Source organism: Rhinoraja longicauda, chromosome 22, assembly GCF_053455715.1.
Source record: "Rhinoraja longicauda isolate Sanriku21f chromosome 22, sRhiLon1.1, whole genome shotgun sequence".
NCBI classification, from domain to species: domain Eukaryota; kingdom Metazoa; phylum Chordata; class Chondrichthyes; order Rajiformes; family Arhynchobatidae; genus Rhinoraja; species Rhinoraja longicauda.
In genome coordinates this window covers 35780833-35901036 of record NC_135974.1, presented here as the reverse complement: position 1 = coordinate 35901036, position 120204 = coordinate 35780833, and the positions used below count along the sequence as shown (strand labels likewise).

The 120204-nt window shown below is 46.9% G+C and overlaps 1 protein-coding gene across 6 annotated transcripts; it reads right to left on the bottom strand.

The window, feature by feature from the left end:
* Positions 1–6661: 6661 nt before the first annotated feature.
* Positions 6662–89838, bottom strand: LOC144604566 (tyrosine-protein kinase HCK-like). Of its 6 annotated transcripts, none has more exons than XM_078419143.1 (13): positions 89705–89838; positions 64621–64732; positions 60339–60381; positions 58614–58713; positions 56161–56259; positions 52749–52852; positions 50787–50936; positions 48551–48703; positions 41609–41791; positions 34408–34484; positions 11156–11309; positions 9532–9663; positions 6662–8587 (listed from the first exon to the last, which is right to left on the bottom strand). In XM_078419143.1, the coding sequence occupies exons 1-13, from the start codon at positions 89815–89817 to the stop codon at positions 8385–8387; spliced, it is 1623 nt and encodes a 540-aa protein (XP_078275269.1). In that variant the 5' UTR covers positions 89818–89838; the 3' UTR covers positions 6662–8384. The 6 variants fall into 6 exon arrangements, with proteins under 6 accessions (XP_078275269.1, XP_078275270.1, XP_078275274.1 ...); XM_078419144.1 differs by having other exon boundaries at positions 64669–64732; XM_078419148.1 differs by having other exon boundaries at positions 6663–8587; positions 89692–89838.
* Between the last annotated feature and the right edge of the window lie 30366 nt (positions 89839–120204).

Here is a 120204-nt window from a genome sequence, read left to right as displayed (position 1 = left end):
GCCAGTGGCCAGAGAACTGTTGATAATAGAGAGGATGCTGGGACTGGCTATTGCAATGACATCCTTCAGAAGGGCAGTGGGGGCAGGATCAAGGGGGCAGGTTGCAGGTTTCATAGCGGAGACAAGCTTTGCAAGGGAGGATAGAGTGACGGGTTGGAAGCAGTCCAATTTAGATGAACAGACTAGTGAGACAGCTAGGTCACGGGTGGGAGGGGAAATGTTCATTCTAATGTTCTCAACTTTGTTGGTGAAAAATTTAGCGAATTCTTCGCACTTAGCAGGGGACCCAACTAAGCTGGTACTGGGGGCGGGACATATGACAGAGGTAATTGTTCTAAATAGGACCTTGGAGTTATGAGAGTTGTTGGAAATAAGGTCGGAGAAGTATTGTGCTCTAGCAGACTTTACTGCTTCCTGGTATTTGAGAAGATTGTTTCTCAGAATTTCGAAGGAAATTTGAAGCTTGTGACATTTCCACCTCCTTTCTGATTTTCTGCACTCCCTTCTTAGGGCTTTGGTGGAGTCATTGAGCCACGGCCGACCTTTGGGCTTAGGCTTTTTCATTTTAAGGGGAGCGATAGAATCCAGGATGGAAGAGCAAGTGATATTAAATAAAGAGGCGAGATCCTCAGTGCTGAGATGGGGGGGGAGAGGCCTCAATAGTGCAGATGTTGGGGGCAGCTGTGAGAGCCTCGGAGAATTTACTGGCAGTCAATGAATTTATGTCGCGGGAGTAGCGAACAGGGAGATGAGATTTTGCGGGAGATGAGATTTTGCGGGAGATAAAGGCAGAGATGCGTCAAAAATGATAGCGCTGTGGTCCGATAGACAGGCTTCAGTAGTTTCAATGTTGTTGATTGGGAATCCGGACGATAACACTAGGTCGAGAGTATGGCCTAACTTGTGAGTGGGTCCCGTGGTGTGAAGAGTCAGATTGAAGGACTCAACCAGGTGCATAAATTCACTCACAAGAGGCTTAGTGGGACAGCAAACATGAATATTAAAGTCACCAAGAATCATGATCCGGTCAAATTTGGGCAAAATGCTAGAAATCAGATCAGCAAATTGGGTGATGAAGTCCTTATGCATTTTTGGTGGGCGATACACAAGAACAATTAAGAGGGAATAGGCTAGGCCTACTTTAATTAGTTGCACCTCGAAACTGGAGAAATGATCAGCGTTCAGGAGGCGGCAGTTGAAATGTTTCTTAAACACAGTGGCTAAGCCCCCACCGTGTCCGGAGAGCCTAGGCGAGGTGAAGAAGTTACAGTTATCAGGACAGAGTTCCACGAGTGGAGCAAGCTCACCAGGGTTAAGCCAGCATTCTGTGAGCAGTAAGAAGTCCAATCCACGGGTGATGAAGAAGTCTACGTTGCCTATTTTTTGCACTAGCTGTGGAGAAACAAGGAACTGCAGATGCTTGTTTACAAAAAAAGACACAAATTGCTGGAATAACTCAGTGGGTCAGGCAGCATCTCTGGAGAACATGGATAGGGAACAGTTCGGGTCCCCAGGGTCCCAGCCTGAAACAACACCTATCCATGTTTTCCAGAGATGCTGCCTGACCTGGTGAGTTACTCCAGCACTTTGTGTATCAATCTGCACAGGTAATAGTTTCCCTTTCTATGTTCCATTAAAATTCTCCAAGATCTGTTTAACTGATTTATTATTTTTAAATGCTTCTGAATATCAGTGCTGTACACACTGTGATGTGCTCTTTGTCTTTAGCACAATAACCCAGTGTACAATTTAAATTTGACATTCGAGAGAGACACACCTGCGCGTTAGTCGTTCATTTATTTGCAATAAGTTCTTTGACATAACACCATTGTCCGGACAGTAATATGAGTAATATTATCCAGTACTATTCTACTTTTTAAAAAAAAGGATGATATTACAGTCCTGGCGTGTTATGTTCAGTGTACAGAAAAAAAGTTGTGGATCACAAAAGATTGACCCAACGCCGACACAAAGTTGTGTTTAATTTAAACGGTTTTTAATTTTGGTCAGGGAATTGTGCCAACACAGGCAGCCATGAGATGAAAGCACATGAATTATGCACTACCACTTCCAGTATCTTATTAAGAACATAGGACAGTACAGAACATGAATGGGCCCTTCAGCCCACAAGGTCGGTGCCAAACATGATGTCACGACCAACTCCTATTTGCCTGCACATAATCCGTATCCCTCCATATCCATATGCCAATCCAAAACTCTTTGAAATGCCACTAATATATCTGCCTCCACCACTGCCATTCTAGGCACTCATCAACCTCTTTATCAAACCTTGCCCTACACATCTCCTTTAAGCTTTGCCCCACTCAACGTAAAAGCTACGCCTTCCAGTATTTGATTTTTCCATCCTGGGAAAAAGGTTCTGACTGTCTACTCTGTCTCAGGGATATGGGGAGAAGGCAGGCACAGGTTACTGATTGTGGCAGATCAGCCATGATCACAATGAATGGCGGTGCTGGCTCGAAGGGCCAAATGGCCTCCTCCTGTGTCTCTATGTTTCTATGCCTCTCATAATTTTATATACTTCTATCAGGTTTCCCCACAATTTCAGGTGCTCAGGTCACTTCAGGTTTGACAGACTGCACGCTGGAGAATGCATAGTCTATAACGCAATGACTCAGTATACCTTAATTGTCGTTGCTGAATTGCAGCAATTATGACTCTAATGACTCTCAAATACCAGGAAGTGAAAATCATCCCTAAATAAAATTGTCAGTAATAAAATCATACTTTTTGGTCTATTGGAGATTAAAATTAATCCAATTTTTTTGGAAAGCTTGTAAAATTTAGTTGTGATTGCAAAGTTATTTAACATGCGTCTCGTGTTGTGACATACATAGCTGGTTGTGACTAAGTGTGAGATTAAGTCAATTAGTCAAGTCCAATTTATCGTCAGATGTATAAATATGGGTAGTCACAGATACAATGGAAATCATGCTTGCATCAACATAACCGTCATGTAAACTCAAACAGTACAGGAGGCAACTCAGAATGCAGAAGCAAAATTTTGGAGATATCCTTGAATATTCCAGCCAGATAGTGGCGCAGCGGTAGAGTTGCTGCTTTACAGCGAATGCAGCACCGGAGACTCAGGTTCGATCCTGACTACGGGTACTGCACTGTAAGGAGTTTGTACGTTCTCCCCGTGACCTGCGTGGGTTTTCTCCGAGATCTTCGGTTTCCTCCCACACTCCAAAGACGTACAGGTATGTAGGTTAATTGGCTGGGTAAATGTAAAAATTGTCCCTAGTGGGTGTAGGATAGGGTTAATGTACGGGGATCGCTGGGCGGCACGGACTTGGAGGGCCGAAAAGGCCTGTTTCCGGCTGTATATATATGATATGATATGATAAGTCTTTAACAATTGACCAGATATGCTGATATAAGGAAATGCAGATGCAGATTTACAAAAAAAGACACAAAGTGTTGGAGCAACTCAACGGGTCAGGCTGTATCTCTGGAGAACATGGATAGGTGACGTTTCAGGTTGGGACCTTCTTCAAATTCACTGAAGTAGGGTTCCGACCTGAAACACTGTCAATCCATGTTCTCCAGAGATGCTGCCCGCCCTGCTGAGTTACTCCAACAGACGAAACATGTAGGAAGGAACTGCAGATGCTGGCTTAAACTGAAGGTAGACACAAAATGCTGGAGTAACTCAGTGGGAGAGAAGCAATGGGTGACATTTCGGGTCAAGACCCTTCTTCAGACAGATCAGTCTCCTAAAGATCCCTTCATGGGTGAGAAGGTCAGTAGCTGTGATGGGCTGGGCAGTGTCCACCACTCTCTGTGACCTCCTTCGTTCATGGGCATTCTATACATAACATGGTTGATGATTTGCAATTTCTCGCCTATTTTCCACTTGTTTGACCCAGCCTTGCCATCACAGTAGTGTGGTAAAACTCCAAATCCTAAATCACATATTGTCTTTGGTTGCATTGCAACACCTCGCTCTGTTTCTAAATGCCCAAGCTCTACTGATGTACCACTTTCCAATGACTGTCTTTGTTTGTATGTTTCCCATGTCTGGCCCTGGCTAACACTGGCATGACTGAGTTAGCAAGTCTCCTTCACTGAAAATTTGAGACTGAAGCTTTTGTTCTCTACACTCTTTGTTTCTTTGCCAACGACTTAATCCTGTTACCTCGTCAGTCAAGCAGAGTGGCTGCCAGCTTAATTAACCTTGTAAAGCACTGCGCGCCGGCAATCACCCCTCTCGCCTGTGTCCACCTGTTACCTGCCACCTGTGTCCACCAGTTACCTGTTACCTGTGTCCACCTGTTACCTGCTACCTGTGTCCACCTGTTACCTGTGTCCACCTGTTACCTGCTACCTGTGTCCACCTGTTACCTGCCACCTGTGTCCACCTTTTACCTGCCACCCTTGTCCAACTGTTACCTGCCACCCTTATCCAACTGTTACCTGCCACCTGTGTCCACGTTACCTTTCACCCGTGTCCACCTGTTACCTGTCACCTGTGCCCACCTGTTACCTGTGTCCAGCTGTTACCTGTCACCTGTGTCCACTTGTTACCTGTCACCTGTGTCCACCTGTTACCTGCCATGTTTTGGCTGGCATTTGGTAAATCCCGACCTGAAACGCCACTGATCCAGAAATGCTACCCGACCCGCTGAGTTTTTAGTTTTAGAGATTGAGCATGGGAAACAGGACCTTCGGCCCACTGTGTCTGCGCTGACCAACGATCACGCCTACACCAGTTCCATCCGACACACCAGGGACAATTTACAGAAGCCAATTAATCTTCAAACATGTACGTCTTTGGAATGTGGGAGGAAACCAGAGCACCCGGGAAAAAACCCCACGCAGGTCACGGGGAGAACGTACAAACTCCATACAGACAGCTCCTGTAGTCAGGATCGAACCCAAGTGTCTGGCTCTGGATGGCAGCAACTCTACCACCGCACCCACCACTCCTCTGCCTGAAGGAGTTACTCCAGCACATTGTATCTATCTTTCTCATACTAGTTATTGCCTTCTGTACATCAATCATACAGCCACAGACCGTCACAAACATACACTGCTTCTATTGACATTACAGATGACAATTAAACCACTCCTGGATCCTGACCTTTATTATTCCAATTTTTAATTCTCTTGATTTACTTTAACTCATTATGTCAATAGATGGTGCTGTTGCTCCTTGAAATCTCCCAACCAGTTAGCCTTCCCCTTTTTAAAATGTTTTCTTCTTTAATATTCTTTCTACCTCAGCCATTATAGGAAGTCCCATCCAATTAACCTACAAACCTGTGCCTCTGGAGCGTGGGAGGAAACTGAAGATCTCACGCGGTCACGGGGAGAACGTACAAACTCCATACAGACAGCACCCGTAGTCGGGATCGAACCCGGGTCTCCGGCGCTGTGAGGCAGCAACTCTACCGCTGTGCCACCGTGGCTGCTTTTATTTAGAAAATAAGCGAGCAGGAGCCACCAAGTCCGCGATGACAGCCTGAGACTAAATTATAGTCCTAGGGTCATAAAGCATGGAAACAGACCCTCTGGTCCAACTTGTTCACAAAATGCTGGAGTAACTCAGCAGGTCAGGCAGCATCTCGGGAGAGAAGGAATGGGCGACGTTTCGGGTCGAGACCCTTCTTCAGACTGAAGAAGGGTTCTGACCCGAAACATCGCCCATTCCTTCTCTCCCGAGATGCTGCCTGACCTGCTGAGTTACTCCAGCATTTTGTGAATAAATACCTTCGATATTGTACCAGCATCTGCAGTTATTTTCTTATACTTTGGTCCAACATGTTCATGCCGACCAAGACTCCCCCCCATCTACATTAGTCCTGTTTGCCTGCAATTCACCCTTCCCTGTCTAAACGTTTCCGATTCAGATATCTGTCCAAATGTGACCCAATGATTCAATGATACTTTATTGTCACATGTGCCTAGCTATAGTGACATTCGTTGCCTTTGCATTCAATCTGGCAAAGTCATGCAGCTGGGCAGTACACAGAGCTGGCATGTTTCTGGAGCTGACAAAGTTGCAAATGTTCTTAGTAAAGTCTTAAATATCTCACAGGGGCATACCAGAGCTGCTGCCGCACGTGGCCACAGGCAGACCCCAGGGTCATAAGGAATAGGAGTAGATCTAGGCCATTCGGCCCATCAAGTCTATTCCGCCATCCAATCATGGCTGATCTATCTCTCCCTCCTGACCCCACCCTCCTGCCTGCTCCCCATAACCTCTGACACCCGCATTGATCAAGAGAGGGTCCCCCTTCATTCCCTTTACATTTAAATGTCTTTAAATGTTTTTATTGGACCTGCCTCGACTACTTCCAGGAGAGTCGGTACATGACAGGAAGAGAACAAAACAGACATGTGGCTATAAATCATAATGCAGATGACAATGAGTGAGCAACTGGAGGAGAGAGGAACAGGAGACACACGGAACTGCAGATGCTGCAATCTTGCATAGGTAACAAAGTGCTGGAGGAACTCAGCGGGTCAGGCAGCACCTGTCCATTCCCTCCACAGATGTCGTCTGAGCCACTGAATTCCTCCAGCACTTTGCGTTTTGCTCAAGATTTCAACATCTGCAGTTCATTGCACCGCCATCGAACTTTGGAAATACAGAAAATTATGACTGGTGTCAAAATATTTATAAAGATCAGGTGTACATTTGTACACTAATGCAGAATCATTATCAATGCCACATTTTAGAGTTGACAAATTTCAGAACAAGCAATATCGAGACTAAGGCACTTTATTTCACACTTCAAGCATTAATTCAAATATACATTATGAATGCGTATAATTTTGAAATTATAATTTCATATTTTCAAGCCATGTGAAAAATAAACGCAGTTTACATATCTTTAAGCATGTGCACACTATAATCCATACTCAGCAAAGCTCCGTTAGATTAATGCCAACTACCATATTCACTGCTATAAATTATTCCCAAATCTTACGCAACTGATTAAAAAAAAACTTAAAACCATATATATTCTAACAGTAAAAAGAGGCCAACAAAATTAATAGCTTTATTTTATTTTGTAGCTTGGAATTACCACACTGGTTTTGCATCAGTAGATATCTCTTGAAAAACCGCTCCTGTTTGAGATTATTCTCTCTGCTCCACCGACAGTTGCTGTGGACTGGAGCATTTCCCTGAGGCTCATTTGTTTGCACATACAGTTCCCATTCAAGAAAAATACCATTCGTACCAACCACAAGTTTTACATATGGACTGTGGATTCTGCTTGGTCGTATAGACTGTTTGAAAGAAACAGGCCCTTCAGCCCACCAGGTCCATGCCGACCACCGATCACCCATTCACATTAGTTCTATGTTATCCCACTTTCCCATCCACTCCTTACACGCGAGGGGCAATTTACTGAGGGCCGATTAACATACGAATCTACGCGTCTTTGGGATGTGGGAGGAAACCGGAGGAAACCCACGCGGTCACGGGGGAGAACGTGCAAACTCTACACAGGACAAAACAGAAACTTTAACCTCCAGGCAAATGAACCCAGGCGTTTGGCCTTTTGTTTCGACTGGGGGCCTTTCCTTTGGACTCAGAACATCACTCGGTCGAACGTAGCCTCTAGACACATCTATCTGTGCTCAGCGTTCGGAGTTCCTGAGTCTGACTGCAGTAGCGAGACCAATATTGGTAATTTCACAAAGAGGAAGATTCACCAGACATCCCATTAGTTCATGTGAAACAGGGCTCGCACAATCTTTCTTGAAAATATTTACGGTCATCGTAAAGGCTTGTTATCTTCATTGACTTTAAAAAAAATAACCTTCTACACTCTACAGACTTTGGAAAACATGTTTCAAAACATCCTTCACGCAGATTAAGTTATTTCCTGAATGACAGCTGTTTATGTACAGAAATGCTTTCTGTTTATAAGGTCCTTGTGTGGCTCTGAAGTAATTCAATGAGTTTTCTATATATGAAACAACCCAATAGACACTGATGTGTATGTGACTACACTGTCTGAGAGTTCATATAGGTTTACGGACTTCAGTATAAAAATAGGGCACAATAAAAAATAAACCGTGACGTCATTGAAAGTACAGTACCAATATTATTTGGAGCATTTCAGCAAAAATAAACCTTTTTGTTCAGGCATCAACGAACAAATGATTTGTTTGAAGTTTTCGTAGAACATTTGCTAATACATATTTTAAAAAGTTATTGAAAATATTTAACATGGAAAATACATTGCTTACAGTCAATAATGTTAGAAACCATTCTCACTCTGGTCATGGTGCAAAAATGCAAGTGCAGACCTCAATAAGTCCAAACTAAAATGGATGGTTTGGGTGACCTTTTGTTTTTTTTTGCTTTGTCCCATTCTCTGTTCGTACTTGGCACCTGGTTGTTATGGCTGTTGCTGATACTGGCTCTCCGTGGCAGTGTAGAAGTCTTCAAGAACGCTCTGCAAATACTCAAACGTGGGCCTATCCTCTGGCTTGTTCTTCCAGCATTTCATCATGATGTCGTACAGCTCGGTGGGACACACATCCGGGCGTGGCATTCGGTATCCGTGTTCCAGCGCGCGGATCACGTCTGGGTTTGACCTTCCTGCAGACAAGGCAAAACAACCCAAATGATCACGTTTATTTCAATTCTCTCACCACATCTTTTCAAACTTCTGGCATCTGTACGAGTCGTTGGCGAGACCTTGACGAACTGTGTACAGTTACAGGATGGATTCATAAGCTCATAAATTATAAAAGCAGAAATAGGCCATTCGGCCCATCCAGTCTGCTCTGCCATTCGATCATGGCTGATCTATCTTCCCCTCCCAATCCCATTCTCCTGCCTTCTCCCCATAACCTCTGACACCCGTACTAATCAAGAACCTATCTATCTCTGCTTTAAAAATATCCATTGACTTGGCCTCCACAGCCTTCTGTGGAATTCCACAGATTCACCATCCTCTGACTAAAGAAATTCCTCCTTCTCTCCTTCCTAACCGAGCGTCCTTTAATTCTGAGGATATAACCAACATTTATTTCATCGCACTTCGATCTTCTCACCACAACTTTTAAAACTTCTGGCATCTGTACAAGTAAAGATGAGTTACTTGTACAAGTAAAGATGAGTAAAGAAAACACAGACAGCAGTAGAAACAAGGAACTGGTTCACAAAGAAAGACACGAAGTGGTGGAGCAAATCAGTGGGTCTGGCAGCATCTCTGAATGTTTCGGGTCTGAAGAAAGGTTCCGACCCGAAACTACACCTATCCATTTTCTCCAGAGACGCTGCCTGACCCACTGAGTTTTGCATTCTTTTTTTTTTTACAGGTTCTATGTCAATTATCAGATGCAAAAAAGACAAGACGCTGACTCAGCAGGTCAGACAACATCTGTGGAGGGAATGGGCGGCAATGGTTTGGGCTCAGGGCCGTTCCTCACTCTTTGTGGTCTATGTTCTATGTCCATGCCTTGATAAGTGCTGCCAGCATGAAATGTGCAGGGTTCATGCAGCAGAACAGAAGTGCTCCATCGCTGCTCACTACCTACCTGGATAAGGTGTGCGGCCATACGTGATGGTTTCCATGAGAACGATTCCAAAGGACCAGACATCGGACTTGATTGTAAAAGATCCAAAGTTGATGGCTTCTGGTGCAGTCCACTTGATGGGAAACTTGGCACCTGGAAAGTTGCAAATGGAGATTGAAACACAGGGATTAGAATCAATGCCCAGAAGATCCTTGTAGAAACAGACACTGAAAGTTGCAAATGGAGATGGAATTAGAATCAATGTCTAGCAGATCCTTGTAGAAACAGATGCTGGTTTACACCAAAGACAGACACAGAGTGCTGGAGTAACTCAGTGGGTCAGGCAGCATCTCAGGCTAAAAAGGATGGGTGATGTTTCGGGTGTGGACCCTTCTTCAGACTGCTATATTGTGGACATGAACTGAGTGGGGCAGGAGCAGGCAGAGGCAATGGGTCTGCCAGGGCAGTTCTGTTTGTGGATTTTCGAGACGGTACAAGTGGGTGGTAGGAGTGGGTTGTGTGGGGCTGGGGAACAATGAGGTTGGAGGCTACGGAGGGGTGAACGATGGTCATAAGGTCATAAGGAATAGGAGTAGAATTATGCCATTTGTCCCATGAAGCCTACTCTGCCATCCAATCACGGCTGATCCATTTCTCCCTCCTAATCCCATTCTCCTGCCTTCTCCCGAGACCCTCTGACACCTGCACTAATCAAGAATCTATCAATCTCTGCCTTAAAAAATATCCATTGACTTGGCCTCACCAGCCTTCTGTGGCAAAGAATTTCACAGATTCACCACCCTCTGACTAAAACATCACCCAAATAAATGCGATTTAAAGGAAAGGAGAAAAGACACAAGGTTTCAGTCAGGCAAATCGCGGAGGGATCAAATACGGAATGATTGGCTAAACAGATGAACAGAGGAACATTATTAAGTATTTCGTACAATTCATTAATAGCACATACCCTCACTTGAAGAATAAATCGGCTGTGATCAATAAATTGGGTTAGACACAGGATCAGGCTAAAGAAAAAGGGTGGGAAGGAACTGCAGATGCTGGTTTAAACCAAAAATAGGCACAAAGTGCTGGAGTAACTCAGCGAGACTGGCAGCATCTCTGGAGAGGAGGAATGGGTGACGATTTAGCTCGAGACCCTTCTGAGTTACTCCAGCATTTAAAAAACATAGAAAATAGGTGCAGGAGTAGGCCATTCGGCCCTTCGAGCCAGCACCGCCATTCAATATGATCATGGCTGATCATCCAAAATCAGAACCCTGTTCCTGCTTTCTCCCCATATCTCTTGATTCCGTTAGCCCTAAGAACTAAATCTAACTCTGTCTTGAAAACATCCAGTGAATTGGCCTCCACTGCCTTCTGTGACAGAGAATTCCACAGATTCTGTGCCTTAGATTTTGTGCGTATGTAAAGGAAAATGCTTATAGGAATCGCAAGGACTTGTGTAAACGCAGAAAGCACAGAGAGTTACGAAGAGTGACAGAGAGTCATTAGAATGTATAGATGCTAAAGGGAAAATATTGATGAAGATATTCAGCAGCCCTTCAGGCCTTCCAATGTGCAGTAGAAGATCACATCACGTACAGAGCCTGGGACACGGTTTGCTCACACAGAGAGACGGACATACCTTCTCTAGCTGTATATTCATTGTCTTCAATTATTCTGGCCAAACCAAAGTCAGCGATCTTGCAAACCAGCGTGATGCTCACTAAAATATTGGCAGCCCTCAAATCTCTGTGTATGTAGTTCTTGGATTCAATATAAGCCATTCCTTCTGCAATCTGAAAATAATAATCCATTAACATTACATCTGATTCAATTAAATAAACATCCAAAATCTATCACAGTGCAGTAATTTTTTCAATAATTAATTTACAACTTAAACGTAAAAAACATTATATATATCTGCTAAACAAAATTGTTTATAGATATTCGCTGAGTTACCTCAAATGTAATTATTGGATGCAGTCCTTTACGATCCCAAAAGTGACAAAGATAACTGTGTTCCTCCAACTCTGGCCTATTGTACATCCAAGAATGTAACTGTGCAGCGATGACTTCAAATGCCTCACCACCCCCCCTCGCCCACCCCCTCTACTTTCAGTCTGAAGAAGGGTTCTGACCCGAAACGTCACCCATCTTTTTTCTCCAGAGATGCTGCCTGACCTGCCTGTGTTACTCCAGCACTTTGTGCCTATTTCTGCTATTCTGAAATCCCTTCCATAATTCGCAAAGTGTCCCCATTCATTTACATTGTTTCTTAGAATGTAAATCTTTGGTCCAAGTTGTAGTTGGGGTAGACAGTCAGAACCTTTATCCCCAGGGTGGAAATGTCAAGGACTAGAGGGGACAGCTTGAAGGTGAATGGAGCGAAATTTAAAGGAGATGGGAGGCGTGCTTTTTTAAAAAACAATCGCCTGTTGCAAACAACGAGGAAAAAAACTGCAGATGCTGGTTAAAATCAAAGGTAGACACACAATGCTGGAGTAACTCAATGGGTCATGCAGCATCTCGGGAGAGAAGGGATGGATGACATTTCGGGTGGAGGACCCGATGAGTTACTCCAGCATTGTGGGTCGGCCTGCAAGATGGTGCAACATGGTTGTGGAGGTGGCAGAAGCCAGCATCACGTTTAAGAGGCTTTTAGAGAAGAACATGGATGTGCAGGGAATGGAGGGAGATGGATCAGCAGCAGCAGATGAGATTAGTTTAATTTGGCATTATGTTCATCACAGACATTGTGTTCCTGTGCTGTTCTATGTTCTAAGTTTTAGTTTAGAGATACAGCGCGGAAACAGGCCCTTTCGGCCCACCAGGTCCGCGCCGACAAGTGATCTCAGAGAAAACCCACGCAGGTCACGGGGAGAACGTACAAACTCCGTACAGACAGCACCCGTAGTCGGGATTGAACCCGGGTCTCTGGCGGGTTCGCTGTAAGGCAGCAACTTTACCGCTGCGCCACCGTGCCACCCAGTAATCTGCCCTCACATAGTTGCATGTCAAATCTCACTGGATAATAACATAATTCACAGACGCATTACACTTTATGTATGCAAGCAGCCATTAATACCATTCCCTTTTTCTTACTCAGTTTTCAATTACTCATTAATTTCACTGTTTACCCTCTCATTTGTTTCTCTCCCCTTTCCAACTTTCTCTCGTTCTGCGGCTAATTCTGTTCTATTTTCACTTCCTCCTTTCCGCAATTTCCATTTCCTGGCCTCCAGTCAATCGACTTCACTTCACTCCCTGCCTATTCCTATAAAACGTTGGTGTTTTCATCTTTAATGTCTCATTCGCCTTCACTCTTTGCTGATCTCCCCTGCTCCCACCCAGTTCAAACGGTGGATAAGGACTTTACAGTAACGATGGGATCATAGTGCAAGATGTGACAAATTAAAAATCCTTTCCTCATATTTCTCTTTCAGTGAGAACAGAGACACAAAGGTTGGAATGAGGAAATAATTTGTATTTCTCAAACAGTGTGTACTTTGCTTATCGTTAACGATGCAATCTACTTTAATCTACTGGAGGAAATCCTGTGAAGAGTTTTGCCGTCCAAATAATCCACAAAGCCATTTTGTACAAAAAGTACTTTCAAGGGCATGTGAAGTCAAGTGTGTTTAATTGTCATTTGTACCAAAACAGAACTATTAAATTCTTACTTGCTGTCGATTACAGGTCTGGATAAAGGGGAGGCCATTTAAAACTGAGGTGAGAAGAAACTTTTTCACCCAGAGAGTTGTGAATTTGTGGAATTCTCTGCCACAGAAGGCAGTGGAGGCCAATTCACTGGATGAATTTAGTGGAGAGTTAGATAGAGCTCTAGGGGCTAGCGGAATCAAGGGATATGGGGAGAAGGCAGGCACAGGTTACTGATTGTGGATGATCAGCCATGATCACAATGAATGGCGGTGCTGGCTCAAAGGGCCAAATGGCCGCCTCCTGCGCCTATTTTCTACGTTTCTATGGAAACATAGATGACGTAACAAACAATGTTTCATAAATTAAAAAAATGAGTGCACAATAAAACAGAAGCCCAAAGCCCTAGTGCAGCTGAGACAGGTTGTAGTTTGAAGTGTAGTTGGTGTTTACAGCATTCAACCAATGGCTGTAAACATGGATATGCCTTTTAATTTTTTTTCATGGAACATGCTTAGTTTTTCTCCCCCAACATAGAAAATTGAACTTGAAAGAGTAAAACACAAATCCCTCGGCCCAAAATGTCCGTGCCGAACGTCAAACTAATCTCCCCCAAGGGAGTAGGATAACATAGAACTGGTGTGAACCGGCGACCAATGGTCAGTGTGCACTTGATGGGCCAAAGGGCCTCTTTCCATGCTGTCCCTTCCAACCAATCAAACAGTAATCGGAGCACGGGATGTGTCTCTCTCCATCACTAAATCAGCCTATAACATTCGGCTAACTTAGTACAACCGAAAATTATACCCGTGAAATAGAGTTCCTAGTGACAAACAGCAGAGAAACAGGCCCTTCTGCCCAACTAATCCATGCAGACCAATATGCCCCAGCTTCTTCCAATTCCCATGTTTGGCCCATCACCCTTGAAAACCTTTCTATCCATGCACCTATCCAAATTCCTTTTAAATATTGTTATAATACCTACCTCATCTACCTCCTCTGGCAGCTCATTCCATAAACCCACCACCCAACTTGTATGTTTACAAGTTGCCCCTCAGGTTCCTTTTAAAAATCTTTCCCCTCTCACCTTAAACCTATGTCTAGTTCTTGCTTGAAGGCTATTCTATGATTTTTAATATGGTGGTGTAAATTAAAGATAGTCTTTGATAATATCATCCAACCTCATGCATCAAGAAACTGATACACCACATTATTTTGTCAATTCATATTCAACACTCTTACAACCCAATACTCTTATAACCAGAATAGTGAAAGGCCTAGATGGAGTGGATGGGGAGAGGACGTTTTCACACAAAGAGTGGTGAATCTGTGGAATTCTCTGCCACAGAAGGTAGTTGAGGCCGGTTCATTGGCTATATTTAAGAGGGAGTTAGATGTGGCCCTTGTGGCTAAAGGGATCAGGGGGTGTGGAGAGAAGGCAGGTACGGGATACTGAGTTGGATGATCAGCCATGATCATATTGAATGGCGGTGCAGGCTCGAAGGGCCGAATGGCCTACTCCTGCACCTGTTTTCTATGTTTTGTATGTTTCTATGTTTCCACTAGAGGGAGAGTCTGGGACCAGAGGGCACAGCCTCAAAATTAAAGGACGTTCCTTGAGGAAGGAAATGAGGAGGAATTTCTTTAGTCAGAGGGTGGTGAATCTGTGGAATTCTTTGCCACAAAAGGCTGTGGAGGCCAAGTCAGTGGATATTTTTCAGGCAGAGATAGATTAATAAGGGTGCCAGGGATTGTGGGGAAAAGGCAGGAGAATGGGGTTAGGAGAGAGAGAGAGAGCCATGGTTGAATGGTGGTTTAGACTTGATGGGCCTAATTCTGGCCTAATTCTGCTCCTATCAAGTGGTCATTATCAACAGGTCCGAACAGGTCCACGGATGATGCGGTCTCCCAGGTTCTACACACCGCTCTCTCTCATCTGGACAGCCAGGGGGGCTATGTGAGGATGCTGTTCATTGACTTTAGTTCAGCATTCAACACAATAGTCCCCAGCAGACTGGTTGAGAAGCTGCTGGAACTGGGGCTTAGCACCCCTCTGTGTGCCTGGGTCCTGGACTTTCTCACTGCCAGGCCCCAAGTGGTCAGGATGGGGGAACACACATCTAGCTCCCTCACCCTGAACATAGGATCCCCCCAGGGCTGCGTCCTTAGCCCTCTACTGTACTCCCTGTACACACATGACTGTGGGGCCAGGTTCAGCTCAAACTCCATCATCAAGTTTGCTGATGACACTGTGGTGGTGGGCCGGATCTCCAACAACGATGAGAAGGCCTACCGGGAGGAGGTGGCTGATCTGGCACTCTGGTGTCAGGACAATAGCCTCCTCTTGAATGTCACTAAAACAAAGGAGCTGATTGTGGACTTCAGAAGGGCTAAACATCCAAGGACGTACACGCCACTGGAGATAAATGGGTCTATTGTGGATAGGGTGAGCAGTTTTAAATACTTGGGAGTCCGCATCGCAGAGGATCTGACGTGGGCAACGCACATTGCCGCACTGTGGGTAAGGCTAAGCAGCGCCTTTACCACCTTAGAGAACTGAGGAAATTCAGAGTGTCTCTGAGGATCCTTCATTGCTTCTACTCTGGGGCTGTAGAGAGCATCCTGTCCGGCAACATTACAGTCTGGTTTGGGAACAGCTCTGCCCAGGACAGGATGGCCCTGCAGAGAGTAGTGCGTTCGGCAGAACGCACCATGGGAACTACACTCGTCCCCCTGCAGGACCTATACATCAGGAGGTGCAGATCCAGAGCAAGCCAGATCATGAGGGACCCCTGCCACCCCAGCAACGGACTGTTCCAGATGCTACGATCAGGCAAACGCCTCCGCTGTCACGCTGTGAAAACGGAGAGGATGAGACGGAGCTTCTTCCCACAGGCCATCAGGACTGTCAACTTTTATAACCCCAGAGACTAAATTTTTGTCGACACTAATAGTAACTTATTAACCTTATTTATATGCTGTAACTGTAATTCTTTTTTGTGCACAACCCGCAGGCATTGCCACTTTCATTTCACTGCACATCGTGTATGTGTATGTGACAAATAAATTTGACTTGACTTGACTTGACTTGAAGTGGTCATTATAAACATGCAAATCACACGGGTTATAACTGTGATAACAAGAGGAAAGTAAAACATCCAGAGCAGAAAAAAACATGTATAGATTTGATCGAACTGCTTAAGATGCATTGTTGAATGTCTTTCTGCAATCTAGCACGATTTTATAGATTAAAACTAAGCATATCTCTGCTTCCCTTTTGACTTTTCTTAAAAATAGCACATTTGAAAATAACTACATTTGGTTTACTGTTAAGTCAACTCAATCTTTACAGCAACTTCTCACGTTTCCACCCAAGCACCGCTAGCAATGCGGTACATGGTGAATGCCTCCAACACTGCAGCTCTCTTGTACACAATGTGAAACATCTCTAAACACACTAAAGAATCTGAATCGCTTTTATCAAACGGATTCTGTGAAAGTGACCAGGGCAGATGAATATTGCTTAAAAAACCCTAAAATTGATTCTTATTGACCAAGATCAACTACAAAGATATCTTGCACTGAACGTTATTCCCTCTATCTGTACACAGTGGAACAGCTTGATTGAACACAAGAACACAAGAAAATAGGAGCAGGAGTAGGCCAACCGGCCCCTCGAGCCCGCTCCGCCATTTAATACGATCATGGCTGATCCTAACCCAACCCCCTTCCCACTATTGCCCTTCTTCCCACCCAAAAGAACCGTGTGATCTCCTGGGAGAGGCGAAAAACCGGATAAAAACCCAGGCCAATTTGGGAAAAAAATCCGGGAAATTCCTCTCCGACCCCAAGCTAGGCGATCGAAACTTGTCCAGGAGATTACTCAGGTCTTACTATACTAACGATGTATAGATGCAATGATGTATAGTCTTTCCGCTAACTGGATAGCACGCCACATAAAAGCTTTTCACTGTACCTCAGCACATGTGGCAATAAGCCAAACGAAAACTAAACTAAACCACCTAAAATAGGCAAACAGCATTTAGTTACATATTTAGACAATAGACAATAGGTGCAGGAGTAGGCCATTTGGCCCTTTGAGCCAGCACCGCCATTCACCGTGATCATGGCTGATCATCCACAATCAGTACCCCGTTCCTGCCTTCTCCCCATACCCCCTGACTCCGCTATCATTAAGAGCTCTATCCAACTCTCTCTTGAAAGCATCCAGAGAATTGGCCTCCACTGCCTTCTGAGGCAGAGAATTCCACAGCCTCACAACTCTGAGTGAAAATTTATTTTCTTTTAATTTTGGACAGGAAAGGTTCAGAGGGAAATGGGCCAAATGTGGGCAGGTGGGACTAGCGTAGATGGGGGATCTTGGTCGACATGGGCAAGTTGGATTGAAGGGTCTGTTTCTGTGCTGTATGACTTTGACCATAATATTTTTGAACAACGCGTTCTTTTATTCTTGGCCTAAAGTTTCCAGGTTATCCCCAAAGAATTATAGAGTGAGTCTTACTAGGCTGGAGTCTGATCAGAAACACAGACCGATTAGTTGTGGCATCTTCAGCTGGTCTTATACTTCCCTCATGGATATGCGGGGAATGGAGGGAGTACTCCTCACAGGAGATTCACTCCATATCATGCTCAGCACAGACATTGTGGGCCGAAGGGCATGCTCCTGTGCTTCACTGTTCTATGTACTTTAGGGTTGCCAACTGTCCCGTATTAGCCGGGACATCCCGTATTTTGGGCTAAGTTGGTTTGTCCCATACGGGACCGCCCTTGCCCCATATTAGGCCCACGGGCCGCTGTAGGCCGGGACAGTGTAGGCTAACGGAGTGTGTTTGCCTGACGGAGGTTGCGTAGCAACCCGCCTCCCGGCCCGGGCGGCCGCCATTGGTGGAGCGGGAGAACGTGGCCGCTGACTGGGTGAGGTCACGTGGGGCGCGGGGCGGTGACGTCACCTTGTCACGTATTTGGGAGTGAGATAGTTGGCAACCCCTAATGTACTTCTGTGTCTCCACTGCAAAATATGACAGTCCAAGATGTTCTGAACTGATTCACTAGGTTCAATGAGTTTGAGGTGGTTTCCTCGGGCCCAGTCCAGTATTCCTGTGATATTTCAGCATCCCTACAATTTCACATCAGGTCAGGCCCAGTGTAAAAGACTTGATAGCCCACTGCTGTCAATGGAGATCCTTAGTATGTGCTCAAGGAGGCAGTGAATTGCATGCAATTTCTTTTAAAGTTAATATTTAAAATCCATTCTTTTTTAGTTTTAATAATAATAATAATAATATATTTATTTTATATAGCGCCTTAACACATGCACAAAGCGCTTTACAAATACAATTAACATAGAAACAAACAGACAAACAGACAAACTATCCTGACGGAAAAGCGGCGAATACACAACGCCAGCGTCCTCTCACGTCAGGGTCCGGCAGTAGACATTAAAGAACACAAGACACACAGATACAATTTTTTACACAAAACAGCCATCACAGTGATTGCTCTAGGCATACCCTCACTGTGATGGAAGGCAAAGTCTTATCTCCTCCTCGTTCTTCTCCCGTGGCGCCACGAGGCGATCGAGGCTCCCAACCCCTTGAAGCCCCCACCAGGCGATGGAAAGTCCCAGGGCCGAGCCGAGCAGGCCGAAGAAAGTCCTGAGCCCCCACTGGGCGAACTCCCGATGTTGCGGTCTGCAGGGCCCACGGCCGAAGCCTCCGAGATGGTAAGTCCAGGCCCTGCGACCGGAGTCTTCGAGGTCGATCCCAGCTGGAGGCCGCCGACTCCACGATGTTAGGCCGTTGCGCGAACGGAGATACGACACGGTAACGGTCGCATCTCCGTTGAGGAGGAGATTTAAAAAAAGGTTTCCCCCAACCCCCCCACCACCCCCCTACATACACAGAATTAAAAATAAAACAAAACGTACATTTAACATCAACAATGACAAAAAAACACAAAAAAAAACGGAGAGACTGCCGGTGAGCCGCAGCTGCAGAACACAGCCACGCTGTGATAAAGATAAAGCACAGAAACAGGCCCTTTGGCCCACCGAGTCCACGCCGACCATCGATCGCCCATTCACACTAGATCTATGTTCTCCCACTTTCACATCCACCCCCTACACACTAAGGGGCAATTTACAGGGGGGCAAATTAACCAACAAACCTGCAAACCTTTAGATGTGGAAGGAAACCAGAGCACCCGGAGGAAACCCACACGGTCACAGGGAGAACGTGCAAACTCCACACAGACAGCACCTGAGATCGGGATTGAACCCGGGCCTCTGGCACTGTGAGGCAGCAGCTCTACCCGCTGCACCACTGTGCCACCATAGTTATGTCTCAGTGCAATAAACTGAATTAACTTTTGATGATTTACTTAACATTTAATAGTGTTTTAGATGCCTTAGAGATATTAATAAATTATAAACATGCTGCAGCTTTGACTGTAGTCAGATCTCCCCTGGTTTTGCGTCTGTCAATGTCTGTTAGGATTGTTCCTGTCCAGATGACTAAATATCTACACTGAGATAACAAACAGGATCTGGTCCAATCATGTGTAGTTGTAGCCTGGCCCTGCAATTTTGTCTCTCTCGGTTGCTTGGGTAAGAAGTTGACAGATATGACGGAACATGATGTGGTGTTTGAAGAACTGACAGTGACTTCTTGGTAATCACAAGCCCAGCCCAAGAATATTCTTCAAATTAGAAATGAAGGTAATTGAGTAAAACTGATGAAATCTGGAGTATTGCGTGCAGTTGGGGTGGCCCTATGGCTGGGAGGATGCGCAACCTTTGAAGAGGGCGCAGAAGAGATCTCACAGACCGCTGCCTGGATTGTGGAGTATTAACCACAAGGGGATCTCGGACAAACTTCAACTGTTTTCTCGAGAACACCAGAGGTTGAGGGGACACCCAATAAAGGTGCATAAAACGCTGAGGGGCATAGATAGGGTAGACAGTCAGAACCTTCACCCCCTTGGCTGGAAATATCGTGCAGACAAGATAAATAATTAGAAAAGCAAATTAAGTATTAGACAATAGACAATAGGTGCAGGAGTAGGCCATTCAGCCCTTCGAGCCAGCACCACCATTCAATGTGATCATGGCTGATCATTCTCAATCAGTACCCCGTTCCTGCCTTCTCCCCATACCCCCTGACTCCGCTATCCATAAGAGCTCTATCTAGCTTTCTCTTGAATGCATTCAGAGAATTGGCCTCCACTGCCTTCTGAGGCAGAGATTTCCACAGATTTACAACTCTCTGACAAAACGTTTTTCCTCATCTGCGTTCTAAATGGCCTACCCCTTATTCTTAAACTGTGGCCCCTGGTTCTGGACTCCTCCAACATTGGGAACATGTATCCTGCCTCTAACGTGTCCAGCCCCTTAATAATCTTATATGTTTCGAGTGTTATTAACTTTGAATGCAAAGGGCAGGGGGTACAAAGGTAAGGAAGTTTTGCTACAATAGTTCTACGTGCAGGTGAGGCCGCAGATAGTGTGGTGGGAGCTGTATATAGTTCTACTCTCTTTATTTAAGCAGGAGGGTGTTCAACGGTTTACTAGAATGATGTGTTATAGAAAATGATTGCCTAAAGAGGAAAGCATGAACCAGTTGGGCTGAAGGGCCTATTTCCGTGCTGTATGACTGACTATCAGCAAGTTGGGTCTTATATCCATTGAAATTCAGAAAATGGGATGTGATTTTGTTGAAGCATTAATCACCAAGAGGTTCTGACAGTAGATGCTAAGAAAATGTTTGATCTTTTTGGTGGTCAAATGGGGGAAGTTCTAAAACCAAGGGCATAGTTTCAGAATAAGGAAGTTGTCCATTTAAAATGGGGGTGAATTCCCGGAATGGCGGGACTGTGCTATGTTGAAAGACTGGAGCGACTAGACTTGTATCTGGGAATAACTGTGCATTGTTCCCTGAAGGTGGAATCTCATGTGGATAGGGTGGTGAAGAAGGCGTTTGGTATGCTTGCCTTTATAAATCAGAGCATTGAGTATAGAAGTTGGGATGTAATGTTGAAATTGTACAGGGCATTGGTGAGGCCGAATCTGGAGTATGGTGTGCAGTTCTGGTCGCCAAATTATAGGAAGGATGTCGACAAAATGGAGAGGGTACAGAGGAGATTTACTAGAATGTTGCCTGGGTTTCAGCACTTAGGCTACAGGGAGAGGTTGAATAGGTTGGGTCTTTATTCTTTGGAGCGTAGAAGGTTGAGGGGGGACTTGATAGAGGTTTTTAAAATTTTGAGAGGGACGGACAGAGTTGACGTGGGTAGGCTTTTCCCTTTGAGAGTGGGGAAGATTCCAACAAGGGGACATAGCTTCAGAATTGAGGGACAAAGGTTTAGGGGTAACATGAGGGGGAACTTCTTTACTCAGAGGGTTGTGGCTGTATGGAATGGGCTTCCGGTGGAAGTGGTGGAGGCTGGCTCGATTTTATTATTTAAGAGTAAATTGGATAGGTATATGGATAGGAGGGGATTGGAGGGTTATGGTCTGAGTGCAGGTAGATGAGACTAGGTCAGGGAGAATGGTCGGCGTGGACTGGTAGGGCCGGACAGGCCTGTTTCCATGCTGTAGTTGTTATATGTTATATGTATACGCTGGAACTTAGAAGGATGAGAGGGGATCTTATCGAAACGTATAAGATTATTAAGGGGTTGGACATGTTAGAGGCAGGAAACATGTTCCCAATGTTGGGGGAGTCCAGAACCAGGGGCCACAGTTTAAGAATAAGGGGTAGGCCATTTAGAACAGAGTTGAGGAAAAACTTTTTCAGTCAGAGAGTTGTGAATCTGTGGAATTCTCTGCCTCAGAAGGCAGTGGAGGTCAATTCTCTGAATGCATTCAAGAGAGAGCTAGATAGAGCTCTTAAGGATAGCGGAGTCAGGGGGTATGGGGAGAAGGCAGGAGCGGGATACTGATTGAGAATGATCAGCCATGATCACATTGAATGGCGGTGCTGGCTCGAATGGCTTCCTCCTGCACCTATTGTGTATTGAAAATGTTTGATCTTTTTGATGGGCAAATGGGGGGAGCTCTAAAACCAAGGGCATAGTTTCAGAATAAGGAAGTTATCTTCCAATTCCCATGTTTGGCCCATAACCCTTGAAAACCTTTCTATCCATGCACCTATCCAAATTCGGGATAGAAGGGATGGATGACATTTCGGGTGGAGGACCCGATGAGTTACTCCAGCATTGTGGGTCGGCCTGCAAGATGGTGCAACATGGTTGTGGAGGTGGCAGAAGCCAGCATCACGTTTAAGAGGCTTTTAGAGAAGAACATGGATGTGCAGGGAATGGAGGGAGATGGATCAGCAGCAGCAGATGAGATTAGTTTAATTTGGCATTATGTTCATCACAGACATTGTGTTCCTGTGCTGTTCTATGTTCTAAGTTTTAGTTTAGAGATACAGTGCGGAAACAGGCCCTTTCGGCCCACCAGGTCCGCGCCGACAAGTGATCCCCGCACACTAATACTATCCTACGCACACACACACACACACACACACACACACACACACACACACACACACACACTGGGGACAATTTTTACATTTACCAAGCCAATTAACCTACAAACCATCTTTGGAGCGTGGGAGGAAACCGAAGATCTCAGAGAAAACCCACGCAGGTCACGGGGAGAACGTACAAACTCCGTACAGACAGCACCCGTAGTCGGGATTGAACCCGGGTCTCTGGCGGGTTCGCTGTAAGGCAGCAACTTTACCGCTGCGCCACCGTGCCACCCAGTAATCTGCCCTCACATAGTTGCATGTCAAATCTCACTGGATAATAACATAATTCACAGACGCATTACACTTTATGTACGCAAGCAGCCATTATTACCATTCCCTTTTTCTTACTCAGTTTTCAATTACTCATTAATTTCACTGTTTACCCTCTCATTTGTTTCTCTCCCCTTTCCAACTTTCTCTCGTTCTGCGGCTAATTCTGTTCTATTTTCACTTCCTCCTTTCCGCAATTTCCATTTCCCGGCCTCCAGTCAATCGACTTCACTTCACTCCCTGCCTATTCCTATAAAACGTTGGTGTTTTCATCTTTAATGTCTCATTCGCCTTCACTCTTTGCTGATCTCCCCTGCTCCCACCCAGTTCAAACGGTGGATAAGGACTTTACAGTAACGATGGGATCATAGTGCAAGGTGTGACAAATTAAAAATCCTTTCCTCATATTTCTCTTTCAGTGAGAACAGAGACACAAAGGTTGGAATGAGGAAATAATTTGTATTTCTCAAACAGCGTGTACTTTGCTTATCGTTAACGATGCAATTTACTTTAATCTACTGGAGGAAATCCTTTGAAGAGTTTTGCCGTCCAAATAATCCACAAAGCCATTTTGTACAAAAAGTACTTTCAAGGGCATGTGAAGTCAAGTGTGTTTAATTGTCATTTGTACCAAAACAGAACTATTAAATTCTTACTTGCTGTCGATTACAGGTCTGGATAAAGGGGAGGCCATTTAAAACTGAGGTGAGAAGAAACTTTTTCACCCAGAGAGTTGTGAATTTGTGGAATTCTCTGCCACAGAAGGCAGTGGAGGCCAATTCACTGGATGAATTTAGTGGAGAGTTAGATAGAGCTCTAGGGGCTAGCGGAATCAAGGGATATGGGGAGAAGGCAGGCACAGGTTACTGATTGTGGATGATCAGCCATGATCACAATGAATGGCGGTGCTGGCTCAAAGGGCCAAATGGCCGCCTCCTGCGCCTATTTTCTACGTTTCTATGGAAACATAGATGACGTAACAAACAATGTTTCATAAATTAAAAAAATGAGTGCACAATAAAACAGAAGCCCAAAGCCCTAGTGCAGCTGAGACAGGTTGTAGTTTGAAGTGTAGTTGGTGTTTACAGCATTCAACCAATGGCTGTAAACATGGATATGCCTTTTAATTTTTTTTCATGGAACATGCTTAGTTTTTCTCCCCCAACATAGAAAATTGAACTTGAAAGAGTAAAACACAAATCCCTCGGCCCAAAATGTCCGTGCCGAACGTCAAACTAATCTCCCCCAAGGGAGTAGGATAACATAGAACTGGTGTGAACCGGCGACCAATGGTCAGTGTGCACTTGATGGGCCGAAGGGCCTCTTTCCATGCTGTCCCTTCCAACCAATCAAACAGTAATCGGAGCACGGGATGTGTCTCTCTCCATCACTAAATCAGCCTATAACATTCGGCTAACTTAGTACAACCGAAAATTATACCCGTGAAATAGAGTTCCTAGTGACAAACAGCAGAGAAACAGGCCCTTCTGCCCAACTAATCCATGCAGACCAATATGCCCCAGCTTCTTCCAATTCCCATGTTTGGCCCATCACCCTTGAAAACCTTTCTATCCATGCACCTATCCAAATTCCTTTTAAATATTGTTATAATACCTACCTCATCTACCTCCTCTGGCAGCTCATTCCATAAATCCACCACCCAACTTGTATGTTTACAAGTTGCCCCTCAGGTTCCTTTTAAAAATCTTTCCCCTCTCACCTTAAACCTATGTCTAGTTCTTGCTTGAAGGCTATTCTATGATTTTTAATATGGTGGTGTAAATTAAAGATAGTCTTTGATAATATCATCCAACCTCATGCATCAAGAAACTGATACACCACATTATTTTGTCAATTCATATTCAACACTCTTACAACCCAATACTCTTATAACCAGAATAGTGAAAGGCCTAGATGGAGTGGATGGGGAGAGGACGTTTTCACACAAAGAGTGGTGAATCTGTGGAATTCTCTGCCACAGAAGGTAGTTGAGGCCGGTTCATTGGCTATATTTAAGAGGGAGTTAGATGTGGCCCTTGTGGCTAAAGGGATCAGGGGGTGTGGAGAGAAGGCAGGTACGGGATACTGAGTTGGATGATCAGCCATGATCATATTGAATGGCGGTGCAGGCTCGAAGGGCCGAATGGCCTACTCCTGCACCTGTTTTCTATGTTTTGTATGTTTCTATGTTTCCACTAGAGGGAGAGTCTGGGACCAGAGGGCACAGCCTCAAAATTAAAGGACGTTCCTTGAGGAAGGAAATGAGGAGGAATTTCTTTAGTCAGAGGGTGGTGAATCTGTGGAATTCTTTGCCACAAAAGGCTGTGGAGGCCAAGTCAGTGGATATTTTTCAGGCAGAGATAGATTAATAAGGGTGCCAGGGATTGTGGGGAAAAGGCAGGAGAATGGGGTTAGGAGAGAGAGAGAGAGCCATGGTTGAATGGTGGTTTAGACTTGATGGGCCTAATTCTGGCCTAATTCTGCTCCTATCAAGTGGTCATTATCAACAGGTCCGAACAGGTCCACGGATGATGCGGTCTCCCAGGTTCTACACACCGCTCTCTCTCATCTGGACAGCCAGGGGGGCTATGTGAGGATGCTGTTCATTGACTTTAGTTCAGCATTCAACACAATAGTCCCCAGCAGACTGGTTGAGAAGCTGCTGGAACTGGGGCTTAGCACCCCTCTGTGTGCCTGGGTCCTGGACTTTCTCACTGCCAGGCCCCAAGTGGTCAGGATGGGGGAACACACATCTAGCTCCCTCACCCTGAACATAGGATCCCCCCAGGGCTGCGTCCTTAGCCCCCTACTGTACTCCCTGTACACACATGACTGTGGGGCCAGGTTCAGCTCAAACTCCATCATCAAGTTTGCTGATGACACTGTGGTGGTGGGCCGGATCTCCAACAACGATGAGAAGGCCTACCGGGAGGAGGTGGCTGATCTGGCACTCTGGTGTCAGGACAATAGCCTCCTCTTGAATGTCACTAAAACAAAGGAGCTGATTGTGGACTTCAGAAGTGCTAAACATCCAAGGACGTACACGCCACTGGAGATAAATGGGTCTATTGTGGATAGGGTGAGCAGTTTTAAATACTTGGGAGTCCGCATCGCAGAGGATCTGACGTGGGCAACGCACATTGCCGCACTGGTGGGTAAGGCTAAGCAGCGCCTTTACCACCTTAGAGAACTGAGGAAATTCAGAGTGTCTCTGAGGATCCTTCATTGCTTCTACTCTGGGGCTGTAGAGAGCATCCTGTCCGGCAACATTACAGTCTGGTTTGGGAACAGCTCTACCCAGGACAGGATGGCCCTGCAGAGAGTAGTGCGTTCGGCAGAACGCACCATGGGAACTACACTTGTCCCCCTGCAGGACCTATACATCAGGAGGTGCAGATCCAGAGCAAGCAAGATCATGAGGGACCCCTGCCACCCCAGCAACGGACTGTTCCAGATGCTACGATCAGGCAAACGCCTCCGCTGTCACGCTGTGAAAACGGAGAGGATGAGACGGAGCTTCTTCCCACAGGCCATCAGGACTGTCAACTTTTATAACCCCAGAGACTAAATTTTTGTCGACACTAATAGTAACTTATTAACCTTATTTATATGCTGTAACTGTAATTCTTTTTTGTGCACAACCCGCAGGCATTGCCACTTTCATTTCACTGCACATCGTGTATGTGTATGTGACAAATAAATTTGACTTGACTTGACTTGACTTGAAGTGGTCATTATAAACATGCAAATCACATGGGTTATAACTGTGATAACAAAAGGAAAGTAAAACATCCAGAGCAGAAAAAAACATGTATAGATTTGATCGAACTGCTTAAGATGCATTGTTGAATGTCTTTCTGCAATCTAGCACGATTTTATAGATTAAAACTAAGCATATCTCTGCTTCCCTTTTGACTTTTCTTAAAAATAGCACATTTGAAAATAACTACATTTGGTTTACTGTTAAGTCAACTCAATCTTTACAGCAACTTCTCACGTTTCCACCCAAGCACCGCTAGCAATGCGGTACATGGTGAATGCCTCCAACACTGCAGCTCTCTTGTACACAATGTGAAACATCTCTAAACACACTAAAGAATCTGAATCGCTTTTATCAAACGGATTCTGTGAAAGTGACCAGGGCAGATGAATATTGCTTAAAAAACCCTAAAATTGATTCTTATTGACCAAGATCAACTACAAAGATATCTTGCACTGAACGTTATTCCCTCTATCTGTACACAGTGGAACAGCTTGATTGAACACAAGAACACAAGAAAATAGGAGCAGGAGTAGGCCAACCGGCCCCTTGAGCCCGCTCCGCCATTTAATACGATCATGGCTGATCCTAACCCAACCCCCTTCCCACTATTGCCCTTCTTCCCACCCAAAAGAACCGTGTGATCTCCTGGGAGAGGCGAAAAACCGGATAAAAACCCAGGCCAATTTGGGAAAAAAATCCGGGAAATTCCTCTCCGACCCCAAGCTAGGCGATCGAAACTTGTCCAGGAGATTACTCAGGTCTTACTATACTAACGATGTATAGATGCAATGATGTATAGTCTTTCCGCTAACTGGATAGCACGCCACATAAAAGCTTTTCACTGTACCTCAGCACATGTGGCAATAAGCCAAACGAAAACTAAACTAAACCACCTAAAATAGGCAAACAGCATTTAGTTACATATTTAGACAATAGACAATAGGTGCAGGAGTAGGCCATTTGGCCCTTTGAGCCAGCACCGCCATTCACCGTGATCATGGCTGATCATCCACAATCAGTACCCCGTTCCTGCCTTCTCCCCATACCCCCTGACTCCGCTATCATTAAGAGCTCTATCCAACTCTCTCTTGAAAGCATCCAGAGAATTGGCCTCCACTGCCTTCTGAGGCAGAGAATTCCACAGCCTCACAACTCTGAGTGAAAATTTATTTTCTTTTAATTTTGGACAGGAAAGGTTCAGAGGGAAATGGGCCAAATGTGGGCAGGTGGGACTAGCGTAGATGGGGGATCTTGGTCGACATGGGCAAGTTGGATTGAAGGGACTGTTTCTGTGCTGTATGACTTTGACCATAATATTTTTGAACAACGCGTTCTTTTATTCTTGGCCTAAAGTTTCCAGGTTATCCCCAAAGAATTATAGAGTGAGTCTTACTAGGCTGGAGTCTGATCAGAAACACAGACCGATTAGTTGTGGCATCTTCAGCTGGTCTTATACTTCCCTCATGGATATGCGGGGAATGGAGGGAGTACTCCTCACAGGAGATTCACTCCATATCATGCTCAGCACAGACATTGTGGGCCGAAGGGCATGCTCCTGAGCTTCACTGTTCTATGTACTTTAGGGTTGCCAACTGTCCCGTATTAGCCGGGACATCCCGTATTTTGGGCTAAGTTGGTTTGTCCCATACGGGACCGCCCTTGCCCCATATTAGGCCCACGGGCCGCTGTAGGCCGGGACAGTGTAGGCTAACGGAGTGTGTTTGCCTGACGGAGGTTGCGTAGCAACCCGCCTCCCGTCCACGCCGACCATCGATCGCCCATTCACACTAGATCTATGTTCTCCCACTTTCACATCCACCCCCTACACACTAAGGGGCAATTTACAGGGGGGCAAATTAACCAACAAACCTGCAAACCTTTAGATGTGGAAGGAAACCAGAGCACCCGGAGGAAACCCACACGGTCACAGGGAGAACGTGCAAACTCCACACAGACAGCACCTGAGATCGGGATTGAACCCGGGCCTCTGGCACTGTGAGGCAGCAGCTCTACCCGCTGCACCACTGTGCCACCATAGTTATGTCTCTGTGCAATAAACTGAATTAACTTTTGATGATTTACTTAACATTTAATAGTGTTTTAGATGCCTTAGAGATATTAATAAATTATAAACATGCTGCAGCTTTGACTGTAGTCAGATCTCCCCTGGTTTTGCGTCTGTCAATGTCTGTTAGGATTGTTCCTGTCCAGATGACTAAATATCTACACTGAGATAACAAACAGGATCTGGTCCAATCATGTGTAGTTGTAGCCTGGCCCTGCAATTTTGTCTCTCTCGGTTGCTTGGGTAAGAAGTTGACAGATATGACGGAACATGATGTGGTGTTTGAAGAACTGACAGTGACTTCTTGGTAATCACAAGCCCAGCCCAAGAATATTCTTCAAATTAGAAATGAAGGTAATTGAGTAAAACTGATGAAATCTGGAGTATTGCGTGCAGTTGGGGTGGCCCTATGGCTGGGAGGATGCGCAACCTTTGAAGAGGGCGCAGAAGAGATCTCACAGACCGCTGCCTGGATTGTGGAGTATTAACCACAAGGGGATCTCGGACAAACTTCAACTGTTTTCTCGAGAACACCAGAGGTTGAGGGGACACCCAATAAAAGTGCATAAAACGCTGAGGGGCATAGATAGGGTAGACAGTCAGAACCTTCACCCCCTTGGCTGGAAATATCGTGCAGACAAGATAAATAATTAGAAAAGCAAATTAAGTATTAGACAATAGACAATAGGTGCAGGAGTAGCCCATTCAGCCCTTCGAGCCAGCACCACCATTCAATGTGATCATGGCTGATCATTCTCAATCAGTACCCCGTTCCTGCCTTCTCCCCGTACCCCCTGACTCCGCTATCCATAAGAGCTCTATCTAGCTTTCTCTTGAATGCATTCAGAGAATTGGCCTCCACTGCCTTCTGAGGCAGAGATTTCCACAGATTTACAACTCTCTGACAAAACGTTTTTCCTCATCTGCGTTCTAAATGGCCTACCCCTTATTCTTAAACTGTGGCCCCTGGTTCTGGACTCCTCCAACATTGGGAACATGTATCCTGCCTCTAACGTGTCCAGCCCCTTAATAATCTTATACGTTTCGAGTGTTATTAACTTTGAATGCAAAGGGCAGGGGGTACAAAGGTAAGGAAGTTTTGCTACAATAGTTCTACGTGCAGGTGAGGCCGCAGATAGTGTGGTGGGAGCTGTATATAGTTCTACTCTCTTTATTTAAGCAGGAGGGTGTTCAACGGTTTACTAGAATGATGTGTTATAGAAAATGATTGCCTAAAGAGGAAAGCATGAACCAGTTGGGCTGAAGGGCCTATTTCCGTGCTGTATGACTGACTATCAGCAAGTTGGGTCTTATATCCATTGAAATTCAGAAAATGGGATGTGATTTTGTTGAAGCATTAATCACCAAGAGGTTCTGACAGTAGATGCTAAGAAAATGTTTGATCTTTTTGGTGGTCAAATGGGGGAAGTTCTAAAACCAAGGGCATAGTTTCAGAATAAGGAAGTTGTCCATTTAAAATGGGGGTGAATTCCCGGAATGGCGGGACTGTGCTATGTTGAAAGACTGGAGCGACTAGACTTGTATACGCTGGAACTTAGAAGGATGAGAGGGGATCTTATCGAAACGTATAAGATTATTAAGGGGTTGGACATGTTAGAGGCAGGAAACATGTTCCCAATGTTGGGGGAGTCCAGAACCAGGGGCCACAGTTTAAGAATAAGGGGTAGGCCATTTAGAACAGAGTTGAGGAAAAACTTTTTCAGTCAGAGAGTTGTGAATCTGTGGAATTCTCTGCCTCAGAAGGCAGTGGAGGTCAATTCTCTGAATGCATTCAAGAGAGAGCTAGATAGAGCTCTTAAGGATAGCGGAGTCAGGGGGTATGGGGAGAAGGCAGGAACGGGATACTGATTGAGAATGATCAGCCATGATCACATTGAATGGCGGTGCTGGCTCGAATGGCTTCCTCCTGCACCTATTGTGTATTGAAAATGTTTGATCTTTTTGATGGGCAAATGGGGGGAGCTCTAAAACCAAGGGCATAGTTTCAGAATAAGGAAGTTATCCATTTAAAATGGGGGTGAACAGTAACTTCTTAAGAAGGCCATGTGCCTTTGGAATTCTCTAAGCCAGGCAGCAATGAGGGCAATTATTGAATTGATTCAATGCCCAGCATGACATTCAACACACAGGAATGCCAGAGGCAGCAGAGAGTGGCAGACTCAGCCTGGTCCATCATGGGTACTGCCCTCCCCACCACCGAAAGCATCTACACCGGGCGCTGCCTCAAGAAGGCGGCATTTATCATCGTGGATCCTCTCCTCACTGCTACCGTTGGGCAGGAGGTGCAGAAGCCCGAAGTCCCACACCAGTTCTGGAACAGCTAATCCCCTGCAACCATTAGGTTCTTGAACCAACCCGCTCAACCTCAGCAATGGAACACTACGGACCACGTCTTGCTCTACCGATGGTGGAGCGGGAGCACGTGGCCGCTGGCTGGGTGATCTCATGTGGGGCGCGGGGCGGTGATGTCACCTTGTCCCGTATTTGGGAGTGAGGAAGTTGGCAACGAACGAATTATGGACAAAGACCTGGAGCCACCTCACCACCTCCGATCTCTATCCCTTATATTCTAACACTTGCAAGTTTGGTTAAATTGAACCAATAAAACTTCCGCAGCATTTAGTTTCTTGCAACAAAGATTTGAACTGATACAGCACCAGGTTTACCAGGAGAGGTAAACGTCACCCAAAGGCATAATGATTGTCACAACTCACAATGACTGCAGTAGATTTCACAGCAAGGCGTATAGGATTGGCAATGAATTAAGTCCAGCATATGGAGCAATTAAAAAAGAAATTCTAATTGCTATAAAATTCAAGAACAGCCACATGGTGTTGCGTTATTGACAGGATCGCTGTCTGCTGGTGGCTAATTCTCTGCACCCATTGAGACCATTAGCAAATAAAATTGTAGTTGCTGGTTAATATGTGTAAATAAGCACAAACAACAGCTCCCCGCGGAGGTGTTTATAAGCAGGGATTTTGCACATAGTGGCAAAGCTTTCAACGTGTGTGAATTTCCCAGCCCAGCAGTGGCCCGAAGAAATGATTGTGTGAGTCCCGAGTGTGGAGATTGGTTCTCAGTGACACATATAACATATAACATATAACAACTACAGCATGGAAACAGGCCTGTCCGGCCCTACCAGTCCACGCCGACCATTCTCCCTGACCTAGTCTCATCTACCTGCACTCAGACCATAACCCTCCAATCCCCTCCTATCCATATACCTATCCAATTTACTCTTAAATAATAAAATCGAGCCAGCCTCCACCACTTCCACCGGAAGCCCATTCCATACAGCCACAACCCTCTGAGTAAAGAAGTTCCCCCTCATGTTACCCCTAAACCTTTGTCCCTCAATTCTGAAGCTATGTCCCCTTGTTGGAATCTTCCCCACTCTCAAAGGGAAAAGCCTACCCACGTCAACTCTGTCCGTCCCTCTCAAAATTTTAAAAACCTCTATCAAGTCCCCCCTCAACCTTCTACGCTCCAAAGAATAAAGACCCAACCTGTTCAACCTCTCTCTGTAGCCTAAGTGCTGAAACCCAGGCAACATTCTAGTAAATCTCCTCTGTACCCTCTCCATTTTGTCGACATCCTTCCTATAATTTGGCGACCAGAACTGCACACCATACTCCAGATTTGGCCTCACCAATGCCCTGTACAATTTCAACATTACATCCCAACTTCTATACTCGATGCTCTGATTTATAAAGGCAAGCATACCAAACGCCTTCTTCACCACCCTATCCACATGAGATTCCACCTTCAGGGAACAATGCACAGTTATTCCCAGATCCCTCTGTTCCACTGCATTCCTCAATTCCCTACCATTTACCCTGTACGTCCTATTTTGATTTGTCCTACACGTTATTGTCACATGTACCTTGGTACAGTCAACCGCTTAGTTTTGCAGACAACCTGGTTAAATTGTACAGCAGAACCTCACCTAGCCTGCACACACCAGTCGGAATGTTCTGGAGCCGACAAAGTTACAAAAGTTATTGTCTCCACATTGAGTGCAATATCACAGGGGCCAATTAACCTAAAAAGCTGAGATGTGGGAGGAAACCGGAGCGCCCGGAGGAAACCCATCTGGTCACAGAGAGAACGTGCAAACTCCACACAGGCAGCACCCGAGGTCAGGATTGAACCCAGCTCTCTGGTGCTGTGAGGCAGCGGCTCAACCAGCTTCACCTTGACACAACTGGAAAATGTCAACGGTGGTGCAGAGGTGGTCCGTAGAGTTCCATTGCCGAGGGTTCCTATCTACTGCCTGCCCCCACATGTGGCCTCCCCCCCCCACACCCCCTCCCAACCCCCAACCCGCCGGTTCCCTCTTTGATCTCGATGGTGCCCCTTTGAGATCAAGGGGCTCCCTTTGTTCTCAATGGCGGCGGCCATTGGTGGAGCGGGAGCACATGGCCGCTGGCTGGCTGAGGTCGCGTGGGGCGGTGACGTCACCCTTTGTCCCGTATTTGGGAGGTGAGGAAGTTGGCAACCCTAGACGTACAAAACTGTGAGGAGAATGGTCAGGGTGAACGCGTGGAGTCTTTTACCCAGAGTAAAGGAATCGACAACTAGAGAACATAAGTTTAAGGTGGGAGGGAAAAGATTCAATAGGAACATGAGGAGTAACATTTTGTAATCAGAGGGTGGTGGGTGAATGGAATGAGCTGCAAGAAAAAGTAGTTACGGCAGGTACTATAACAGCATGTACTATAACAGCATTTAAAAGATATTTGGATAGGTTCATGGATTGGAAAGTTTTAGAATACTAGATCAAGTGGACCCGTAAGGCCCAAACCTCTCCTGCATTGATGTAGCTCCCTCTCCTCACCCTCCCCCCTCCCCTCCCCCCCACTCCTTCCCCACTCCTTCCCCCTCATATCCTCCTCCCCCCTCCCTCCACCCCCTCCCTAAGAAATAGATTTAACTGTAAAAAATATAACACCAATTTCAATGAAACTTCTTCCATTAGCACCAAAGGGACGACGGTGAGTAAGGTGGGCCTAAAATTGTCGCGCTATCGTGTAGCATTTTGGCTGTAGTTCAGAAACAAACAAACGAACAAACGAGAGTTTTAGTGTATAGATAGATGGGTCAAATGTGGGCAGGCGGGGACTGGCGTAGATGGGGGTTTTTAATCAGCATGGACAAGTTGGGCAATGGGCCTATTTCTGTGCCTTCTGACTCTGACTGTGGATAGCCATAAATTAAAAAAAATAATCTCTCGGTTTCTCAAGGGTAAAGATATGAACAAATTGCAGTTTTAAGATAACTATATTTTTGAACCGCATGGCAGGCTGTTCAACGACTCCGATCCAACCGGCAATTTTGAGGACGTTTTAATTTAAGCAATGCACCAAATATCTTTTCAGCGATTTTAAGTCAAAAATATTCCATTGCAAATTTGTACTAACTTCATGGGACAGAATTACAGATGCGTGCTTGTCAGTAAAATGCGTACAATTATACCCGCTTCATTGAGGGGAAAAAAGGCCCAGATATACATTTTTAATTATTGAGTTATTTTCTGTGTGATCTGCTTGGTCACTTACCTGTGCGGAAAAATCTATCAGTTTGGGCAACTGCAGCAAGTTCCCTTCGTCACTCTTCAAGAAATCTAATAAACTTCCTGCAGGAGACAGAGGGGGAGGGGGGGATTAGCACTTGTGTGTCATTAAGTGACGCTTTATTAATATTATTAGCCCAAGTCACAAGTACAGAAAAAAGACACACAGGGTGCTGGTGTAGCTCAGCACATCCAGTCTGAAGAATGGTCCCCGACTCGAAACGCCACCTGCCCATGTTCTCCAGAGATGTGTGGGAAGGAACTGCAGGTGCTGGTTTAAACCGAGACAGATACAAAATGCTGGAGTAACTCAGCGGGACAGGCAGCTTCTCTGGAGAAAAGTAATAGGTGACATTTTGGGTCAAGACCTTTCTTCAGACACATCTTCTTGGTATGTCCAGAGACACTGCCTGACCCACTGAGTTACTCTGGCACTTTATGTCTTCTTTAGTGAACCAGCATTTGCGGTTCCTTTTTCTACAGAATGTTCTGGGTATTTGATCTTGCATCTGTTTGCACCCACCTTCCCCTTGCAACTCCATGGCCACAGTAATACCACCCCTTCACTGGCTGGCTACAAAGAAAGGAAATTGGTCGGGTTAGATATTCGGCTACACTAAAGAGCTCTGTCCTGTCACACAGTTTTTAAAAAAACTGCCCAGAGAAAAAATATCCAATTTAACTTTAGTGTTCAGAATTTTAAAAATGTTATGAACACCGAAACAAAGTGCAGACCGCAGTGTGGAGGAAGCTTATTCAATGTTATTGAGCTTTTCTCTCTGGTTAGCTGACCAAGACTGACATCCTAGGCTCCCCCCTGCATCTGCTGCTGTTTGAGGAGATATCTCGGGTCAGGTGGCTTCCTGCAGCTGGTGGAAAGAGGTAGTTGGTACATCATCTGAGCGATATGCAAAATAATCTCAACGTCCACAACCCCTTTCAATGCAATGCAACGCTCTAAACAAATGCTGAGCTGTACTCCTCTTTAGTTTCTGCCCCCGGTCACAAGGATTTCAATGTAAGATCAAGTTGACGCGAGGAATTAATTTAAGCATGGACAGCACAGTAGCGTAGAACTGCTGCCTCACACCACCAGACGCACAGGTTTATAGACAATAGGTCTACAAATAATGTATAAATAATGGTGCTTAATGTCACTATTCCTAGAACCTGCATCCCTAGGGCCACCTATTCCGGATTTGGAACAATTGTTTCTAAAGCTACAGTTGAAAGTTCTGAATTTTTTCATGCATCAGGTCTCATCAGGCCTAGTGAGCCAGAAGTAGCACAATCTTTTTCCTTAAACACAAAGTGCTGGAGGAGCACAGCGGGTCAGACAGCATCAGTGGAGAGAATGGACAGGCAACGTTTAGGGTTGGGATCTTTCTTCAGCCTGAAGAAGAGTCCTGACCCAAAAGGTTGTCTGTCTGACCATTGTACTGTTCATACAATGACAATAAAGGCATATTATTATTATTATTATTATTAGGATCTGATGCCAATTTGGATTTCCGATACACGTTTTACCTGACTTAAATGAGATTTTTCCAAATTTCCTTTAAAAACACCACTGCAAATGTCAATATTTCAAAAATATGCTTCAAATTATTAGCTGAGTGATCAAGATATTACGTGTTGGAAGGAACTGCAGATGTTGGTTTAAACCGAAGAGAGGCACAAAATGTTGGAGTAACTCAGCGGATCAGACAGCACCTCTGGAGAAAAGGAATAGAAGACGTTTTGAGAGATATGACAAAAATCTTAAAAAAATACCAGTTCTCATGCAGGAATTATTTTATTTTATTTTTTTCCATGAACGTAGACACAAAATGCTGGAGTAACTCAGCGGGTCAGGCAGCATCTCGGGAGAGAAGGAATGGGTGATGTTTCGGGTCGAGACCCTTCTTCAGACCCGAAACGTCACCCATTCCTTCTCCCCCGAGATGCTGCCTGACCCGCTGAGTTACGCCAGCATTTTGTGTCTACCTTCCATTTAAACCAGCATCTGCAGTTTTTTTCCTAAACAGTCAGTTTTTTCCCCACTATTGATAAAGTGCAGCTAAAAGGCAATTGTTTTGTAAACATTTTCTGTTGCAATCTGCGAAAAGTTTCACTATCTGCAGAATCAGCTGTTGTGGTTTAATGGACTGGAGAAGCTAAGTTAGAAGTGAGCGCGGATGCTGCATTGGTGACTGACCACAGGAACTTGCATCCACCCCCACACTACACGTGACTACAGGCTTGTGTACTTACGATAACATCCATGTCTTCATGGAGAGTCTGGTGTAGAGATGGCTGTCTGCCTCTGCGATACCATCATGAAAATGCCTCCCTTCAGCATTAGGAATGACTAACATTTTTACCAATGGCACATTGGCTCAGCGGTAAAGCTGCTGCCTCACAGCGCCAGAGACCCGGGTCCCATCCTGACCGCGGGTGCTGTCTGTACGGAGTTTGCACGTTCTCCCCGTGACCTGTGTGGGTTTTCTCCGGGCGCTCCGGTTTCCTCCCACATTCCAAAGACGTGCAGGTTTGTAAGTTAATTGGCTTCTGTAAAATTGTAAATTGACCCTAGATGTGTGTGTAGGATAGTTCTAGTGCGCGGGGATCGCTGGACGGCACAGACTCGGTGGGCAGAAGGTCCTGTTACCGCGCTGTATCTCTAAGTTAAACTAAAATAGGACAGATGTGTGGAGCCCATTCCCAGAACATATGGCGGAAAATGTATTATTTGATTCAGTACTCTGGGACAAATCCCATTCTGACCCGTGTTTCTTTAGAAAATACATGCCATTCCGCTCTTCCAATCCATGTCAGCTGAAAACTAAGTTACAATCCACCACTCTCCATAATCTACTAAACTGTACAAGATAAGACACAGAGTGCGGGAGTAACTCAGCAGGTCAGGCAGCATCTGTGGAGAACATGGATAGGTGACATTTCGGATCAGGACCCATCTACAAACTTGAAGTCTGAAGTTCTTCAGTCTGAAGAAGGGTCTCAACTTGAAACGTCACCTATCCATGTTCTCCAGAGATGCTGCCTGACCCGCTGAGTTACTCCAGCACTTTGTTCGTAAACTAGCATCTGCAGTTCCTTATATCTTCATCTAAGTTAGATGAAGGCACTGGTGAGGCCGCACTTAGAGTACGGTGCATTTCGATACACACAACAATAATAAACCAAAAACTATAAAGGGATGGTACTTTCAGGAAGGTAGATTTCAGGCACAGTTGAGATACACACAACAATAATAAACCATTTACATTTACCAAGCCGATTAACCTTTAAACCTGCACGTCTTTGGAGTGTGGGAGAAAACTGAAGATCTCGGAGAAAACCCATACAGGTCACGGTTGGAACATACAGGCTCCATACAGACAGCGCCTGTAGCCGGGATCGAACCCGGGTTTCGGGTCGAGACCCTTCTTCAGAGTCTCCAGTCAGAAGAAGGGTCTCGACCCGAAACGTCACCTATTCTTTTTCTCCAGACATGCTGTCCGACCCGCTGAGTTACTCCAGCCTTTTGTGTTAATACGATCCTATGTTCGTTTACCTTTTGAGCAAAATCAGCCACTCGACTTAATTCACTGATGCGTGTTGGGGAGAAGATTGGAATGAGGTTGGGTGGAGAGTGGCTTTAGTTCAGGTGTCGGGACGGTATACTGACGCATCTCAAAAGTTAAAGGTCATCATTATATTGCCAGCAAGGTGACGCATATATTAATTAAAGGCGTGTCCACCTCCTTTTGTCTCTGCATGAATAAAGCACTGGTGAGGTACTAACATGATGAATGACATGGGTTTAAAAAAAGGAAATCATTTTATTCCTAGCCCCTCCACCAGGATGTCCAGTAACGTGAGTGGCTTACAAATTTACGCAAATATTTCCTTTCAAGATTCACCAACCTACGGCAGGAAGTGTTCGGCAGAAAGGGGAACTATATACAAATGTATTTAAGGGAATACCTGTAATCGGTCTCGGGATCTTTAGGGAAATATACCTGGCACGCACCGTTGGAACATAAGGGTGTGGCATGACACAGGATGGAGATGCTGCCTCAGAGTGAGGCACTCCTGGGTCAAATCAGCACTTGGCACATTGCCCCCGACAGGTGTGGACTTACGACAGGTACACACCTACGCCCACAGAGAATATTGAGGAACACAAAATCACCAGGGGAATACACAGGGTGTCTTTTTGCTTATTATTGTTTGTTTAATGTGTGTGCGTGCGCATATACACACACATACACACACACACATATACACACATATATACACACACACATATATAATATATATACACACACATATACACACACACATACACACACATATACACACACATACACACACATATACACATATATACACACACACACACACACACACACACACACACACACACACATATACAAACATATATACACACACACACACACATATAACATATATACGCACATATACACACATATATACACACACACATACACACACATATACACACACATACACACACATATACACACATATACACACACACATATATATAATATACACACACACACACACACACACATATACACACACACATACACACATATACACACATATATACACACACACACATATATTATATACACACACATACACACACATATATACACACACATATATATTATATAGATACACACATATACACACATATATACACACACACACAAAACACACATATATACACACACACACATATATTATATATACACACACACATACACACACATATACACACACACATATATATTATATATACACGCACACATACATTACCATTCTGAACATTTTTTGCTCGTTTATCATATTGTGTACAGTGCAATATATTCACATTCTGTTGTGCTGCTGCAAGTAAGAATGTCACATCTGGGACATTTGACAATTAAACACTCTTGACTTGAATACATGGAGTTTTTTAAAAACTCAGGATAGGGGAATGAAGAAACAGAGGACAGAGGACGAGAGAGAGGGGAGGGGAGAGAGAGAGAGAGAGAGAGAAAAAAAAGATTTAATAGAAACGTGAGGGGCAACATTTTCACTCAGAGGGTGGTAGGTTTATGGAACGAGCTGCCAGACGAGGTAGTTGATATGGGTGCTATAACAGCATTTACAAGACATTTGGATAAGAAGATGTACAGGAAGATTTAGAGGGATATGAGCAAATGGGGATAAATGGGACCAGTGTAGATGGGGCATTTTGGTCGACATGGACTAGTTGGGCTGAAGGGCCAGTTTCCGTGCTGTGTGACTATCTCCATATCGTCTGCCCTCGATTCTCTATTCTATATATTTAAAAAATTGCACTGCACAATGTATGCAAATGAGAAGTCATGAGTTAATTCAGAGGCGAGTATAACTCTGACATTAATTTTGCTTTTGGACTTTAAATAGTCCCTGTTGAAAAATCAGTACAGATTACTGCCTTGTACAGACAACGACAAGGCAAGAACCGCTGAGAGTTTTGACTTGAATGGTTTGCCAATGGTCTTTTTTTGGAACCACAGTTGATAAGCAGGTGCAGCTTCTATCTTTAATATTGAGAACAATAATGAGACCATCACGGGACTCTAAATAGGGCAATACCTTCCTGGGACACACTGCTATTGTAGTATTCCACACAGATTGCTCCTGTGACATAGATTTATATTCCGTTGATAAGACGATAAACTGTGAGTTTTAGAATTTAGAGATACAGTGTGGAAACAGGCCCTTCGGCCCACAGAGTCCACGCCGACCAGCGATCCCCAGGTACACTAGCAATATCCTACACACTGGGGACAATTTGGAATTTTTTACTGAAGCCAGTTAATCTACAAACCTGTCCGCTTTTGGACTGTGGGAGGAAACCGGAACACCCGGAGAAAATTCAGTGTCAATAGACAATAGGTGCAGGAGTAGGCCATTCGGCCCTTCGAGCCAGCACCGCCATTCAATGTGATCATGGCTGATCATTCTCAATCAGTACCCCGTTCCTGCCTTCTCCCCATACCCCCTGACTCCGCTATCCTTAAGAGCTCTATCTAGCTCTCTCTTGAATGCATTCAGAGAATTGGCCTCCACTGCCTTCTGAGGCAGAGAATTCCACAGATTTACAACTCTCTGACTGAAAAGGTTTTTCCTCATCTCCGTTCTAAATGGCCTAATTCTTAAACTGTGGCCCCTGGTTCTGGACTCCCCCAACATTGGGAACATGTTTCCTGCCTCTAACGTGTCCAACCCCTTAATAATCTTATATGTTTCGATAAGACCCCCTCTCATCCTTCTAAATTCCAGTGTATACAAACCTAGTCGCTCCAGTCTTTCAACATATGACAGTCCCGCCATTCCGGGAATTAACCTAGAAAACCTACGCTGCACGCCCTCAATAGCAAGAATATCCTTCCTCAAATTTGGAGACCAAAACTGCACACAGTACTCCAGGTCCTGCCCCCTCCCCTGACATCAGTCTGAAGAAGGGTCTCAACCCGAAATGTCACCCATTCCTTCTCTCCCGAGATGGTGCCTGACCCGCTGAGTTACTCCAGCATTTTGTGTCCACCTTCGATGTAAACCAGCGTCTGCAGTTCTTTCTTACAGACAATAACATGAAGTGGGCGAGGCAAATATAGGCAGATGGAGAGGGAATGGAGGAATGTGGATTACGTGCAGGCAGATGAGTTTGTTTTAGCATCATATATACGGCACAAACATTGTGGGCCGAAGGGCCTGTTCATGTGATGGGCCGGTCAGGTTAGAGATGCAGCATGAAACAGGCCCGTCTGCCCACAGAGTCTACATTGACCATCAATCACCTGTTTGTACTAGTTCCACGTTATCCGGCTTTTACATCCACTCCCAGCACACCTGGGACAGTTTTACAGAGGGCCAATCAACCGACAAACACCACCTGTGTGGTAGGAAACTGGAGCACCCGGAGAAAACCCACGCGTTCACAGGGGGAACGTGCAAACTCCACGCAGACAGACAGACCGACAGCACCAGAGGTCGGGATGGAACCCTGGTCTCTGGCGCCGCGAGGCAGCGGCTCTGCCACTGCCCCACTCTCGTCTGTTCCAATTGCCGAATCTCCGAGACGTCACAAAAGGTGAGGAGGGAAGTAAAGTTTGTGTAAACGCAGGCAGCCACTCTACCTTTGGCCATGAACTCGGTGATGATGTATATGGGCTCCTCCTTGGTTACCACAGCGTTGAGCCGCACCAGCTTGTCGTGTTGTAGAGACTTCATCAGATTGGCCTCCATCAGGAAAGCCTCCACTGACATCGTCCCTGGCTTCATTGTCTTCACTGCCACTTTGGTGTGGTTTTTGAATGTAGCTGAAATAAAGAGGTTTACACTCTTATAATTAGTCTCTGAAATTTCCTAAAGTCTCTTAAATAGGGCGTTCACGGTGGTGCAGCGGTAGAGTTGCTGCCTTACAGCGAATGCAGCGCCGGAGATCCGGGTTCTATCCTGACTTGTCTATATGGAGTTTGTACGTTCTCCCCGTGACCTGCGTGGGTTTTCTCCGAGATCTTCGGTTTCCTCCCACACTCCAAAGACGTACAGGTATGTAGGTTAATTGGCTTGGTAAATGTAAAAATTGTCCCTAGTGTATGTAGGATAGTGTTAATGTGCGGGGATCGCTGGGCGGCGCGGACCCGGTGGGCCGAAGGGCCTGTTTCCATGATGTATCTCTAAACTAAATTTCATCTTTTAAAAATATTATGACTACTAATTGATTAATTGGTGAATTAAAAACATCACTCCACATGGGTAGGTTCAGCAGTTCCTATTTAAGCTACAATTTTGCTTTTACCTGTTGTGTAGTTTCATTTATTATCGGTGTGTGTATCGAGGTACAGTGAAAAGCTTTTACGTTGCATGCTGTGCAGACTGTGAAAAGACTGCACATGATTACAATCGAGCTGTCCACAGCACACAGATACAGGATAAAGGAATAATGTTTAGTGCGAGATAAAGTCCAGTAAAGACTGATTAAAGATAGTCCGAGGGTCTTAATGAGGTAGATGGGAGGTCAGGGCTGCTCGCTAGTTGTTGATAGGATGGTTCAGTTGCCTGATAACAGCCGGGAAGAAACTGTCCCTGAATCTGAAGGTGTGCGTTTTCACACTTCTGTACCTCTTGCCTGATGGGAGAGGGGAGAAGAGGGAGTGGCCGGGGTGAGACAGGTCCTTGATTATGCTGCTGGCCATGCCGAGGTAGCGTGAAGTGTAGATGGGGTCGATGGGAGGTAGCAGGAACAAAACTGCAGGTGCTGGCTAAAATCGAAGGTAGGACACAAAATGCTGGAGTAACTCAGCGGGTCAGGCAGCATCCCTGGAGAGAAGGAATGGGTGACGTTTCGGGTCGAGAACCTTCTTTAGACTGATGTCAGGGGAGGTCCTCTGAAGAAGGGTCTCGACCTGAAACGTCATCCATTCCTTCTCTCTTGAGATGCTGCCTGACTCGATGGAGGGGAGGTTGGTTTGTGTACTGGCAATGACACAAGCCTTGCTTTACAGAGTCAGAGAGCTACACACACTGGAGACAGGCTCGTCAGCCCACCCAATTTTTAATGCCTGAATCTGGTGGATTATTTCTGCACCTCTGCACGTTTATGTAGACAGGCAGAGTGATGCTTTTATTTGGACTTCTCACACCATCTGAGGCACTCACACCCCACCGGTCTGAGGAATTCACAATGCTAGTTCAGCACTGCTCTCTGGTTGTGGTAGGATGGTTCAGTTGCCTGATAACAGCTGGGGAGAAACTGTCCCCGAATCTGGAGGTGTGCGTTTTCACACTTCTATACCTGTTGCCTGATGGGACAGGGGAGAAGAGGGAGTGACTGGGGTGAGACTGGTCCTCGATTGTGCTGCTGGCCTTGCCGAGGCAGCGTGAGGTGTGGATGGAGTAGATGGAAGGGAGGTTGGTTTGTGTGACGGTCTGGGTTTTGTCCATATTTTTACATATTTTACAAATCGTGACAGGAAATATTTCAAAATGACGATGGAGAATGACATTTTAAAGAGAATCATTTAAGTGTATTGGGTTGGTGCAATCCAACTTCAGAAACCTTCAATGGAAAACCTGTTCTGCCTGCACAGAGCAGGCTGGCAATGTAAATGTTTGCTTTACTCTGATGACATGGTTCAGTTAGAAAGACAAATACAGGTAATAATCAGTTTAAAAACATGCCCAGAAGTCAGCAGATTGTGATTCTCAAACAGAAAAGATAGAATGGAGACACAGTGAAATGCTAGATGCTGGAATCTTGAGCAAAACACAAGGTGCTGGAAGAACTCAGAGACCTGCCACTCCTCTCTAAACCTTCCCGATTCATATATCTGTCCAAATATCTTTTAAACATTCAAAAGCACACAAAGTACAGGAGTATCTCAGCGGGTCAGGAGGCATCTCTGGAGAGCATGGATCGGTGACAGGCTCAGACAGCTACATGGATAGAACAGGTTTAGTGGGATATGGGCCAAACACGGTCAGGTGGGACTAGTGTAGACGGGGCATGTTAGCCAGTGTGGGCAAGTTGGGCTGAAGATTCTATGACTCTCTGACTGGGGAAGCAAACCAATGCTAGCATTTATTTTGAGAGGACTTGTATACAAAAACAGGGATGTAATGCTGAGGCTCTATAAGGCGCTGGTCAGGTCGCATTTGGAATATTGCGAGCAATTCTGGGCCCCATATCCAAGGAAGGATGTGCTGGCTCTGGAGAGGGTCCAGAGGAGGTTTACAAGAACAATCCCAGGAATGAGTGGGTTAACATATGATGAGCGTTTGTCGGCACTGGGCCTGTACTCACTGGAGTTTAGAAGAATGAAGGGGGACCTCATTGAAACATGGATAGAGAGGATGTGGAGAGGATGTTTCCACTAGTGGGAGAATCTAGGACTAGAGGACACAGCCTCAGAATTAAAGGACGTTCTTTTAGGAAGGAGATGAGGAGGAATTTCTTTAGTTAGAGGGTGGTGAATCTGTGGAATTCTTTGCGTCAGACGGCTGTGGAGGCCACAAGTCAGTGGATATATTTAAGACAGAGATAGATAGATTCTTGATTAGTACGGGTGTCAGAGGTAATGGGGAGAAGGCAGGAGAATGGGGTTAGGAGGGAGAGATAGATCAGCCATGGGTGACGTTTCGGGTCGAGAAGAGTCTCGACCCGAAACGTCACCCATTCTTCAGAAGGCAGTGGAGGCCAATTCTCTGAATGCATTCAAGTGAGAGCTAGATAGAGCTCTTAAGGATAGCGGAGTCAGGGGGTATGGGGAGAAGGCAGGAACGGGGTATTGATTGAGAATGATCAGCCATGATCACATTGAATGGAGGTGCTGGCTCGAAGGGCCGAATGGCCTCCTTCTGCACCTATTGTCTATTGTCTATTGTCTCCAGAGAGGCTGCCTGAGTCCCGCTGAGTTACTCCAGCTTTTTGGGTCTATCTTCGGTTTAAACAAGCATCTGCAGTTCCTTCTTACATAGATCAGCCGTGATTGAATGGCAGAGGAGACTTGATGGGCCGAATGGCCTAATTCCTATCCTATCACTTATGACCTGGCGATACCCAATGGTGCCACTCAACACTAGTCCCAAGTTCAAGGCAGAATGAAATGTGACGTCATATTGTCAACAGTGTGGATGCGTTTCAGACACCAACCAGGGAAAAGTGACGATTTTATGTCAGAATAGAAAAAGGGACTTTGATCTTCACAGAACACAGAACAGAACAACGCAGAACCTGTCTCCCTGACCCACTGTGTCCATACTGACCAGGACGCCAAGCTAAACTCACCTCCTCTGCCTGCAGCTTAGTTTAGTTAAGTTGTGAAATACAGGGAGGAAACAGGCCCTTCTGCCCACCGAGTCCTCACCGACCAGCGATCACCCTGTACACCAGGACTATCCTACACACCACGGACACATTATGATCTTTACCGAAGCCGATTAACTTGGAAATCTGCATGTCTTTGGAGATGTGGGAGGGAACTAGAGCACCTGGAGGAAACCCACGCGGTCACAGGGAGAATGTACAAACTCCTTACAGGCAGCACCTGTAGTCAGAATCGAACCTGGGTCTCTGGTACTGTGAGGCAGCAACTCCACCACTGTGCTGCCCACTTCCATTTCCTTCCATTCCCTGCATATCCATGTCCCTATCTAAAAGCCTCCAGTACCAGCACCTCACAAATAAATAAACCATTGAACCAGAATCAGGATGGAAAGATTCAAACCAGTTGTGTAAGATACGGCAGAGGTGAATTTAGGAGACCACGCCAAACTCAAGAACTCTGAAGCAGAAAGGAAAGTTGGACACAAAATGTTGGAGTAACTCAGTGGGTCAGGCAGCATTCAAGAGAGAGCTAGATAGAGCTCTTAAGGATAGCGGAGTCAGGGGGTATGAGGAGAAGGCAGGAACGGGGTACTGATTGAGAATGATCAGCCATGATCACATTGAATGGCGGTGCTGGCTCGAAGGGCCGAATGGCCTCCTCTGCACCTATTGTCTATTGTCTATTATCTCTGGAGAAAAGGAATAGGTGATGTTTCAAGGAGAGACCCTAGAGAGACTAGTTTCCCTTTCCCCAGACCCTCTGTCCAATGAAGAGTTCCGACCCTAAAGGTCACCTGTTCCTTTTCTACAGAGATGCTGCCCGTCCCACTGAGTTACTCCAGCATTTTGTGTCTATCTTCTCCAGAGATGCTGCCTGTCCCACTGAGTTACTCCAGTTTTTTGTGTCTATCTTCTCCAGAGATGCTGCCCGTCCCACTGAGTTACTCCAGCATTTTGTGTCTATCTTCTCCAGAGATGCTGCCCGTCCCACTGAGTTACTCCAGCACTTTGTGCCTATCTTCGGTGTAAACCAGCATCTGCAGTTCCTTCCTACACAAGGAAAGCTGAAAGCGTGGTGATGATTTACAAAGCCACAGGGCTCAACGCTGGAGTGTCTGATAATGAAAGACAAGGTTATTTCCTGCTGAGGAAGCGAAATTGGATGGTCAACAGTTTTGTGAGAATAAGCTGATCGGAACAGACTGCGAGTTTCACAGACAAAGCAAGTTTAGAGAGGTCACACGGAACGGCAAGAGCAAAGGCAGAACTTCATCTGACCGACAGCATCACTGAAACACGTTCAACAGCTAAAACACGTTCAGAATAAGGGGTCGGCCATTTACGACTGAGATGAGGAAACGCCTTTTTCACCCAGGGAGTTGTGAATCTGTGGAATTCTCTGCCTCAGAAGGCAGTGGAGGCCAATTCTCTGAATGCATTCAAGAGAGAGCTAGATAGAGCTCTTAAGGATAGCGGAGTCAGTGGGTATGGGGAGAAGGCAGGAACGGGGTACTGATTGTGAATGATCAGCCATGATCACATTGAATGGTGGTGCTGGCTCGAAGGGCCGAATGGCCTCCTCCTGCACTTATTGTCTAGGTTTCTATGTAAAATCTAGAGGCTCTTTGGCATTAGTGGCCGGATAAAACGGCCGACGGGCTTGAAGCAGAACATTTTCACAGAGGAGATGCTGTTACTGAGCCAAGGCAAAACCTTTTACAGACGACACGTGGTAAAAGGTGTAGGAAAGAACTGCAGATACTGGTTTAAATCGTAGGTCTGTGTCTGAAGAAGGATCTCAACCCGAAACGTCACCCATTCCTTCTCTCCAGAGATGCTGCCTGTCCCGCTGAGTTACTCCAGCATCTTGTGTCTACACATGCGGTAGAAGCTTGGGTTCAACACTGGGCCTTGCCTGCACTAATCCAAGCCGTGTGCTAATGGAGAAAGCTCACAAGGTTATCTTTGGAAGCATTAAACATTGTTAAGCAAATGTCATAAAAGACACAAGAAACTGCAGACACTGGTTTACAAAAAAGAGCTACATCGTGCTGGAGTAACTCAGTGGATCTCTGGAGAACATGGATAGGTGACGTTTCGGGTCAGGACACTTCTTCAGTCTCTAGTGTCATGTTTAGTTTAGTTTAGAGATGCATTGCGGAAACGGCTCCTTTCGCCCCACCGTGTTCGCCCCGCCCAGCAATTCCCGCACATTAACACTACCCTCTAGGATACACCCACTACATTTATCAGACCAATTAACCTACAAACCTGTACGTCTTTGGAGTGTGGGAGGAAACCGAAGATCTCGGAGAAAACGCACGCAGGTCACGGGGAGAAAACCCACGCAGGTCCGTACAGACAGCACCCGTGGTCGGGATCGAACCCGGGTCTCCGGTGCTGCATTGGCTGTAAGGCAGCGACTCTACCGCTGCGCCACCGTGACCGCCCATGTTCACCCGACCTGAAATGGAGCTTTACCCAAACCAAGTTGTGATGCAATCTGACAGCGAGCTCTCTGTGGTGCTAACCTGAAGCTAAACTGTTAAGAGCCTTTAAATGATATCAGGAACTGTTAAGAGTCTATAAATTATATCAGGAACTGTTAAGAGTCTTTAAATGATATCAGGAACTTGTAGTAAAGGTTAGTCATCTTGCGACCAACCTGTTTAAATGACACTGGAGCCACAATTGGAACAATTACGGCCCCCCCATAATTACCAAGTGGCATGTCCTATAATCCGATCAACATTTAGGTACTAGTTAGTGTAAAGGAAAGTCATAGAAACATACAAATTAGTGCAGGAGGAGGCCATTTGGCCCTTTGAGCCAGCACCGCCATTTATGGTGATCATGGCTGACCATCCACAACCAGTACCCGTGTCTGCCTTCTCCCCGTATCCCTTGATTCCACTAGCCCCTAGAGCTCTATCTAACTAAAGTCATTTTAAGAAGATTAAGGGGTGCAGCAGTAGAGTTGCTGCCTCGCATCGTTGGAGTACTGGGTCCGATCCTGATTACGGGTGCTGTCTGTACGGAGTTTGTACGTTCTCCCTGTGGGTTTCTCCGGATGCTTCGGTTTCATCCCACACTTCAAGGACGTACAGGTTTGTAAGTTAATTGGCTTCTGCAAATTGTACACTGTGTAGGCCGGTGCTAGTGTTCGCTGGTCGGCGCGGACTCGGTGGGCCGGGGGTACTGCTCCTTGCTGTACCTGTAAAGTCTAAAGTGAAGTGAGAATGGGACTTACCCAGCCATACTTCTCCAAACTGCCCAGCTCCGAGCTTCCTCTCCAGTCGCAGGGAATCTCTCGGTATCTCCCAGGCATCTTTCTCCCACGGTTTCTGCGGCTTCTCACTGCGGCACGCCTTTGTCAGCTTCTGGCACAAACCGTCCCCTTGGTCTGCTCATTGGGGGGGAGAAGAATGCCAGCTGGTAATCGTGGTCACGAGGCTCGTGTTGAGAATAGACAAGAACAATATCAGCATCTGTGACTAATTGATCTTCGAACTGGTGAGGACCAGAGGAAAGCATGAGCACAGATGACACGCACATGATGTGCGGAGAGGTTAAGTGTTTGTACTGCCCTTTAGTGACCAGTCATATGTCCTGCACTCAACAATCTGATACAGCTCATCAACAATTCTCACTGGATGCTGATAGTTTACAGCCACTTTCTCTGTTGCAATCAAAGACATTCCCCACCCAGCTCACCTCTCTTCCACCACTCTCTCATCGGGCAGAAGATACAGAAGCTTGAGACCAGCACCACCAGGCTCAGGAACAGCTCCATCCCTCCGTTACTAGGCTTCTGAATGGCCCTTCCACATTCAGCACGGCAAGGAATGAATACGAACAAACGGCAACTAATCAACACCAACCCTGCCCCCTGACCCCTCCCCCCCTGTATTCCTTCCTCCGGCTTCACATTTCTTCTCTCCTTACCTCACCACCTTTTGATTTCCCCCCCGTCACTCGCCATTATCCAACCATCTCGTCAACACACCACCTTTCCTGTATCCACCTATCACTTGCCTTTCTTTGTCTCACCCCCACCTCTCTTCCAGCTTTGTCCTCCCCTACTGCAATCAATCTGAAGGGCCCTGGTCCAAAACCTCCCCGATCCATGTTCCCGGGAGATGCTGCCTGGACTGTCTTCATCTCAGGAGACACACTCTGCCTGGGCATCCACCACAAGCCCACTGACTCGCGGCTTTTATTCACAAAATGCTGGAGTAACTCAGCGGGTCAGGCAGCATCTCGGGAGAGAAGGAATGGGTGACGTTTCGGGTCGAGACCCTTCTTCAGACTGATGTCAGGGGGGTGGGACAAAGGAAGGATATAGGTGGAGACAGGAAGATAGAGGGAGATCTGGGAAGGGGAGGGGAAGAGAGGGACAGAGGAACTATCTAAAGTTGGAGAAGTCAATGACACAGAGGGGGAGCAGCGGTTAGCTGGACTACACATCTTCCCATCCTGCCTCTTGCAGGGACTTGTCCCCAACTCCCTGTTTCTCTATCTCGACCGCATCCTCTCCATAGATAAGGCGTTCCACTCTGGGGCAACAGAGATGTCCCCTTTCTTTCACGAACATGGCTTCCACCTCAATACTGTACGTTGGCAACAGCACAGCTCCACCACTGGTTTTCCGCCACCCTTGGTTCTAGAGCCTTTCTGGATTATCCGTCTTGCCGGACCAACAGAGGTCACCAAGAGGTTCAACAGTACCGGAACGTTCCGCCGAGGGGCCGAGATACCGGCCCGCAAAGTGGGCCTCGGGAGTTGGCCATGGGGACGGATCTGCCGGCTCGGGCCGGGCCGGAGTTCCAGAGCCCCGGCCGCAGGGGGCAGAGTCCACCCGCCAACCGGCCGCGGAAGTCCCGATGAGGTCGAGATCGGCCGCCTCGCCCGACCTGGGCGACACATTTTCAGGGAGACTTCCGGGGGGGGGGGGGGGGGGGGGGTGTTGGAGGGGATTTCAAGTACACTCTGGTAATTATGTTCGGATTAAAGGAGGTGCTGAACAATAACATGCCACCACGACCAGGTTGTTGGGAGGTGACTATTTCAGACGGGCCTTGGGTTGCCAACTGTCCCGTATTAGCCGGGACATCCCCTATATTGGGCTAAATTGGTTTGTCCCGTACGGGACCGCCCTTGTCCCGTATTAGGCCCGGGGTCCGCTGTAGGCCGGGACAGTGTAGGCTAACGGAGTGTGTTCGGGGAGCCGGACCGAGTGTGTTCGCCTGACGGAGGTCGCGTAGCAACCCGCCTCACGGCCCGGGCGGCCGCCATTGGTGGAGCGGGAGCACGTGGCCGCTGGCTGGGTGAGGTCACGTGGGGCGCGGGGCGGTGACATCACCTTGTCCCGTATTTGGGAGTGAGATAGTTGGCAACCCCTAGACGAGCTCCCTGTGAGTGTAAAACCTTATCCCACAGAACAGCCCGATGCAACAAGGCTGCTTGACAACACAACAACTACTCACGCTTGTAATGATTGACCAGCTCAATGAGGTCGGTGAAGGTGTTTCGAGGAGAGATGTAAAAGCCGCCATTGTCCAGAGTACGGATCTTGTAATGTTTCACCGTGTCGCCAGTCGCTGGGTCGGAATCTCGAACAGAGAGGGAATAACTACCTAATGCACACACGGGGAGAGATGTTAGCACCCAATCAAACTCAACTATGATACCCAATAATATCAATAATACCCAATAATATCAACATCCACATCAAAGCAATTAAAAATGTTTTTTTTAAGATTTAGAGATACAGCGCAGAAACAGGCCCTTCGGCCCACCGGGTCCGCGCCGCCCAGCGATCCCCGCACATTAACACTATCCTACACACACTAGGGATAATTTTTACATTTGCCCAGCCAATTAACCTACATACCTGTACGTCTTTGGAGTGTGGGAGGAAACCGAAGATCTCGGAGAAAACCCACGCAGGTCACGGGGAGAACGTACAAACTCCCTACAGATTGGCGCCCGTAGTCAGGATCGAACCTGAGTCTCCGGCGCTACATTCGCTGTACGGCCGCAACTCTACCACTGCGCCACCGTGCCGCCCAATTTTCTGTATATCAAGTAGTGAGCGGCCTGGATAGAGTGGATGTGGAGGGGATGTTTCCACTGGTGGGAGAGTCTAGGACCAGAGGTCACAGCCTCAGAATGAAAGGACGTTGTTTTAGGAAGGAGATGAGGAGGAATTTCTTTAGTCAGAGGGTGGTGGAATTCTTTGCCACAGAAGGCTGTGGAGGCCAAGCCAATGGATATTGTTAAGGAAGAGATAGATGGATTCTTCATTGTTATGGGTGTCAGGGGTTATGGGGAGAAGGCAGGTGAATGGGGTTGAGAGGGAGAAATAGATCAGCCATGATTGAATGGCGAAGTAGACTTGAAGGGCCGAATGGCCTAATTCTGCTCCTATCACTAAAAATACATATATTTTTGTCCACCACTATACATTTTTAAACAAGTTGTAAGTGATTTTCCACCATATCTCCATTCTGAGAATATCTCTTCCAAAGTAAGGCCTTATAATAATAGGCAGCGTACAAATGCACAAACATTTAAAGTTTATTCTATTAAAGTTCAAAATTTACACTTAGGAGTAAAGGAATTAGAAATTTGAATTCATTAAAAGATGCAGCAGGGAAAAAGGCCCTTCGGCCCATCGAGTCCACACCGACCATCGATCACCTGTTCACACTAGTTCTATGCTATCCCACTGCCTCATCCACTGCCCACACACTGGGGGCAATTTAAAGAAGACAATTAATCTTCAAACCCACATGTCTTTGGTTGTGGGAGGTCACAGGGAGAATGTGCAAACTCCCGGCAGAGGTCAGGATCGAACCTCTGGTGCTGTGAGGCAGTAACTCTACCTATTATCAATAGGATCTTATCGAAACGTATAAAATTATTAAGGGGTTGGACACGTTAGAGGCAGGAAACATGTTCCCAATGTTGGGGGAGTCCAGAACAAGGGGCCACAGTTTAAGAATAAGGGGTAGGCCATTTAGAACGGAGATGAGGAAAAACTTTTTCAGTCAGAGAGTTGTGAATCTGTGGAATTCTCTGCCTCAGAAGGCAGTGGAGGCCAATTCTCTGAATGCATTCAAGAGAGAGCTAGATAGAGCTCTTAAGGATAGCAAAGTCAGGGGGTATGAGGAGAAGGCAGGAATGGGGTATTGATTGAGAATGATCAGCCATGATCACATTGAATGGCGGTGCTGGCTCGAATGGCCGAATGGCCTCCTCCTGCACTTATTGTCTATTATTCCAGATGTCCTGTCCCGTTGAGCTACTCCAACATTTTGTGTCTTACTCCAGATGATTTGTTCTGTATGACAGCCAGGAACTACTGTACAGTTTTACGGCCCCTTACGATGGTTAAATATCGCTGGGAACATGCCGTTACTGTGAATCATATACAAAGTGCTCACCTTTGGTCGTTTCACTGTCTCGGATCATAAATGAACCAATTTTATTCTCGGATGCCAGAAGTTGTCTCTCTGCATCCTTTCGGCTGACACCTTTGAAGAACCAGCTTGAATAGAATACACAGAACATGTGTCAGTTCAAGAACTTCGTCTTCACTGCCTCTTTTTGCACGCGTTAGTACATTGAAACATACCTTCACTTGAGCGTGTGTGCGTGTGTGGGGGTGTGTGTGGGTGTGCGCGTGTGTGTGGGTGTGTGTGTGCGTGTGCGCGTGTGTGTGTGGGTGTGCGCGTGTGTGTGGGTGTGTGTGTGCGTGTGCGCGTGTGTGTGTGGGTGTGTGCGTGCGTGCGTGCATGCGTGTGCGTGTGTGTGCGTGTGTGTGCGTGTGTGTGTGCGTTTGTGTGTTTGTGTCCCCACATATTTTTGTTCAGGATCTGTAACTGAGTAGGCAGGGGTGAGCTGCCTTCTTGATGTCACATTTAGTGTCAGTTAGTTTAGAGATACAGAGTGGAAAAAGGGCCCTTCGGCCCACTGAGTCCGTGCCGACCATCGATCACCCCATACACTAAGACTATCGCACTCGGGACAATTTACAAGTTTACCAAAGCCAATTACCTACAAAGACTACATCTTTGGTGTGTGGAGGGAAACTGGAGCAGCCCACGCGGTCACGGGGAGAACGTACAAACGCCGTACAGTCGTAACTTTTTTGCATATCTTTCATTCATTGTTCTTTATCTCTCCACATCACTGTCTATACCTCTCATTTCCCTGATCCCTAACCACTGAAGAAGGGTCTCGACCTGAAACGTCACCCATTCCTTCTTTCCAGAGATGCTGCCTGTCCCGCTGAGTTACTCCAGCACTCTGTGTCTGTCTTTGGTTTAAACCAGCATCTGCAGTTCCTTCTTAAACAAATATATGGATCGGAAGGATTTAGAGGGCAATGGGCCAAATGCAGGCAAAATGGGACTAGCCCAGAATGCCAACGTGGTTGGCATGAAGAAGGTGGGCTGAAGGGCCTGTTTCCGTCTATACGGCTCAATGACTCCATGTGCTCCTGATTTGTACATAGTTAGGGAAATAAACTGGCTCTTTTTGCTGAGGCTAATCAAGAAATGTTGCCCAGGATATTAGGAAAACTTACTTCTCATGTTCATTCACTCATGATTGATTGAAAGGTACAGCATGGAAACAGGCCATTCGGCCCACCGAGTCCACTCCGACCTTCACACCAGTTCTATGTTATCCCACTTTCTCATCCACTCCCTGCACACTGGGGGAAGTCTACACAGGGCCAATTTACCTACAAACCCGCACGCATTTACAACGTCGAAAGAAACCGGAGCACCTAGAGGAAATACACGCAGTCACAGGGAGAACGTGTGAACTCCACACAGACAGCACCCGAGGTGAGGATCGAACCAGGGTCTCTGGCGCTGTGAGGCAGCGGCTCTAACTAGCCGCCCAAGTACCACAGGACTTTGACAACAGCGGGATTGACAGATGGGCGATAGTTTCACATCACCCGAGGGGCAGTATTTCCTAATTCAAACTCGGGAGAAAAGTTTACATCCAGTTAATCCAGCACTTTTACCACATTCATCAGAGCAAACCTCTGAAGATTCTCCAGTGGAGCGCCACATTTAAATTGCGTTTAATGGCAGTGCAGATGCCCAAACGGCCACTTTGTAAAGATAACCATTCTTAACACAACACAAGAGCATTAGAACATTTTGGCAGCAGTGGTGAAACCATTGTGGGAGTAACAGTGAAAGACAAACGGAAAACCTCAAGTGGCTCAGGCAACATCAGCAAGAGAGAAAAAGTTTAAAAAAATTTAAAAAGGGAAATAAAGTTAACAGTAATATTGGTTTATTAATGTCAAATGTATCGAGGTACAGAGAAAGGCTTTTGTTTGCCTGCTCTCCAATCGAATCAGATAAGACTACACATTCAAGCCACACACAAGAACAACGAAAGGGCAAAGAGAAAAATCCCAGAGTGCAGAATATCGTGTTACTGGACCCAATGCAGTATTGCAGTCCTGGACTGTTGCAGTTCCAAGAAAATGTCCAATCATTTCCAATCATCAGGTTCTTAGAAGCGACTCTGCCCTGAAACATGAACGGCTTTTCTTTCCACAGATGCTGCCAGACCCGCTGAATGTTTCTAATATTTCCCAATTATTTTTACTTTCTAACATCTGATTATTTTAGCGTTGATATGGCACTATTAGGCTATCTCCATTTGCTGCATTCCAACACACTCCACCTCCCTCGCAATTAAAAGTTTGAGACGATCAGAGAAATTGAGCTGTACGGCACAGAAGCAGGCAGGCTCTTCGGCACATCTTGGCTATGTCGACCAAGTTGGTAAAACCATGTGCCTACATTTGCCCCATAGCCCTGTAAACCATACCTATCTGTATATTAAGAGATATAAGACAATAACTGCAGATGCTGGTACAAATCAAAGGTATTTATTCACAAAATGCTGGAGTAACTCAGCAGATCAGGCAGCATCTCGGGAGAGAAGGAATGGGTGACCAGTCTGAAGAAGGGTCTCGACCCAAAACGTCACCCATTCCTTCTCTCCCGAGATGCTGCCTGACCTGCTGAGTTACTCCAGCATTTTGTGAATAAATACCTATCTGTATATTTGTCCAAATGCCTTTTTTAAGTTCCAATTGTATAGCTTCCAAATATGTACAGATGCTCCCTGACTTACGATGCTCCGACTTACAAATATTTCAACTTTGCGATGGTGTAAATGGTAGCAACCCATAGCGAGCCACCGCTCGCTTCCGGCCACGTGATCAGGTGTATTAAATGCATTTCGAATTAGGATATTTTTGGTTTACAATGGCTTTCTCGGAACATACGTTGAGGAGCACCTGTACCAGTCTCTGGGTGAAAAAGAGGTCCCTTGTAATCTCTCCCCTCTCATCTTAAGCCAATACCCTCTTGTTGGACAATCCTCTACTCTGGAGAAAAGGAAATGTGAAGGTTCACTATTCCATGCCCCTCAAGATCTTGTACACCGCAGCAAGGACATCCCTCAGCCTCCTACACTCCAAAGAAAGTCGTTCCAGCCTATCCAACCTCTCCTGATATCTCAAGCCCACAGGTCCAGGTAGCAGTCTGGTGAATCTCCTCTGCGCCCTTCCCAACGTAAAACAATAGCGGCAGAAAGTGAAAAGAGAGATTGGCACTTGTAAATAACTATTGTTTCCGTACTACAAACCATCACCAAGACATATTCCTTGTATGTGTATGTATTTGGCCAATAAACTCATTCATTCATTCATTTATTCAACTACTTGGGAGAAAATATCAACTGTGGGAAAAGTAACCATGGAAGCTGCCTCTATCCGCTTTAAGTTATAAATGCAAACATTTCATGGATACTTACTCTTCAGTTTCCAGCGAGTTATCTTTGGCAAAATAGTTACTTGGAATATAACCTTCCTGATTGGTTGCTAAAGATAATCCCAGCCACCATTCCTCTTGTCTGAAACAAAAAAGAAAGACAATTTGCCGAGTCGGGTTTATTTGTGCAGTTACCACGTACAACTCAGCTGGATGCCACCTCACACCAATATCTTGTGAAGCAATATGTCGATGTTCTTTACATGTGAATGTTACTAGCACTCCTCGTAAGTTCATAACTTCATAAGTGTTAGGAACAGAATTAGGCCATTCAGCCCATCAAGTCTACTCTGCCATTCAATCATGGCTGATCTACCTTTCCCTCTTAACCCCCATTCTCCTGCCTTCACCCCATAACACCTGATCTAGAATCCATCTATCTCTGCCTTAAAAATATCCATTGACTTGGCCTCCACAGCCTTCTGTGACAAAGAATTCCACAGATTCACTAAAGAAATTCCTCCTCATCTTCCTAAAAGAATGTCTTTTAATTCTGAGGCTGTGAGCTCTAGTGGAAACAACCTCTACACATCCACTCTATGCTGGCCTTTCACTATTCGCAAGTACTCTGTAAGTAACCTGGAAATGGTGGGAAAGAGTGGAGATGGGTCTCTTCTAAAGTTAACAAAGAAGCCACAGAAGCTGTGGATCTGGTTTACGATGCAATAGACAATAGACAATAGGTGCAGGAGTAGGCCATTCGGCCCGTCGAGCCAGCACCTCCATTCAATGTGATCATGGCTGATCATTCTCAATCAGTACCCCATTCCTGCCTTCTCCCCATACCCCCTGACTCCACTATCCTTAAGAGCTCTATCTAGCTCTCTCTTGAATGCATTCAGAGAATTGGCCTCCACTGCCTTCTGAGGCAGAGAATTCCACAGATTCACAACTCTCTGACTGAAAAAGTTTTTCCTCATCTCCGTTCTAAATGGCCTACCCCTTATTCTTAAACTGTGGCCCCTTGTTCTGGACTCCCCCAACATTGGGAACATGTTTCCTGCCTCTAACGTGTCCAACCCCTTAACAATCTTATATGTTTCGATAAGATCCCGTCTCATCCTTCTAAATTCCAGTGTATACAAGCCTAGTCGCTCCAGTCTTTCAATATACGACAGTCCCGCCATTCCGGGAATTAACCTAGTAAACCTACGCTGCACGCCCTCAATAGCAAGAATACCATTCCTCAAATTTGGAGACCAAAACTGTACACAGTACTCCAGGTGCGGTCTCACTAGGGCCCTGTACAACTGATACGATACGATATGATAGAACTTTATTTATCCCACAAGGTAAATTGACCTGCCAACAGTCATAAAAGACAAGATACATGAAACATGAAATTAAAGTGACGAGTGGAAAGGGTTGGGGATGTGCAAAGATTGGGGGAGAGCGGGGGGAGGTCAGTCTACCCTACGACAGAAGGGGAGGAGTTGTACACTTTGATAGCCACAGGGAGGAAGCAGCAACAATTTCTTGAGATGTCGATCAGAGTTAATGTTTGTCTATCTATCACCATGGAACAGATCAATGGTGCACAATGTTGTGTAAGTCAAGATTAAATTCAGGGATTTTGGGTGGAAACTCCGAATATTTCTCTGGCTTTGCAGCAGCTAACATTATTTCTTGCTAATCCTTGCCATGCATCAGGGGAAAGTGTATAGTTCTCTTACTTATGGCTTCAATGGACAAAAAAACATTGATTGTGCTAGCAAGCACATCCATTGCTAAACTAAATCTTCGTGGCTAGTAATCTGTTACCATTTTGCCTACAAACATAATTTATGGATTGTTCCCATCTATGTTTCTTTGTAGATGAAAACGTGTCGGTGCACATGATTAATAAATATATGCGACACGTAGCTGGAAATCAAAATAATAACGTTTAGTTTTTAGAGGGGCCACTGTACAGTCCTGCCACACAGAGAAGGACTGGTACAGCTCCACCACCGATGTTCCGGCACCCTTGATTCCAGGGCCTTTCCGGATTATCCGTGTTGCCAGACCAACAGAGGTCACGGCCTCTGAGAGGAGTCCAACGGTACCGGAACGTTCCGTCTAGGCCGCCGATGGTCCGAGCTCCCGGCCCACAGAGTCGGCCTCGGGAGTCGGCTGTGGGGACGGATCTGCCGGGGTTCCAGACCCCCAGCTGGAGGGGTGGGGGGCAAATTTGACCCGGCGATCGGCTGCAGAAGTCGAGATCGGCCGCCTCACATGGCCAAGGTGCCACATGTTCGGGGGGACATCTGGGGGGAGGGGGGACGGGGGGATTTCAAGTGCGGTCTGGTAAATTTTGTCCGGACCACCAGTTGCTAGATAATCAGTGGTGGACCTGTACCGATCATTACTCCCACTCAGCTCCCCCCCCACCCATCCACCTTGGTCAGCGTGGACGTCGAGGCCGGGCAGCCACACGCACGCACAACCTCTACTCACTGCGAGATCACTTTGACCTTTTCTCCTTTCTTGAAGCTCAAATCCCCTTCATGGATCCCTTCATAGTCATAAAGTGCAACGACCACCATGTCTTCAACTCCTGCAAACAGCAGAGTTCAATCAATCCCCCCTCCATGAAAACAGTACAGCACGTTTAATCCCGTCACATTTAGCCTCCAGTTGCAATTAGAATCGCGACTGGTTATGCCTGACAGATGCAAGTGCAAGGGATCATAATCCTTGCCCAGCCGAACACAGGTTTACACATCCTGCCTCCAAACCATGAGGTCGTCAGTCACATGGGAGCAGCATTGGGCCATTCGGCCCATCGAGTCTGCTCCACCACTCAATCATGGCTGATCCATTTCCCCTCCGAACCCCATTCTCCTGTCTTTTCTCCGTAACTTTTGAAACCCCTTTAGATTTATTTTTTTTAGATTTAGAGATACAGCGCGGAAACAGGCCATTCGGTCCACCGGGTCCGCGCCGCCCAGCGATCCCCGCACACAAACACTATCCTACACACTAGGGACAATTTTTTTTTTTTTAACATTTGCCCAGCCAATTAACCTACAAACCTGTACGTCTTTGGAGTGTGGGAGGAAGCCGAAGATCTCGGAGAAAACCCACGCAGGTCACGGGGAGAACGTACAAACTCCGTACAGACAGCACCCGTAGTCAGGATCGAACCTGAGTCTCCGGCGCTGCATTCGCTGTAAGGCAGCAACTCTACCGCTGCGCCACCGTGCAGCCCTAATCAAGACCCTGTCAATCTCCGTTTTAAAAATACCTCGACTTACGATGCTTCGACTGACAATATCTCGACTGTACACTGGTGCAAAGGTGATACACCTTCAGTAGAAGCTGTACTTCGAATTTTGAATTTTGATCTTTTCCCGGGTTAGCGATGTGCGTTTTCGACTTGCGTTATTTTCGATTTACGATGGGTTTATCGGAACGCAACCCCATCTTAAGTCGAGGAGCGACAGTACCCAATGAGTGCAGATATTTGCCAAGGTTCAGAGACACTGCTGACCTGCAGCAGCAGGTGGGACTCTGCCAGAGAGTGCTGCATTCACTCACATTGGCACCTTTGTGGTTGTGTACGATCAAAAAACATCTCTCGATAAAGGGAGTGGAGGAGTTTTACTTTAGACGTTAGAGATACCGTGCCGAAACAGGACCTTCGGCCCATCGAGTCCGTGCTGGCCAGAGACCACCTCGTACCCCAGCACCATGCTGCACACTAGGGACAACTTATAATTTACAGAAGCCAATTAACCTACAAACCTGTAGGTCTTTAGAGTGCAGGAAGAAAGTGGAGCAGCCGGCAAAAACCCATGTGGTCACAGGGAGAACGTACAAAGTCCGTACTACCCGCTGCGCCACCGTGCCGCCCTGTCCAGTCACATGTAATCTGGGCATCAGATTCATGAAGATTAGACTCCACCGGCAAAATAGCACGAGAAAGTTTGGTAGAAACCCGTTAAGTCCTCGTGGCACCTCACCAACAATCTCTTACCCTTATTGATTATTTTTTAGGATTTTGAACCCAAGCTGTCAGACGCAGAGTTATCGGGAACCACACTCAGTGATCAATTGACCAATCGTCAGATCAATAATGACATCATTAATCCTGGAGAACATTTCCAGTGACATTGGCCACTAATGAGACTGAGTTAAATGATAGACAGATATAACCAGGAATTAGGATTTCATACATACCTCCTGAAGAAGAATTATTGATGGAAGGAAAACTATTTGCATTCTAAAGAAAAAGAAAATGTCATCTGCATATAAATATTCCAATGTTTTAGTACAGGTTTGAAGTCTGTCATAATACGTTTTAATATTTGATCCACATATTTCCACAACTATTTTGTATTAAGATTCTATGAAAGCATTAAGAATTAACACAATGTTGGGGTGTATAAATACTGCCCTGGACTGAGTTATTGCAATGAAGATGTACCTTACCCACACCCCACTTTCCCACCCTTATTTCAATTTAAGGTAAATTCTTCAACCACGGTTTTTGATTGTACAAAACAGACAAACCTTTTCATTCAAAGTACAAAGAACCATCCAACAAATTGAAACAGAAGAAAGAATGTTGAATTGAACAAAAATGCAGGATCAATTAAAATAATTCAGACAGATTTCTGTTCAAACCCAAAGCCCCAAGAAGGGTCTGAAGAAGGGTCCTGACAACAAACGTCACCTGTCCATGTTCTCCAGAGATGCTGCCTGACCCACTGAGTTACTCCAGCACTTTGTGAAACGTCACCTATCCATGATCCCCAGAGATACTGCCTGGCCTACTGAGTTACTCCAGCACTCTGTGAAATGTCACCTATCCATGTTCTCCAGAGATGCTGCCTGACCCGCTGAGTTACTCCAGCACTGTGTCTCCATTAAACTTTCCTCCTCTCACCTTAAAGCTGTGCCCTCTCATGTTGGGCATTTTCACTCTGGGAAAAAGGTTCAGACTGTCTACCCTATCAATGCCTCTCCTAATTTTATACACTTCTATCAAGTCTCCCCTCAGCCTCAGATGTTCCAGAGAAAACAATCCATGTCTATCCAACCTCTCCCTGTCGGTGAAACTCTCTGATCCAGGCAACATTCTGGTAAACCTCCTACAAAGCCTCCACATAGAAACATAGAAAATAGGTGCAGGAGGAGGCCATTCAGCCCTTCGAGCCAGCACCGCCATCCAATATGATCATGGCTGATCATCCAGAATCAGACCCCTGTTCCTGCTTTCTCCACGTATCCCTTGATTCCGTTGGCCCAAAGAGCTTTATCTAACGCTCTCTTGAAAACATCCTGCCTGTAATGGGGGTGACTAGAACTGCACGCAATACTCCAAATGTGGCTTAACCAAAGTCGGACAGAGCTGCATCATGACTTCCTGAATCTTATATTCCTATACTCAATGCCCCCGGCAATGAAGGCAAGCACACCATATATTGCACAAGAGACATTTAGACAAGCACTTGACCAAAGATAATAGAGCAGAGAAAGATAGACCACTCGACCCTAAAAACGTAGTACGTCACAGCGCCATTTTAGTAGGCAGAAACTTGCAGAAACATTTTAAAAGAAAAATAACAAAAATCTGTGAATTGATAGATGAGATATATTCTGCATTTTTATGGTATCATCCCACATACTGTTCCCCCAAAACACCGATCACACTGCGAGAGGCAGAGCGAACGGCGGGTTTTGCTTACTAAAATGGCTCCTTTGCGTTCTACACTTCAGTATAGGTGATTTCGACAGAGTGGTCTATCTTGCTCTGCTCTATTACCTTTGCACTCGACTAGGCAAGGCATTGCAGGATTCAGGCCGAGCGGAGGTAAATAGGATTATTCTCTGTTTCTCAGTTGTACAACTCCCTTCAATCCTTCATGTTAACCTTTCTTTCTGCTGAGAAGATTTTAATTTCCTTTTAATCAACTCGAAGCCTAAACTTTCTGAGATTGCTTGACTTATGACCAGCCAATAAAAACAAGACAAAGCGGAGAAGACAAGGTTTCCGTTCTCAGCAACAATTTAACTCAATTTTAAATAATTAAAACACAATCAACAATTTAATCCACGGGGAAGGAGAGTTAAACTATAGTCAATAGACAATAGACAATAGGTGCAGCAGTAGGCCATTCGGCCCTTCAAGCCAGCACTGCCATTCAATGTGATCATGGCTGATCATTCTCAAAAGTACCCCGTTCCTGCCTTCTCCCCATACCCCCTGACTCCGCTATCCTTAAGAGCCCTATCTAGCTCTCTCTTGAATGCATTCAGAGAATTGGCCTCCACTGCCTTCTGAGGCAGAGAATTCCACAGATTTACAACTCTCTGACTGAAAAGGTTTTTCCTCATCTCAGTTCTAAATGGCCTACCCCTTATTTCTTAAACTGTGGCCCCTGGTTCTGGACTCCCCCAACATTGGGAACATGTTTCCTGCCTCTAACGTGTCCAACCCCTTAATAATCTTATACGTTTCGATAAGATCTCCTCTCATCCTTCTAAATTCCAGTGTATACAAGCCTAGTCGCTCCAGTCTTTCAACATATGACAATCCTGCCATTCCAGGAATTAACCTAATAAACCTACGCTGCACGCCCTCAATAGCAAGAATATCCTTCCTCAAATTTGGAGATCAAAACTGCACACAGTACTCCAGGTGCGGTCTCACTAGGGCCCTGTACAAGTGCAGAAGGACCTCTTTGCTCCTATACTCAACTCCTCTTGTTATGAAGGCCAACATTCCATTGGCTTTCTTCACTGCCTGCTGTACCTGCATGCTTCCTTTCAGTGACTGATGCACTAGGACACCCAGATCTCGTTCATATCATATCATATCATATACATACAGCCGGAAACAGGCCTTTTCGGCCCTCCAAGTCCGTGCCGCCCAGTGATCCCCGTACATTAACACTATCCTACACCCACTAGGGACAATTTTTACATTTACCCAGCCAATTAACCTACATACCTGTACGTCTTTGGAGTGTGGGAGGAAACCGAAGATCTCGGAGTAAACCCACGCAGGTCACGGGGTCGTTGTACGTCCCCTGTTCCTAACTTGACACCATTCAGATAATAATCTGCCTTCCTATTCTTACCACCAAAGTGGATAACCTCACACTTATCCACATTAAACTGCATCTGCCATGCATCCGCCCACTCACACAACCTGTCCAAGTCACCCTGCAACCTCATAGCATCTTCCTCACAGTTCACGCTACCACCCAGCTTTGTATCATCTGCAAATTTGCTAATGGTACTTTTAATCCCTTCATCCAAGTCATAGTCCCGACAATCTGCCGCTTGTAGTAAAGATATCGGCACCGTTCCCCCCCAACACACAAACAAAAACACAGCCTCACCTCCAGGGGGAACGAGGAAGGGAGGTAGATGATTGTGGAGAGAGGGGAGTCAATGTTAAAGAATGTTGTTTGTAACGGACGTGATCTCTCCACACCGATAGTGGAGGTACAGCAGGGTCAGGGTGAACTACAGGGAAGGTGCCAGACACAGACACCCCAGACGGCAATGTGGAGGCTGCTTTTGGACAGGAGGAGGGAAGATAATATCTGAACAGCCCCCCGACAGCATGGAGTCGGATAATAATTCACTCAAGACTCAGAAAAGACTCAAAATGCTGGAGTAACTCAGCGGGAAAGGCAGCATCTCTGGAGAGAAGGAATGGGTGATGTTTCGTGTCGCGACCCTTCTTCAGACTGGTTAGCGATAAGGGAAACGAGAGATATATGCGATGATGTCGAGAGATAAAGGACAATGAATGACAGATATGCAAAAAAAGTAACAATGATAAGATTTCCAGCTTGTTCCTGACTTGTCCCAATAACGAGACCAAAGGGACACGACAGTGATTAGTGCGGGTGTCAGGGGTCATGGAGAGGAGGTAGGAGAATGGGGTTGAGAGGGAAAGATAGATCAGCCGTGATTCAATTGCAGAATAGATTTGATGGGCTGAATGGCCTACTTCTGCCCCTGGAACGTATGAACTTATCTCCCCCTTGTACAAGAGCAACATCCACTCTGCTCAGGGCCTAGGTCAGGCAAGGATAGAGAGATACAAACACTCAGTGCTGGAGGAACAAGGCATCTGTGCAGGGAATGGGCAGGTGGCAAGTTGTATGGAACAAGCTGCCAGAGGAGGTCGTTGAGGCAGGGACTATCCCAACATTTTAGAAACCGTTAGACGGGTACATGGATAGGACAGGTTTGGAGGGATATGGACCAAACACGGTCAGGTGGGACTAGTGTAGCTGGGACACGTTGGCCGGTGTGGGCAAGTTGGGCCAAAGGGCCTGTTTCCACGCTGTATCACCCTACGATTATGACTGTAGGCACACTTGCACACAGTTAGTATGGCATTGGCATTCATTAACATAGAAATAAAATTATCTGGAAGATGTTAAGCGTTTTGAGTGGTTGAAGAATGACCTTAGATTGTATTTCTATTTGTACTTACACGATGGTTGGAAGTGGGGTCTTTCACATAAGTTTGGGATTTGCTTACGGGATCATTTACGCTTTTTTCATGCAAGTCCACAGAGTCTTTCGATTTGGCACAACCCATGTTTCTGAAAATACATTTTAAGAAAATATTTTTATTAAAGATATCGGCCACAGCAAGAGATCTTCGTCCAGGAGCAATAGCTCTACTCAACAACCGAACGTCTGCAGCCTCCTTTCACTCTGGTATTTTATTTCATTCTTCACATGTGTAAATTATAATGTGTTGTTCTTAATTGTCTACTGTATGTCGTGTTGTTACCTGCGAGCGGAGCACCAAGGCACATTCCTTGTACGTGTACATACTTGGTTAATGACATCTATTCAATCCAATTCAATTCAATTCAATTCCATTCACTGGCGGCCAATGTAAACTCACAACAAACCTTTCACCTTAGTTCCAACATTAGTAACCTTGTGACTGCATGACTTACACTGGTAGAAACACACAGTGTAAATTTACATTGTGGGATTCCAGGAAATGGATTTAATGCCATTGTACTTCTATCCATGTAACATAAGTAGGAAAATAGGTGCAAAATACAACAATAATGCTGAATATCCTGTTGATTCACACTGTGTCAACAGACTGCAGGTGCTGAAATGTGGATAAAACACAAAGTGCTGGAGGAACTCAGCAGGTCAGGCGGCATCTGTGGAGGGAATGGACTGAGAATGTTTCGGATCGGATCGGATCTTCAGATGATGGAGAAATATGGCCAATGAGGAGAGGAACCTCCAACACCTAAATGTTGCCGTTTTGTTGGAATTTACCGTTGGAGCATTTAACCGTCTTAAGTTTGCCACAGAACACCTCCGAGTGTTAACTTTAGCACAATTAGCGCAACCTTCGCAGTTCTGACCAAAGGAATAAAATTTTCAAGTTTGCAGCATTACCATCCCTTGGCAAAAGAAAATAGTTTAGATAGCCCTAAGCATTTTGCATCGTGGGGAAAATTAAACAATGCAGAGCCACTGCCTAGATCCCCGCACTAGAGACCCGGGTTTGATCCTGACATCGGGTGCTGTCTGTGTGGAGTTTGTACGTTCTTTAGATTTAGATTTAAAGATACAGCGCAGAAACAGGCCCTTCGGCCCACCGGGTCTGCGCCGCCCAGCGATCCCCGCACATTAACACTATCCTACACACACTAGGGACAGTTTTTACATTTGCCCAGCCAATTAACCTACATACCTGTACGTCTTTGGAGTGTGGGAGGAAACCGAAGATCTCGGATAAAACCCACGCAGGTCACGGGGAGAACTCCGTACAGTACAGCACCCGTAGTCAGGATCGAACCTGAGTCGACGGCGCTGCATTCGCTGTAAGGCAGCAACTCTACCGCTGCGCCACCGTGCCGCCCACGGTCATCTCCCTATGACTGCGAGGGTTTTCTCCAGGTGCTCCGGTTTCCTCCCACATCCCAAAGATGTGTGGGTTTGTAGGATAATCGGCCCCCTGGAAATTGCCGCCCAGTGTGCAGGGAGTGGACGAGAAAGTGGGAGAACAGAGAACTAGTGTGAACGGGTGATTGATGGTTAGCATGGACTCAGTGGGCCGAAGGGCCTGTTTCCATGCTGCATCTCTAAAACCATCAAGCAGTCTATATTACCAAGAGGAATCACGGAAAAAAATCAATCAACCAAATAAAAATTTAAAAATAGCTTATCCGATAAACATACAGTATTATCAACCAGAGTAGATTGGAATTATAGCATGTCTGGTGATCTGGGAGCTACCAAACATCAAGGTTAACCTTCTCCCATAAGGTAAATAAAAGAAACATAGAAAATGATGGCCCCGGGATGATGTTCAATCTGTTTTTGACAACTCGAGCAGCAGAAACCAAGCTTCCCCCCTGCTTGCTGTCTGATTAGTAAATATCTGCCCAGATACAATTAGCATCAGGGCTAGGATACGAAGAAAAGGAAAAAAGCAAATCACGAGTTAGACTTGCTGATCGGATGCCATACAAAGAGTGCTTTTTGTGTGAAGCATGTGCTAGTTGTAAGTTGGCCTCCAGGACTTGATAAACAATTGACAATGAACCCGACCTGCAAAATAAGGGACAGAAGCGAGGGTTGGATGGGGCAAAGCCAAGGCAAACTACATGGGAAGATTACTGTGGGGAGAGAAGAAAAGCAGGCACATTCCTAAACTGTAGAATGTTCGTCACATTCACAAGCGCTTGAGCTTGAGTTTAGTTTATTGTCACGTGTACCGAGGTACAGTTAAAAGCTTTTGTTGCGTGCTAACCAGTCAGTGGAAAGACAATACCCGATTACAATTGAGCCGTCCGCAGTGTACAGATACATGATAACGGGAATAAAGTTTAATGCAAGATAAAGGCTAGTAAGGTCTGATCAAAGATAGTCTGAGGGTCTCCAAAGAGTGGGACAGTCATTCAGGACCGCTCTCTAGTTGGTGAGAGAACGGTTCAGTTGCCCGATAACAGCTGGGAAGAAATCATCCCTGAATCTGGAGGTGTGTGTTTTCACACTTCTGTACCTCTTGCCCGATGGGAGAGGGGAGAAGAGGGAGTGACCAGGATGCAAATCGTCCTTGACTATGCTGCTGGCCTTGCCGAGGCAGCGTGAGGTGTAGATGGAGTCAATGGAAGGGAGGTTGGTTTGTGTGATGGTCTGGGCTAAGTCCACATTTGCAGTTCTTCATCAAATAATTTGTGCAGCACAGTGGTGCAGGAAGCTCTGGCTGATTAATTCACAGGTCATAAGATCATAAGGTCATAAACAATAGGAGCAGAATTAGGCCATTCGGCCCATCAAGTCTACTCCGCCATTCAATCATGACTGATTTATCTCTCCCTCCTAACCCCATTCTCCTGCCTTCTCCCCATAACCCCTGACACCCGTACTAATCAAGAACCCATCAATCTCTGCCTTAAATATATCCATTGACTTGGCCTCCACAGCGTTATGTGGCAAAGAATTCCACTGATTCACCACCCTCTGACTAAAGGAGGTAGAACGGTCCAAAATATTAAATAATCAGGAAGTGAAGTTAGAACACAACTACCAGAGAGTCACCGCCATCTCAAACTGAATGTCCAATCACACCTGGTCAGCAGCCCAGACACACAGAGGAATGGCAACCTCAGCCCTTGTGAGAGGGGACCTCACCGAAACGTACAGAATAGTGAGAGGCCTGGATAAACTGGATGTGGAGAGGATGTTTCCACTAGTGGGAGAGTCTAGGACCGGAGGTCACAGCCTCAGAATTAAAGGACGTTCTTTTAGGAAGGAGATGAGGAGAAATTTCTTTAGTCAGAGGGTGGTGAATCTGTGGAATTCTTTGCCACAGAAGGCTGTGGAGGCCAAGTCAGTGGATATTTTTAAAGCAGAGATAGATGGATTCTTGATTAGTACAGGTGTCAGAGAAGGCTGGAGAATGGGATTAGGAGAGAGAGATAGATCAGCCGTGATTGAATGGTGTAGACTTGATGGGCCGAATGGCCTAATTCTGCTCCTATCAATAGACAATAGACAATAGGTGCAGGAGTAGGCCATTCAGCCCTTCGAGCCAGCACCGTCATTCAATGCGATCATGGCTGATCACTCTCAATCAGTACCCCGTTCCTGCCTTCTCCCCATACCCCCTCACTCCGCTGTCCTTAAGAGCTCTATCCAGCTCTCTCTTGAAAGCATCCAACGAACTGGCCTCCACTGCCTTCTGAGGCAGAGAATTCCACACCTTCACCACTCTCTGACTGAAAAAGTTCTTCCTCATCTCCGTTCTAAATGGCCTACCCCTTATTCTTAAACTGTGGCCCCTTGTTCTGGACTCCCCCAACATTGGGAACATGTTTCCTGCCTCTAATGAGGCCTCCTGCCTCATAATCTTATAATCTGGTGCTGATCGAAAAATATTCACACCAACTGTGTGTTTTGTGGACAGTTTATCTGCCACAGTAAGGCAACTTTATAAGAAAATTAAACAAAGCTAAATTGAATTTATAGTGCCAAGTGGATGGCCAGTTCGATAGCCCCAATTACCAAACTGAACAGCAACATGTCACAGAATATGCTTTGAAGAAAGATTGTTGTTCGTGCAGTGTTCAACTGAATGACCGGGTTAAAGAGTAAAGAGATTACGCGGGTTCTGCAGATGTAACGTCTGCAAACCTGTTTGCACTCACTGTGGTTGTGTTATGGAATTGTCTGCAGTGCTTTGTGGGTGGACATGCATGGCTAAAGACAAACACCAAGCTGCCACAGTCATCAGTAACTCTTCCACCAAGTATATTGTGTTGTGCTCCAGCAACCTCATAGATACAAACTTATCTATCGTACGCCATCTTACACGTTAGTTTAGTTTAGAGATACAGTGTGGAAACTGGCCCTTTGACCCACCGAGCCCAGCGCTGGGGAGCTGAGATCCCCCCCACCAATGCGGGAGCTTGGTCGCCCCGACGCCAGGGCCCAAACGCCGCCGGCTACGCGAGTCAAGATCGTCCCGTCAACAGAAGGCTCGAGGCCCCCGACCGTGGGAGGACAAGGAAGGGAAGAGATCAAACTTTTTTTTTTTTGCCTTTCATCATAGTGAGGAATGTGGCAGAGTCACTGCGGTGGATGTTCATGTTAGAATGTATTTTGTGTGTCCTGTTGCTTTTTATTGGTGGGACAAGTCAAATTCCTCATATGTTGCAAAACATACTTGGCTAATAAAGTATGAATACGAGTCTGAGCTGACCAATAACCACCCGTACACTAGTTCTATCTTACACACTGGGGACAATATTTTTGCAGAAGCCAATTAACAGAGAAACCCGCAAGTCTTTGGGATGAGGGAGGAAACCGGAGCACCCGGAGAAAACCCACGTGGTCACAGGGAGAATGCACATATTCCATACAGACAGCACCCAAGATCAGGATCAAACCCAGGTCTCTGGCGTTGTGAGGCAACAACTCTACCGCTGTGCCATTACACTGCCCTACATTGCCCTGATTGTCCAACAGAAGATACAAAAGATATATTTTAAAAACCCATCTATTATTATTAGGGTGGAGGAATCAATAACTTGGGGGCAGAGGTTTAAGATGAGAGGGAAAAGATTTAATAGGTTCCTAATGGGTAACTTTTCACACACAGAAGGCGGTGGTAACTGTAATGGTCACTATGGTCACTTGTACCGAGATACAATGATAAGCTTTTGGATGTATGGGAACGAGCTGCCAGAGGAGGTAGTTGAGGCAGGTACAATAACAACATTTAAAAGACACACAGAAACATAGAAATAGGTGCAAGAGGAGGCCATTCGGCCCTTTGAACCAGCACCGCCATTCAATGTGATCATGGCTGATCATTCTCAATCAGTACCCCGTTCCTGCCTTCTCCTCATATCCCTTGATTCCGCTAGCCCTAGGAGCTCTATCTAACGCTCTCTTGAATGCATCCAGTGAATCGGCCTCCACTGCCTTCTGAGGCAGGGAATTCCACAAATTCACACTTGGGCAGGTACATGGAGAGGAAGGATTGGGACTAGCGCAGATGGAGCATCTTGGTCAACATGCATGGGTTGGGCTGAAGGGCCCGTGTGAGGTTCCTGCGTGAGGGAGCCGTGTGAGGGGGCCGTCTGAAGGGCCAGCGTGAGGTTCCCATGTGAAGGGCCCGCGTGAATCTCATGAGTCATGAATTCCTGTACTGTGCAAATTGTCATTACCAAAGATGCAGGTTTTAACGAGATCATTAACCTCTTTTATCAATGTTGAGAAACCTATTGGCTGAAAAAAAGTGTGTGGGAAAACTGTAATCCTATTCAGATAAACAAATCAAAATAATGGATTTAAAATTAGATTTTTAAACAATGTTTGTTTGATGTCAGATTCCAACTTAATCTCGGGGACAGACACAAGATGCAGGAGTAAGGCAGCTTGCAAATGTAACGTGCGTTGTTGTACATTTTGCTTCCTGGATTGTCAAGCCACAACTTGCCTATCCTCTACCATGATGAGATCTCAGGTGCGGTGTGCCAGGAATCCTGTGGAACTGATAATTAAGAGCAATTTAGACGTGGAAATTAAATGTGATATAGTTTGCGGATGACACAAAGCTGGGTGGCAGTGTGAGCTGCGAGGAAGATGCTATGAGGCTGCAGGGTGATTTGGACAGGTTGGGTGAGTGGGCAGATGCATGGCAGATGCAGTATAAAGCGGATAAATGTGAGGTTATCCACTTTGGTGGCAAGAACAGGAAGGCAGATTGTTAACTGAATGGTGTCAGATTAGGAAAAGGGGAGGTGCAAAGAGATCTGGGTGTGCTTGTACATCAGTCACTGAAAGTAAGCATGCAGGTACAGTAGGCAGTGAAGAAAGCTAATGGAATTTTGGCCTTCATTGCGAGAGGATTTGAGTTTAGGAGCAAGGAGGTCCTACTGCAGTTGTACAGGGCCCTGGTGAGACCGCACCTGGAGTATTGTGTGCAGTTTTGGTCTCCTAATTTGAGGAAGAACATTATTACTATTGAGGGAGTGCAGCGTAGGTTCACCACGTTAATTCCCGGGATGGCGGGACTGACGTATGATGAAAGAATGAGTCGACTGGGTTTGTATTCACTGGAAGTTAGAAGGATGAGAGGGGATCTTATAGAAACATAAAATTCTTAAAGGATTGGACAGGCTAGATGCAGGAAACATGTTCCCAATGTTGGGGGAGTCCAGAACCAGGGGTCACACCGTTTAAGAGTAAGGGGTAGGCCATTTAGGACTGAGATGAGGAAAAACTTTTTCCACCCAGAGAGTTGTGAATCTGTGGAATTCTCTGCACAGAAGGCAGTGGAGGCCAATTCATTGGATGTTCAACTCAGTAAACTAACTTGGTCGGCATGGACAAGATGGGCCGAAGGGCCTGTTTTAAGATTCTGGGACCAAATTTCACCCACTCCATTAATTCCCCAGAGAACCCACTAAACGTTTGCAGGAATGACGCACATTAACTTGTTTCCAGGCCACTACATTTTTGACACCAAGTAGAATCACAGAGAAGAAAATGGGGCAAGAAAGTCGCAGAGTTCCCCTGTAACAAGAGGTGGCGTGTGTGAACGGAGCAGTGAAACAACCAGCAACACGGACCTGGAACTCACAGGAGATGCAAGCCACTGACAGAAACAGTTGCATAAGTTAGAAAAGATAAATTGGAGCTTTTTCCTAATATATGAAAATAGACGGCAATTGATGCATGAAGCAGGAAAGGGTTGATCCGAGGGTTTTGTGGACCAGGGTGGTGTTGGCAGGAACAGGCCCTTCGGCCCATCTTGTCCATGCCGACCAAGTTAGTTTACCGAGTTAAACATCCAGTGAATGGGGAGAAGACTGGAGAATGGGGTTAGGAGGGAGAGATAGATCAGCCATGATTGAATGGTGGCGTAGACTTGAAGGGCCGAATGACCTAATTCCACTCCGATCACTTATGGATCTTGTGACCTTATGACCTGCCAGTGGTAACAGCACGAACAAAAACTTTGGTTGAGTTTTATTTGACCAACTCCTGGAAAATTGTGGTTTCTATTTCCAAAAAACAATGCAAGGGACCGAAATACAAAGGTTCAGTTCTCTTTTCTTCACCAAGTAGGATCAAGGAATGTGGTAGAGTCGACGTGCAAAATTTAACATTGTACATTTGCTAACTGCATTTGACTTTATTTCATTTTCTCTGCAGGGTTTGAAGGTGACATGATGTGATCTTCCACACTTCAGGCTAGGGTTGCCAACTGTCCCGCATTAGCCGGGACATCCCGTACTTTGGGCTAAGTTAGTTTGTCCCGCCCTTGTCCCGTAATAGTAGGGTTGCCAACTTCCTCACTCCCAAATAAGGGACAAAGGGTGACTAACGTGCTAACACACCGTGAAAAATCTACAGAAGCCAATTAACCTACAAACCTGCACATCTTTGAGATATGGGAGGAAACCGGAGCACCCGGAGAAAACCCACACAGGTCACATGGAGAACGTACAAACACCGTGCAGACAGCACCCGTAGTCAGGATCAAACCCGGGTCTCTGGAGCCGTGAGCCAGCAACTCTACCACTGCGGCGCCAAAGGTATTGGTATATTATTGTCACATGTACCGAGATACAGTGAAAAGGTTTTGTTGCTGTGCTTTCCTATGTGCTGTTTGATAGAACCGTTATCATTTGAGAGAGACTGACATCATGGTAAGCGACTGAATTTGCCGTGACCTGCATTCTGCGGACAGGGGGGAACACCAACATTAGGCGAGAGGTTTGCAGTCACACTAGAACACCTTGGACAGAGGTCAAGCCTTAGGTTGATTTTAGAGATGCAGTACGGAGACAGGCCCTTTGGCCCACCAGGCCATAAGGAATAGGAGTAGAATTAGACCATTCGGCCCATCGAGTCTACTCCGCCATTCAACCATGGCTGATCTATTTCTCCCCCCTAACCCCATTCTCCTGCCTTCCCCCCATAACCTCTGTCACCCATACTAATCATTAATCTATCTATCTCTGCCTTAAAAATATCCACTGACTTGGCCTCCACAGCCTTCTGTGGCAAAGAATTCCACAGATTCACCACCCTCTGACTAAAGAAATTTCTCCTCATCTCCTTCCTAAAAGAACGTCCTTTAATTCTGAGGTTATGACCTCTAGTCCTAGACTCTCCCACTAGTGGAAACATCCTCTCCACATCCACGCTATCCAAGCCTTTCACTGTTCTGTATGTTTCAATGAGGTCCACCCTCATTCTTCCAAACTCCAGCGAGTACAGGCCCAGTGCCGACAAACACTCATCATAGGTGAACCTTCTCATTCCTGGACTGAGTCAACACCAACATATTCACGCTAGTTCTATGTTAGAAGGGCCTCAAAACCTTTACTGTCTATGTATCTGTCCAAATGTCTTTGTATCTGCTTCTATAGCTTCCTCTGGCAGATCATTCCTAATCCTGCAGTGAAAAAGTTGCCTCTTAAATCTCTCCCCTCTTTCCTTCAGCCTCTAATTGTAGAATCCTCTACCCTGGGAACCCTGTGAGTGATCACTTTATCCGTGCCCCTCATGATCTTGGACACCTCAATAAGGTCACCCTCAGCCTTCTACGCCCCAATTTAAAAAGTCCCAGTCTATCCAACCTCTCCCTATAACTCAAGCCGGCAAGCCCAGGTAACATCCTGGTGAATCTCTTCTGCACCCTGTCCAACTTAAAGACATCCTGCCTTTCGCTTGGAGACGAGCAGTGCAAAGAGTACTCAAAGTCACGAGGGTTTAATTGTCATGTGTACCAGCAACGGAACAATTCAATACTCACTTACAGCTGCATAATGTAAGAAAATAACTGCAGATGCTGGTACAAATCGAAGGTGTTTATTCACAAAATGCTGGAGTAGCTCAGCAGGTCAGGCAGCATCTCGGGAGAGAAGGAATGGGTGACGTTTCGGGTATTCTTCAGACTGAAGAAGGGTCTCGACCCGAAACGTCACCCATTCCTTCTCTCCTGAGATGCTGCTTGACCTGCTGAGTTACTCCAGCATTTTGTGAATAAATGCAGCTGCATAATGAATGAATGAATGAATAAGTTTATTGGCCAAGTATGCAGATACAAGGAATGTGCCTTGGTGCTCCACTCACAAATGACAACACAAACATACAGTTAACAATTAAGAATAAAGCATAAACACATCAAAACAATAAGGATACACCATTACGGTCTAAACATGTGGGTGAAAATAAACCAGAGCAAATAAGAAACTACAGCCTTTGGTTATTGAGCAGAACTACCACTCGTGGATAAAAGCTATTTTATTTGTCAGATCTATAAACAGAATATTGATAGATATCATGTAAAAAACAGAAAAAAATCTATAAATTAATAACCCCAATTCTAGTGCAAAAAAACCATAGTCCTTAGCGCAACCAAAGACAGCCCAACCAAAGACAGCCCATTGTTCATCGTTTGAGTGCTTTATAAAGTTCAAGAGCCTGATGGATGGTGAGATGTGTGGTCCACGTTTTGATATACTCACATGTTACTCACATGTTTAAACCGTAATCGTAACTGCAAAATCTTCTCAAGGTATGTCGTTGGGTTGCTGTTGTCTAAATTACTTAAATTATTGCATCGTATGGGAGGCGCATTCCCAATCTCGTTGTACCCCTGGGTACAATGACAATAAAGATATATTGTATTGTATTGTATTGTATTGTAATGTATATTTCTTAATGTTTTGATGTGTTTATGCTTTATTCTTAATTGTTTACTGTATGTTTGTGTTGTCATTTGTGAGCGGAGCACCAAGGCACATTCCTTGTATCTGCACATACTTGGCCAATAAACTTATTCATTCATTCATTCATTCATTCATTCATTCATTCATATTCCAGTTAGTGAGTATTGGTCCTGTGGACTTCATCTTCTATGAAGAAACAATGAACAGCAGATGCTTCTTAATACAGAAAAGGACACAAAGTGCAGGAATAACCCAGCAGGTCAGGCAGCATCTACGGAGAACATTCAAAGGTGACATTTTGTCTCAGGTTCTGGAGAAGGGTCCTGACCCGAAACGTCACCTATCCATATTCTCCAGAGATGCACTTTGTGTTTATCTTTGCTGTAAACCACTGCAAAATCTTCTCAAGGTATGTCCACTTTGAAGAAGTTCTCCTCCTCTCTCTGACCAGAGGACCCATTCCTTCTCTTCAGAGATGCTGCCTGTCCCACTGAGTTACTCCAGCATTTTGTGTCTGTCTGCAGATCATTCTTATTATCAATCTATTATTTCCCAATCTACTTTCAGTCGTTACACGTGATGGCAAGTGGTAACTGACAGAGACGTTGAATATATCACATTCACCACAACCAATTCTCAGAGAAACCCCGTCTAGATTTCACCAGGATGTAAAAAACAAAGCGTTGGAGTAACTCAGCGGGTCAGGCAGCATCTCTGGAGGACATGGTAGGGTACGTTTCAGTTCGGGACCCTTCTTCAGACTCTCCATGACACAATCCCCACTCATCTGTATCCACCTATCACTCGCCAGGCTTTGTCCTGCCCCCCACCTCTCTTCCAGCTTTCTCTCCCCCACCCAACCACGACCAGTCTGAAGAAGGGTCCCGATCCAAAACCTCACGTCTCCATGTTCTCCAGAGATGCCACCTGACCCAGAGTTACTCCAGCACTTTGTGTCTCTTTCCATCAACGAGCATCTGCTGTTCCTCGTGTTTAGATTTCACCAGGACCTACGTCTCCAAAACCTATCACAGTCTTGGTCCAAACATGGCAGAGGTTCGGTGGTGACGTGGGGATCAAGAAACAAGTGAGGTGGGGAAAGACCAACCAGGGAGTTGGGCCAGGATCGCTGAAAGAACAGCCACTAAAATTAAACATCAGACCACGGATGGGACTCCGTCCAAAACCTTGTCTGTCCATCCCCTCCACAGATGCTGCCTGACCTGCTGGGTTTCTCCTGCACTTTGTGTCTTGCAAATTAAAATAAGTAGGAACTAGAAGACATTATACAAGGGGTGGGGGTGGGGCAAGGCCTTGGAAACATGGGCGAGAACTTCTCACAAGTCATTGTTCAACCACAATTGCAGGATTCCATGCATTACAGCAGAGGGGTGGTGAGATCTGGCCTGGGGTGGTGCTAGCTGTGAGGGTGTGGACGATCAGTGGTGGCAAGGGTGGGACTTTGGAAGGCAGCCAGCGTTACTGTGAAATGATCAACTCCAGAAAAACAAAAACATAGATGACAGCAAATGACCCGGGGCAGGTGCTGAACCAAACAACTCTCGGGCAGCACGGCAGGGAGGTACAGTGGTCGAGCCACTACCTCACAGCACCAGAGACCCAGGCTCGATCCTGATCTCAGGTGCTGTGTGTGTGTGTGGAGATTGCACCTTCTCCCCGTGACCTGCGTGGGTTTTCTCCGGGTGCTCCGGTTTCCTCCCACATCCCAAAGACGTGTGGGTTTGTAGGTTAATCGGCCCTCTGTAAATTGCTGCTAATGATGTGTAGGGAGTGGATGGGAAAGAGGGATAACATAGAACTAGAGCGCTGGTTAGAAATATAGAAACATAGAAAATAAGTGCAGGCGTAGGCCATTCGGCCCTTCCTGCCAGGACCGCCATTCAATACGGTCACAGCCTGATCGTCCAAAATCAGTACCCTGTTCCTACTTTCTCCCCATATTCCTCGATTCCCTTAGCCCTGAGAGCCCCAAGAACCGTGGTGGGCCGAAGAGCCTGTTTCTCATGCTGTATCTCCCAAAACAAAAACACTCATGCCAAAGCAACAATACCAAAACACTATAAGCACTGAGACAGAAACAGGCAGTGCTTGTGACTCGGCTTGTACTCGCTGGAATTTAGAAGATTGAGGGGGGATCTTATAGAAACTTACAAAATTCTTAAGGGGTTGGACAGGCTAGATGCAGGAAGATTGTTCCCGATGTTGGGGAAGTCCAGAACAAGGGGTCACAGTTTAAGGATAAGGGGGAAGTCTTTTAGGACCGAGATGAGAACGTTTTTTTTCACACAGAGAGTGGTGAATCTGTGGAATTCTCTGCCACAGAAGGTAGTTGAGGCCAGTTCATTGGCTATATTTAAGAGAGAGTTAGATGTGGCCCTTGTGGCTAAAGGGATCAGTGGGTATGGAGAGAAGGCAGGTACAGGATACTGAGTTGGATGATCAGCCATGATCATATTGAATGGCGGCGCAGGCTCGAAGGGCCGAATGGCCTACTCCTGCACCTATTTTCTATGTTTCTATGTTTCTATGTTTCTATGTTTCTATGTTTCTATGTTTCTATGTTTCTATGTTTCTATGTTTCTATGTTTCTATGTGATGTGGACTCATCACTTGTGTGGTCAGGGTCATCTCAGGGTCAGGAATGGCAAATCAATTGTGTCTGAGTTCAGGGAGAAATGTCTGTGCTGGAGAGCATGATGGTGATCTCCACAGAGGAAATGTTTACTCATCCAGTACTGGACGTACAGGCGACCATCCACTCACACTGGTGTCGGCAAGAATTAGTTGTCACTGGCACATATTGTGTACGGTTCATTCACAAAGGATTTTGTACATGACTACAAGACCAGCGCTCCAAGGAATAGAGTCCCAGCCTGCTCAACCTCTCCCTCTAGCTCAGGCCATCGAGTCCTGGCAGCATCCTCGTAAATCTTCTCTGCACTCTTTCCAGCTTGACAACATCAACAGCAGTATATTTTAAATAAAGCAACGCAGATGAATTCTGCTCTGCAACGTAATCATTCGCAAGGCCCAAGATGAATAAAACTGCATTTTAAAGTGTAGATTGAATGTAGTTTGTCAGTGAAGGTTGGCAATCTCTCTGCTCCCCACTTGTAGGAGTTAGATTAGGACTAACGGAATCAAGGGATATGGGGAGAAAGCAGGAATGGGGTACAGATTTTAGATTTAGATTTAGAGATACAGCGCGGAAACAGGCCCTTCGGCCCACCGAGTCCGCGCCGCCCAGCGATCCCCGCACATTAACACTATCCTACACACACTCGGGACAATTTTTACATTTTACCCAGTCAATTAACCTGCATACCTGTACGTCTTTGGAGTGTGGGAGGAAACCGAAGATCTCGGAGAAAACCCACGCAGGTCACGGGGAGAATGTACAAACTCCGAACAGACGGCGCCCGTAGTCAGGATCGAACCTGTGTCTCAGGCGCTGCATTCGCTGTAAGGCAGCAACTCTACCGCTGCGCCACCGTGCCGCCCTGATTCTGGATGATCAGCCATGGTCATATTGAATGGCGGTGCTGGCTCGAAGGGCCGAATGGCCTACACCTGCACCTATTTTCTATGTTCTCTGTTCTATGTCAGCGATTACAACACACAACTATCTGGGTATCACTGCCAGTGCAAGAGACACTATGATATATTATATAATGTAGGTTTACCTATAGTTTTTCCAGCGATTGTAATTGATTTCAAAATCCAGAGACTCATTATTCTAGAACAACTACTTCAAATTTTGTTTTGTAGGAAAATAACTGCAGATGCTGGTTTAAATATACTGGCTGGGTGAGGTCGAGTGGGGCGCGGGGCGGTGACGTCACCCTTTGTCCCTTATTTGGAGAGTGAGGAAGTTGGCAACCCTACTAATACGGGACAACGGCGGTCCCGTACGGGACAAACTAATTTAGCCCAAAATACGGGATGTCCCAGCTAATACAGGACAGTTGGCAACCCTAGCCCAGCTCCACATCCTTGTCTACAGGTCGATGATGCCCCAGTCCATCAACGGCCAGAGATTAGAGGCAAACCTTGGTGAATTATACATCAGCTCTCTGCCACATGACTGCTTGCAAGCTGGAATTCAGAGTGATGCTCAGAGTGAAAAATGCAGGAGTGATTGGTACAAATTGCACCCTTATCCCACGCGTCTCCAGAATGGCCAAGGCTAGGTTAATTCCCGGAATGGCAGGAATGTCATATGTTGAAAGACTGGAGGGGCTAGGCTTGTATGAGAGGGGATCTTATTGAAACATGTAAGATTGTTAAGGGGTTGGACACGTTAGAGGCAGGAAACATGTTCCCAATGTTGGGGGAGTCCAGAACCAGGGGCCACAGTTTAAGAATAAGGGGTAGGCCATTTAGAACGGAGATGAGGAAAAACCTTTTCAGTCAGAGAATTGTGAATCTGTGGAATTCTCTGCCTCAGAAGGCAGTGGAGGCCAATTCTCTGAATGCATTCAAAAGAGAGCTAGATAGAGCTATTAAGGATAGCGGAGTCAAGGGGTATGGGGAGAAGGCAGGAACGGGGTACTGATTGAGAATGATCAGCCATGATCAAATTGAATGGTGGTGCTGGCTCAAAGGGCCAAATGGCACCTATTGTCTATTGTAAAGATTTGTAAAAATATGTGAGGTGGTAAAAGCATTGAAGAACAATATTAGTTGCTCCCAAGAACAATGTCCCTTGTTAACGCTTCCAACCAATCTGCATTTACTGCACACGCTGGCAATTGGTGCCATCATCCTGGTGATTGATGGGATGGGTTCATTTTATGAAATGCATTAGTGGAAATCTATAAATTACAGGTCGCATTTCTTCCCTGCGGGGAAAGCTGCCAAATGTGTGATTTGCTACATCAGAAAACCGAGCAGTGCTGCTCCCAGAACACATCCCTTCTGCAGGACTCGGAGAGGCGAGGGGGTGGGGAGACCACCGTGCCCCAGGCAGAACCAACGCACCACAAAAATCACACTCGGGGAACTGCAGATGCTGGAATCTTGCGCAAAACACAAAGTGCCGGAGGAACTCAGTGGGCCAAGCAGCATCTGTGCAGGGCATGGACAGAAGGCATTTTGGGTTTGGACCCTTCTTCAGACTGATATATGAAGACATAAGCACGACCTACGCCTGGGATTGTCACTGCGTGAAGGCCAAGGAGACAAAACATTGCCTGTCCATCCCCTCCGCAGATGTTGCCAGAGTTTTTCCACACTTCGTGCTTTGAATGCAGAAAGATGCTGTGTTTAAAAATACGAATCAAGTGATCCTAGGCATTTTAATTTCGAGATACAGCACGGAAACAGAGCCTTCGGCCCACCGAGTCCACGCCGACCATCGACACCCGCTCACAATAGGAGAAATCGCAGTGGTGCTCGGTCCGCATTAACCAAACTGATCTCCCGGTGGCTGAGCACTTCAACTCCCCCTCCCATTCCCAGTCTGACCTTTCTGTCATGGGCCTCCTCCAGTGCCATAGTGAGGCCCACTGGAAATTGGAGGAACAGCACCTCATATTTCGCCTGGGCAGTTTGCAGCCCAGCGGTATGAACATTGACTTCTCCAACTAGATAGTTCCTCTGTCCCTCTCTTCCCCTCCTCTTTCCCAGATCTCCCTCTATCTTCCTGTCTCCACCTATATCCTTCCTTTGTCCCGCCCCCCTGACATCAGTCTGAAGAAGGGTCTCGACCTGAAACATCACCCATTCCTTCTCTCCCGAGATGCTGCCTGACCTGCTGAGTTACTCCAGCATTTTGTGAATAAATACCCGCTCACAATAGTTCGATGTCATTCTTATCTACATCCTATCTCCACGTTCCCATCCACACACGACACACTAGCGACAATTAAAAAACCCCCCAGAAGAACAGAGGCCAATTACACGTAGCTCAGTGGTGGAGTTGCTGCCCCTTACAGCACCTGAGACCCAGGTTCCATCCTGGCCCCAGGTGCTGTCTGTGTGCAGTTTGCACATTCTTCCTGTGGGATTTCTCCGGGCGCTCCGGTTTCCTCCTACACTCCAAAGACCTACAGGTTTCGGTTAATTGGCTTCAGTAAAATTGTAAGTTGACCCTAGTGTGTAGGATGGTGTGAGTGTAAGGGAGGGGTGGGATTGCTCGGTGGGCCGAAGGGCCTCTTTCAACATTATATCTCTAAAGTCGAAACTACAAACCCACACTTCTTGAGATGTGGGAGGAAACCGGAGCACCCGGAGGAAACCCACGCGGTCTCAGGGAGAACGTGCAAACTCCACACAGACAGGACCCGAGGTCGGGATTGAACCTGTGTCTCTGGTGCTGCGAGGCAGCGGCTCTACCCGCTGCACCACCGTACATTGAGGTGAATAAAGCAGCTGCAATCACTCCGGGCATCGAGTGGGAAGGTTACAAAACATCAGAAATGAGAGCAGGAGAGAGCTGGGCAGCCCGGCCCTGCCCTACCATTCACTAAGACCCTCGCCGTTCATTAGCCTCAGCATATACTCCCCTCCACTAACGTCATACCCCTAGACAGCCCCAACATCCAAAATCCATCGACATCTTAGTTTAGTTTAGAGATACAGCGCGGAAACAGGCCCTTTCGGCCCACCGGGTACGCGCCGACCAGCGATCCCCACACATTAACACTATCCAATCACCCACTAGGGACAATTTTTACATTTACCCAGCCAATTAGCCTACATACCTGTACGTCTTTGGAGTGTGGGAGGAACCCGAAGATCTCGGAGAAAACCCACGCAGGTCACGGGGAGAACGTACAAACTCCGTACTGACAGCGCCGGTAGTCAGGATCGAACCCAGGTTTCCGGCGCTGAATTTGCTGTAAGGCAGCAACTCTACCGCTGCGCCACCGTGACCGCCCCTAAACCTCTCTCTCAAATTCATGCAGTAACTGGGCCTGCAAGGGCCATTTTTGACGAAGAAATGTCATCTGGGCCTGTCCTGATTTTGAGGCCCCTAGACACCCCAGGGAGGTGGAAATCCATAGATGGACACAAAGTGTCTTGGTTAGTGCGGGTGTCAGGGGCTACGGGGAGAAGGCAGCAGGAGAATGGGGTTGAGAGGGAGAGATAGTTCAGCCATGATTGAATGGCGGAGTGGACTTGCTGGGCCGAATGGCCTAATCCTGCTCCTGGACCTTATGAAGTGCTGGAGTAGCTCAACGGATCAGGCAGCATCTCTCCAGAGATCACTCCAGCATTTTGTGTCTGTCTTCGGTGGGAAGCATCATCTGCAGTTCCTTCTACACACAGGATGGTGGAAACGCATCCTGTGCTCCACACAGTCAGGGCTCAGGGGAATTGTGTCTGTCTCACAATAGACAATAGGTGCAGGAAGAGGCCATTCGGCCCTTCGAGCCAGCACCGCCATTCAATGTGATCATGACTGATCATTCTCAATCAGTACCCCCTTCCTGCCCTCTCCCCATACCCCCTGACTCCGCTATCCTTAAGAGCTCTATCTAGCTCTCTCTTGAATGCTTTCAGAGAATTGGCCTCCACTGCCTTCTGAGGCACAGAATTCCACAGATTCACAGCTCTCTGACTGAAAAAGGTTTTTCCTCATCTCAGTTCTAAATGGCCTACCCCTTATTCTTAAACTGTGGCCCCTTGTTCTGGACTCCCCCAACATTGGGAACATGTTTCCTGCCTCTAACGTGTCCAACCCCTTAATAATCTTATACGTTTCGATAAGATCCCCTCTCATCCTTCTAAATTCCAGTGTATACAAGCCTAGTCGCTCCAGTCTTTCAACATATGACAGTCTCACCATTCCGGGAATTAACCTAGTAAACCTATGCTGCACGCCCTCAATAGCAAGAATATCCTTCCTCAAATTTGGAGACCAAAACTGCACACAGTCTCAACTTGGTCATTGCCAACTCACTAAACCCTGCAGTGATCACGTGCCAAGCTCGTTCCTCGAGCAGTGAAGCTGGTCTCAGCGTCATTGGGCTGGTGAACCTCCTCTATCGCAAGTACATCTACCCTGTGAAATTACCTCACCCGCCACTTATTAAAAATACCGCAGGAAATTGACAAATAATTAACAGCGTTTTGGCCGCAGTGCGAATGTGAATTAAACTCCTGGCCTCAAAAATGAACGATTACACTTGGTCGCCAGCCTCTCATGGTGTGAACTAATGATGAGGGATTTAAACGCATCCAACACTTGCCATTTCCCCTCTCATCTTTTTCTCTTTCTTTTCATCACTTTATGGATACATTAATGACCTAAATTTTCCCCAGTCTCGCAAGCTTGCCATGTTTCTTAACTCTCACCAATCGGGGAGATGCATTGGTGCACAGACACACACCTGCAGCTACCCGGCTGGGTGCATGGATAGGAAAAGTTGAGACTGGATATGGGCCAAACGCGGGCAAATGGGTCGGACAAAAAAAAAGACCTACAGAAGCCGATAAAAATGGAAGGTAGACACAAAATGGTGGAGTAACTCAGCGAGTCAGGCAACATCTTGGGAGAGAAGGAATGGGTGACGTTTCGGGTCGAGACTGAAGTCCATATTGGAAATGCAGATGCTGGTTTTACACTGCAGATAGACACAAAATGCTGGAGTAACTCAGCGGGACAGGCAGCATCTCCAGATAGAAGGAACGGGTGACGTTTGGGGTCGAGACCCTTCTTCCAAATTTGTCCGGCATTTTGTGTCTATCTTCGCCATATTGTAACTCTGTTGTCCTTCAGCTAATCTTACATAGTACATATTTAGTCCTGTGGTAATATTCTGAAGCCATAATCCAGGTGAATATTTTAATACCATATCAAAGAAAATCTGCTTAATGTAAAATTAAAATATGACCTGATTTTTGACCCAACCCAGTAATCGCATATAGATATGATCAGTCTGAAGAAGGGTCTCGACCCCAAACATCACCCATTCCTTCTCTCCCGAGTTGCTGCCTGACCCGCTGAGTTACTCCAGCATTTTGTGAATACGGTAAATAGCGAGGAAGCAGGATTTGAACAGGTTTAGACATTGATTATTATTTATTGATTAGGAATATTATTCTGTAGTTGTAAGTATTCAAGATTTCACGGGACCCTTACAAGCTTTGGTGTTCAGAGACATCTTTGATGTGCAGAGACAAGCCACACAAAGGGTGGTGGGTGCATGGAACAAGCTGCCAGAGGAGGTAGTTGAGGCTGGGACTATCCCAATGTTTAAGAAGCAGTTATACAGGTACATGGATAGGACAGGTTTGGAGGGATATGGGCCAAATGCTGGCAGGTAGGACTAGTGCAGCTGGGGCATGTAGGCCGGTATGGGCAGGTTGGGCCGAAGGGCCTGCCTCCACACTGTATGGTCCCGCCCCCTCCCCTGACATCAGTCTGAAGAAGGATTTCGACCCGAAATGTCACCCATTCCTTCTCTCCCAAGATGCTGCCTGACCCGCTGAGTTACTCCAGCATTTTGTGGGTTAATCGTGTGTGCAGGAAGGAGCTGCAGATACTGTTTTACACCGAAGATAGACACAAAATGCTGGAGTAACTCAGCGGGACTCCAGCACTTTGTTTTTTTGTTTTCTGGCCTATAAGTCAGTGGATATTTTTAAGGCAGAGATAGACACATTCTTGATTAGATTTAGATTTAGAGATACAGCGCGGAAACAGGCCCTTCGGCCCACCGAGTCCGCGCCGCCCAGCGATCCCCGCACATTAACACTATCCTACACACACTGGGGACAATTTTTACATTTACCCAGTCAATTAACCTACAAACCGGCACGCCTTTGGAGTGTGGGAGGAAACCGAAGATCTCGGAGGTAGACACAAAATGCTGGAGTAACTCAGCGGGTCAGGCAGCATCTCTGGAGAGAAGGAATGGGTGACGTTTTGGGTCGAGACCCTTCTTTAGACACATTTTCCCCACACATTCTTGCTGTCAAGGGCAGTGGGGAGAAGGCAGGAAAATGGGATTGGGAGGCAGAGATCAGCCATGATTGAATGGCGGAGTGGACTCGATGGGCCGAATGGCCTAATTCTAAGTTGTGAACAATGGAGGAATGCCCTTTGAAGGGTGTATAGTCCATCTGAGTGCTGGTGAGGCACTGGGCAGAGAGAGGAGTCCCCTCGTGTGATAGTGGACACACAGGCAAGTTCCTCAGTTAGTTTAATTTGACAGATATCTTTCAGTACCTTATTGAGTGAGTGAGATTAAAATACTGAGACATCCCCCCGACCGGAAGCAACATTCTTCGAACAGTTGGCACAGGTTCAGCTGTTTAATGACTGATGTGGTGAGTGCGCTAATCTGATCCCATCGCCTTCCATAGAATGATACAGTGTGGAAACAGGCCCTTCGGCCCAACTTGCCCACGCCGACCAACCTGTCCCATCTACACTCGTCCCACCTGCCTGCATTTGGCCCATATTCCCCTCAACCTGTCCTGCCCACGTACCTGTCTAAATGTTTCTTAAAACGTTGGGATAGTCCCAGCCTCAACTACCTCCTCCAGCAGCTTCTTCCACACACCCACCACCCTCTGTGTAAGAAAGTTAACCCTCAGGTTCCTACTAATCATTAGACAATAGACAATAGTTATTTAAGAGGGAGTTAGATGTGGCCCTTGTGGCTAAAGGGATCAGGGGGGTATGGAGAGAAGGCAGGTACAGGTTACTGAGCTGGATAATCAGCCATGATCATATTGAATGGCGGTGCAGGCTCAAAGGGCCGAATGGCCTACTCCTGCACCTATTTTCTATGTTTCTATGTTTCTATGTGCAGGAGGAGGCCATTTGGCCCTTCGAGCCAGCACCACCATTTAATGTGATCATGGCTGATCATTCCCAATCAGTACCCCGTTCCTGCCTTCTTCCCATACCCCCTGACTCCGCTATCCTTAAGAGCTCTATCTAGCTCTCTCTTGAATCCTTCCTCCCCGCCACTCTAATCCTATGTCCTCCGGTTCTCGATTCCCTCACTCTGGGCTAGAGAGACTCTGGGCTTTTCCACTGAGGAAGTGGACAAAATGTAGAGTTAACAGAGAGGACGCGAGTAACGAGACATGACAGGGGACCTGTGCAGAGATCCAGTTCACCTTGTCATTGGCAGCTTTGCTCCAACCTATCTAAGATGCTACTGGCCACACCAAAGTCGGCCAGGCTCTCCAACTTCAAAGCCCCCGAGCAAAAAGCCAAAATGCCAGAGGATCTCAGCAGGTCAGGCAGCAAGAGGAAACAAAAACAAGACACAAAGTGCTGGAGTAACTCAGCGAGATGGGGCAGCATCTCTGGACAAGGGTCTCGCCCCGAAACGTCACCCATTCCTTCTCTCAATAGACAATAGACAATAGACAATAGGTGCAGGAGTAGGCCATTCAGCCCTTCGAGCCAGCACCGCCATTCAATGCGATCATGGCTGATCACTCTCAATCAGTACCCCGTTCCTGCCTTCTCCCCATACCCCCTCACTCCGCTATCCTTAAGAGCTCTATCCAGCTCTCTCTTGAAAGCAACCAACGAACTGGCCTCCACTGCCTTCTGAGGCAGAGAATTCCACACCTTCACCACTCTCTGACTGAAAAAGTTCTTCCTCATCTCCGTTCTAAATGGCCTACCCCTTATTCTTAAACTGTGGCCCCTTGTTCTGGACTCCCCCAACATTGGGAACATGTTTCCTGCCTCTAATGTGTCCAATCCCCTAATTATGTTATATGTTTCAATAACATCCCCCCTCTCCACAGATATTTCTCTCCTGACCCGCTGGGTTACTCCAGCACTTTGTGTCTTTCTTCGGTGCCAACCAGGAATCTGCAGTTCCTTTCTTTCCTACACTGTTCTCTGGAGAACGGGGACAAGTCAGGTGAGGTTTCTGGGGTCGGGGACCCCCTCTTCAGACCCTGGAGGCGAGGACGGCGTTCAGAGACGGCGCAGCGCATTTGCAAGACCTCTCCCAGCCACCCCCTAGAACCGCAGGTGACCCACACAGTGCATCTACAACCCAGCGCACTGGGACAGGGAGTGGGAGTGGGGCTGGGAGTGGGACTGGGGCTGGGAGTGGGACTGGGGCTGGGAGTGGGACTGGGGCTGGGAGTGGGACTGGGGCTGGGACTGGGAGTGGGACTGGGACTGGGGCTGGGAGTGGGACTGGGACTGGGGCTGGGAGTGGGACTGGGGCTGGGAGTGGGAGTGGGGCTGGGACTGGGGTTGGGAGTGGGACTGGGAGTGGGGCTGGGAGTGGGAGTGGGGCTGGGACTGGGAGTGGGAGTGGGAGTGGGAGTGGGAGTGGGGCTGGGAGTGGGAGTGGGGCTAGGAGTGGGAGTGGGGCTGGGGCTGGGAGTGGGAGTGGGACTGGGAGTGGGGCTGGGAGTGGGAGTGGGGCTGGGACTGGGAGTGGGAGTGGGGCTGGGAGTGGGAGTGGGACTGGGACTGGGGCTGGGAGTGGGGCTGGGAGTGGGAGTGGGACTGGGGCTGGGAGTGGGAGTGGGGCTGGGAGTGGGAGTGGGGCTGGGGCTGGGAGTGGGAGTGGGGCTGGGAGTGGGGCTGGGACTGGGGTTGGGACTGGGACTGTGAGTGGGAGTGGGGCTGGGAGTGGGGCTGGGGCTGGGAGTGGGGCTGGGGCTGGGGCTGGGGTTGGGACTGGGGTTGGGACTGGGACTGTGAGTGGGAGTGGGGCTGGGAGTGGGACTGGGAGTGGGACTGGGAGTGGGGCTGGGACTGGGACTGTGAGTGGGACTGGGAGTGGGACTGGGAGTGGGGCTGGGAGTGGGGCTGGGAGTGGGGCTGGGAGTGGGAGTGGGGCTGGGAGTGGGGCTGGGGCTGGGACTGGGGCTGGGAGTGGTGCTGGGAGTGGGGCTGGGAGTGGGGCTGGGGCTGGGACTGGGAGTGGGGCTGGGGCTGGGGCTGGGAGTGGGGCTGGGAGTGGGGCTGGGAGTGGGGCTGGGGCTGGGAGTGGGGCTGGGAGTGGGGCTGGGGCTGGGACTGGGAGTGGGGCTGGGGCTGGGGCTGGGAGTGCCCCAGTTTGCAGCAGTCGCTGCTGTGCCATCCCACACAGTGTAACCCCGCCAGCAGCGGATCAATCACACGGGCATTCTTGTCTTATTTAATAAGCCAAGGGGGTCCTCCTGCAATGTGGATCACAACTGCAGAACGACGAGCAAAGGGAACACGTCGCTCAAGATGCAAAGCCCGAAATGACTCGACTAAAGTGTTTGTTCTTTTGTTTTAAAGCAGCGGTTTTGAGTTTACAGACGGTCACACACACTGACCCCCCCCACACACACACACACACTGACCCACACACACACACTGACCCCCCCCCACACACACACACTGACCCACACACACACACTGACCCCCCCCCACACACACACACTGACCCCCCCCCCACACACACACACTGACCCACACACACACACACTGACCCCCCCCCCCACACACACACTGACCCCCCCACACACACACACACACACTCTCTCTCTCTCTCACACACAGAGACACACACACACACACTGACCCACACACACAGACACACACACATTCTCTCTCTCTCTCACACACAGAGACACACACACACACTGACCCACACACACACACACACTCTCTCTCTCTCTCACACACAGAGACACACACACACACTGACCCACACACACACACACACACACACACATTCTCTCTCTCTCTCTCTCTCTCTCTCTCTCTCTCTCTCTCTCTCTCTCTCTCTCTCTCTCTCACACACACCCACACACTGACCCACACACTGACCCCCACACACACACACACACTAGTGCAAGGCGGGCAGCTCACTGAAAGCACAAACAGTCGCAAACTACCACGGCAGCAGCAGCAGCAGCAGCAGCAGCAGCAGCTCCCAGTGAGTCTGTCTGCCCTCAGCCCGGACACCCACCTACCTCTCTCCTCTCTCTCTCTCTCTCTCCTCTGTCTCCTGAGATGGTCTCTTGCACAAAGTAGGGATTTAAATCGTCCAAGATCCCCCCCCCTCGCCACCAGCCGGAGTCTCAGTCCCAGCCTCTCCCTCTCCCCGGGTCAGTCAGTCAGACAGACAGACCTGTCACATCCCACAGTTACAGCCGGAGACGGGGCTGCGGCTCCGACTACAGCAGATGCCTGGTCACCGCTCACATCGCTGACCCACTTCCTGGTCGGTGAGTGAGTGAGTGTGAGTGGGTGTGAGTTGGTGCTCGGCCAGAACACGGGGCGGTGTCTCACTCACACACACACACACACACTCACACACTCACACACTCACACACACACTCACACACACCCACACACACACACTCACACACACACCCCACACACACCCCACTCACACACACTCACACACACCCACAAACACCCCACTCACACACACTCACACACACTCACACACACCCACACACACACACCCACACACACACACACACTCACATACACACACCCCACACACACCCCACTCACACACACCCACACACTCACACACACACACTCACATGCACCCCACACACACACACACTCACACTCACACACACTCACACACACTCACATACACACTCACACACACACACACTCACACACACACACACACACTCACACACACACACTCACCCACACACACATTCACCCACTGACTCTCACACCCTCCCCCCACACCCTCACCCAACGCACACACCCTCACTCCCATCCCCACCCCCACCCACCCCCTTACCCACAGACCCACCACCACCCTCCGTGTCCCGGGCTGCCGACTGCCCACAAATGCCCACATGGCCCCGGGCAGCAAACACTGATGCAAAGTCTTTCCAGGTGAGACAGAGGTTCTCACCTGGCCACCTCACCTGGCCGCTTCTGTCCTGGGCCACCTCCAGTGCCATAGTGAGGCCCACCGGAAATTGGAGGAACAGCACCTCATATTTCGCCTGGGTAGTTTGCAGCCCAGTGGTATGAACATCGACTTCCCCAACTATAGATAGTTCCTCTGTCTCTCTCTTCCCCTCCTCCTTCCCAGATCACCCTCTATCTTCCTGTTTCCACCTCTATCCTTCCTTTGTCCCGCCCCCCTGACATCAGTCTGAAGAAGGGTCTCGACCCTAAACGTCACCCATTCCTTCTCTCCCGAGATGCTGCCTGACCTGCTGAGTTACTCCAGCATTTTGTGAATAAATACCTTCGATTTGTACCAGCATCTGCAGTTATTTTCTTATACTTCTTAAACACTGATGCACCTCTCCCTCCCTCTCCCCGTCCACTCCGGGCCCAGCTCTGACTGTCCACTGTCCACTGTCCACTGTCCACTGTCCACTGTCCACTGTCCACTGTCCACTGTCCACTGTCCACTGTCCACTGTCCACTGTCCACTGTCCACTGTCCACTGTCTGTCCCTGACCACCTGCAACAGCCCCTGGCTGAATGAACAGCAACGTCTGAGGAAACACTACCCACTTCTCCCCAGAGATGCTGCCTGTGCCAATGAATTACTCCAGCACATTGTGTCTGTCTAACATTAACATTAACCCGGTCAAACAGGGGGCTGGATTAGTGGGTGTAATCCTGTCTGTATGTTTTGTATTGATGATGTGCACGGTGATACCACACAATGACACAAAGTGCTGGAGTAGCTCAGCTGGAGAACGGTCTCAACACAAAACACAACACAATTCCTCCTCTCCAGAGATGCTGCCTGTCCCACTGAGTTACTCCAGCATTCTGTGTCTGCCTTCGATGTAAACCAGCATCTGCAGTTCCTTCCTACACATGATAACAACCGTCTCCTGCATGAGACAATGCACATGGGGAAATTGAATGAGGTGCTTTTCTGTTGGACAATAGACAATAGGTGCAGGAGGAGGCCATTCGGCCCTTCGAGCCAGCACCGCCATTCAATGTGATCATGGCTGATCATTCTCAATCAGTACCCCGTTCCTGCCTTCTCCCCATACCCCCTGACTCCGCTATCCTTAAGAGCTCTATCTGGCTCTCTCTTGAATGCATTCAGAGAATTGGCCTCCACTGCCTTCTGAGGCAGAGAATTCCACAGATTCACAACTCTCTGACTGAAAATGTTAATGGCTCTGGGCTCTAAACACTGGATATTGTTCAATCCCTAGAAATATGGCAGCTTTTTTACTTTAGTTTAAGTCACGTGTACCAAGTGAAAACCTTTTTTGTTGCGTGCTATCCTGTTAGTGGAAAGACGATACTTGAGTACAATCTAGTCGTCCACAGTCTACAGATACAGGATAAAGGGTATAACTTTTGATGCATGAGTCCAGTCAAGTCCAATTAAAGATAGTCATAGAGTTCTACAGCATTGAAACAGGCTCTTAGCTTACACGTCCCATGTACACTAGTGCCACCTGCTTGCATTCGGCCCTCTAACCCTGTCCGACCCATGCATTTGTCTAAGTAGTGTAAGAAAATAACTGCAGATGCTGGTACAAATCGATGGTATTTATTTCACAAAATGCTGGAGTAACTCAGCAGGTCAGGCAGCATCTCAGGAGAGAAGAAATGGGTGACGTTTCTGGTCGAGACCCTTCTTCAGACATGTATTTGTCTAAATGCTTCTTAATGCTTAATGCAAGATAAAGTGGAGAAAAGTCAGATTCAAGGTAGTCTGAGGGTCTCCATTGAGGTTGATGGTAGTTCAGGACTGTTCTCTAGTTGGTGATAGGATGGTTCAGTTGCCTGATAACAGCCGGTAAGGCTCAGTGCAGTGAACACATCTGAACTGTAAGCTTTGCAGGCAGTTGGTTTCAAAGCAGTTTCGCTGCACTCAAAGACAGCATGACATTATGGTGCGTCTATTAGGATCAAGTAACTAGGTTATTAAGTCAGCTCAAACTATATCCAGGCAACTGGCTCTAAACATTACATTACACACACCTTTAGGATAGAGAGAAACAAGGAACTCCAGACACAAAATGCTGGAGTAACTCAGCGGGTCAAAGGCATCATCTTGGGAAAGAAGGAATGGGTGACGTTTCGGGTCGAGACCCTTCTTCAGACTGAAGAAGTCTGAAGAAGGGTCTTGACCCGAAACGTCACCCATTCCTTCTCTCCTGAGATGCTGCCTGACCCGCTGAGTTACTCCAGCATTTTGTGTCTACCTTCGATTTAAACCTGCATCTGCAGGTTTTTTTTTCCTACACAAGGAACTGCAGACATTGGTTTACACTAAAGGACACACAGTGCTGGGGTAACTCAGCAGGTCAGGCAGTAGTTGTGTGGAGAACGTGGATAGGTTACATTTCAGGAGGGACTCAGTCTGTAGAAGGGTCCCGATCCTAAACATCAACTATGCATATCCTCCAGAGATGCTGCCTGACCCGCTGAGTTACTCCTGCACCTTCTTTTATAATTCAAACTATTGGCGAGATTGGACTTGTACTCATTCATGATTTGTACAAAATCATGAGAGGAATAGATCGGGTAGATGCACAGAGTCTCTTGCCCAGAGTAGGGGAATCGAGGACCAGAGGACATAGGTTCAAGTGAAGGGGAAAAGATTTAATAGGAATCTGAAGGGGTAACCTTTTCACACAAAGGGTGGTGGGTGTATGGAACAAGCTGCCAGAGGAGGTAGATGAGGCTGGGACCATCCCATCATTTAAGAAACAGTTAGACAGGTACGTGGATAGGACAGGTTTGGAGGGATATGGACCAAGTGCAGGCAGGTGGGACTAATGTAGATGGAACATGTTGGCCAGTGTGGGCAAGTTGGGCCGAAGGGCCTGTTTCCACACTGTATCACTCTGTGACTCTGTAACTGGTTTAGTTTATTTTTATTAAATTATTTTTGCATGACAGTAATGAACACTTTCCTTGGTTTAAATGCTTACACGTTTATCCTAATGGAGCATTTACTGTAACTCTTGGTTTAATATTTTGACATAAGGTAAACGCTAGCCCCATTTCCACTTTACGTCCATTGTTATTCTCAATCCTCGAGAAGAATTAAGTCAATGGAACACAGGCCGTTACCCAACACAGAGGTGAGTTAATGAATGATTTATCATGAGGCAGTACATGTGGAAACTACTTCAAACACAGCTCATTGGCATTCCAATTACCTTTCCACCTTGCCTGGTTGTACCGATGGGTTTGAGTTGAGTGCTCGCTTAACACAATCTCATTTTTTTGTCCACTTTGGTCAATGGGGCAGAAAGTTAAGTAGGCGTAACATCCAAACTGAACCTAACACATTCCCATCAGATTAGGAAGGAAATCAAAGGCAAAAAAAATAATTGCAAATGTTCAGTTAAAATCAGAACATTCAGGGAACATTCAGCAGGTCAGGATCTGCACAGAGAGAGACAGAGTTAGTCCTTCTCTCCAGAGATGCTGCCTGTCCCACTGAGTTACTCCAGCATTTTGTGCCTACCTTCGATTTAAACCAGCATCTGCAGTTCTTTCCTACACGAGACAGAGTTAGTGTCTGGTTGGTGACTGGGGTAGCTCAAAGACAAGCATGTTTTAACAACATGACTAATGTTTGTGGTAAGGTAGAGACCATTAGCGAGTGAATCACACATGGAGCCATAGAGTGAAACAGTGTGGAAACAGGCCCTTCGGCCCAACTTGCCCACACCGGCCAACATGTCCCAGTCACTCTAGTCCAATCTGCCCGCGTTTGGTTCATATCCCTCCAAACCTGTCCTATCCATGTACCTGTCTAACTGTTTCTTAAATGTTGAGGTATGTCCCTGCCTCAACTACCTCCTCCGGCAGCTCGTTCCACTCACCCTCTGTGTGACACGAGTGATGTTGGGGAGGTTGGGAGAAGATTGAAATTGTGTTAATTTGGAGTAATGTGCGCAGTTCTGGTTGGCCTATTATGGGAAAGACTTGGAGGATTTGGAGAGGCTGCAGAAGATGTTTACCAGTCTGAAGAATAGTCCTGACCAGAAAGGTCACCTATCCATGCTCTCCAGAAATGTTGCTTGACCCGCTGAGTTACTCCAGCACTTTATGCTTTTTTAAAAAAACAGACCGCTGCCTGGATTAGAAGGTATTATGTGTAAGGAGAGTTTGGACAAGCTTGGAATCTTTTCTCTGAAACATCGGAGGTTGAACTGACACCTGATATCAGTATATGAAATTATTGGCGGCATCGATAGAGTAGACAGTCAGAACCTTTTACCCAGGGTGGAGACGTCAAAGATTAGAGGGCGTAGCTTAAAGATGAGAGGGGTAAAGGTTAAAGCAGCTGCTACAGTCAGGCAAATGCCTCCGCTGTCACGCTGTGAAAACGGAGAGGACGAGACGGAGTTTCTTCCCACAGGCCATCAGGACTGTTAACTATTATATCTCCAGGGACTACATTTTTTTTCTGTATTCATTTTAATTTTTATGCTGTAATGGTAATATTTTGCACAATCCGCAGGCGTTGCCACCTTCATTTTGCTGCACATCTTGTATGTGTATGTGACAAATAAACTTGACTTGACTTGACTTGGAGCAGGTTTTTTATGCAGAGGGTGGTGAGTGCAGGATCACACTGCCAGGGGTGGTGGTGGAGGCAGGTAAGATTGTGGCATTTGATAGACTTTTAAATGGGCACATGGATATGCAGGGAATGGAGGAATATGGATGAGGTGCAGGCAGAGGAGATTAGTTTAACTTGGTATCATATTCGGCACGGGCATAGACAATAGACAATAGACAATAGGTGCAGGAGGAGGCCATTCGGCCCTTCGAGCCATCACCGCCATTCAATGTGATCATGGCTGATCATTCTCAATCAGTACCCCGTTCCTGCCTTCTCCCCATACCCCCTGACTCCGCTATCCTTAAGAGCTCTATCTAGCTCTCTCTTGAATGCATTCAGAGAATTGGCCTCCACTGCCTTCTGAGGCAGAGAATTCCACAGATTCACAACTCTCTGACTGAAAAAGTTTTTCCTCATCTCAGTTCTAAATGGCCTACCCCTTATTCTTAAACTGTGGCCCCTTGTTCTGGACTCCCCCAACATTGGGAACATGTTTCCTGCCTCTAACGTGTCCAACCCCTTAATAATCTTATACGTTTCGATAAGATCTCCTCTCCTCCTTCTAAATTCCAATGTATTCAAGCCTAGTCGCTCCAGTCTTTCAACATATGACAGTCCCGCCATTCCGGGAATTAACCTAGTAAACCTACGCTGCACGCCCTCAATAGCAAGAATATCCTTCCTCAAATTTGGAGACCACAACTGCACACAGTACTCCAGGTGCGGTTTCACTAGGGCCCTGTACAACTGCAGAAGGACCTCTTTGCTCCTATACTCAACTCCTCTTGTTATGAAGGCCAACATTCCATTGGCTTTCTTCACTGCCTGCTGTACCTGCATGCTTCCTTTCAGTGACTGATGCACTAGGACACCCAGATCTCGTTGTACGTCCCCTTTTCCTAACTTGACACCATTCAGATAATACTCTGCCTTCCTATTCTTACCACCAAAGTGGATAACCTCACACTTATCCACGTTAAACTGCATCTGCCATGCATTCGCCCACTCACACAACCTGTCCAAGTCACCCTGCAACCGGCATTGTGGGCCGAAGGGCCTGTTCCTGTGCTGTTGTGCTCTGTGTTCTAGATTTTGTTTGGTGGTTGTATGTGGAGGAGGCGTGGGCCAATAGACAATAGACAATAGACAATAGGTGCAGGAGTAGGCCATTCAGCCCTTTGAGCCAGCACCGCCATTCAATGCGATCATGGCTGATCACTCTCAATCAGTACCCCGTTCCTGCCTTCTCCCCATACCTCCTCACTCCGCTATCCTTAAGAGCTCTATCCAGCTCTCTCTTGAAAGCATCCAACGAACTGGCCTCCACTGCCTTCTGAAGCAGAGAATTCCACACCTTCACCACTCTCTGACTGAAAAAGTTCTTCCTCATCTCCGTTCTAAATGGCCTACCCCTTATTCTTAAACTGTGGCCCCTTGTTCTGGACTCCCCCAACATTGGGAACATGTTTCCTGCCTCTAATGTGTCCAATCCTCTAATTATCTTATATGTTTCAATAAGATCCCCCCTCATCCTTCTAAATTCCAGTGTATACAAGCCTAATTGCTCCAGCCTTTCAACATACGACAGTCCCGCCATTCCGGGAATTAACCTAGTGAACCTACGCTGCACGCCCTCAATAGCAAGAATATCCTTCCTCAAATTTGGAGACAAAAACTGCACACAGTACTCCAGGTGCGGTCTCACCAGGGCCCGGTACAACTGTAGAAGGACCTCTTTGCTCCTATACTCAACTCCTCTTGTTACGAAGGGGACGAATGAGAACAATGAAGAAACAATAAAAGTTCAGGAACTACCAAAAAAACAGACCTCTCTCCATACACACGTCCTGGCGTGCCAGTGTGTCCAGGATATTTATTTCAACTTTCCGTCATCTGCAGTTTCTTCAGATGACTTGAGTTCACTGCCACCTCTTGCCCAAGAAAGCCTTGATCACATTCTGTCCCCCTCACCAGTCACTTTTACTTTGTTGGTTCTCAATGGCTTTTACTTCCTTCTTGTTTTCGGTAAGCTGAAGGCCAACACACACTTCTAAAGCCACACTTATTTCTGGTTCTGATGAAAGTTTATTGACTCGTCATTAACTCTCACCACTTTATCCCTGATTCATCAGCAGTGGACTGAGTTTCACAACCTGCCCCATGCCAAATTCATCGCTTGCCTGAAAATAACAATGTTCTAAAACATGGCACTAAAACTAACTGTTCCACAAACTCTCTGTACAGGAATTAGTCAATATAAACCTAAATATAACCTATATATTCATGTGTGGAAATAAAAGATATTTATATATATATATCTCTATGTGGTGTGTAGGAAAGAACTGTAGATGCTGGTTTAAATCAAAGATAGACACAAAATGCTGGTAGACACAAAATGCTGGAGTAACTCAGCGGGTCAGACAGCATCTCGAGAGAGAGAAGGAATGGGTGACTGATGACATCAGTCTGAAGAAGGGTCTCGACCCGAAACGTCACCCATTCCTTCTCTCCCGAGATGCTGCCTGACCCGCTGAGTTACTCCAACTTTTTGTGTCTACCTTCGATTTAAACCAGCATCTGCAGTTTTTTTTCCCTACACAAAATGCTGGAGTAACTCAGCGGGTCAGGCAGCATCTCTGGAGAGAAGGAATGGGTGACGTTTGGGGTCGAGACCCTTCTTTAGACTGATCATATCTATATGGGAGTACTGGGTTGGGTCAAAAATCAGGTCATATTTAAATTTTATATTAACCAGATTTTCTTTGGTATGGCATTAAAATATTCACCTGAATTAAGGCTTCAGATTATATCACAACAGGCCTAAATATGTACTATCTAAGATTAGCTGAAGTACAACAGAGTTGCAATATGGCGAAGATAGAGAAATCTGGAAGAGCGGTCCCGACCCCAAACGTCACCCGTTCCTTCTATCTGGAGATGCTGCCTGTCCCGCTGAGTTACTCCAGCATTTTGTGTCTATCTGCGGTGTAAAACCAGCATCTGCAGTTCCAATATGGACTTCATTCTGCTGACTTCAACTGCTATCTGCAAAATGTGCCACTTTGCGACTTTCAACACTGGGTTGTGGCAACAGATATATAAAGGGAAGTCTGTAGTCTTGCATTACGGGAATCCAGCAGTGGCTTTGCATTGCATCCTGTTGCACAATGCCATCGCATTCCCCTGATACTTTGGACTATTTTTTGAAAGGATGTCAAAAAAAAAAAAGACAGTTTGCAAAACTCACGTTACCATGGGTGGTAGACACAAAATGCCGGAGTAACTCAGCGGGTCAGGCAGCATCTCCGGAGAGAAGGAATGAGTGACGTTTCGGGGTCGAGACCCTTCTTTAGACTGATCATATCTACTGGGTTTGGTCAAAAATGGGTGGTTACTGGTCAAGCATTGAGATAACGGTGAATGTTTTATACCAGGGCAGCAGGAAGGAGGGTCCTGACCCAAAAGGTCACCTACCCATGTTCTCCGGAGATGCTAGCCTGACCTGCTGAGTTACTCCAGCACTTTGTGTCTTTTTACATATCAGTGCTATCTTAGTTCACAACTTAATCCACAACATACGTTTGAAACGTATAAGATTATTAAGGGGTTGGACACGTTTGAGGCAGGAAACATGTTCCCAATGTTGGGGGAGTCCAGAACAAGGGGCCACAGTTTAAGAATAAGGGGTAGGCCATTTAGAACGAGGTGGGGGCAGGGCAAAGCCTGGCAAGTGATAGATGGATACAGGTTAGGGATCGGCAGGTGGGTGGAGCGAGGGCAAAGGCTGGAGGTGAAAAGGAGACAAAAGGGGGTCAGAACGGGAGAGAAGAGGAGTGAAATGTAACTCCAGAGGGATGAATGAATGAATGAATCTCTTCTTGCGCGTCCATCATTCAAAAATGTTACATCACTGTCATCGTCTGTCCTGAAAAGGGTGCGGGCTTCTGGTGACAATCAGTGGGGGTCACCACTTGTACAGTAGACGATGGTGGTAGCAGAATCAGCTCAGGACACGTCCAGTTTCCAGCCCCTCCACGCAGACACTTCTGCAATAGGGCCAAAGAATGAATGAATGGACGGGTTTATTGTCCAAGTATGTACATATACAAGGAATGTGCCTTGGTGCTCCGCTCACAAGTAACAACACGGACATACAGTAAACAATTAAGAATAAAGCATAAAACATTAAAACATTAAGAAACCAACATTACAGTTTAAACATGTGAGTGAAATAAACCGGAGCACAAAGAGACGACAGACGTTTGGTTGTTGGGTAGAGCTACCACTCGCGGAAAAAAGCTGTTTGCACGTCTGTCTGAGAGGGGGGGGGGGGAAATAAAAGAGAAATGTGGGAAGTGGGGATGGGAGAAGAGGATACGAAGGGGGGGAAAGGGTCATGGTGACGGGAGGGGGGGATAGACAATAGACAGTAGACAATAGGTGCAGGAGGAGGCCATTCGGCCCTTCGAGCCAGCACCGCCATTCAATGTGATCATGGCTGATCATTCTCAATCAGTACCCCGTTCCTGCCTTCTCCCCATACCCCCTGACTCCGCTATCCTTAAGAGCTCTATCTAGCTCTCTCTTGAATGCATTCAGAGAATTGGCCTCCACTGCCTTCTGAGGCAGAGAATTCCACAGATTCACAACTCTCTGACTGAAAAAGATGGTGGGAGATGTGTATAAAACTTCTTCCGCCCGCTTGATTGCTGCATTGCTGGCCATCTGTGACATGATAGTAACGTTAGTTTGTTAGTCAGCATCATTATGCAGCTGTACACCTGTGTTCACCTTGAGCTTGATCTTGCTAACATTATTCTTGTCCTCCGCTTTTTGAATAATTATATTTTCAGCTCATAAATTCTGGGAACAAAGTTTCCCCTGGTGCTGGGGCACTGCTCGTAAACTATCCCATCCACGCACGTTATTTCTAACCGTGTCCTGAAAGCATTAAAAAAATTGGCAGAGAACGAACGGGAAAATCGATGAATGTTCAAAAACCCATCATTTCTCTTTTTGTGGAAAAGGGAAGGAACAGTTAATTACTAGATGGAGCTCTAGGGGCTAGCGGAATCAAGGGATATGGGGAGAAGGCAGGCACGGGTTACTGATTGTGGATGATCAGCCATGATCACAATGAATGGCGGTGCTGGCTCGAAGAGCCAAATGGCCTCCTCCTGCACCTATTTTCTATGTTTCTATGTTAATAGGCATCGACCAAATTGCCAATCACCCATTTTAGCCCAATTTAAAATCATGAGAGGAATAGATAGGATGAATGCTCAGAATCTTCTGCCCAGACTAGAACCATCCCTTGGAGCGCAGGAAGATGAAAGTTGATCTTATAAAATCATGAGAGGAATAGATCGGGTAAACGAACATAGTCTTTTACCCAGGATAGGGGAATCGAGAACCAGAGGACACAGGTTTTAGGTGAGAGGGGCAAGATTTAATAGAAACCGAGGGGCAACCTTTTGACTCAGAGGGTGGTGGGTATATGGAACGAGCTGCCGGAGGAGATAGCTTAGTCACTCTGTGCAATAGGTGTAAAGATTTGTCACAAAGCGCTGGAGTAACTCAGCGGTTCATGTATAACAGGTCTACTGTGCTACATGTTTAACATTTTCGAAATGTCCCAAAAATATCAGAGGACATAGGTTTAAGGTGGGAGGGGAAAGATTGAAGTGGGGGGGAGAGGAGGAGTGAGCTTGGTGGTGGTGCAGGCTTTCAGCTGGGGCAAGGCTGTGGGGTTTAATCTGCATCCTAGAGGAAGAAAGGGAGACTGAAAGGTTTAGGGAGAGAATTTCAGAGCTTAGGCTTTTGGCAGCTGAAGGCACAGGTGGCAACAGTGGGGATTAAGAGCGAGGTTGAGTCATGGACTGAAAGAGGAGGAATGCTGGCACTTTGTGCCGCTCAAGTCTCCAGAGGTAGCGAGCCCGCAAATGGATCTGAAAACGCGCGGCAGAATCTGGAAATGAAGTTGTTTCTTAGCCGGAGTCTGATGCGACTCTGGAGTAAAGGCAGCGGGGAATGTGGGAGGCCGGCACTGTGGTGGGGGAGCGGAAATGTCTGGTGGATTAACGGCTTGGAGATAGGACTGTGGGGTGCAACAATGCTTGACAATGGCTGCCCTTTGCATTCCAGGCTGTGTGTGGACTGCAGACTGGCAGAGTTTGCATTGAATGAGCTATGACAATATTCGTAGAATGTTAAAAAAAAGACCTCCGTGCCAATAACTGCAGGAGAATGTGTGAATGTTCAAACGAAGAAGACTCTCGACCCGAAACGTCACCTATTCCTTTTTCTCCAGAGATACTGCCCAATCCATTGAGTTACTCCAGCACTTTGTGTCTGCCCAAGATTCAAATGGATGTGGTTCCAATAGACAATAAACAATAGGCAATAGACAATAGATAATAGGTGCAGGAGTAGGCCATTCGGCCCTTCGAGCCAGCACCGCCATTCCATGTGATCATGGCTGATCATCCACAATCAGTACCCCGTTCATTTCCAGCATTTCTGGAAAATGTAAGCCGACACGACATTTTTAACGAGAGAGCATGCACACCAATCTCCCTGGCCTTTGTTTCAACAAGTAACAAGACATTCTTGAAGTGGCACAGGGCAGGAGCACTGAATATTATTTATAAATTCCAATGAAATGTCTCAAATGGCTGTTGCTGATAGCAATGGTGCAATGTGTGACATTCCTTGCTCTGCTATTTTAGCAGTGACGAGAGCTACTTAAAATAAATGCACAAATGCCCCTGTTAAAACAAAGAGGAATGTTGTACAAAAAATAACATCCCCACCTGCCGACACCAGCAACTGTCATCTCTAGACCATGAGAAGCAGCAATGTGGAAAGACCAATGGAATGAACGTTTAAAGATCACACGATGGACCGGTAAAGAGAGGGGAAGCAGGATTTTAACAAGTTTAGACATTGATTATTATATATTTATTAGGAATATTATTCTGTAGTTGTAGATATTCAATATTTCACGGGACCCTTACGAGCTTTGGTGTTCAGAGAAATCTTTGGTGCACAGAGAGAAGGCACACATAGGGTGGTGGGTGTATGGAACAAACTGCCAGAGGAAGTAGTTGAGGCTGGGACTATCCCATCATTTAAGAAACAGTTAGACAGGTACAGATATGGATAGGACAGGTTTGGAGGGATATGGACCAAATGCAGGCAGGTGGGACTAGTGTAGCTGGGACATGTTGGCCGGTGTGGGCAAGTTGGGCTGAAGGGCCTGTCTCCACACTGTATCACTCTATGACTCTATGACTAAGTCCATAGCTCCCAGAAAGTACCAACGTATGTGGATGGGGTGGTAAAGAAGGCCTGAAACGTCACCTTTCCATGTCCTCCAGAGGGCAGAAGGATGAGGTGTGGTCTTATAGAGGGGTACAAAATCATGAGGGGAATAAATATGGTGAATGCAATGAGTCCTTTACTCAAGGGTAGGTGAGTTAAGAACCAAAGAGCTTGCAGCCCAACGGTATGAACATCGACTTCTCCCACTTTAGATAGTTCCTCTGTCCCTCTCTTCCCCTCCCCTTCCCAGATCTCCCTCCATCTTCCTGTCTCCACCTATATCCTTCCTTTGTCCCGCCCCCCCTGACATCGGTCTGAAGAAGGGTCTCGACCCGAAACGTCACCCATTCCTACTCTCCTGAGATGCTGCCTGACCTGCTGAGTTACTCCAGCATTTTGTGAATAAATACCTTCGATTTGTACCAGCATCTGCAGTTATTGTCTTATAAGAACCAAAGACATGGGTTTAAGGTGAGAGGGGGAAAAAATAGGAACCTGAGGTACAACGTTTTCATTCTGAGGGTGCATGGAACAAGTTGCCAGGGGAGACTGCGTGGGTTTTCTCCGAGATCTTCGGTTTCCTCCCACACTCCAAAGACGTACAGGTATGTAGGTTAATTGGCTGGGTAAATGTAAAAAAAAATTGTCCCTAGGGGGGCACGGACTTGGAGGGCCGACAAGGCCTGTTTCCGGCTGTAGATATATGATATGATATGATAGTTGAGGCAGATACTATAACAACATTTAAAATACATTTTGACAGGTACATGAATAGGAAAGGTTTCGAGTGATATTGGACAAACATGAGCAGATGGGACCAGCTTAGATGGGGGCAGCACAGTGGCACAGTGGTGGAGTTGCAGAGATCCGGGTTCGATCCTGACCACGGGTGCTGTCTGTGTGGAGTTTGCATGTTCTTCCTATGACTGTGTGGGGTTTCTTCTGGTTTCTCCGGTTTCCTCCCACGTTCCAAGGAGGAGCAGGTTTGTGGGTTAATTGGCTGCTGTAAATTGTCCCTAGTGTATAGGTTAGAACTAATGTGCCTGTGATCGATGGTCGGCGTGGACTCGTTGGGCTGAAGGGCCCGTTTCCATGCTGTATCTCCAAACTAAACTAACGTAGACTGGATGGGGTATCTCAGTCAGTGGGGACTCGTTGGGTTGAAGGCCCGGTTTCTGTGCTGTATGACTATGGCTCGAAGAAATGGAAGAGTTGCAGCGAAATCTCTCGACCCATTCATGAAGAAATGGAATGCTGCAGGGAATAATATTCAGACCTGAAGGAGGGATGAATGAAGATGTTCCAAAGAACATTATGTGCAGGAAAACAACTTTAAATCGAAGGTAGACTCAAAATGCTGGAGTAACTCAGCGGGTCGGGCAGCATCTCAGGAGAGAAGGAATGGGTGACGTTTCGGGTCGAGACCCTTCTTCAGACTGATGTCAGGGGAGGGGGCGGGACTTTGTCCCGAGATGCTGCCTGTCCCGCTGAGTTACTCCAGCACTTTGTGTCTGCCTTCCAAAGAACATTCCTCATTCCTTCAAACATGCTTCATGGAGATTGTTGAAGGGCAGCTCGCCAATATTGGCCATCAATTCTGTCATTGGTAACAATGTCCACACATTGGTAGTAGAGACAACAGTAGCGGAATACTTGGCAAAGTGTCAGCTTTTCACTGACAATAGACAATAGACAATAGGTGCAGGAGGAGGCCATTCGGCCCTTCGAGCCAGCACCGCCATTCAATGTGATCATGGCTGATCATTCTCAATCAGTACCCCGTTCCTGCCTTCTCCCCATACCCCCTGACTCCGCTATCCTTAAGAGTTCTATCTAGCTCTCTCTTGAATGCATTCAGAGAATTGGCCTCCACTGCCTTCTGAGGCAGAGAATTCCACAGATTCACAACTCTCTGACTGAAAAAGTTTTTCCTCATCTCAGTTTTAAATGGCCTACCCCTTATTCTTAAACTGTGGCCCCTGGTTCTGGACTCCCCCAACATTGGGAACATGTTTCCTGCCTCTAACGTGTCCAACCCCTTAATAATCTTATACTGAGGACTTAGCATTCTATGTTTCCGTTTCACAAAGCATGTTCCAGGCCTCCATTTAAACAGATTATTTTTACATTTATAAATATTTTGCAAGGCTTGCTGCCACATTCAGATTGTTCCAATTTGAGGAACGAGTTGTTCTGAAGACACTCACAAAAACAAAATGTAAGAATTAAAGGCCACAATCATTATTTGTACTTTACACGTTGTTCCAAGGTCAGCAACATCTCTGTTTTGTACACGGTGGGCCCTGCTTTCAGATCCAGCACAAGTGCGATGTAAATTGCAAGTGCCTCCCCTTATCGCCGCAGTGAATGAACCGTCCAGTCTGTCCTCTCCGAGACATTCTCCCCGATTGCTGGAACAACTAACTCCCCCGCCTCTTTTCCCTCATGCTCGATCACGTCCGAAACGTCAGAACTCTGTACAACCGGTACCAAGCTGCCGATGCCAATCCTTCTTGCAACCAAGTCTCTGCAATGCCCACACCATCCTAGTCCCATGCACTGATCCAGACTCTGAACCTATCCACCCAAGGGCCAGGAGTGGTTTATTGTCATCAGTCCCAGATAGAACAATGACATTCATACTTGCAGTTTACACACTGTATCACTCTATGACTCTATGACTAACTAGAGTGAATGGGTGGTCGATGGTCAGCTTGGACTCTGTGGATCTAAGGGTCTCTTTCCAAGCTGCATCTCCAAACTAACCTAAATATCTATACAGTTTGTACCTCCATAAGCATTTGCTCATTAGGTGACACGGTGGCGCAGCGGTAGAGTTGCTGCCTCACAGCGCCAGTGACCCGGGTTCCATCCTGACTACGAGTGCTGTTTGTGCAGAGTTTGCACGTTCTCTCCGTGACCGCGTGGGTTTCCTCTGGGTGCTCCGGTTTCCTCCCATATTTCAAAGACGTGCAGGTTTGTAGGTGAATTGGCTTCTGGAAATTGCCCCTAGAGTGTAGGATGTGAACGTGAGATACTAAAGAACTAGTGTGAACGGGGGATTGCAGGCCGGTGTGGACTCGGTGGGCCGAAGGGCCTGTTTCCATGCTGTATCTCTAAACTACACTAAATATTTATACAGTCTGCACCTCTACAAGCTTTTGCTCTTTAAAGACTTCACTTTAACGTTATATTTTCCTTATCATGTTGTGGGGAAGTAGTTGACTTCTGTTCACCACGACCCTTCCACATCTCACCTGCATGCTTGGGTAGGAGGAAGTTAATCAATGGGAAATTTTTAATAAAATGCCAAATGCTCGTACATTGAATTAAATGGTTGGCATAAAACTGGTGTTTTTCCCTTTCAGAATTTTTGATAATGACTTTTGACAATGTGTGGTTCTTAAACTTAGAAACAGATAAATAATTAAAAGCGAGATTAGGGGTTTCTTGTTTTTTGTTGTTGTTGGTTTTCTACTAAGCAACCAGTACAGAAGCTAAAAAAAGGAAATCTGTAAAAAGAAGAACCTTTTGTAGAGGGAAGTGAAGTCGTGTTAATATTGTGGTTCGTACAATTTGCTGCATCTCAGTTACTGTGTTCCCATGTGCAATACCCAGAGGTATGTAATGTGTCCGGCAGCTCACAGAGATGACCAGAATAGAGAAAGTTTAATGAGTCAAATGATCTGTTCCAGTCCCTTTGTTAAGCAAAGATTGACACAAAATGCTGGAGTAACTCAGCGGGACAGGCAGCATCTCTGGATGAAGATCGACACAAAATGCTGGAGTAACTCAGCGGGGCAGGCAGCATCTCTGGAGACAGATTCAAGATTCAAGATTCAAGATTCAAGATTCAAGATAGCTTTATTTGTCATCCAATATTGGACGAAATTCAGTCACCCACAGTCCAACAATAAAAGCATTAAATTGGCATTAAAATTACACAACCCCAAAACACACAAAAAAAGAAACATCCATCAAAAAAACATCCATCACAGTGAGTCTCCTCCAGTCCTCTCCTCACCAGGAGTACCAGGAGTCAGGATGGAACCCGGGTCTTTGGCACCGTGAGGCAGCAGCTCTACCCGCTGCACCACCGTGCCGCCCTTATACAGTTATACAGAACACAGGTTTTTATTCCACAACTCCCTTCAAGATTTGCTGAGGATTGTTCTGCCCATTTATCAGACCCAATCAACCCTGAAAGCTGTGACAGGCACAAAATGCTGGAGTAACTCAATGGGACAGGCAGCATCTCTGGATGAAGATAGACACAAAATGCTGGAGTAACTCAGCGGGACAGGCAGCATCTCTGGAGAGAAGGAATGGGTGCCGTTTTCGGGCCAATTAGAATTCACTTGGGACCGGCCTGAACACTAACATTTTTAACACGTCTGTGTCAGTTCCTTTCTTTGCTACTTATAGGTAGCGTGACTCAAATATAAAAACAGGAAGTATGAGCGTTGATTCCATTAATAGTTGATATTATCAGAAAAATTCTTCTCGTAACTTTTCAACTTTGTAAATGTAATGAGTGGACTGTAAGAGTCAGAGTCAGAGAGCTGTACAGCGCGGAAACAGGCCCTTCGGCCCACCTAGTCCAAGCTGACCAAGTTGGCATATTGGGCTAGACCCATTGGTCAACCTCCTCAATAACCCTTGCTGTCTGTGTATCTGTCCAAATACAGTACATTTGTCTATATTTCTAAATGTCTCTGTCAGCGAGATGTCAGATCTTTAGTTTAGTTTCGAGATGCAGCATTGAAACAGGCCCTTCGGCCCACCGAGTCCATGACTAGCGATGGTTCCTGTACTCTAGGTGTGTTCTACACACTTGGGAGCAATTTACAGAAGGTAAACAACCCACAAACCTGCATGGCCTGGGAATGTGGGAGGAAACCGGAGCTCCCGGAGAAAACCCACGCGGTTCCAGGGAGACCGTACAGACGGCACCTGTAGTCATGATCGAACCCGGGTCTCTGGCGCTGTGAGACAGCAACTGTACCGTGGCACCAACCTTTGGATTGTATCCACACTGTCAAATTCTCTATTTTTACTTTAGACACTAATTGGTCTCCAAACCTAATATGTTCCCACAAAATATAGATTTTTCATACTTTTATTTCCTCATGGTTGACAGAATTCAGGTGGATTTAAATAAAGTCCGTTCTGAGCTCAGATGGGACCATTTGTTAACCTTTGAAGGGATTACAGTGCATGACCAAATATCCAGAACAATGCAGACTGCAGCAATGCTCAGTGCTGCCTCGACGTTGCATTGATCACTGCTCACTAGGGGTTGCCAACTTCCTCACTCCCAAATACGGGACATGGTGACGTCACCGCCCCGCGCCCCACGTGACCTCACCCAGCCAGCGGCCACGTGCTCCCAATGGTTGCGTAGCAACCCGCCCTCCCGGCCTGGGCGGCCGCCATTGGTGGAGCGGGAGCACGTGGCCGCTGGCTGGGTGAGGTCACGTGGGGCGCGGGGCGGTGACGTCACCTTGTCCCGTATTTGGGAGTGAGGAAGTTGGCAACCCAGGGAGGTGGGGGATAGGGGGGGGAGAGCGGTGAAGTCCATTAGAGGGTCAGGGGGGGGGTGGGGGGGGAGTAGATGGCTGGTCTCGTCGGCCGAGCTGGGCCTCACTGGTCGGGTCCGCGCGAATCCAGGAATTGTTCTGGATATCGTTTGGCCCTGGGAGTCAGAGAATCGACAGGTCTGAAACCTTTTCACTGAACCTCGGTGCATGTGCCAATAATAAACTGAACTAAACTAAACTAAACTAAACTACCTGGATTTGGCGAGGATGTTTCCACAAGTGGGAGAGTGTAGGACCAGAGGGCACAGCCTCAGAATAAAAGGACGTTCCTTTAGAATGGAGGTGGGGTGGAATTTCTTTAGCCAGTGGGTGGTCATAAGGTCATAAGGAATAGTAGAATTATGCCATTCGGCCCATGAAGTCTACTCCACCATTCAATCATGGCTGATCTATCTCTCCCTCCTAACCCCATTTTCCTGCCTTCTCCCCGTAACCGCACTAATTTATAATAGACAATAGACAATAGGTGCAGGAGGAGGCCATTCGGCCCTTCGAGCCAGCACCACCATTCAATGTGATCATGGCTGATCATCCACAATCAGCACCCCGTTCCTGCCTTCTCCCCATACCCCCTGACTCCGCTATCCTTAAGAGCTCTATCAAACTCTCTCTTAAAAGCATCCAAAGAATCGGCCTCCACTGCCTTCTGAGGCAAAGAATTCCACAGATTTACAACTCTCTGAGTGAAAAAGTTTTTCCTCATCTCCATTCTAATGGCCTACCCCTTATTCTTAAACTGTGGCCCCTGGTTCTGGACTCCCCCAACATTGGGAACATATTTCCTGCCTCTAGTGTGTCCAATCCCTTAATAATCTTACATGTTTCAATAAGATCCCCTCTCATCATTTTAAATTCCAGTGAATACAAGCCCAGTCGCTCCAGTCTTTCAACATACGACAGTCCCGCCATTCCGGGAATTAACCTAGTGAACCTACGCTGCACGCCCTCAATAGCAAGAATGTCCTTCCTCAAATTTGGAGACCAAAACTGCACACGGTACTCCAGGTGTCCTAGGGCACCCAGATCTCTTTGTACTTCCCCTTTTCCTAAGTTGACACCATTCAGATAATACTCTGCCTTCCTATTCTTACCAACAAAGTGGATAACCTCACACTTATCCACATTAAACTGCATCTGCCTTGCATCTGCCCACTCACCCAACCTGTCCAAGTCACCCTTCATCCTCATGGCATTCTCCTCACAGTGCACACTACCCCTCAGATTTGTGTCGTTTGCAAATGTGCTAATGTTACTTTTAATCCCTTCATCTAAATCATATGGGATTGGTTTAGATGGGGCACTTTGTTCGGCATGGACTAGATGGGCTGAAGGGTCTGCTGCCCTGCTGAATGACTCTGTGACTCTCCACATTCGTCTCAAGTTTCAAATGTGTGCTGAGGATCGAGTACAAGAGCGGAAGGACTTCTTACAGACCTGAAGGGCAACTGGCGTGAGTGAACTTGTTGCTCTGTATGTGGTCGGTGTGGTGCCTCGGGCAGAGGGCCCAGCAGTTTGTGACAGATGTCAGATATTGGTGTGAGATTTGCAACCATGGAATGTATGTGAGAGGCACATGAAGGATGTGGATGCTAGATATATCTCACTGATAGGAAATGATGGTTGCCGAGTGAAAGAGGGTGTGGTGAAGTCGACTTTAAAGGAGATTGTGTCTTCTGAACGTTTGCACCATTTTAAAATGTACTAGACCAAGTTGGGCCCAAACCTCTCCTGCATTGGTGCAGCACCCTCTCCTCCCCCCCACCTCCCCACCTCCCCCCATCTCCCCCCCCTCCCCCTACCTCCCTCCTCCCCCTCCCCTCCCCCCTCCCTCCCCCTCCCATCCCCCTCTCCCTCACTCCATCCCCCCCAACCCCCCTTATCCTCCCTCATCCCCACCCTCCCCCCTCCCTCCACCCCCCTCCCTCCTCCCCCTCCCCTTCCCTCCACCCCCCTCCCCCCCTCCCTCCCCCCGTCCTTCCCTACACCCCCCTCCCTCCCTCCCTCCCTAGGAGATAGATTTAAACTTTAAAATGTGAATAACTTAAAAAATATAACACCGATTTCAATGAAGCTTCTTCCATTAGCACCAAAGGGACGACGGTGAGTAAGGTGGGCTGGCAATTGTTGCGCTATCGTGCACCGTTTTGGCTGTAGTTCAGAAACAAACAAACAAGAGTTTCAGTGCATAGATTCACTTGCCTTGATGTTATAATTTAAGGTGAGGGGGGCAAGGTTTAATAGGAATCTGAGTGGCAACGTTTTCACACAGAGGGTGGTGGTGTTTGGAACGGGTTGCCAGAGGAGGTATATCTGGGAAGGAAGTTGGCGATGCTGGTTTGCACTGAAGATAGACACAAAATGCTGGTGACGTTTCGAGACCCGAAATGTCACCCATTCCTTCTATCCAGAGATGCTGCCTGTCCAGCAGAGTTACTCTGGCATTTTGTGTTTATTGCGTGTAGTTGAGGCAGGTACTATAACAACATTTAAAGGACATTTGGAAAGGTTGTTTGTTTAAAAGTCCCTGTCGTAGGAGCAGAATTATGCCGCAGGTAGACACAAAATGCTGACAGCAGAATTATGCCGTTCGGCTCAAAGAGTTTACCCCGCCATTCAATCATGGCCGACCTGTTTTTCCCTTTTAACCCCATTCGCCTGCCTTCTCCTCATAACCTTTGACACCCTGACTAATCAAGAACTTGACAATCTCCGCTTTAAAAATACCCATTGACTTGGCCTTCACAGCAGGCTGTAACAATACATTCCCACACATTAAGGATAGCGGAGTCAGGGGGTATGGGGAGAAGGCAGGAGCGGGGTACTGATTGAGAATGATCAGCCATGATCACATTGAATGGTGGTGCTGGCTCGAAGGGCCGAATGGCCTCCTCCTGCACCTATTGTCTATTGTCTATTGTCATTTGCCTGCGTTTGGCCCATATCCTTCTAAACCTTTCCAATCCATGAACCCACCCAAGTGTCTTTTAAATGTTGTTATCGTAACTGTCTCAATTGCATCCTCTGGCAGCTCATTGCATCTACCCACCACCCTCTGTGTGAAAAAGTTGCCCCTCAGGTTCCTGTTAAATCTTTCCCCTCTCTCCTTAAACCTGTGTACCCTGGTTCTCGATTCCCCCACTCTTGGGAAAAGACTCTGTGCGTTCAGGCCATGCATTCACCTCATGATCTTCTACAAGATCACCCCTCATCCTCCTGCAATCCAAGGAATAAAGTCCAATGTTTGGTTCAGGTGCCTACCTTGCCCCTGAAGTGATGTCTGATAGGAAATTCTGTGAAAGAATAAGGAAATGGTTTAGTTTAGTTTAGAGATACAGCATGGAAATAACCCTTCGGCCCACTGAGTCAACGCTGACCATCGATCACCCGTTCACACTGGTTCTAAGTTATCATCCTTTTGCATCCACTCCCAACAAACTAGAGGGCAATTTGCAGAGGGCCAATTAACCTACACACCCGCACGTCTCTGGGTTGTGAGAGGAAACCGGAGCGCCCAGAGGAAACCCACATGGTCACAGGGGGAAAAGTGCAAACTCCACTCGGACAGCACCCGAGGTCAGGATGGAACCTGGGTCACCGGCGCTGCCTCTACCTGTATCGCTGTGTTGAGGCGGTGGTGCTTTGTAGCAGCGCAGGTAAGGCTTTGCTTTAAGAAGGGTCAAGAAGGCACAGCAACGACTGTTCTACCTAAGAACACTAAAGAAGTCTGGTCTACCCCAACAGCTGCTGACGACCTTCTACCGCTGCACCATAGAGAGCATCCTAACGCATGGCATCCCTGTGTGGTACCTCAGCTGCACGGAGGCAGAGAGGAAAGCTCTACAGCGGGTAGTCCATAGAGCTCAGAGGACCATCGGAACACAGCTACCAGACTTGGAGGGCATCTACAACACACGATGCCTCAGAAAAGCCACCAGCATCCACAAAGACTCTTCACACCCCTGCAACAGTCTGTTCGAACTCCTTCCATCGGGCAGACGATACAAGGCCTTCTACGCCCGCACCTCCAGACTCAGGAACAGCTTCATCCCCAGGGCCATAGCTGCCATGAACCGGTCCTGCTGAGCCGGATGGCCACATCGCACAGCGAACCGGCACAGATCTACTTGCACTTTATTCTCTTTTAAAACTGTTACAATTTGTTTCATTGGGTTGTTTAAATTAATACTGACTAACTAATTAATTTATTGCATCGTATGGGAGGCGCATTCCCAATCTCGTTGTACCCCTGTACAATGACAATAAAGATATCTTGTATTGTATTGTTGTATTGTAATATTTCAGCTGAGAAGAGCCTCACTGTCAGTGCAGTTCTTGCTCAACTAAAATGTTATTGTTAGGTCTCTACACAGGCACGACACGGTGGTGTAGCGGTCGAGTTACTGCCTCATAGCGCCAGAGACCCGGGTTCAATCCTGACTGTGGGTGCTGTCTGTATGGTGTTTGCACGTCCTCCCTGTGACTGTGTGAACTTTTCCTCGGGCGCTCCGGTTTCCTCCCACGCTCCAAAGACGTTCAGGTTTGTAGGTTAATTGGCTTTGGTAAAAATTGTAAATTGTCCCTAGTGTGTGTGGGATTATGCTAGTATACAGGGTGATTTAGTTTAGTTTAGAGATACAGCGCGGAAACAGGCCCTTTCGGCCCACCGAGTCTGTGCCGCCCAGCGATCCCCGCACACTAACACTATCCTACACACACTAGGGACAATTTTTACATTTACCAAGCCAATTAACCTACAAACCTGTACGTCTTTGGAGTGTGGGAGGAATCCGAAGATCTCGGAGAAAACCCCCGCAGGTCACGGGGAGAACGTACAAACTCCGTACAGACAGCACCCGTGGTCAGGATCGAACCCGGGTCACCGGCTCTGCATTCGCTGTAAGGCAGCAACTCTACCGCTGCGCCACCGTGACCGCCCAACGATTGCTGGTCGGAGTGGACTCGGTGAGCTGAGGGACCTGTTTCCGCTCGGTATCTCTCAACCAAACGAAACTGTAGACGTTTCTTTATTTATTCAGGAACTGCGTGATCCCATTTGCAGGTTGACACATGAGGTAAGCCACATCCGACATCAACATCTTCATACACATTATAAATGTTGGGAGCTACTCGATTCATGGCAAGGAAATCATTGATTACCGATCATTGTTAGGAAGCATTTTATCACTGTGTCAGTTTCTCTCTGAAATATTTATACGGTGATTCATTGTTCATGGAAGTATTTTGGACAATATACTTCTTGGCAATTCACTAGATGCTTGGGCAATGATTTTTTCCCCATTAACGAGCAATGCAGAGATTTGCTTCAAAATTAAGGTAAGTTAAAATTTCCCTTCTAAAATATGTTTTCCTATTTCTAAAGGTCGTGTTGTCAAAGAAGCAAATCTTTCTCAAACAAACGCATTGGCTGAATTGTGTTAACTGGCAATTGGTAGATTTAATAGAATGTAGAACATTATTCAGCCCAACTTGTCCGCATTTGTGCCATGCGTGTCCGCATCTGTGCCATGCGTGTCTGCATCTGTGCCATGCGTGTCTGCATCTGTGCCATGCGTGTCCGTCTCTGCTCCATGCGTGTCTGCATCTGTGCCATGCGTGTCTGCATCTGTGCCATGCGTGTCCGTCTCTGCTCCATGCGTGTCTGCATCTGTGCCATGCGTGTCTGCATCTGTGCCATGCGTGTCCGTCTCTGCTCCATGCGTGTCTGCATCTGTGCCATGCTGCATCTCTAACGTTAGTCCAATGTCTGACTTTAAACTATAATATAAAAACAAATGGCTTATATTACTCTCGTTTTAAATTATTGTCCAGATTAGAAAACAATAACAGTTTAGAGAACGATTGAATTAACCGTGGTGAAAGGCTGTTAATTCAGTCACTGAGGTTGAGTTTAGTCTATTTACCCTCTCCTTCGACAAACACATCAAACACATCACAAAGACAGCCTTCTTCCACCTCAAAAACATTGCCTGTCTCCGTCCATCCCTCTCCTCCACAGCTGCAGAAACCCTCATCCACGCCTTCATCACCTCCCGTCTGGACTACTGCAACAGCCTCCTCTATGGCGCACCCTCAAAAATCATCAGTAAACTTCAATACATTCAAAACTCCGCTGCCCGTCTACTCACCCACACCCCGATCCGTGACCATATCACCCCCGTCCTTTACAAACTCCACCAGAGAATCCAGTACAAAATCCTCCTCATAACCTACAAAGCCCTCCATAACCTGGCCCCATCCTACCTGAACGACCTCCTCCACAGGCACACTCCCACCTGCACCCTCCGCTCTGCTGCTGCCAATCTCCTATCCCCCCACATCCGGACCAAACTCAGATCCTGGGGGGACAGGGCTTTCTCCATCGCTGCTCCCACCCTATGGAACTCACTACCCCAAACCGTCAGAGACTCCTCCACACTCACCACATTCAAAACATCGCTGAAGTCTTACCTGTTCAGTACTGCCTTCAACCACTGAAGGTCACCTCACCTTCTGTCTCCTTTCTCTGTTCGTTTACTTATTTACTTATTTATCTATTTATTCATTTCCCTATGTTCTCTAAATCTCTGTAAAGCGTCTTTGAGTATATGAAAAGCGCTATATAAATGTAATACATTATTATTATTATTATTTATTGCCACATGTATAGAGATACAGTGGTTACTGAATACGTTATTGTCACATGTGGGAAATTCTTTGCTAGCATACCCAAGGTATGCAAATAGACACCCTTAAAGGGCGCTGACCAAGTTACAAAGTTCACCCGCGCCAGGTCCCTCCTTGTTCTCCCCCTCCTCCCCCTCATGGTGTCACGGCGGTCCCCCCATACCATGTCCTCCGTTGTTCCTTCCCACGGCAGCGGCGTCCTCACTTCCACGTGTCCATCCTCGTCCATCATCGACTGCCGCACCGACCCCTCTGCTATCACCACCGGGTCCTCTCCAGATGCCTCCGCGGTGCCGTGAGTTGCTTGTTCTGCGTGCAATCCAGTCAATTCATGAGTACAATAGATTCTCGTTGGTTTAGTTTAGTTTTAGAGACACAGCGCGGAAACAGGCCCTTCGGCCCACCGAGTCCGCGTTGACCAGCGATCCCCGCATACTAGCACTATCCTACACCCACTAGTGACAATTTACAATTTTACAGAAGCCAATTAACCTACTAACCTGCACGTCTTTGGAGTGTGGGAGGAAACCGGAGCGCCCGGAGAAAACCCACGCAGGTCAGGGGGGGAGAACGTACAAACTCTGTACAGTCAGCACCCGTAGGCGGGATCGATCCCGGGTCTCCGGCGCTGTGAGGCAGCAGCTCTACCCGCTGCGCCACCGTGGAACAGCAGGGAGTCGCCACATTCCAGCGCCATCTTGCAACGTCCGAGTCTCTGAAGAGTCTGATCTTGGCCCGAGGAGATGTGCGGGTTCTCATTTCCTCACGTTCAGGCCGGGTGCGTTGGGGGCACTGGGTGGGTGGAGTAGGGGTGGGCTCGGCCCAGCGCCACGCCCGACGCCAGCTCCTTCCACCGCCACCCCGCGCAACTACCCCACGCTGAGCTCCATCCACTCCCACTTGCTTCTATGCAATTTGTATAAATATGACTTCAAGCATTAAATAATTAAGCATTTATTAGTATTCAGCTGTGCACGTACACCCAGAGCTTTAAGAGTGATAAATTATCTTTCATCTTTCATTGTTTCTCTGGAAAACCAGCAGGTATTAAATACATATTCACCAACAACTAGACAAACTGCAATGTTCTTTAATTGAATTTAAGTGAGTCTGCCTGTGGTGAGACCCCACTAATGCATTTTCAAATTAATAATTAAAGATTTTGAATGATTCCATTTCCATGAGCAAGATATATTCTGTTATTCTCATTCTGTATTTAGTTTAATTTAGTTTAGTTTAGAGATACAGCGCGGAAACAGGCCCTGACATCAGTCTGAAGAAGAGTCTCGACCCGAAACGTCACCCATTCCTTCTGTCCCGAGATGCTGCCTGACCTGCTGAGTTACTCCAGCCTTTTGTGTCTACATTTAATTTCATATTGATTCTAAGGAATCAGCAAGGTTAAGTGCTCTTTAGTTTAGTTTAGTTTAGTTTAGAGATACAATGCAGAAACAGGCCCTTCGGCCCACCGAGTCTGCGCCGACCAGCGATCCCCGCACATTAACACTATCCTACATACACTAGGGACAGTTTAACATTGATACCAAGCCAATTAACCTACAAACCTGTACGTCTTCGATGTGTGGGAGGAAACCGAAGATCTCGGAGAAAACCCACGCAGGTCACGGGGAGAACGTACAAACTCCGTACAGACAGCGCCCGTAGACGGGATCGAACCCGGTTTCCCGGCGTTGCAAGCGCCATAAGGCAGCAGCTCTACCACTACGCCACCATGCCGCACGTTCAACTATTCCGTTGTATTTCGGAAGCTGAGTGTTTGTGTGAAAGGCAGTTTCACCTATTGCTGACTCTGCACGTTATCCCTTCACACCTGCAAGGCAGAAGTGGGCTGATGATCGACACCAACTCCTGCCAGGCCTGACTAGTCGGGTGATGGACTCCATCTGCTTGTACACACGATTATTGGACTGCCGACGTCTCTCGGAGAACTGAAGGCTTTCTCATGTTCAGCGGACAGACTCACTCAGATGAAGAGAGCCTGGAGTGGATGCGGAGAGGATGTTTCCACTAGTGGGAGAATCTAGGACCAGAGGGCACAGCCTCAGAATTCAAGGATGTTCTTTAAGGAAGGAGATGAGCAGGAATTTCTTTAGTCAGAGGGCGGCGAATCTGTGGAATGCTTTGCCACAGAAGGCTGTGGAGGCCAAGTCAGTTGGCAGAGATAGATAGATTCTTGACTAGATAGATTCTTGATCAGTACAGGTGTCAGAGGTTATGAGGAGAAGGCAGGAGAATGGGGTTAGGAGGGAGAGATAGATCAGCTATGATTGAATGGTGGCGTAGACTTGATGGGCCGAATGGCCTAATTCTACTCCCATGACTTACGATGTTCAGATCTTAACCAGGTCGACTGGTTCTCGTGATTGGGCTCCGCGGCAAATGTTAGCGCTCAGTAACTCCCCACAGTGGCAGGTAGAGGTGCCAACTATCTCACTCCCAAATACGGGACAAGGTGACGTCACCGCCCCGCACCCCACGTGACCTCGCCCAGCCAGCGGCCACGTGCTCCCGCTCCACCAATGGCGGCCGCCCGGGCCGGGAGGGGGGTTGCTACACAACCTCCGTTAGGCGAACACACTCGGCCCCGCTCCCCAAACACACTCCGTTAGCCTACACTGTCGCGGGCCTACAGTGGTCCCCGGGCCTAATACGGGACAAGGGACAAACCATTTTAGCCCAAAATACGGGATGTCCCGGCTAATACGGGACAGTTGGCAACGCCTAGTGACAGGTCTGAACGCAGAACTCCATGGGAAGCGAGCTTGTTTACGGCCACAAGGTGGAACATCTGCAGGAGTATCCTGGCCAGATGTGCCACATGTTCCTTGTGTCGGCCACATTGACCCATTCTGCATCTGTCGCTTATGACCTGATGAAATAAAGAGAGGCTGCAAGGGATTTCTCTCACTTACCTCTTCAGAGGGAAACAATAGACAATCGACAATAAACAATAGGTGCAGGAGGAGGCCATTCGGCCCTTCGAGCCTGTACGCACCACCATTCAATGTGATCATGGCTGATCATTCTCAATCAGTACCCCGTTCCTGCCTTCTCCCCATACCCCCTGACTCCGCTTTCCTTAAGAAAACCCAGCAAACCATGGCCGCAACCCAATGGCAGCCCCGGCCTGGCCCGGCTCACCCGCCGGCCTGCCATCCCGCCACGGAACCGGGAATCCACCCGCAGAGGGGAGCAACGGAGAGGATGGGGGGAGACGGTGGTGGCCCCTGGACAAAGGGGTCCGGTGAGACGAACCGGGGGGGTCTCACCTGTGCAGGAAGGAACTGCAGATGCTGCTTTAAACTGAAGATAGATACACAAATGCTGGAGTAACTCGGCGGGACAGGCAGCATCTCAATAGACAATAGACAATAGGTGCAGGAAGAGGCCATTCGGCCCTTCGAGCCAGCACCGCCATTTAATGTGATCATGGCTGATCATTCTCAATCAGTACCCCATTCCTGCCTTCTCCCCATACCCCCTGACTCCGCTATCCTTAAGAGCTCTATCTAGTTCTCTCTTAAATGCATTCAGAGAACTGGCCTCCACTGCCCTCTGAGGCAGAGAATTCCACAGATTCACGACTCTCCGACTGAAAAAGTTTTTCCTCATCTCAGTTCTAAATGGCCTACCCCTTATTCTTAAACTGTGGCCTCTGGTTCGGGACTCCCCCAACATTGGGAACATGTTTCCTGCCTCTAACGCGTCCAACCCCTTAATAATCTTATACGTTTCGATAAGGTCCCCTCTCATCCTTCTAAATTCCAGTGTGAAGAGAAGGAAGAAGGGTCTCGACCCGAAACGTCACCCGTTCCTTCTCTCCCGAAATGCTGCCTGTCCCGCTGAGCTACTACAGCATTTTGAGTCTATCTTCGGGGGGCCGGGCTTAGCTTCTGTGCCCACGAGGTCAGGTGCAGGTGACCTTTTGTACAGCCATGTTGAAGAGCCTCATGCTGTGTTGCATAATAAATTATTCAGAGGGCAGCAGCATAACTCACAGCATCTTGGTAGAAGTATGAAAATGCAGCCACCAGGTTCAGGGAACGTTTCTCCCCAGCTGTCATCAGACAACTGAATCTTCCTCCCCACTACCAGAGAGCCATCCTGAGCTACGGTCCACCTCGTTGGAGACACTTGGACTATCTTTAATCGGAGTTTACTGCCTTTTATCATGCACTAAACATGATTCATGTTCTTCCATTTATCATATATCTGTTCACTGTGAATGGCTCGATTGTAATCATGGGTGGTGCAGCGGTAGAGTTGCAGCCTTACAGCACTTTCAGTGCCAGAGACCTGGGTTCGATCCTGACCACGGATGCTGTCATAGAAACATAGAAAAATAGGTGCAGGAGTAGGCCATTCGGCCCTTCACGCCAGCACTGCCATTCAATATGATCATGGTTGATCATCTAAAATCAGTACCCCGTTCCTGCTTTCTCCCCATATCCCTTAATTCCGTCAGCCCTAAGAGCTAAATCTAACTTGAAAACATCCAGTGAATTGACCTCCACTGCCTTCTGTGGCAAAGAATTCCACAGATTCACAACTCTCTGGGTGAAGACGTTTTTCCCCATCTCAGTCCTTAATGGCCTACCACTTATTCTTAAACTGTGTGACCCCTGGTTCTGGATTCCCCCAACATCGGGAACATTTTTCCTGCATCTAGCCTGTCCAATCCCTTAAGAATTCTTCATCAGTCTGAAGAAGGGTCTCGACCCGAAACGTCACCCATTCCTTCTCTCCCGAGATGATGCCTGACCTGCTGAGTTACTCCAGCATTTTGTGAATAAATACCTTAAGAATTTAATATGTTTCTATAAGATCCCCTCTCACCCTTGTAAATTCCAGTGAGTGCAAGCCCAGTCGACCCATTCTTTGGTCATATGTCAGTCCCGCCAACCCCTGTGGAAAGAGAGGAGTGAACGGAAAAGTTCAGATCACGGATTTGTGGGCCGCAGGGAAGTGCTACAGTCGTGGAGCTGCTCACTGCCCCAGCATCCAGCGTTCAACTCTGACCACTGGTGTGGTCTGTGGGAGTTTGTACGTTCTCCTTGTGACGCTGTTGGCTTTCTCCCAGCTGTTCTGGCTTCCTTCTAAATCCCAAAGACCTGCCTGTCGCCAGGTGAGTTGGTTACTGTAAACCCCACCTTGTGTGAAGAGGGCTGGGAGAAACAGCAGATGATAACAACGGGCTTGTATTCACTGGAATTTAGTAGGATGAGAGGGGAGCTTATAGAAACGTATAAAATTCACTGGATGTATTCAAGAGAGAGTTAGATCGAGCTCTTAGGGCTAACGGAATCTAGGGATATGGGGAAAAAGCAGGAACGGGGTACTGATTTTGAACGATCAGCCATGATCATATAGAATGGCGGTGTTGGCTCGAAGGGCCGAATGGCCTCCTCCTGCAACTATTTTCTATGTTTCCATGTTTCTTGGTGTCCCATCAATCATTGGTAATAGTAAACCAATACCAAACTTGCCTGAAGTAGACGCTTTGACATAAGTTAAAGCTGTTTGTACTCAAATAAGTCTTTTAGACTGGAATTAAATGCTCAGCAGTTCAGACTAAATAATTCTAATGTACTTGAAAAGTACAAATAGGATATGGACCAGCTGTTAAAACAGAATAGTGGAATAACCGGTTTTAGTGTGAAGGAATTAATTCCTACCTTTCCGGTTATTGCTTGTGTTTTAGTTACTGAAATGCACTGCTCTATTCAGCAGAGGTTACTGGAGGCAATTTATAACCAGTGCTTCCGTCCAAGATCAGTTCTTGAACACAGGAGAACCCAGCAAACTCTCGTCTTGTATGTATGTTTGTATGTTCCCGAAATACAGCCAAAACCGTACACGATAGCACAACAATTTTAGGGCCACCTTACTCACCATTGGCCTGCCGTGTGCAGTATCAAGTTTGGTTCAAATTGTTGCGCTATCGCGCACCGTTTTGGCTGTATTTTGGACACATACCCCGTAAAATAAACATCGCCATTTTGATCTAATACTTCCATGTTCAATGTTGTCATTGAACGCCTGCTTCGTTGAACGATGACTCCTGGGGTAAATGCTCAAGTTTTCTTCAAGTTAAAGTTTGACCGTTCAATAATATTAAAATTGTGTGTCTTTTTTTCATCAACCGCCATCACAACGGGAACCCAATGGTCCACGGCTCGTCTAGGAGATATATTAAAAGCGTTGGAGATACAACGAACTG

Coding starts and splice junctions, on each gene's coding strand:
- LOC144604566 (XM_078419143.1), bottom strand. CDS start 89,817: ATGTTCATACCACTGGGCTGCAAACTACCCAGGCGAAATATGAGGTGC. Junction 58,714..60,338: donor CAATAATTCTTCTTCAGGAG/GTATGTATGAAA, acceptor TGCTGTTTGCAG/GAGTTGAAGACATGGTGGTC. Junction 50,937..52,748: donor AGACAGTGAAACGACCAAAG/GTGAGCACTTTG, acceptor TGTGTGCATTAG/GTAGTTATTCCCTCTCTGTT.